Genomic DNA, 144179 nt, shown 5'->3' with positions numbered 1-144179 from the left:
AAATTGGTTAAATGTTTACAGCCAGTTTTGTGTGTTTGCTAATGACAAGGTTCAGTCTACATTTTCTGCCTCAGTAGCTGTTCATTCCAGCATTTCACTGCCAAAACTAATGACTAAAGATACAGCACAAATTAAGAGTGCGCAATTTCATTTATTATGTATTTAGCTTAGCGAGTGACGTCTGCTGGCTTGGTATGTATTTTACTGCTGTTATTTTAAAAGTAAAACCAACTGTTCATTTGCTTAAAGTAAATTCAGTTTAGTCTTTCAATAACCAAAAGTACATTGCATGCCTTTTTCTAAATTTTGCATTACCTTACACTAAGGTTGCTGAAAGTAATATTTTTTACGTAACAGAGTTTAAGTTGAGCCAGTCATTCGTTTAACTAGTAACGCCATTTAATTTCACTTTCAAAATTTAGTATTTCAGAATAAATAACTGCAAACTCAGTGCTTCCTGATTCATTTATTTCTCGTGAACTGTTGTGCAGTGGAAAAGCGCGACAGCTTTCTGTTGTCACTCCAATGATTATTAGCTTAAATTTCTTTGTCATTACCTTTCTCAAGATGCTAGAGATTCTTTACTCTAGCAGGCTGGCGACCGTTTAATTATACTTTTTTTAGCTAATCAGTTTTTTTTTCTTAATGTTATCAGTGATTTTTGTAATAAATACTACGTGGTACCCTCTTTCCCCGCCTGTGCCGTTCGTGAGCGGTTGTACTATACTCCAACCATTTCAAAATTATCATCAGTATTCAGCTTCAGTTTAGAATAGTAGTATAGATTCTTCCACCAGAAGAGTTTGTTGTACACTTTCCGCCAAGTAACTGGCGTTATTTTCCTTCGGTAACGATAGCCTTACTCACTGTAAAATTTCATTAGGCATATGGGATCACTGTCACTTATATCGCAATCCAGTAGGTCGATTGGGATGGGGGATGTTACAACGTGACTGCACCATTATACTGTAGGCTATTGACAAATTTGCACGCGTGTCGCAAGCTCGCTCACAAGCAAAGGACATGCGCATGTTTGACAATCGAGGCAAACAACGATAAATTAATGGAACTGGAAAGTCTTATCGAGGTGGGGGCTATAAACGTCGAGGTACTGAATGCTAGAATGCAGCGATGTAAACTACACTGAAGCACCAAAGAAACCTGATATAGGCGTGCGTATTCAAATACAGAGATACACTCCTGGAAATGGAAAAAAGAACACATTGACACCGGTGTGTCAGACCCACCATACTTGCTCCGGACACTGCGAGAGGGCTGTACAAGCAATGATCACACGCACGGCACAGCGGACACACCAGGAACCGCGGTGTTGGCCGTCGAATGGCGCTAGCTGCGCAGCATTTGTGCACCGCCGCCGTCAGTGTCAGCCAGTTTGCCGTGGCATACGGAGCTCCATCGCAGTCTTTAACACTGGTAGCATGCCGCGACAGCGTGGACGTGAACCGTATTTGCAGTTGACGGACTTTGAGCGAGGGCGTATAGTGGGCATGCGGGAGGCCGGGTGGACGTACCGCCGAATTGCTCAACACGTGGGGCGTGAGGTCTCCACAGTACATCGATGTTGTCGCCAGTGGTCGGCGGAAGGTGCACCTGCCCGTCGACCTGGGACCGGACCGCAGCGACGCACGGATGCACGCCAAGACCGTAGGATCCTACGCAGTGCCGTAGGGGACCGCACCGCCACTTCCCAGCAAATTAGGGACACTGTTGCTCCTGGGGTATCGGCGAGGACCATTCGCAACCGTCTCCATGAAGCTGGGCTACGGTCCCGCACACCGTTAGGCCGTCTTCCGCTCAAGCCCCAACATCGTGCAGCCCGCCTCCAGTGGTGTCGCGACAGGTGTGAATGGAGGGACGAATGGAGACGTGTCGTCTTCAGCGATGAGAGTCGCTTCTGCCTTGGTGCCAATGATGGTCGTATGCGTGTTTGGCGCCGTGCAGGTGAGCGCCACAATCAGGACTGCATACGACCGAGACACACAGGGCCAACACCCGGCATCATGGTGTGGGGAGCGATCTCCTACACTGGCCGTACACCACTGGTGATCGTCGAGGGGACACTGAATAGTGCACGGTACATCCAAACCGTCATCGAACCCATCGTTCTACCATTCCTAGACTGGCAAGGGAACTTGCTGTTCCAACAGGAAAATGCACGTCCGCATGTATCCCGTGCCACCCAACGTGCTCTAGAAGGTGTAAGTCAACTACCCTGGCCAGCAAGATCTCCGGATCTGTCCCCCATTGAGCATGTTTGGGACTGGATGAAGCGTCGTCTCACGCGGTCTGCACGTCCAGCACGAACGCTGGTCCAACTGAGGCGCCAGGTGGAAATGGCATGGCAAGCCGTTCCACAGGACTACATCCAGCATCTCTACGATCGTCTCCATGGGAGAATAGCAGCCTGCATTGCTGCGAAAGGTGGATATACACTGTACTAGTGCCGACATTGTGCATGCTCTGTTGCCTGTGTCTATGTGCCTGTGGTTCTGTCAGTGTGATCATGTGATGTATCTGACCCCAGGAATGTGTCAATAAAGTTTCCCCTTCCTGGGACAATGAATTCACGGTGTTCTTATTTCAATTTCCAGGAGTGTATGTAAACAGGCATAATATGGCGCTGCGGTCGGCAACGCCTATATAAGACAATAAGTGGCGCAGTTGTTAGATCGGCTACCGCTGCTACAGTGGCAGGTTATCTAGATTTAAGTGAGCTTGAAGGTGGTGTTATAGTTGGCGCACGAGCAATGGGACACAGTATCTCCGAGGTAGCGATGAAGTGGGGATTTTCCCGTACGACTATTTCACGACTGTACCGTGAATATCAGGAATACGGGTAAAACATCAAATCTCCTACATCGCTACGGCCGGAAAAAGATCCTGCAAGAACGGGACCAACGACGACTGAAGAGAATTGTTAAATGTGACAGAACTGCAACCCTTCCGCAAATTGCTGCAGATTTCAATGCTCGGTCATCAAGTGACAGCGTGCGACCCATTCAACGAAACATCATCGATATGGGCTTTCGGAGCCAAAGGCCCACTCGTGTGCCCTTGATGACTGAACGACACAAAGCTTCACGCCTCGCCTGGTCCCGTCAGCACCGACATTGAACTGTTGATGGTTGAAAACATGTTGCCAGGTCGGGGGAGTGTCGCTGCAAATTGTGTCGAGCGGATAGACGTGTACGGGTATGGAGACAACCTCATGAGCCCATGGACCCTGCATGTCAGCAGGGGACTGTTCAAGCTGGTGGCGGCTCTGTAATCGTGTGGAGCGTGTGCAGCTGGAGTGATATGGGACTCCTGATACATCTAGATACGACTCTGACAGGTGACACGTACGTAAGCATCCTGTCTGATCACCTGCATTCATTCATGTCCATTGTGCATTCCGACGGACCTCAGCAATTCCAGCAGGACAATGCGACTCCATACATGTCCAGAATTGCTACAGAATGGCTCCAATAACACTCTTCTGAGTTTAAACACTTCCGCTGGCCACTAAACTCCCCAGACATGAACATTATTGAGTACATCTGGGATGCCATGCAACATGTTGTTTAGAAGACGTCTCCTACCCCTCGTACTATTACGGATTTATGGACAGAAATGCAGGTTTCATAGTGTCAGTTCCCTCCAGCACTACTTCAGACGTTAGTCGAGTCCATTCCACGTCGTGTGGCGGCACTTCTGCGTGCTCGCGGGGGCCCTACTCGATATTAGGCAGGTATACTATTTTCTTTGGCTCTTCAGTGTATATGTCAATGACAAAATTGAAGAGTCAGCGCAAAACTAAGAGATGTGCGTGGATATATCAATGCACTTGAGTCCATTACCAGTAGTCTCAAAGTACAAGTTGTAAACTGTCTATAAAACGGCTTAATATACGGCAGCATGCCGCCAACAGACTGTAAAGTTATTAAGGAGCGAAAGGCTATTCGACAGAAATTACAACTGCTAAAAGTTAGTGCAGCTGCAACAAGATCAGCATCTTTCTGAAACGTTTAAGCCATTAACCGGCAGTCTGAAAGGCCGTCAAGAAGTAGAGGAAGCAGGAGACGAGGGAGTAAATTCTCTTATTGACTTCATTAATCGTCACAGTAATGCTAAGATGGAGGTTTAGGGATAAGCTGGACGAAACCATATATATTAGGTAAGCGCCCAATATACGTATTTAATTGAGAATGCAATAAGAGTTAGTTGAGGATAAGGAATTGGAAAGAACCCGAAGTTTATTAGAGCTAATATTCTGAACAATGTCGAACATCAGAAGATGTTTTTCCCCCAAAGATAAAAGCGTCTGATCAAATATTAGACATGACCGACTCACATGCGACAACAAAAGGACAAATGAGAGCCTCAAAGAGTGACAGACACAAGAATATAATTAAATCAGAGGTAGCAGCTGCACATAGCGCAGCTTAAGAGGCTGAAGTATAGCATAAACGAATAACCTACCTCTAGAATATATTTGTTACGATGACCAGAATGATTACGACTGCTTGATGCGTTAGCTGCTGCAGGGAATACAGGTCACGCGAACGAAATATTATGAATCACATCTGAGCTTCAAGAAAGGCACATCATCGAGCAATTATGGAGACAGTTGATCATGAGCTTCACAGTCCTTCACGCAGAAAATTCCCGTGCAGACGTGTGACACCTTGAGGACCAGGTGATTTATGGCAGGCTGATCTCGTAGACATGCGAGACTACTCATGATCGAATAACAGTTTCAAGTCTAGTGGCCAAAATACATATTCCGAATTCGCTTGGGCCCAACCAGAGAAGATAAAGACGTGGAAGGAGGCTTCGGACATTTTTAAATAATTGTTGCAGACTGGAACGAATTGGTGACCCAATAACCTTCAGACGACCTTGGAAGTGAACTTTACAACAGATATTTCAAAACAGTAATGGAACGATATGGAATAAATCACTACACTGCATTCTCCGATTTGGAAGATAGTATTGTCGACCGCGTGAAAAGGCGACCAAAAACCGGATGCTGAAGCAATTAAATCTTCAAGGGATGTACAAATGGCTAAATATCCTATCACAAATCATTGACGAGTATAATCGCACTACTCACCATACATTTATGGCAGTCTAATTGTCTAGACAGTGCATGTTGTAAGCAGACCATATTTGCGTTCAGGGGGCTGTTTCTTCATGGGTGATGTAAGCAAGCATTGACATTGGCTATCTGGCTGTTTCCTCCCAATTCTTTGGGACTTTTAATCACGTTTCACGTCTCGGATACGGGAAGAAAGAATTTTATCGCTGATGTAATGAAGCATCGACTGTAGCTATCTGGCTGTTATCTCCCATTTCTAAGGGGCTTTTAATTACGTTCGACGCTTCGGTCACGATTAGCGAGAGTTCTTATCGATTGTTTGACGATGCCTAGAACACGTGAAATGCATCACGTGAGAATACTAAATAAACGTATCTTGTGCAAACAAGACTGTTTTTTCTGCATCTAGAGATCTATTGTGGTTGCTGTGCCAGTGCCTTCGCGGTAGTTATGGAGTGGGGTGATTTTAAGTAAACGAATGAGGTCGCCCCCACCTGTTGGCCCCGAGCTGCAAACGCCTGATAATGTCACGCCTAACCTTTGCCAAGACAATTACAAAAAAGTATGTTATTTTATGTGCTTGGCCGTCCCTTAGTTGCAGGTCTTAAAAGTACGGCACTCATGTCCGCACACTCCATTGTAATTTGATATATTGCGGTTTAAGATAACACTTTAAAAATCAATTTTTAATTAAAAAATTGTAGCTCAGGTGTACTACTGACACTGTCCACTGTAATGTGCAGTTTAGATGAATTAAGATTCATTACGATATCAGTTCAGGGAATAATAATTATACATGGTGAGTCGAAAAGGACTTTACAACATTGGATTGATACAGAAATTTATTGAGATAACTTACAGAATCGGTAGCTGTGTCATTTTGTATTAAAGAGCCTCAAGTTTGATTCACGTAGTGTAGCAGTACCCTACTCCACCACCAGATACGCCAACGTAGTGCACAGCTAAATAGGCTACTTTCACTGCTGCAGAGCGTGCCAGCTGTGTGTTTTGGTTTCATGAATCGAACTCTGCAACAACGATTCGGCGCAAATTTTGCATCGAATATGCTACAGAACATCAAAGCAGGCCTATACTCTTGGCACAAGAACTTTGCTTCCTTGAAATCGCTTCACAGGTCGGTGGAGAGGCCAGGGTCAATCGCAAGGCCACCTTTCTCTCCAGGCACCACCGGATTTAACCTCTGAGATTTCATTACAGACCCGAGTACGTTCCTTTCCTGTCAAACAACTTAGTCGATCTGAAAAATCGAATTTACGCTGCCGTTGCACATGTTAAGCCTGATCTGCTGTAACGCATCTGGGGAAAAAATTGATTACCGGTGGGATGTTTGCCGCATCATAAATGGTAGCCACATCGAACTAAAATTACATTTTTATGTCAAACTGATGGTTGTTTGCTACAAAATGACAAATCTATCGATTCTGTGGGTTATCTCAATAAATTTCTCTATCATAACAAAGTTGTAAAGTCCTTTTTGACTCACCTTGGATTAACATCCACTAATGTTTTTACATCTTAATGTGGTTCTATTTTAGTGTTGGGCTGTCAATGAAATTAGTTACTAGAAGGGCTAGCGACCCACAACACTGTTTAACTGATTCAGTTCCCAGTCTATTGCTGAAATATTCCCGCGAGCGTAAACTGATGCGCCCTTCGATGGAGTGTTAAGAGTTCTACCTGTCACGGAATTGCGTGGCCTGGCCGCCACGCCACTTCCCACGACCGCCAGCTGGCGCTGCGACTGGCACCGCCAGTACTTCGTCACTGCACTCGCCGTCCTCGCCACGCCAGTGCACTGCTGCATCACCACCGCCACACTGGCTAGAGGGCTGCCATTGTAAAGATCTACCTGAGATACAGCCGCAACCATCCTCCGCGTGACTGTCGTTATTGTTACTAATTATTTACACTCTACCTGAATTGCTTCTGCTACGAACAATGTAATGTCTACTTAAATGTAATTTCCTTGTCAAATAAGACTCTGTTTGGTGTTATCTATCCTAGGCAGCACTTAAAATTTTTAAAAAATATTCTCTTTCTAGTGTTTTGGACCAATACTCTGCTCCTGAGGAAGGGACAGTAATGTACAAATTGGGCAGGCATTATCGACAACAAATCGATTCATCTCTTTAAATTTTCATTCGCGGTTAGCTCGTGAAGTTTTTCCTGAGATGCAGCAGGTCCTGGATTGGCTGACATCGGAATTAGCCAGATGCCACCCACTTCACTACCCATTCACCTGATGGATGTGTGAACCTATTCTCGCTGAACATCGCTGACACTCAGACAACGAATTGTATAGGATGGCACCAATTCCGGGTCGGGATCGGTCACATGGGGCTCTGGGGTGAGCTGGGGAGCGTGGGCGGCGTCTTCCCAGCCAGCTGTCGGACTGTTCACACCTGTCTTCCGCTCCTCTCGAGCCACGAGGCCCCTTCTTGTACAAATATTTCAGATTTAATTACTCTGTCCCTTAGAGATAGTGCATGGGGGCTTAATTATAATAGAATGCAAATAATTTTAATTTTTTGTAGCTGTATGTCCGATTACGAAGTCTCGTAAACGGTTGGCCCTGACTAGTATTATTACGCAATCTGACTGCATAGAACAACAACAAAGAATGAAATGGAAATTTTCATTAACACAATTAATTAATTAAGTCCCCAGCAACTATAAAACCTACGAAACCAAAGCACAAGTGTAACTGTTCTGTGTGTGGAAGTATGACTCAACGTACGCATCTGGCACGGTTCTTCTTCAACAACACAAGAAATTTTAAATATCATTTATACTGAATTAATTAAAGAAAATAGAAATACCATAATTACTCAAGAAAACCAGAAGTACACTCTAATACAAGAACACAAGCCAGATGCTTTGTTGACTGAACCTGTAATGACGCATTATTCAGGACATTGAAATAATGAGAAAGAAAAGAAAAGTAGTTTGTTACCTTAATTTACATTGATGAAAAGCACTCTGGACATTACAATCTCTCCACACCGACTCGCTACTATCACATATCAACAAGAAATTTTCAGTATCACATCTCAGCAAGCACTCTCTACTAGCACATCTCAACAAACACTCTCTGCTACGAGTTCTTAACAAGCACTGACTACCACGAGCTCTCCCCAAGCACTGCCCACTACGACATCTCAATAATCACTGCCAGTGGAGGCGGCGGAACAATACTCTCTAGCGCGATCTCTGGCGCTGTGGCTCAGTGTAGCCACCTTTCATATGCCCTTCCTCCACGGGCTAGAATTTGATGGTATTTTTGCCAGCATTGGTGGTGAAAATACCACCAAATCCGTCAAAAAAATACAGACAAAAATAAAAGATAATATTAATGCGTAAATATCATATAACTAGATAAAATTTTGGCTTTGCACTGACCTTTCAATAACCTAATATATAAAATACAGTAAGCAATACAAATTCCTTCATACATGTGACTTTACATAACAGTTTACACAAGTATTATGTGGTTAAACAGTTCAATCAATAGCGTCAGCAATGACGAATATGTGCAGGTAAGAGTCTCATAACTTTTCACAAACAGTAATACACAAAAAATCAGTTTATACAAATATTCACATAAACGCTTTCCATAGCTCAAGAATAAGCAGTTGACAGTTCCAGCAGTAGCACCCAGCAATGGTCAACAGGTGCAAATACCAACAAGTAACATTATTTCAGTAGAAACAGTCCATCAGTGGCACCCAGCAATGTTGAGCAGGTGTCGACACCAACAAGTGACATCATTTCGGTAGAAGCAGTCCATCAGTGGCACCCAGCAATGTTGAGCAGGTGCAGACACCAACAAGTAACACCATTTCAGTAGAAGCAGTCCATCAGTGGCACCCAGCAATGTTGAGCAGGTGCAGACATCAACAGATGACATCTTTTCAGTAGAAGCAGTCCATCAGTGGCACCCAGCAATGTTGAGCAGGTGCAGACATCAACAGGTAACACCATTTCAGTATAAGCAGTTCCATTAGTGGCACCAGCAATGTTGAACAGGTGCAGGTATCAACAGGTGACATCTTTTCAGTAGAAGCAGTCCATCAGTGGCACCCAGTAATGTTGAATAGGTGCAGACACCAACAAGTAACACCATTTCAGTATAAGCAGTTCCATTAGTGGCACCAGCAATGTTGAGCAGGTGCACACAGCAACAGGTGACATCTTTTCAGTAGAAGCAGTCCATCAGTGGCACCCAGCAATGTTGAGCAGGTGCAGACATCAACAGGTAACACCATTTCAGTATAAGCAGTTCCATTAGTGGCACCAGCAATGTTGAACAGGTGCAGGTATCAACAGGTGACATCTTTTCAGTAGAAGCAGTCCATCAGTGGCACCCAGTAATGTTGAATAGGTGCAGACACCAACAAGTAACACCATTTCAGTATAAGCAGTTCCATTAGTGGCACCAGCAATGTTGAGCAGGTGCACACAGCAACAGGTGACATCTTTTCAGTAGAAGCAGTCCATCAGTGGCACCCAGCAATGTTGAGCAGGTGCTGACCGCAGTCCATAAAATTCACTATCACTAATCACACTGTTCATCAGCAGAAATTAAACATGTCCTAGTGGCACCAATCATGTAGAAAAAGTGCAAATAACAGTCCATAATATTCCCTATCACTAATCACACAGTTCATCAGCAGAAATTAAACATGTCCTAGTGTCACACATCATGTTGAAAAGTGCAGCACCATCACTAATCAGACAGTTCAGGCATGAACAATAGTTTGAATACACATACAAATGCTTTTACACTAAACATACAAATCATAACAAACACACAAATGATATCAGATAATTGTCCTATTAACTATTACAATACACAAATAACAGTAAACCTATAATATTATGGGTGTCAGTGCAAGCCACAACAAACAAGTAAAATAATATTTAGGAGATAGGTTGGTACCAATTTGGGATAGGAAAAGGAAAACACACAAAACACACTCACTCATCTTTCATCCACATTAGTGCTACTATGTAACTGAATAGTGTTAACTGTGTAAATGCAATTCTGTCAAAATTTTATGTTCATCATGTGTATCAAGTAGTAGTGGCAGCAATGTATAACAGTCAATAATAGTTAGTCAACGTCATAGTCATCATGTCAAGACCAATGTTTGCCAAGCCATATCAAAATGTACAGTTGCTGAACAACTGTCAGTGAGCCAAGATATGCAATTACTTCCTCTCTCCAAAAAAAAGTATTTACTGCTTATTGATTTAACAAAGTGTGTGTGTAGGCAATCTTCTTTCTACCTGAGTGTTCTAGTCTGCCATCTTCATCCTCCTTGTTCCATATAGACCAACAAAAAAAAAATATGCTCCTCACTTACTTTACCTCTTATCCACCAAAACTCCAATAATCATCAGCATCACATAATCTCAATACTTCAATAATACATCTTCAATACGTCGATACATATAAACCTTATCATCAATATCATTTACCTTACCTCTTGTCCACGAAAACTCCAATAATCATCAACTTCACATAATCTCAATACCTCTATAATACCTCTTCAATACGTTGATACATATAAACCTCAGCACCAATATCATTTCACTTCCATAACAACTCTTTCCTCTAGTCAGTCTCCTCGAACAAGTACAGACAAATTCCTAGTGCAACTTCAATTCATCATCCCATACAATCCGAAGACACAGTGTCCACACACAACCTCTGTGTAATCCATCTGACCCAAATTTTCTACTCATTATAAATTATAAGATACATTTTTTGTTACCTTATCCTTCATTAAACAAAAGAAATGCATACATGACTTCTAACAGCCTTTAGTTTGAATAACTTTCAGTAAGTAAGTACGATTACGAAGTGTTAATGATCATAATATTTCACAGTGTGTACACCACTTCAAGAATTATGGCAAACAGAAGCAAACATGTGGAGTATTTCTTGTGTCAAGTGTCACTTCCTATTTCAATTACTCACGAAAAATGCAGTGTAATAACTGTCAATGGTCTAACCTAGTGTTGGTATGTCATGTCGTTAGCTTCCTTCCTATTAGCATAGATTTATACAGCTTCCATAAAACCTCCATCTCATGTGACTTCTATGAAGTTTCTTGTACTAATGTCGTTCGTAGCATTATAGCAGTTTATTTTCTTATCTTAAAAATATCAGGCACAGAGCGTAAGCAAAACATGCAATAGCGAGTAAATATACCAGTAGAGAACAGAATGTCAACAAGTGTATGCAGCACAATCCCTACAACGAGGCTCTGCCAAGCAAACAATCTATAATTAATACCACAGTGTAACCTAAACTCTATGTTCGTACACAGTATATCAGCATTTCTATATTCTAAATTGAAGAGTAGTTATGACAACAAAACAGAAGTGTGTAAATATGCAATCCATACGCACAGCAGCAAACATATATCTTACGTAATAAACAAGTCATTAGCATCATTCAGCATAAGCAAATAAATGTTCATATGTAATCTTAATAAGTAAACATGAAGGCGCAAGCAGATAAATCACAAAGTGTAACCTACATACCTAACTACAGTCAGCACAATTAATCAGGTGACAATTATAATTTAAATAAATAAGCACAGCAGGCACATAATTAAAAAAATATGACATCAGTGAAAAAGCATAGCAGCCAAGCGATGCATAATATATACAAATAACAAGCCTGTTCATTAATGAATAATTGTCAAAATCAGCAAATGTACACGAGCACGTCACTTCACAAATAAATTCATAGAACATGAAATTTAGCACAAGGTATGAGTCACGTAATCGCAAGCAGCAAATTACGTCTAAAGTACGTACCTAAGTGGAAATATGTTACCTGAAAAATAAACTCAATTAATCATTACCTTTTTAGTTTATTAGTTTCATCTTCGAAATTACATTCTTCCTGAAATTTTCTCGATAGTAAGTCCTCTTAACGTCGGACACACACAGAATTTACCTGAAGGTCTTAAATATTTTATACAACCGTATCCTGAAAAATACTGAACGTTAATAACATAATTCATCAAGTCACTATAGCTTATACTGAATTTAATCGGAGAAATTAGACTGTGTATTTGTTTACGGCTGTCAGTGCATTCACACTGAGCGCTCGATCAGCTGTAGGCGCGTGACGTAGGAAGTAATTGTTTGCGGTCAACGACTGCCTTGTGCGGCTCGCAGACTGACTGTTGCTTTGAGTATGTGCCGCCGCCAAAACTCAGCGCGGTATCCTTGTACTCTCCGTGTGTTTACGTAGCTGTTAGTTTCTCACAAGTATGTCATTCCACAAAAATTTTAACGTTTGATATATGATGTATTCCCTTAGAGCGCCGAGATTTAAGAGTTTCTACTTCAACAGTGTTATCATGAATAATTTTGCGAATTCTATATGGACCGTTATAAAGCAGAAAAAATTTTCGACATAAGCCTTTTCCTTTATGAGACAAACGATGAGACTTAATTAACACCTTTTGACCAACTGACAAGATTTTTAAACGACCAGGACGCTTCGCTGATTTTTCTCTTCTAGCAGCCGCAGATGCAATATTTCGTAGAGCCAGGTTGACAACTTCAGAATGCCGCAGTTTCCGTGAAGGCGGAAAAGGAACAATTTCAGAAATGCGATTAGTCGGTGTTTTGTTTTTTAATATCAATAGAGGCGGTAAAGAAGTTGAGTTATTAGGAAGTTCATTCTGAATGTTTTGAAAAATATGAAGATACTGATCCCACGTTCTGTGATTCTGATGACAGTAAAGACGGCACAATTTATTGATTTCCTTCATCCATCTTTCTGAAGCGTTAGATTGAGGGTGAAAAAGTGAAATAAAAATTGGTTTAATCTTACGACGCCGTAGAGTACGAAGCCAAATTTTAGAGCGAAACTGTGATCCATTATCTGATATAACCTTATCAACATGACCAACTTCTTTAAGAAAATGTTTGATGAAAGCATTAGATACTGAACGAGCTGTTGCTTTGCGTAAAGGTGTAAAACACACATATTTTGATGTCAATTCCACTGCTATGAAAATGTACGCAAAACCATTAGTAGAACGAACCACTGGACCGAACAAATCGACTGCAGCCATGTCCTTTAATTTCGCTGGAATGATAGGAAACAACGGTGCTCTGTGAGAAACAGTTGGCGGCTTAGCCTTTTGACATAATTTGCATTTGGCAAGAACAGATCGAATACGTTTTTCCATATTACTGAAGTAGCAATTTTCTCGTAATTTATGAAAGCATTTTCTGGGACCAAAGTGCGCATAACTGAAATGTGTGTACCAAATCAATTTATTGACCCACTCATCAGGAATACAAACTAACCAAACAGAGTTTTCGACCGATTTTAGTTTGAAAAGAATGTCATTGCGGACTAAATAATGCTGTCTAATCGCTACGCTTTCCTTTCTCCTCCACTTCTCCTTAATGTCCTTCCAGATTGGATCCTTATTTTGCTCCTTAGCGATGTCCTGGAGCGAAGACGAAATAAAGTTCTCAAACGCAACACCTTGAATGTACATCAAACAATAATGGTTTTCCTTGCAGTCCTCTTCAGCACTTTGTTTCAAACCCATAGGTGCACGTGATAAAGCATCAGCAACAATATTTGAAGATCCCTGTATGTAAACAATACTAAAATCAAATTCCTGTAGGTACAGCGCCCATCGTGACAATCTGCCATGAGTTAATTTTGTTGACATAAGAAATTCCAGAGCTCGATGATTAGTGTAAACCTTAGTATGTCTACCGAACAAAAATGTGCGAAATTTTGTGAAAGCCCAAACAACAGCCAAAGCTTCAAGTTCCGTAATCGAATAATTCTTTTCGGATTTAGAGAGAACACGACTTCCAAATGCAATAGTCTTCTGTACTACAACGCCGTTTTCTTCTATCTCTTGAAATAAATGTGCACCTAGGCCTTTGTATGATGAGTCCGTCGCCAAACAAAAATCTTTAGATAAATCCGGGTGTGAAAGAAGTGGAGCAGCAACTAAAGCATCACGAAGTTGTTCAAATTCTGACTGAGCTTCCTCATCCCAACACCAATTAGAATTCTTTCCAGATAGTTCACATAAACGAGGTGTGGCCAAATCTTCCAATCTAACAAAGCGTCGAAGAAAATTACAGACACCAAGGAAACTACGAACATCACGTTTTGTGGTAGGAACAGCATAATTACGAATAGCGTCTAATTTTTCTGGATCAGGAAGAATACCTTCTGTAGAAATAATGTGACCGAGAAATTTCACCTGTGAACGACCAAATTCAGATTTTTCCAAGTTCACTGTAATGCCAACTCTTGCAAAAATACGTAATAATGAATCCAAAATTTTGTTGTGCTCACTCCAAGAATGTTTAGCAATAAGAATATCGTCAACATATGAAGTAATATTGTCACGAAGATAAACAGGTAAAATTTCATTTAAGCTACGAATGAACGCTGCAGAAGATACAGTAAGTCCAAACGGCAATTTCCGAAACTGGTAACAGTTACCAAAGGCTAAAAATGCAGTGTATTTTCTACAATCAGGGTGGAGTTCTATTTGCCAAAAACTTGCGCGCATATCAATCGTGGATAAAACTTTAATTCCATGGAAATGTTGAAGAAGTTCATCTAAATTTTGTGGACGGTCATTTTCAGGAATAATAATATTATTTATCTGTCTGGAATCCAGAACCAAACGAATTGACCCATCCTTTTTAAGAACAACGTGTAATGGGCTAGTATAAGGACTGACTGCTGGCTCAATAATGCCCTGATCTAACATGTATTGAAGTTCATTCTTAACCTTGTCTCTGTAAGCCAAAGGAATAGCGTACGTTTTCCCGCGAAATGGTGTGTGTTCTTTTACTTTAAATAAATATTGTAAGCCTTGTATAGTTCCTGTGTGATGACTAAACACTGTAGCATGTGAAGTCAAAATTTTCATTAATTAATTCTTCGCTATTAATTATATCATCCATCGCGTCTCTGTATCTATTGTCATTGTCATGAATAAACACACTGTCGTCATAATGCTCAACGAAAACATCAGAAGTAAGAAACCTTAAACATTTTGTATCTGATTCAGATCTTGCTAAACACTCGAAAAATTTCAAACATTTCGGCATTCCGGCAACAGTCAAATTCACACTTCCTTCTTTAAAGTTCAGAATTGCCTTATGTGTGTTAAGAAACTCCATACCTAATAATGGAACAATAATAAAATTAGCAGACAATTCGTATCCTTGACAAATGAAATTTAGGTTGGTCTGTTGTTTAACTTCCACACCTTTTCCAGAAATCGCTCCTCGAATTGTAGTTTTAGAAATAGGTAACACAGGACAGGCAATAGTTCTTTCACATATACGAAAAACTGATTCACTAATGACGTTCAATGGGCTCCCAGAATCTAAAACTGCAGTGAACTTATTCTTACCCACACATACTTCAATAACAGGATGTAAAAATGCGTCTACATTATTTTCCTTTTCGCCTAGCAAAATGTCTCTCATATCTTCCAGGCGTACGTAGTGTAAAGTTGTAGTGTCATTACTTTCTGAACCGTCTATATTGCTGCCAGAAGCCGAAGCTGCAAGTCATGGTCGATTGTTTGCGTCACGTCTTTGATTATTCCCGTCTTCCGATAAGTCACCTATTTTTTCTTTCTGTTTATTTACGTCTTCCGTAAGTGTCGCGACTCGGGTTTCAGTGTTGACACATTTGGTAGTTAACTGTTCATATTGTTGTGTTAGATTATTTATTCTGTCATTTGGTACGGATTCCTCGATTCTCTCAAGTATTTCTTCCTTATCGTGTGCACATTGTAAATTTAACTCTGAAAATTTCTGCACTATCACGCGATCTCTTTCCTCCTGTTCTCTATCCTGTTCCCTTTGTCTAATCTCTACTGCAATTAATCTATTATTGTGAGCATTCAAAATCGGTTGTACTTCTTCTCTGATTTCTTTCTTTAATTCATCTTTCATGTTTTTGAAACATGTCCCTATTCGTGAGTCTAACCGTGTTTCCATTGTTTCCATCTCTGTTTTAATTGTTCCTATTTGTGAACCCACTGTTTTTAATTCAGATCCCAACTGTGACCCCAGTGAGTCTAACTGTGTTTCCATTGTGCCCCTATCAGTTTTTAATTCAGATCGTAACTGCTCCATTGTTCCCATCTGTGAGTCTAACCGTGCTTCCATTGTTCTCATTTGTGATCCCAAATTTAATATTGCACCCATCAACTGCTCCATATGATCTGGTTCGAAATTCCTTTCGCCCCTAACATTTCCCACAAAACCAGCTTCCTTCGTCATAGCTGTAAAGCTATCTGTGTTCGATACTATCCCAGAATCTTCTGTCGTTAATCTCGTATTCTGAAAATTTTTTGATCGAGAAAAATTTTGAAATGGTTCCGGACTATTTTCCCGACTTATTAAATTGTTTTCTACTTCATTATTCATGATACTGTTTTCCTCTGTTGGCGAGTTCGCCATGTTAACAATTTCGTCATTCTCACTATCCATCATTTTTGCCTTTTTCATCGATCGCGTAATCATTTACAGAACATACAAAACTCGTCACTATATGAAAATTACACACAATGACTCTTTATCTCCCACAATACCATTCACACGAAATGTTTCCCTCAAACACGATTAATAGCCACGAGGCCCCTTCTTGTACAAATATTTCAGATTTAATTACTCTGTCCCTTAGAGATAGGTAATAAATTCTACCACCATTCAGCTTCAATGGAAAGTCCTTGTTTCACACCCTCCAACCATCTCCTAAATGTCAGATGACCCAGCCGCTCCTGATGTACATACCTCCGGCCAAACGTACTTGCAGAATTCGATTGCAATTTGAAAGCGCTACAATCGAGAAAATCTTGTGAGAACTGTTTTTAGCCGTCTGTCTGTTACATTATTACTCCAATCCACGACAATAATCAGTAAGTGAAATCAAATAAATCAAAATTATTATAAAGAAGCAGCTACAAGTTAAATTCATTTTGAGACTGAAGCTACTGGAAACTATCACAAATTTCTGTATTTGTGACAGGTTAAGCTGTTAAAACTTTGACGAAACTCAGTTACGTTTGGTCTGTTTACAACACGCACTGTCTAGACAATTAGACTGCCAAGTAAGTCAGTCTAGTTGGCAGTCTTGTTGCCGGCATGACAGCGCGTGCTCAAAGTGTTGTAAATAGACCACATTTGTGTTCAGGAGCTGACATTGGCTATCTGGCTGTTTCCTCCCAATTCTCTGGGACTTTTAATCACGTTTGGTGCCTCGGATAGGAGTAGGAAGAATGTTATCGTTGATGTAGTGAAGCATCGACTGTACCTATCTGGCTGTTCAATACCAGTTCTATGGACCTTTAATTACGTTCGACGCCTCCGTCACGATTAGCAAGAATGTTTATCGATTGTCTGATGATGCCTAGAACAGGTGAAAAGCGCCACATGTGCAATCAAGACTTTTTTCTGCATTTAGAGATCTATTAATGTTGCTCTACCAGTGCCACCGCGGTAGTTATGGAAAAGGGGGATTTTAAGTAAACGAATAAGGTTGCCCCCACCCGTTGTCCCCGAGCTACAACCACCCGGTGAATGTCACGCCTAACCTTTGCCAAGATAATCACAAAAATGTATGTCGTTTTATATGCATGCCCCTCTCTTAGTTGCAGGTCTTAGAAATTCAGCATTCGTGTCCGCGCACTCCATTATACTTTGATACATTGTGGTTCAAAACAACACTCTTCCTAAAATCAAATTGTAATTAACAAATGGTAGCCCAGTACCCCAACTGTACTATTGACACTGTCCACTATAATGTGCAGTTTAGATGAAGTAAGATTCATGACGATATCTGTTCAGAGAATATCAAATTATTCGTTTACAGTGTCCCCTTTATACGCAAACCTTGTGGCTACTCCCTGTCGGGTAAAGGTGAAGGGGACAGATACAGTACTTGGTACGACCACGTCGTAAACATATTGCTTCATACGCCATTCAGATATTTGGGAAGTGGCACGATCTATAGTGATCTGACCCTTCTCAGGGGCTATTAGCCTATCGATTGATTGAGTTAGGTGGTTGTTCGATCGATAGGCAGCGAAGGCTAGCTGTCAAGTGACGGTAGTACAACGGGCAGTTCCTGCATACACAGTAAGAAGGATGTAACACTTGCATTTTGCACTTATGGGAAATGAGCTGACAATTTAACGGTAGACGTTATTACCTCGCAGCTGGAACTGTTCTATAGGAGTCAAGTGCCCATAAGTGTGACTCGGTAAGTCTCAGATGCGAAGATAGGATTATATCAGAGCAGAGCTACTGCAGTTGGCTGTGGTACAGTGTGCAGAAGGCTGTTGACGACGTGCACAAACACTGGATCGTGCACCATTACGACTGATCGGCCGCAGGGAGGTGCTTTGACTTCCTTCAGGAAAAGAGCCATTTCAAACTCGGGAACGCCGCTGTATAACTCTGGAGCGTATCACAAGTAAACTTTCACATGCCTGTGTAATTGTAGATCGTTGGACTGCATGACTGACAGTGCAATCAATTGCACAAAAGCGGATTGTTCAAGTGGATTCGTGGAACTTGTTTAAAGTTCACGTACATTGATGAACATTCACTGAAGACCCTAAGAAACTGGTACACTTGCCTAATATCGTGCAGGGCACCCGCGAGCACACAGAAGTAACACAACGTGACTTGGTGTGAACTCGATTAATGTCTGAAGTAGTTCCTGGAGGAAATTGACACCATGAAACCTGCATGACTATCCAGAAATCCGTAAGTGTACAAAGGGATGGAGATCTCTTCTGAACAGCACGTTGCAAGGCATTCCAGAAATACTCAGTAATGTTCATGTCCAGGAGTTTGGTGGCCAGTGGAAGTGTTTGTCCAAGTCTGTCAGAATGCACGATGGACATGAATGGAAACCGATGATCAGACAGGATACTTACGTATGTGTCACCTGTCAGAGTCGTATCTAGACATATCAGGGGTCCAACATCACTCCAAATGCACACGTCCCACACATTACAGAGCCTCCACCAGTTTGAACAGTCCTCTGCTGACATGCAGGGTCCATGATGGATTCATGAGGCTGTCTCCATACCCATACACGTCCATCCGCTCGATATAATTTGAAACGAGACTCCTCCGACCAAGCAACATGTTTCCAGTCATCAACAATGCAATGTCGGTGTTGACCGGACCAGGCGAGGAGTGAGGCTTTGTGTCATGCAGTCATCAAGGGTACACGAGTGGGCCTTCCACTCCGAAAGCCCATATCGATGTTGTTTCGTGGATGGGTTCGCACATTGACACCTGTTGATGGCCCAACATTGAAATCAGCATCAATCTGCGGAAGGGTTGCACTTCTGTCATGTTGATCGATTTTCTTCAGTCGTCGTTGGCACCGTTCTTGCTGGATCTTTGATGTTTTACCGGACTCGTAATATTCAACTGAACACTCGTGAAATGGTCGTACGGGAAAATCTCCACTTCATCGCTACCTTGGAGATGCTGTGTCCCACCGCTCGTGCACTGACTATAACACCACGTTCATACTCACTTAAATATTTATAATCTGCCATTGTAGGAGCAGTCACCGACCTGTGCCAGACACTTGTCTTATATAGGCGCTGCCGAGCGCAGCGTCGCATTGTGCGTGTTTTCATATCTCTGTATTTGAATACGCATGCCTAAACCATTTTTTCAGTGTATTGAGTTACTGTTGGTGTCTTATTCTGTAGTGGTCAATCCAAGGATTGGTTTGCAACAGCTACAATGGCAGCTTGTCTCCATTCTGTGCGTCTTTCAGCTTTTCTCTTCATTTCTTTATAGGTGTTACACCCCACATCTTTCATGATTTGATCCATGTACCTCAGTCGTGGTCTTCCTCTTGGTCTTTTTCCATCGACATATCCCTCTATGATTGTGTTCAGGAGTCCTTTATGCCTTAATAGATGGCCTGTAAATTGCACTCTTCTTTTAACAATGAAACTCCAGAAGCTTCTCTTCTCACCTGCTCTTTCCAGAACCACTTCGTTTGTGACCTTGTCGAACCATTTTATTTTGAGCTTGCGCCTATAGCACCACATTTCAAAAGAATTTAGCTTCTGGTCTTCCTCTGTCCCGAGAGTCCATGTTTCACACCCATAGCATGCCACACTCCACACATATGATTTCAAAAATCTTTTCCTGATTTCAAGGCTGATGCTCTTAGATGTTAATATGTTTTCCTTCTTGTTAAAAGCAGCCTTTGCTTGAGCTATTCTACTTCTCACTTCTGCCTTGCTCCTTCCATCCCTGGTAATATTACTGCCCAGATAAGTAAATTTATCAACTTGTTCAAGCAGTTCATTGCCTACATGAACTTGGACTTTCACTTGATCTTCTTTGTCGCACGCCATTACTTTTGTTTTTGCTTTATTAATTCTCATATTATATTCTTCACCCAAAACTTTATCCATTCTATTCAGTAGGACTACTAGATCTTCTTCACTTTCAGCCAGGACAGCTATATCATCGGCATATCTTATCATATCTATTCGTTGGCCATGAATTACTACACCTGTCTGTGAATTTTCCCTTACTTTTTTCAGCGCCTCTTCGATGTATACGTTAAAGATAACAGGGGATAGTGCGCAACCTTGTCGGACACCTTTGCGTATCTGCACCTCTTCTTGTTTTATCCGTCCACGGATAACTGCTGTCTCGTTTTTGTACAGGTTCCATATCATTTTTCTATCTTTATGGTCTATTCCTACTTTTTTGAGTACCTCAAACATGTTATCCCATTTAACATTATCAAAGGCTTTCTCCACATCTACGAAAGCTATGTATGTTTTCAGGTTCTTATCTAGTCGTTTCTCTATTATTAGTTTTAGAGCAAATATTGCTTCTCTGGTTCCTCTATCTTTCCGGAATCCAAACTGGTCTTCGGAAAGTGTAGCTTCGACTTTTTGTTCTATGCGTTTTAGGATAATTGAGGTTAATATTTTAGAGGCGTGAGTAACTAGGCTGAGCGTCCTATAATTTTCACATCTTGTAGCATTTGCCTTCTTTGGAATGGGGATCATAATGTTTTTCTCAAAGTCTGTAGGAATTTTACCCTGCTCGTACATGTTGAAAACAAGATTATACAACTCCTGATTCAGTTTTGCTCCTCCAGATTTCAGAAGTTCGGCTGGGATATTGTCTATACCAGGCGATTTGTTGTTTTTCAATTTTTTCAGAGCTAGTTCAAACTCTTCCTTTAATATAGGTTCACCTATGTTGTGTGTATCTACTTCTGTTTCTTCTTCCATGATGTTTTCAGACAGGTCTGGTCCGCTGTACAGTTTTCCTATATATTGTTTCCATTTCCTTGCAACTTCATCATCGTCATCCAACATATTGCCATTTTCATCCATCACGGCCCTACACTTGTTTCTTCTGTCTCCAAAGCAATGTCTCACACATTTATAGGCCTTGTCGATATTTCCCTTGCTCATGTTGTCCTCATCTGAAATACACAGATCATCAAGGTATTTTTCTCTTGCTTGTTTTGCCTCTCTGTTGATTCTGTTTTTCAGACTCTTGTATTTCTCTTGGTCTTCCTTCTTCACAGAATTTTTTAATTTCCTTCTTTCTTCCATCATATTTAGTAGGTCATTAGTGATCCATTCCTTCCTTTTCTCTGTCCTTTCTTTTCCTATTATTTCGTCTGCTGCTTCTAAAATACCAGTTTTTATTTTTTCCCAGCTGCTTTGGATGTCATTGCAGCCCTGTGTATTTGTTTTCTTGTCTGTTTCTAGTTGATAGTGCTTCAGTGTATTTTCGTTTTTCAGGTTTGTCAAATCCCATTTACATGTACTTCTTTTTTTAATGTTCTTGAATTTTAGTTCAGTCGTCATCATAACGAGTATGTGGTCACTTTCCACATCACAGCCTGGATATGATCTGCTGTCCTTAACTTGGTTTTTAAATCTTTGCTTCACTAATATGAAGTCAATTTGATATCTGTTAATGTCACCAGGCATTTTCCAACTATATCTTCTCCTTGGATGATGATTAAAGAAGGTATTTGTAATGCAAAGTTTATTTCTTTGGCAGAATTCTACAAGTTTCTCCCCTCTTTCATTTCTTAATCCTAATCCAAAATTCCCTGCCACATCCTCTTCTTTACCTTCCCCAACAACGACATTCATATCTCCCATGATGACAAGGTTTTCAGCTCCTTTAATTCTGCCAATTATTTCTTCAAGGTGGTCATACATCATGTCGATTTCATCATCCTCGTGCCTCGTAGTTGGCATGTATACTTGGATTATGATTGTGTCTCTTGGTTTAGTTTCCAATCGGACATAAATTATCCTCTCACTATGTTGAACAAATCCTTTTACTCTTAACCCCATCTCTTTATTGAGGATAATTCCCACTCCTGCAATCCCGGGATTGTCTTATGCTGTTCCAGTGTGTATGATTCTGTAATCCCCTGACCAAAAGTCGCCAGCGTTTGGCCATCTCATTTCTGAGACTCCCAGTACATCAATATCCATTCGTTTCATTTCCATTTTCAAGTTTTCCAGTTTACCACATTTAAGAAGTGAGTTGATGTTCCATGTTGCTATCCTTCTTACATTAATGCTTTTGTATTTTGGTATCTCTTTAGTTGTCCCCGCCCGGAGATCCGAATGGGGGACTATTTTACCTCCGGAGAATTAACCAAAGAGCTTTCCATCATAAGCTGTTGATACTTGGGGTACCCGCCCGGGTCTTTAATGGAGTGGTTTCCCGTTGCCTTCTCCATTCTATGCCGTTGGCCACCTTGTGGCTCCTCCGCCTTTAGGAGCAGTTTCCCACCCCAAGGGCAAGAGAGTGCCCTTCCTTCTAGCCGCTCATCCGCCCTCCTAGAAGGTCGTTGGCAATTGATAGAAGGTAATCTCCTTATCCCGGGAGATATTCGGCTCAGTAGAAGTGACAAACAGGAGACAGATTCTCACACAAAAGTTGGTGTGGAAGCTGATCACTTCAGCACTAACTAAATCAGATTAAGAGAACCCCTGACAGAACACAGAACTGTTGGTGTAAGATGAACATAATTAAATATAAGAGTTTACAAACAGGAAGAACAAATTGAAAATTAAAAGTAGAATATTTGTGGTTACATTAAGGTAAAAGTCCTGATCTTTTGCTCGAGCTTGTCTCAGCCTAGGCAGCCCATGCGTTGCGCAACGCATCAGATTATCCGTCACGTGACAAACAGGAGACAGATTTTCACACAAAAGTTGGTGTGGAAGCTGATCACTTCAGCACTAACTAAATCAGATTAAGAGAACCCCTGACAGAACACAGAACTGAGGTTTTTGAATAACGATAGACATAAAAATACAAGAAATGGCATTTTGTAAGGCGATTACACTGTGGCAGGAGGAAAGCAGAGAATGTTTCGTTTCCAGTGTGCCTATGATTCACTGGGAAAGGACAAGTGTCGGTAATGCACGTGTAAAAAGTAATGTTTCTGTAAATGTATTATCACATAAATCAATATGGTTAACAATGATTAATAATCTGGCGCCGGAAGGGATTGAAGCATAAGAATCTGTGGCGACACTGTAACCGTAATTACGGAAGCAACACCATTATTACTTTTCACAATGACCAGACACAGAGGCTCTATTTCAAATCCTGTCACGATATCTAGTCCTGTAAAATGATAACAGATGTAAACAGAAGAGATACAACAAAATTAACTTGAACAGGCTGTTCGAACTAGTCACCTAATCAACTAAAAAAGGGGAATACCTTAAAAATCTATACAATGTCATTAGAAAAACACAGCAAAATAAGTAACCTTGCAAATGCAGCGTAATCAGTCTCAAAATAATATAAGAGAACTTAAACGTTAGAACTCAAATTTCAAAGTGACTTGAGCAGTAGATTCTCCACAACGCAGTTATGATTATAGCATTTTTTGCTTTTTCTTACATAAACTGACCTTATTCCGACACAGTTATTCCTTGCTTCGCGTGTGAAGTGAGCGAATTACGGATGCCTCTCTCTCTTTATGTCAACTAGTATAAACTTACTGTGAGCATCCTTCTAGTATCCTTCTTGTCCCTCTATAGTCACATGTTACTGACGCTTAATGAATGTGGCTGTGAGATAACGTGGTGTCGTGCCCCGAAGGTATCGTCACTAGAACTACTTTCATTTGCCAACCTGCGGCTAAGTACTGGTTGTTGTAGAGCCGATTGAAGATTTCAGCGTGCAGCGACGATCAGCAATAAGTGACTTACCGTGACAATAGTTCCCTCCTTTCATTTACAGCAGACACTTTATTTATCTATTTATTTATTTATATTTTGTTGTTTTTTGTGTCAGGATTGTACCCGAGTGGTAACGGATATTATTCTCTGAACTGTTTGACTGGTGTACTGTCAGAATATTTCGGCATGACCTGTTGTGCTTGGAAAATGCTTTCACATGTACTTATCGGCAAAATGGTGATCAAGTGCAGACAGTTGACTTTAGAAGAGAGAGCAACCACGTGGCACATACGAAATCTGTCTTGTTTCCTGCACAGTTCAGTTGTTTGTATTACTTCAAATATAGACGTAAAAACTCGCTGACTGATATAGTTTAAATTACAATGTATCGCTTTACTGTTTTGTCTGATGTGTCGTGCACAAAGCGAAATTTTAATTCCTCGTAATGAGATTTCATTCAAGACAGTTTTAACTTATTAAACCACAGATCCCACATTAGAGTGTACGGAACTGGTCTTTCTGACGAGTGGTGGTTAGAGCAGTGTGTTCGGTAGCGTCTTCAAATGTACCTAGGTCTAATGTTGGTTGCAAGAATTTACGTGTGCCAGTACAACATATATACTTAGTTCTCTAGACTGAATAATAACTGTCCACAGTCGACCCTAGCTAAAACTGTTTTACATAGAAATTTCAAGTAGTACAGTATAAGATTTCTTACTGAATACAGAATAAACTGATAAACAAAGCTACATTCCTACTATTTTGTCGCTTACCCCTAGTGTACTTGGACTGCTAGAACTGGGAATATTACTAGGTCGTGTGTTAGGACATTCGTAATCTGCTCACTTATGTTTACTAGTCAGGAAAACAGATGTTAACAGTTCAGTTTTACCGGTTCAATTCACGGCGCAATTACTTAGTTCATTTTTACACTTCGAAAATCACTTCGGGAGGAGTCTCTGCTCTCATCAACTTCCTGAATATTGTAATAAACTAACTTAGGTACAGCGCATGAAATAAATTACAGCATAAATCATCGAGCACTTTCTCCCCTACAACTTATTTGTTTTTGCGGTAAGATACAGGAAACATCCTCTGGTAACCACCAAAATCAATTTTCTTTTATGTATATAAACTGAAGCGGCGAGTGAAGATTTGTACCAAGGCCGGGAATTGCACCCATGTCTTCTGCTTACTAGGGAGGTACGTTAGCCACAAAACCACTGGGGTACAGCGGTTCTCACAACTGCACGGATCACACTGACACACCTCCCTCCTCGATCCAAATCCTCCCTACCATCCAGTCTACTTTAAATTCCCCCTTACACGCTAACAAAATTGTCGAGGCTCGCCATGTTCTGGAAAAGCACCTCAGTATCGAACGACGGGGGGGGGGGGGGGGGGGGGGGGGGGGGATCCAACCTGAAATCCAAATGCAGGTACTTATAAAAATGAAATGACACAATTTCAGAGAATATACTGGTCTCATACAGACATTATTTTATGTATATACACTCATGCTCATAAATTAAGGATAATGCTGATACATGGTGAAACAATGCTCTGGTTGGCGGTTTGCTGGATTAAATCACTTCGAGGTATGCCCATGCGGTGTATTTGACTTGCGGTTGTCACACGGTGGCGCTGGCAGCAGTCCACATGCGCAGAGGTATGTTGGTGCATCTCAGAGTACGGTGCAGCGAACAGACGCTTTCAGACGTGCTAATGACGACTGTGTGTTGAAAATGGCTCAAAGAACACGTATTGATGTCGTTATAAGGGGGAGAACACTACGGCGACTGGAGGCTGGTCCCCCTTGACCCCTTGCCACAGGAGAGCCCTTAAAGCCTGGTGACAAGAACACAGTACATGGTCATTGGAAGAGTGGTTCCAGGTTATGTTCGCGGACGATTCCAGGTATAGTCTGAACAGTGATTCTAGCCGGGTTTTCATCTGGTTTTCATCTGGCGTGAACCAGATACCAACCCCTTAATGTCCTTGAAAGGGACCTGTATGGAGGTCGTGATTTGATGGTGTGGGGTGGGATTATGATTGGTACACGTATACCCCTGCGTGTCTTTGACAGAGGAACTGTAACAGGTCAGGTGTATCGGGACGTCATTTTGCACCAGTATGTCCGCCTTTTCAGGGATGCAGTGGGTTCCACTTCCTCCTGATGGATGATAACGCACGGCCCCACCGAGCTGCCATCGTAGAGGAGTACCTTGAAACAGAAGATATCAGGCGAATGGAGTGGTCTGCCTGTTCTCCAGACCTAAACTCCTCGAGCACGTCTGGGATGCTCTCGGTCGACGTATCGCTGCACGTCTTCAAACCCCTACGACACTTCAGGAGCTCCGACAGGCACTGGTGCAAGAATGGGAGGCTACACCCCAGTAGTTGCTCGACCACCTGATCGAGAGTATGAGAACCCATTGTGCGGCCTGTGTACGTGTGCATGGTGATTGTATCCCATATTGATTTCGGGGTACAGGCGCAGGAAACAGTGGCGTTTTGTAGCACATGTGTTTCGGAACAGTTTTCTCAACTTATCACCAATACCGTGGACTTACAGATCTGTGTCGTGTATGTTCCCTATGTGCCTATGCTATTAGCTCCAGTTTTGTGTAGAACCACGTTGTGTGGCACACAATTCTGCAATTATCCTTAATTTATGAGCATGAGCGTAGATTGAAGCGGTGAGTGGAAATGTGTACCAAATCCGGGAATGTAACCTGGGACTCCTGCTTACTTACTTTTGTGGAAAATCTGCTGCTCAACCCCGTTTTGCAGCACAGAACAATAACAAAATTACAAAAAGTCTCCAATACGACAACCAATGGAACAGAATGTCTTTCCAAGCTAATACTCTCATACTGACAACAGAACACTTGCAAATGACAAATATACTGACGGAAAAAAATCACAACATCAAGAAGGAGTTGTACGGCATAAACTTAAGTTGATCAGCTGTTTCCCCTTCTGAAAAATGATGTCTGCTCAGATTTCGTGCCAGTTGCACATGAGTAGGGCTGGTAGGATGCAGATCAGGTAGGATGCAGATCAGGTTTGCTTTAAATGCACCTTGTAACAGTAGTCAGCGTTAGTTTCCTTTGAAATCGGACGTGGTGAGTTGACGTTTGTCAATTATGCCTTTAAGGCGACAAAGACGCCATTAACAACGCTTCACTGAGTTGAACAAGGTAGTGTAATAGAGCTACGTGAAGATGGATGTTCCATCAACGATACTGCAAAAAGACTTGAGAGGAATGTAACTACTGGACATGATTGCTGGCAGGAGGGGTCATGGAAATATATGGTCGCAAGTACATCGGCCTCCAGACGCGACTCGGCACTACCGAGAGGAAAGACCATCGTGTTCGTTGTATGTCTGTGGCGCATAATACAGCATCTGCAGCAGCAGTCTCGAAAGCAGTTGGCATAACAGTGATACAACGAACTGTTAGAAATCGGTCACTTCAAGGAACCAGACGTCCTGTAGCATGTATTTCACTGATCCCAAACTAAGGCCATTTACGACTTCATTGGTGTCGAGCGAGAGATAACTCGACGGCCGGGTGGAGGTCTGTGTTTTCTGACGGACACCGGTTTTGCCTCGGTGCCAGTGGAGGCCGTGTGTTGGTTAGAAGGAACCAGTTGAGGGTCCGAAACCAACCTGTCTACGTGCTAGACGCATTAAACACACCTACTCGTGGAGTTATGGTCTGGGTCGTGATTTCGCGTGACAGCAGGAGCACTGTCGTGGTAATCGTGCGCACCCTGATTGTAAATTTGTAGGTCAGTCTGGTGATTCGACCTGTTGTACTGCCATTCATGAACAGCATTCCAGGGGATGTTTTCCAACAGCATTACGCTTGCCCACATACCGCTGATGTGACCCAATACTCTCTACAAAGTGTCGACATGTTACCTTGGCCTGCTCGATCACCAGATCTGTCTCCAGTCGACCACATACTGGATAATTTTGGACGACAACCCCACCGTCATCCACGACCAGCACTAACCGTCCCTTTATTGACCGACCAAGTGCAACAGGCATGGAACGCCATTCCACAACTGGCATCTGGCACCTGTACAACGCAATGCATGCTTGTATTTAACGTTCTGGCGGTTACAGCCGTAATTAACGTACCACTATTTCACATCTGCAATGGCTGACCTGGCACTTACGTTAACCTGAAATCTCGCAAGGTTAATCACTTAAATATGTTAAAAAATGGTTCAAATGGCTCTGAGCACTGTGGGACTTAACATCTGAGGTCATCAGTCCCCTAGAACTTAGAACTACTTAAACCTAACTAACCTAAGGACATCACACACATCCATGCCCGTGGCAGGATTCGAACCTGCGACCGTAGCGGTCGCGCGGTTCCAGACTGAAGCGCCTAGAACGGCTCGGCCACACCAGCCGGCTTAAATATGTTACCTAGACAAATGCGTTCCCGAAATTTCATTACTGTACATTAATTATTTTTTATTGTAATAATTTTTTCCGTCAGTGAAGATTCGTGGAATTCGCAACACCACTGTTAGCAAAGCTGTACGCAATAAGGCACGGATGTCTGTTTCTCAAAGCAGATACATGGTCGGGCAGGAGGCCGTTTAATCACTTTCTTCTTAGTTTCTTCATTATAGTGTGTTTTCATTGATATGGGCCTGAAGCTGCAACAGGAGGCGGCGGAACTTGTCCATGGTATAGCTTTAATCTGTCGAAGTGGATAATAACACCACGGTCAGGTAGCTGAATTTCGACATTGGCAGGGGATGTTAAACGTAAAATTGGATAAGGGCCTTCATACGGGGATGAAATTTCTTTGTTTTCCCCTTATTAATGACTGGTTTTCGGAGCAAAACCAAATCACCTGTTTTGTAAGGGGAAGGAAGAGCTCCTTTGTTGCTATGTTACAATCGTCTGGCAGCAGTTTTGGCATTGTTCTGTTGCACTCGACGCCTGGTGTCCACTTCGAGCGGTGATTTCATAGGTCTTCGTAGAGGGAATATCCAGTCGACTAACGGAATCAGTTGTTATATGCAGAAACTACATACAGAATATACCAGTCGCAATCATTGTGCGCGTGATTTACATAATACGATAGCATTCATACTGTAGTATGGTGCCATTCGCCTCCGTATGGAAGGTCGTCGCTCCTGTTTCCTTATTCGCAGTAGCTTTCATACCTGTACAAAAAGGGAGAACATGAAATTCGTTCCGTGGTCGGTAAGGATAGCGTTCAGAGTGCCAAAGGGTGAGACCACATGAGTAACCAATGATCGAGATACAGTTTGTGCTGTCGTATCAGCCAGAGGTACCAAAATCAGAGATCTGTAAAAAATGATCAGTGATGGACAAAATGTACTTATTACCTTGTGTACTTTGTGGAAAAGTGCCGACAATGTCGACGGCAATGGTTTGAAATGGTGTTGTTGTTTCTGGGAAGGGTTCATTCAGAGGATCCATTGTTTGGGGTGGGTTGTATTCTGTGTGCACAAGACAATCAGTTACGGATGTACTTTTACACATCACTCTGTCTACCTCCCCCCCCACGAACGTGTGTCTGTAGCCCTTCGTCCACTGTGGTATGCTTGTAAACTGTCATGGCACTGAGCTATGGTACCTCTTCGGGAATTACCACTATCTGGCCACAGGATCTTATAGTACCGTCCTCTGCCACGAAATCAGGTGACAATCCACATGTCTTTCTTGTGCTTCTGGAACTTCTATTAAAACATCGTCTGTCCGCCATCCTTTTCAGCTTAGAGCATCAGCATTCTAGTGCAAGAGACCCGGTTTGTGGTGCTCGTCATGATTATTTCCCGGTGATTTTTATGCCCAGCAAGTTAAACGACTACTGGTGTCCTTTAAACTCAATACCCACAAAATGGCAGCACAGTAAATTTTCTTCCATACAAGTAACATTTAAAATAGTTCACTCCAAATACAAGGGCAAGTACTGCTTTTTCAGTTGTTCTGTAGTTAGTTTCTGCCTGATAGAGCCTTCGTGAAGTATAGCTAATAGACCTTCCTTCAGCATTGTGTTCTTGACTAGAACTGCTCCAACAGCAAAATTCGAGGATAGATAGTTTTGATAAATCTGGGAAAATTAACAGGGTTGAGTTTATCAAGCCTTGGAAGGTAGCTGGCATATTTCTTAGACCCAAAGCCACCCACAAAAACTCGTACAAAACAGGTGGTACTACAAAGACGGTTTAAGATCGGTTGTGGGGTGCCATTGGAATTTGGTGTTACCCAGAATGCATAATGGGGTGGTAATATACCTACAGTTTCTTAATCTGTCCAGTGTTTCGTCGATACGGGTTGTAGGGTTCATATCCGGAGTCATTACTCTGTTTATTGCTCTCTTATCGACAAATAGACGATAGATTTTCTCCTCATTGATAGACTTCTTTGGCACCAGAACAATTGCTGAAAACCAGGGCTAGCTGAAGACTGGATGACTCACGCATCTGGCTAATTTTTGATACTATCCTCCACAATTAATTGTAGATATAAAAGTAGTCATTGTGGTTTCCACGTAATTGGCCTATCATCTCCCGTTGGAATTTCGTGCTGTATGAGGTCAGTTTCTGGGAACTATTGCTGTTCCTCTAACAATCAAGAAGACTCTTCCAGAACAGGATATGACAGGTTTCTCTGTGAGACAGGTTAAGTTCCCTTATTCTTCCCATAACTTTTTGAGAGGTGGCACGCCACTCTCTCACGTTAACAACACTGTCAGTCAGATTAATATTCATATTCCAGGCCATGATCTCGGTGTTTCCCAGTACTACATTTGGTATGTGTGGTTTATGACTTTTTACATGAGAAAATAGTGGGCTGAATGTTCATATAACTGCATGTGTAGCCTGTAGAGAAGTTGTGCTCGCGAGTCCGTGGTGGAGGCGACAGAGAACAGGGAGAAATGCTGTGTCCAGCGTCCTGGTTGTGCAAGTGATTCTGGGAAGCAACGCTGTGTGTATTGTACCTGCAGAGGAACTTTGGGCCATGCCACTCCCCTCTTCCCACTTACGGCTGGAGCAGGAGGATGCTGGTTTGCAAAACATTTTACCTGGGTCAGGCGACAGACCGCAGCAAATATGGTTAGATGGCGGAAATTGGGTGGAGGAAGCCATTTAAGAACGACTGCTGTAATCTGAGCTTTTGTGCAAATGGTGGGATGGTCATAAAACTCCAAGCATTCTCATGTTAGAAGGTGGGACGATACAGACAGAGTGGCTGGTGCGTGTGAAGCAAGACTATAACTCCCCTGACGACAGGAAGTCGCATAGTTCTTTTAGCGAGTGGTAAAAACATATATTTCGTGGTGACGACAGTTTGGGAGGCTTAACAGCCTTCTTTCAGAAATTGAAAGTGGTCGGCCTGGAAAAATTAGATCTCTCCACAAAAAAAGGGACTGTGGTCCCGTATAGGTAGACATTTTTTGCCAAAACATGGCCATGCTCATCATGAGAATGACGCCTCCCTAGTCTAAAATGTTCTTTTTGCAACAAGAGAGATTTTGAGTCACTGATTGGCTCCTCTCAGGATCTGTGAAGAACAGGTTTGCTCCCCCAGCGTGGGAACCCCGGTGTTTTGTCTGGATTGGCTACCAGACCAACACAACAGTTAAGACACGAGATTCAATGAGTAGAGGTCAGTTCATTTGGTTTGCACAAAGTGAAGACTTTTTTTTTTACTCAAATTCGCCACTGTTATGATTCATACTCCCACAACTACTGACCATTTTTTATTTTTTTATGGTAATACATGAATACACCAATAATTTGTGGTTCAATCTTACCAAATTAGTTAATTTCATTAGTAAAATGAGTTCTGAGAGGACCCACAGACATAGGCAACGAAAGTTCCAAGAGTAAATTCGCTAAGTTCATAAATATCAAGGAAGGAAAATGTCAAGGAAGGAAATGGAGACTATCAACGAATAATGCTAGTAATAATAATAATGTTGTTGTTGTTATTGTGGTCTTCAATCCTGAGACTGATTTGATGCAGCTCTCCATGCTACTCTATCCTGTGCAAGCCTACATCCTTCTGAATCTGCGTAGCGTAATCATCTCTAGGTCTCCCCCTCTACGATTTTTACCCTCCACGCTGCCCTCCAATACTAAATTGGTGATCCCTTGATGCCTCAGAACATGTCCTACCAACCGACCCCTTCTTCTAGTCAAGTTGTGCCACAAACTCCTCTTCTCCCCAATTCTACTCACTACCTCCTCATTACTTATATGATCTACCCATCTAATCTTCAGGATTCTTCTGTAGCACCACATTTCGAAAGCTTCTATTCACTTCTTGCCCAAGCTACTTACCGTCCATGTTTCACTTCCATACATGGCTACACTCCATACAAATACTTTCAGAAACGACTTCCTGGCACTTAAATCTAAAGTTTCAAAATTGTAATGTTACTCATGTAAAGATTTAAGCGCAGTTGTTGTTGTTGTGGTCTTCAGTCCAGAGACTGGTCTGATGCAGCTCTCCATGCTACTCTATCCTGTGCAAGGTTCTTCATCTCCCAGTACCTACTGCAACCTACATCCTTCTGAATCTGTTTAGTGTATTCATCTCTTGGGCTCCCTCTACGATTTTTACCCTCCACGCTGCTTTCCAATACTAAATTGGTGATCCCTTGATGCCTCAGAATACACCCTAGCAACCGTTCCCTTCTTCTAGTCAAGTTGTGCCACAAATTTCTCTTCTCTGCAATTCTGTTCAATACCTCCTCATTAGTTATGTGATCTTCTGTAGCACCAAATTTCGAAAGCTTCTATTCTCTTCTTGTCCAGACTATTTATCGTCCATGTTTCACTTCCATACATGGCTACACTCCATACAAATACTTTCAGAAACGACTTCCTGACACTTAAATCTATACTCGATGTTAACAAATTTCTCTTCATCAGAAACGCTTTCCTTACCATTGCCAATCGGTATTTTATATCCGCTCTACTTCGACCATCATCAGTTATTTTGCTCCCCAAATAGCAAATCTCCTTTACTAATTTAAGTGTCTCATTTCCTAATCTAGTTCCCTCAGCATCACCCCTCTTAATTCGACTACATTCCATTATCCTCGTTTTGCTTTTGTTGATGTTCACCTTATACCTTCCTTTCATGACACTGTCCATTCCATTCAACAGCTCCTCCAAGTCCTTTGCTGCCTCTAACAGAATTACAATGTCATCGGCAAACCTCAAAGTTTTTATTTCTTCTCCATGGATTTTAATACCTACTCCGAATTTTTCTTTTGTTTCATTTACTGCTTGCTCAATATACAGATTGAATAATATCGGGGAGAGGCAACAACCCTGTCTCACTCCCTTCTCAACCACTGCTTCCGTTTCATACCCCTCGACTCTTATAACTGCCTTCTGGTTTCTGTACAAGTTGTAAATAGCCTTTCGCTCCCTGTATTTTACCCCTGCCACCTTCAGAATTTGAAAGAGAGTATTCCAGTCAACATTGTCAAAAGCTTTCTCTAAGTCTACAAATCCTAGAAACGTAGGTTTGCCCTTTCTTAATCTAGCTTCTAAGATAAGTCGTAGGGTCAGTATTCCCTCACGTGTTCCAATATTTCTACGGAATCCATACTGATCTTCCCCGAGGTCGGCTTCTACGAGTTTTTCCATTCGTCTGTAAAGAATTCGCCTTAGTATTTTGCATCTGTGACTTATTAAACTGATAGTTCGGTAATTTTCACATCTGTGAACACCTGCTTTCTTTGGGAATGGAATTATTGTATTCTTCTTGAAGTCTGAGGGTATTTCGCCTGTCTCATACATTTTACTCACCAGATGGTAGAGTTTTGTCAGGACTGGCTCTCCCAAGGCTGTCAGTAGTTCTAATGGAATGTTGTCTACTCCCGGGGCCTTGTTCCGACTTAGGTCTTTCAGTGCTCTGTCAAACTCTTCACGCAGTATCACATCTCCCATTTCATCTTCATCTACATCCTCTTCCATTTCCATAATATTGCCCTGAAGTACCTCGCCCTTGTATAGACACTCTATGTATTCCTTCCACCTTTCTGCTTTCCCTTCTTTGCTTAGAACTGGGTTTCCATCTGAGCTCTTGATATTCATGCAAGTGGTTCTCTTTTCTCCAAAGTTCTCTGTAATTTTCCTGTAGGCAGTATCTATCTTACCCCTAGTGAGATAACCCACTACATCCATACATTTGTCCTCTAGCCCTCCCTGTCGATCTCATTTTTGAGACGTTTGTATTCCTTTTTGCGTGCTTCATTTACTGCATTTTTATATTTCCTTCTTTGATCGGTTAAATTCAATATTTATTCTGTCACCCAAGGATTTCTACTAACCCTCGTCTTTTAACCTACTTGATCCTCTGCTGCCTTCACTATTTCGTTCCTGAAAGCTACCCATTCTTCTTCTACTGTATTTCTTTCCCCCATTCTTGTCAATTGTTCTCTTATGCTCCCTCTGAAACTCTGTACAACCTCTGGTTTAGTCAGTTTATCCAGGTCCCATCTCGTTAAATTCCCACCTTTTTGCAGTTTCTTCAGTTTTAATCTACAGTTCATAACCAATAGGGTGGTCAGAGTTCACATCTGTCCCTGGAAATGTCTTGCAATTTAAAACTTGGTTCCTAAATCTCTGTCATACCATTATATAATCTATCTGAAAGCTGTCAGTATCTGCAGGCGTCTTCCAAGTATACAATCTTATTTTCTTTATGTAAAGACAAATGTTCAAATGTGTGTGAATTCTTAAGGGACCAAATTGCTGAGGTCATCATTCCCTAAACTTACACACTACGTAAGCTAACTTAAAGTAACTTATGCTAAGAACAACACACACACCTATGCCCGAGGGAGGACTCGAACCTCCGGCGGGAGGGGCCTCTCAATCCGTGACATAGCGCCTCAAACCAGACGGCCACTCCGCGCGGCTTGTAAAGACAATAACATTTAGCATCACTCGGTGATCTGTTTGCATGCCTGCTGATAAGTGTTGACATAACATGCACTTTTTTCACGGGTAACTGCTTCTTTTTCTTAATTTTTAAAGGCTTGTCACACTGTAATCGTTCCTCACCTAACTCTTGCCCACATGCAAGTTCGGTTCCACAGGGTATCACTGCCTCTCGTTGACCAAAATTATTAACACACACAGGAATATTAATCTTGTTTCCCACAACATCTATTTCCCTCTCACTTCTTTCCACGTGGATCTGAAGGTTGACAAGAATGTCGTTCTGGCTGAACGGATCAACCAGAAAGACAGATCTCGGCTGCTGTCGAGTTCTGACGCCGATGCAGAGAAATCTTCTCTTACCACCTTTAATATTGTAATCAGAGTGGTAACTTTCAACATTCAAGTCCACGATCTGAAGGTACCTGGGAAACAGTGCTTTTGTCACGGATTTCTAGCGGCTCGGGGGCGCGAGCACTTCTGCCGAAAACAGTGAGTTTGGTCACTGTATCGAACTGTTTGTGTGCCGTGATCTATCACACCTCTATTCTGGTGTAGGAAATCATTCTCTAAAATAATATCAAAATATGTCCTGTTCTTCCTCACAAGTTCCACATTCCAATGGTAATTGCTGTTGTCAGTTTGTAACTCTAAAGAGGATATACCCGCTGGTATTATAGCTTCATCGCCTGATCCCCTGATGTGACAACGTGCCGGTTTCAGCGCTGGCTTATCACTATCAAACAAAAACTAAACACTTACCTTCACACCTGTCTCAGTCAAAATACTGACAGTTTTCCCTTGGAGTTTCGGCTCTAATATTATATTAGCCACCTCATCTACATCCTTGTAGTGGACCGGGATTATTGTTTTAACAGGGGGCGGCACTGGATGGCGGGAGCAGAACCCTCGCCCATTTCCCCGTTGTGGTTCGTCGTATCGTCTGCAATCATTCCTTTGCCGATTGTACTGCCCTCGCCTCTGGGGACAGCAATTGCTAAAGCGTCCTGTCTATTGACAATTCGGGCAAAAAGGCGCCCTACACCGAACAGCAGGGTGTCCGAGTTTTCCGCAACGCCCACAATGTGCATCACAAGAAAACATTTGGCACGGCTCCATACTACACGACAGCATGGATTCACATCTTTCAGCCTCTTCGGGCAGCATCGCTACCCCAGCAGCTTCATGCAATGACGTGAGCGATGCCATTGTCACCTCACTACCAATTTGTGGGAGGTATATTCCTGCAAATGCCTCAAATTCTTCACCCGTCTTTTGCCGGAGTGTGGACGGCTTGTATTTGCAATAACTCACTACTCAGTTATTGGAATATATTCTTGGTAATCCGTGCCCCAATGCATCGAATGTTACTTCATCTCTCAAGCATCTTTGGATTCCACGCATTACGAGTATCACCTAACAGTTTTAAATTTGTAACACATAACTGAAAATCATCAGGCCAGGAACAAAAATGACCGGTATCATTGATTTTTCCCTGAAAGGTGTGTACATTTTCATCGGTCTGGCCTACAAATGACGGGATTAATGTATCTGGGGGTAAACTCTCTGCAACAGCTGGCGGCTGTTTTATTTTTTGCTGTCCTACCGTGAGATTCCTGATTCTATCTCAGAGCACGCTCAGCCAGTCACTGTCATTGATCTCAAACGTTGTTCTTTAATTATGAATTCGACTTCTTCCTCACTAGGGAGTTATTCACCCTCATCACTAACATTATGCAGGAAGGTACGACGGCTACTCGGAAAGTAAGGTCCGATCGGGCGCGAAATGGAAACCACAGTGAAAGTCCGATGAAGTTTTGCACAGATGTTTCGGGCAATGTCTCTAGTATGTCCGAAGATCGCGTCACATCTGTCTTTTCAGTTCTGAGCGCACAGTGAATACATAAGTAAGAGGATACTGAAGTGTCGGCAGAAGTGCCAACACCGTGTTGTTTGAGGAAGCCGAAATGCACGCTATAAACTCACGCAGGCTGGCGTGAGGTCTGAAACAGGATACGTAATGAATGCTATAAAGAAAAGCACGTAGCTTCTGGAATACTTAACTTTAATCCATAATTGGTGAACATTGGTCTTGTTACTGTACATGCTTCATTAGATACATAGCAAAGGAGAAATGGCGCCTTGGTAGGTCGTAGCAATTGACTTAGCTGAAGGCTATGCTAACTATCGTCTCGGCAAATGACAGCGTAATTCTCAGTGAACCTTTACTAGCAACGTCGGCTGTACAACTGGGGCGAGTGCTAGTAAGTCTCTCTAGACCTACCGTGTGGCGGCGCTCGGTCTGCAATTACTGACAGTGGCGACACGCGGGTCCGACGTATACTAATGGACCGCGGCCGATTTAAAACTACCACCTAGCAAGTGTGGTGTCTGGCGGTGACACCACAGATACAATGCCCTCCTTCTGTGTAGCGAGGAGGAAGCGACTGTGCCTTCCTTCTCTGGTTTCTTTACTACTAACCTGGTGTCTTGCTCCTTCAGTTGTCCCTCGTCGCAGTAGTAGCGCTCAGGTCCCAGGTTCAATGTAGGTTTGTGCTCCTGCTGAAATTGGGTGTGTCGGGATGCCAGTTGTTGAATGTTAACAACGTTTTGTAATATAATCGTTTTAATGAAGAATATACTAAAATGTAAAATAATGTAGAATAAGCCGTAGCCAATCGGATGGACGCTTTCAGGAAAGGGAACTGCACTAGTCAATTGAGCGAGTATGTTCGGCGCGCGGGAAAAGCTGCCGGGGACGGGCAGAGGGAGTGCTGGTGCAGACGCGAAAGCGGACAGTTCGGCTGGAGACACCAAAAGGTACAGTACGGATTGAGACGCAAAAACGGACAGTCGGTATTTAGGCAGCTAGGATCGCGGGATTAGACTCTGAGCGGTGAGCAGCCGCGCGCCTGTTGTGAACTTTTCATGTAAATATCGAGGTGGACTATTGGACTTGTGTTTCGCGATAAGATTGTGAATGATCGAACTGTGTTACATGGATTTGCGCTCGAGTGTAATAGAAATTCTAAATACTACCCCCTTGCTGTTATTCTAACCAAATCGCAACTGTGTGGCTTACATCATTTACAGGTCGTTAATTTAGCTGCCGATATTATTATTACTGTTACTAGATGTTACATTAACTTTGTTTCACTCAATTTTGCAAACTTGCCATCAGCCACACAATTTAACAAAGGGGTCACAAGTGTCTAATTTAGGGCGTGTAATGCGACACATGCGGTGTAACGCCTATACGAGTTTGAGCCAAGACATTTCGACGAAGAGGAACCGCAGGTGAGCCCGAACATCTTTGGGATGTTAGCTCGCAGTGAGAAGAGCCGACCGGACTTCCCCGTCCACGCTCCTCCGCTTGTCCCAGGGCTCCACGTGATTGATTCCGTTCCCGTGATTCGTTTCGTCGCATACGATTCGTCGGTTGACAGTGTCAATCATGCTTAACCGTGGCGTTACTTTGTCAGCACAATTTCAATCATCCATCACGTGAAGAGTGCGTGCACTGGATGGCATATGGCTAACATCCAATGTCACCCAACCCAGGCACTACTGCAGCTAAGGAAAAAATCCAGCCACGGACGAAAATTTAAAAAATAAATCAGTTTGTTGCGTATTACGCCCACCCGCCTTGTACTGCGTATTGCTCCGATTTTTTTGTACCTTGGAACATTTCTCTATACCTGGTTCAAAATGGTTCAAATGGCTCTGAGCACTATGGGACTCAACTGCTGTGGTCATCAGTCCCCTAGAATTAGAACTACTTAAACCTAACTAACCTAAGGACATCACACACATCCATGCCCAAGGCAGGATTCGAACCTGCGACCGTAGCAGTCTCACGGTTCCGGACTGCGCGCCTAGAACCGCGAGACCACCGCGGCCGGCTCTCTATACCTGGAAAAAACCTTAACTTACTGGAGCAATTCTTGTAATTTCACAGAAACAATACGACGCATAAATCATGAAAGCCATCATTTAAAAATGGAATAAGAAAATCTATTAAACTTCTGTTACAGAACTGGTTACAGGCGAAAAGTTTGAGAAGTGTCTCGAAGTCCCCTACTTATGGCGTCATGGTAGGAAACTGATGTCCACATACAAAAAGTCTGAACAAGGTCCCCATGTCGAAGGTTCGAGTCCTCCTTCGGGCATGGGTGTACGTGTTGACCTTAGCGTAAGTTAGTTTAAGTTAAATTAAGTAGTGTGTAAAGCTTAGGGACCGATGTCCTCAGCAGTTTGGTCCCATAGGACCTCACCACAAATTTCCAATTCTAAACAAGGAAGGAATTTACTGGCTATGCTTAATATGTTTGTATGCACAGTATAGGATGTAGTCTCGTTTAGGAATACAGCAACGGCCTGCACGATCCCGAGAGACACGAAAGTTTACGGTGGAAACTTTTTACATGTACTTTGGTGGGAACATGACCAAAATGAGCAACAAGTAACGATCTATTGAGCTAATATATATACAAGGTGCTCCAGTGATAGTGACCGGGCCAAATATCTCACGAAGTAAGCATCAAACGAAGAAACTACAAAGAACGAAACTCGTATAGCTTGAAGGGGGAAACCAGATGGCGCTATGGTTGGCCCGCTAGATGGCGCTGCCATAGGTCAAACGGACATCAACTGCGTTTTCTAAAATAGGAACCACCATTTTTTATTACATATTCGTGTAGTACGTAAATAAATATGAATGTTTTAGTTGGACCACTTTTTTCGCTTTGTGATAGATGGCGCTGTAATAGTCACAAACGTATAAGTACGTGGTATCACGTAACATCCGACAGTGCGGACGGTATTTGCTTCGTGATACATTACCCGTTTTAAAATGGACCGTTTACCAATTGCGGAAAAGGACGATATTGTGTTGATGTATGGCTATTGTGATCAAAATGCCCAACGGGCGTGTGCTATGTATGCTGCTTGGTATCCTGGAAGACATCATCCAAGTGTCCGGACCGTTCGCCGGATAGTTACGGTATTTCAGGAAACAGGAAGCGTTCAGCCATATGTGAAACGTCAACCACGACCTGCAACAAATGATGATGCCCAAGTAGGTGTTTTAGCTGCTGTCGCCGCTAATACGCACATCAGTAGCAGACAAATTGCGCGAGAATCGGGAATCTCAAAAACGTCGGTGTTGATGAGAATGCTACACCAACATCGATTGCACCCGTACCATATTTCTATGCACCAGGAATTCCATGGCGACGACTTTGAACTTCGTGTACAGTTCTGCCACTGGGCACAAGAGAAATTACGGGATAATGACAGATTTTTTGCACGCGTCCTATTTAGCGACGAAGCGTCATTCACCAACAGCGGTAACGTAAACCGGCATAATATGCACTACTGGGCAACGGAAAATCCACGATGGCTGCGACAAGTGGAACATCAGCGACCTTGTCGCTTTAACGTATGGTGCGGTATCATGGGAGGAAGGATAATTGCCGGCCGAAGTGGCCGTGCGGTTAAAGGCGCTGCAGTCTGGAACCGCAAGACCGCTACGGTCGCAGGTTCGAATCCTGCCTCGGGCATGGATGTTTGTGATGTCCTTAGGTTTGTTAGGTTTAACTAGTTCTAAGTTCTAGGGGACTAATGACCTCAGCAGTTGAGTCCCATAGTGCTCAGAGCCATTTTTTTTTTTTTTTTGAAGGATAATTGGCCCCCATTTTATCGATGGCAATCTAAATGGTGCAATGTATGATGATTTCCTACGTAATGTTCTACCGATGTTACTACAAGATGTTTCACTGCACGACAGAATTGGCGATCCACTCCCAACATGATAGTTGTCCGGCACATAGCTCGAGGGCGGTTGAAGCGGTATTGAATAGCATATTTCAAGACAGGTGGATTGGTCGTCGAAGCACCATACCGTGGCCCGCACGTTCACCGGATCTGAAGTCCCCGGATTTCTTTCTGTGGGAAAAGTTGAAGGATATTTCGTATCGTGATCCACCGACAAAGCCTGACAACATGCGTCAGCTCATTGTCAATGCATGTGCGAACATTACGGAAGGCGAACTACTCGTTTTGAGAGGAATGTCGTTACACGTATTGCCCTCGCTGTTGAGAGGAATGTCGTTACACGTATTGTCAAATGCACTGAGGTTGACGGATATCCTTTTGAGAATTTATTGCATTAATGTGGTATTTAAAGGTAATCACGCTGTAACAGCATGCGTTCTCAGAAATGATAAGTTCACAAAGGTACATGTATCACATTGGAACAACCGAAATAAAATGTTCAAACGTACCTACGTTCTGTATTTTAATTTTAAAAACCTACCTGTTACCAACTGTTCGTCTAAAATTGTGAGCCATATTTTTGTGACTATTACTGCGCCATTTCTCAGAAAGCGAAAGAAGTGGTCCAACTAAAACATTCATATTTCTTTAAGTACTACACGAAAAGGTAATAAAAAATGGGGGTTCCTATTTTTAAAAAACGCATTTGATATCCGTTTAACCTATGGGAGCGCCATCTAGCGGGCCAACCACAGCGCCATCCGGTTTCCCCCATCAAGCTATACAAGTTTCGTTCTTTGTAGTTTTTTCGTTTGACGCTTATTTCTTGAGATATTTGGCCCGGTCACGATCAATGGACCACCCTGTATATACATATCAAAAACCATGGAAGATCGTTTTCTTTCAGAACAATACAGTGTGCATAAGTAATCATATTAACATGAGTATGTTCGAGTACTTCTTGAAAAGAAAAAAGGAAGCAATAATTCATTAAAGTGTATCTTTTGGATGTATGGACAACGATTGTAACGAACACAGACGAGAAGCTAAATGAGTAAGTCTTACATTTAATCCACAGGCTGGAATTTTTGAATGAGTTTAGTGTTGCTACCCACTGGATAAATGACAGAACTGTTCTTTTAATAAAATCACTGCTGAATCATTTCACCATCCTGTCCGAATTACCACATCATCTCTGGTGACATTGATACTGAAATGTCATGCAACAATAATTAAAAGAAAAGTTTGGTAAAAAGGGTAATGAAATAATACAGTAATCAGACGATCAAACAACTTTAGTTTATTGAATTACTACCAAAGTCACAGCATCCACACACTCAGCCTATACACGCTTTAATTTGGCAGGCATCAGTGCGGAGCTTCAGATCCTAACGATCTCGTCGGCGTTCCTGTGGAAGACGACAGTTTCGCCGAAAAACGAGTTGGGCACGTTAAACTCCAGCTCATCGATGGGCCTGTCGAATGGGAATAGGGAGTTTTTGGGGCACATGTTGTCGATGACTGGGTCAGTGTTTCTGATGCTCCTGGGTGAGCACTGGCTGATGATGACGTAGGTGCAGAGCGGGAGACCTTCTCGGGTTCCACGCGGCAGCACCAGGCGGTCCACGTCTCCGAACATGCGCGAGATGTAGTCGGGGAGCCGCTGTGTCCCACCAGCGAGGGCGGCCTCCGTAGCTTCGTACAGCTTGTTGTAGCTGACCGGGAGCTGGCTGTACGAGCTGATGTCCTTCGACTTCCTCAGCAGCTCATTCACTCCCTGTTTCACTGCAAAAAGAGTTACGTGGATTGAGCATAAGCTGAAGAAAGACGAAAGTAAGGAGCAGTAGTAGAAATGAGATTGGCGATGAACTTAACATCAAAAGTAGGGACCAATTCACTGAAGGAATCCTGCTGCCACTGAAGAAAAATAACACATGACAAGCCGCGCGGAGTAGCCGAGCGGAGTAGCCGCGCGGTTTAATGGCGCCTTGCCACAGGTCAAGCGGCTCCACCTGTCGGAGATTCGCGTCCTCCCTCGGGCAAGGGTGTGTATGTTGTTCTTAGTGTATGTTAGTTTAAGTTAGATTAAGTAGTGTGTAAGCCTAGGGACCAATGACATCAGCAGTTTAGTCCCATACGAACTTACCACAAATTTCCAATTCTTCTAACACATGACAGTCGAAACAAGAGTGGCTCAAATGGTTCAAATGGCTCTGAGCACCATGGGACTTAACATCTGAGGTCATCAGTCCCCTAGAACTTAGAACTACTTAAACCTAACTAACCTAAGGATATTACACACATCCATGCCCGAGGCAGGATTCGAACCTGCGACCGTGGTGGTCTCGCGCGGTTCCAGACTGAAGCGCCTAGAACCGCACGGCCACAACGGCCGACACGAAACAAGAACTGCAAAGCAGATCAGCATAGGCAAAGGAGACACTCATGGCCAAAAGAGGTCTACTAGTAACAGCCATCGGTCTAAATTTGAGGAAGAAATATCTGATAATATATTTTTGGGGCACAACGTTGTACAGAAATCTGTTGGAAAACCAGGAAGGAAAACAATCGAAGCATCTGAGCTGTGGTTCTATAGAAGCATGTTGAAAATGAGATGGGCAGATAAGAATATTGTAAGTTCTCTCAGAATCAACATGAAAAGCAATATGTGGAAAATATTGACAAGAAGAAGGTAAAGGATGATAGCAGTGGTGGGGAAATGAGAGTATAGTTGAAGCATGCGTTGCTGTGAGATTTTTGATAATGTCACCCGATGATATCTTGCAACGCTTCCAGACAATTCCCAGTCCCCCTAAAATCCTAGATGGCGGAAGCAGGCAGTAAGTTTAAAAAAAAATTTAAAAACTTAAAATTTAAAAACATTAAAATATCTTATCCTCAAATGATGAGAAATTCCAACAAATCCAATATGTCCATTTGTGTTAACCTTTTCAGAGTTCAAAAACTAATGAAATATATCCATTCAGTAGCTTTGTACCCGTGGTCTAGGGGTAGCGCCTTTGATTCATAATCAGAACGTCTTCGGTTCCGGGTTAGATACTCGCCACTGCCTAAATGTTGATAAATAATCAGCATTGGCGGCCGAAGACTTCCGGCATAAGAAGTCAGCTTCATTCTGCCAACGGCCTTGTCAAAGAGGGCGAAGGAGCGGATAGAGGTTCAGGGCACTCTCTTGTCCTAGGGGTGGGAAATTGCCCCTAAAAGCGGAAGAATCAGCAATGATCAACGACATGAGGTTGCAGAAGGCAATGGAAACCACACGTAACGTGTATCCACAGGACATGTGGCCTGTAATTGAAGAAGTGTCATGATGATCTCTCCATTGGCAAAAGATTCCGGAATAGTCCCCCATTCGGATCTCCGGGAGGGGACTGCCAAGTGGGAGGTTACCATGAGAAAAAGATTGAATAATCAACGAAAGGATAACGTTCTACGAGTCGGGGCGTGGAATGTCAGAAGCTTGAACGTGGTAGGGAAACTAGAAAATCTGAAAAGGGAAATGCAAAGGCTCAATCTAGATATAGTAGGGGTCAGTGAAGTGAAGTGGAAGGAAGACAAGGATTTCTGGTCAGATGAGTGTCGGGTAATATCAACAGCAGCAGAAAATGGTATAACAGGTGTGGGATTCGTTATGAATAGGAAGGTAGGGCAGAGGGTGTGTTACTGTGAACAGTTCAGTGACCGGGTTGTTCTAATCAGAATCGACAGCAGACCAACACCGACAACGATAGTTCAGGTATACATGCCGACGTCGCAAGCTGAAGATGAACAGATAGAGAAAGTGTATGAGGATATTGAAAGGGTAATGCAGTATGTAAAGGGGGACGAAAATCTAATAGTCATGGGCGACTGGAATGCAGTTGTAGGGGAATGAGTAGAAGAAAAGGTTACAGGAGAATATGGGCTTGGGACAAGGAATGAAAGAGGAGAAAGACTAATTGAGTTCTGTAACAAGTTTCAGCTAGTAATAGCGAATACCCTGTTCAAGAATCACAAGAGGAGGAGGTATACTTGGAAAAGGCCGGGAGATACGGGAAGATTTCAATTAGATTACATCATGGTCAGACAGAGATTCCGAAATCAGATACTGGACTGTAAGGCGTACCCAGGAGCAGATATAGACTCAGATCACAATATAGTAGTGATGAAGAGTAGGCTGAAGTTCAAAACATTAGTCAGGAAGAATCAATACGCAAAGAAGTGGGATATAGAAGTACTAAGGAATGACGAGATACGTTTGAAGTTCTCTAACGCTGTAGATACAGCAATAAGGAATAGCGCAGTAGGCAGTACAGTTGAAGAGGATTGGACATCTCTAAAAAGGGCCATCACAGAAGTTGGGAAGGAAAACATAGGTACAAAGAAGGTAGCAGCGAAGAAACCATGGGTAACAGAAGAAATACTTCAGTTGATTGATGAAAGGGGGAAGTACAAACATGTTCCGGGAAAATCAGGAATACAGAAATACAAGTCGCTGAGGAATGAAGTAAATAGGAAGTGCAGGGAAGCTAGGACGAAATGGCTGCAGGAAAAATGTGAAGACATCGAAAAAGATATGACTGTCGGAAGGACAGACTCAGCATACAGGAAAGTCAAAACAACCTTTGGTGACATTAAAAGCAACGGTGGTAACATTAAGAGTGCAACGGGAATTCCACTGTTAAATGCAGAGGAGAGAGCAGATTGGTGGAAAGAATACATTGAAAGCCTCTAGGAGGGTGAAGATTTGTCTGATGTGATAGAAGAAGAAACAGGAGTCGATTTAGAAGAGATAGGGGATCCAGTATTAGAATCGGAATTTAAAAGAGCTTTGGAGGACTTACGGTCAAATAAGGCAGAAGGGATAGATAACATTCCATCAAAATTTCTAAAATCATTGGGGGAAGTGGCAACAAAACGACTATTCACGTTGGTGTGTAGAATATATGAGTCTGGCGACATACCATCTGACTTTCTGAAAAGCATCATCCATACAATTCCGAAGACGGCAAGAGCTGACAAATGCGAGAATTATCGCACAATCAGCTTAACAGCTCATGCATCGAAGCTGCTTACAAGAATAATATACAAAAGAATGGAAAAGAAAATTGAGAATGCGCTAGGTGAAGATCAGTTTGGCTTTAGGAAAAGTAAAGGGACGAGAGAGGCAATTGTGACGTTACGGCTAATAATGGAAGCAAGGTTAAAGAAAAATCAAGACACTTTCATAGGATTTGTCGACCTGGAAAAAGCGTTCGACAATATAAAATGGTGCAAGCTGTTCGAGATTCTGAAAAAAGTAGGGGTAAGCTATAGGGAGGGACGGGTCATATACAATATCTACAACAACCAAGAGGGAATAATAAGAGTGGACGATCAAGAACGAAGTGCTCGTATTAAGAAGGGTGTAAGACAAGGCTGTAGCCTTTCGCCCCTACTCTTCAATCTGTACATCGAGGAAGCAATGATGGAAATAAAAGAAAGGTTCAGGAGTGGAATTAAAATACAAAGTGAAAGGATATCAATGATACTCTTCGCTGACGACATTGCTATCCTGAGTGAAAGTGAAGAAGAATTAAATGATCTGCTGAACGGAATGAACAGTCTAATGAGTACACAGTATGGTTTGAGAGTAAATCGGAGAAAGACGAAGGTAATGAGAAGTAGTAGAAATGAGAACAGCGAGAAACTTAACATCAGGATTGATGGTCACGAAGTCAATGAAGTTAAGGCATTCTGCTACCTAGGCAGTAAAATAACCAATGACGGACGGAGCAAGGAGGACATCAAAAGCAGACTCGCTATGGCAAAAAAGGCATTTCTGGCCAAGAGAAGTCTACTAATATCAAATACCAGCCTTAATTTGAGGAAGAAATTTCTGAGGATGTACGTCTGGAGTACAGCATTGTATGGTAGTGAAACATGGACTGTGGGAAAACCGGAACAGAAGAGAATCGAAGCATTTGAGATGTGGTGCTATAGACGAATGTTGAAAATTAGGTGGACTGATAAGGTAAGGAATGAGGAGGTTCTATGCAGAATCGGAGAGGAAAGGAATATGTGGAAAACACTGATAAGGAGAAGGGACAGGATGATAGGACATCTGCTAAGACATGAGGGAATGACTTCCATGGTACTAGAGGGAGCTGTAGAGGGCAAAAACTGTAGAGGAAGACAGAGATTGGAATATGTCAAGCAAATAATTGAGGACGTAGGTTGCAAGTGCTACTCTGAGATGAAGAGGTTAGCACAGGAAAGCAATTTGTGGCGGGTCGCATCAAACCAGTCATCAGACTGATGACCAAAAAAAAAAGTAGCAATTTCTTTGCTAAAGTGGTAGAAACATAAGAGTTCTATCATGGAGCACAACAAAGTGTGTCTTCCACATGAGGCGATTAATATTGTTCAGTCGCTTCTTAGCTCACTTCATAGCTCACCCCCGAGAAGTCCATTAATATTCCCCAATAAACATACCATGTAGCTAATTCCATACAATAAGTTGATAACATTTTGCATGAAATCCATACCAACAAGTCCATACACAATGCAGAGATCATCATTCTCAACCTAATTTAACTTGCCTGTCTCCTTGGGAAAATTTCCACTTTTAACAGAATTTCATCAGGACAGTAAAGCAATATAGCATGTGTGCTTGAATTCGACATAAGACACTCTAGCACATCTACATATCGAGTGAACCAAATTCTGTGTATAGTTGAAGTGTATGTAATTAAAAGTAGGATGCCTTCATGACGGTTTTGAGTAATATTTATCAAAAGATATATTTGGAAATTTCTCACATTTTGCTGTAACATAGCGATGTAAGTGGTAATATGTTACAATTTCTGCTGTAACATGGTGACGAGTAACGTGAAATGCCATGTACTCTCCACAAAGCGATAGCACAAGTTAGGATTATGAGCAGAAGATGACAAACGTTTTTCACACGGAGCAATCTGCTACGATTTTGCTGAAGCATAGTGATTTATGGAGCAGTTCCTTACAATTTTGATGTAGCATGGAGCAATTTATTACAGTTTTGTTCTAATATTGTGATGTACGAGTAACTTTAGGGAGTCTGGGATGTGGTCTCAGTCCAACATGATGTCTCCCAGTGTGATGTAATACTTCAAGCGGGGAAGACTTCCAATTTCACAATTGTCAAACCAATTTCAGACACTTTTGCTTCTAGTGCTGCTGAAACATTATCTTTGTATTTCTAAGAGGTCTGGCAGTAGTAGCAGTACCATGAATATAAGCTTTCTGCAGTTCACATCCCAATGTTTTTGTTGGCACCATTCTCTAAATGCACATTAAGCCTAGACATCACGTTCATGGCATAGACGGGTCACAATCTTTAATGCTGTCTTGTGTCTATAACTAAATTCAGTTATTCTTCCTATACTACATTTAGAAAACGAGGTTCTCCGTGTACAACATATGCTACCGGTAGCAGTTGATGTAGTATCACGATAACATGCCTGTAGTAAATTTGTGGCGATTTTCTCCATATTTACTGATGCATTGCTCTCTATTAGAATTAGTTAGGTCTCATATTATGGTTTATTAATACCCGATAACAGTAGCAGTCACACTGACTGCTACAGATGACTTCAGGACCAGTTGTGTGCCTAACATATAATCAGAAATTACCCTCCAAATAAGAGCCTGATAATGGTCAAATGTTGGATGAAGCTACAAGAAGCTGTAGGAGGAAATCTATCTCGTAAATCTTTCGTTTCATGACCATGCGTATTGCATAGTGATAATGGATTTGAGAATTATCTACATGAAACTATACCATACCACGACAATTACGGAGGAAAGACACTTAAATGATTGCAATTTTCGCTACCCCATCGGAAATGCTAAAAGGATCTTTAATACAAGCCGATTTTGACACAAAATCCACCGATTTTAACACAAAAGTAGCCAATTTAAACTCAAAACTGAGTGATTTCAGCGCAAAATAGACTTATTTAAGAATAAAACTGAAACACATATCTCCCTGTAGCTTAAATACCTGTGGAGAATAGACTACTGCCGAAAGCTCTATCAAATCTATTTCCTACTGAGGTCCACAACAATAGATTATGTAAAATACTAAATCTGCTGTGGAAACATGAAGATAAAAAGACATATAACTAACATGGGAATCCAGAATGGCTGAGAGATAGTTACCAAAGAATTCTGCACAAGCACTGTGAATCGAGTTGCACTCCCTGTGGACGTTAGAGCCTGTCAAGCGATGAAGTGAAGGACTGATGTGAATTACATTATTTCTCTGCCATATCTGGCATACTTGCAAGCAGCTTAAACAGGTACCTAGTCGGTCATTAGAATTTATGAGAGGAATCGCTTAAAAAACTGAAAGAACCAGAGGTTGTACAGAGTTTCAGGGAGAGCATAAGGGAACAATTGACAGGAATGGGGGAAAGAAATACAGTAGAAGAAGAATGGGTAGCTTTGAGGGACGAAATAGTGAAGGCAGCAGAGGATCAAATAGGTAAAAAGACGAAGGCTAGTAGAAAACCTTGGGTAACAGAAGAAATACTGAACGTAATTGATGAAAGGAGAAAATTTAAAAATCGAGTAAATGAAGCAGGCAAAAAGGAATACAAACGTCTCAAAAATGATATCGACAGGAAGTGCAAAATGGCTAAGCAGGGATGGCTAGAGGACAAATTTAAGGATGTAGAGGCTTATCTCACTAGGGGTAAGATAGATACTGCCCACAGGAAAATTAAAGAGACCTTTCGAGAAAGGAGAACCACTTGCACGAATATCAAGAGCTTTGACTGAAACCCACTTCTAAGCAAAGAAGGGAAAGCAGAAAGCTGGAAGGAGTATATAGAGGGTCTATACAAGGGCGATGTACTTGAGGACAATATTATGGAAATGGAAGAGGATGTAGATGAAGATGAAATGGGAGATATGATAATGCGTGAAGAGTTTGGCAGAGCACTGAAAGACCTGAAGCAAAGCCCCCGGAGTAGACCACATTCCATTAGAACTACTGACAGAGTTGGGAGAGCCTGTCCTGACAAAACTCTACCATCTGGTGAGCAAGATGTACGAAACAGGCGAAATACCCTCAGACTTCAAGAAGAATATAATAATTCCAATACCAAAGAAAGCAGGTGTTGACAGATGTGAAAATTACCGAACAATCAGTTTAATAAGCCACAGCTGCAAAATACTAACAGGAATTCTTTACAGACGAATGGAAAAACTGGTAGAAGCCGACCTCGGGGAAGATCAGTTTGGATTCCGTAGAAGTTCTGGAACACGTGAGGCAATACTGACCATACGACTTATCTTAGAAGAAAGATTAAGGAAAGGCAAACCTACGTTTCTAGCATTTGTAGACTTAGAGAGAGCTTTTGACAATGTTGATTGGAATACTCTCTTTCAAATTCTGAAGATAGCAGGGGTAAAATACAAGGAGCGAAAGGCTATTTACAATTTGTACAGAAAGCAGATGGCAGTTTTGAGTCGAGGTGTATGAAAGGGAAGCAGTGGTTGGGAAGGGAGTGAGACAGAGCTGTAGCCTATCCCCGATGTTATTCAATCTGTATATTGAGCAAGCAATAAAGGAAACGAAAGAAAAGTTCGGAGTAGGTATTAAAATCCATGGAGAAGAAATAAAAACTTTGAGGTTTGCCGATGACATTGTAATTCTGTCAGACAGCAAAGGACTTGGAAGAGCAGTTGAACGGAATGGACAGTGTCTTGAAGGGAGGGTATAAGATGAACAACAACAAAAGCAAAACGACGATAATGGAATGTAGTCGAATTAAGTCGGGTGATGCTGAGGGAATTAGATTAGGAAATGAGACACTTAAAGTAGTAAAGGAGTTTTGCTATTTAGGGAGTGAAATAACTGATGATGGTCGAAGTAGAGAGGATATAAAATGTAGACTGGCAATGGCAAGGAAATCGTTTTTGAAGAAGAGAAATTTGTTAACATCGAGTATAGATTTAAGTGTCAGGAAGTCGTTTCTGAATGTATTTGTATGGAGTGTAGCCATGTATGGAAGTGAAACATGGACGATAACCAGTTTGGACAAGAAGAGAATAGAAGCTTTCGAAATGTGGTGCTACAGAAAAATGCTGAAGATTAGATGGGTAGAACACATAACTAATGAGGAGGTATTGAATAGAATTGGGGAGAAGAGGAGCTTGTAGCACAACTTGACTAGAAGAAGGGATCGGTTGGTAGGACATGTTCTGAGACATCGAGGGATCACCAATTTAGTATTGGAGGGCAGCGTGGAGGGTAAAAATCGTAGAGGGAGACCAAGAGATGAATACACTAATCAGATTCAGAAGGATTTAGGCTGCAGTAGGTACTGGGAGATGAAGAAGCTTGCACAGGACAGAGTAGCATCGAGAGCTGCATCAAACCAGTCTCAGGACTGAAGACCACAACAACAACATAACCTTGTTTCACTTTCAGCTGCAGAGGCCATACGCTGGTTGCATACAAGTTTAGTTTATGTTTGATGCTTCTGTGAGTTGAAACCCCACACTGCTGCAACTTTTGATTTAGACTGGCTAGAGCCATTTTCTGGAGCTAATTTCAAATTTCTTTCGTTGATTTGTCACGCAAATAATTAGGCTACTGCTTGTTTAACTAGCCACCCTTTCCTCACATCAATTTTTTGTGGTGAATTTAAAAACATAGTACTTGGGCTTGAGAATTTAATAAATTTTCTGCTCTTAGGACAATTGCCCATCTTGGATCTTTCTAATGTCCTGCCAAGTTTTACTTAAGACAAGTGCTCATATTGTTTAATTTCTCACCACTTTAAACTTAGGACAATAATTGGCCTACCACCATTTTCCTCCCCATGAACCATGGACCTTGCCGTTGGTGGGGAGGCTTGCGTGCCTCAGCGATACAGATAGCCGTACCGTAGGTACAACCACAACGGAGGGGTATCTGTTGAGAGGCCAGACAAACGTGTGGTTCCTGAAGAGGGGCAGCAGCCTTTTCAGTAGTTGCAAGGGCAACAGTCTGGATGATTGACTGATCTGGCCTTGTAACAATAACCAAAACGGCCTTGCTGTGCTGGTACTGCGAACGGCTGAAAGCAAGGGGAAACTACGGCCGTAATTTTTCCCGAGGGCATGCAGCTTTACTGTATGATTAAATGATGATGGCGTCCTCTTGGGTAAAATATTCCGGAGGTAAAATAGTCCCCCATTCGGATCTCCGGGCGGGGACTACTCAAGAGGATGTCGTTATCAGGAGAAAGAAAACTGGCGTTCTACGGATCGGAGCGTGGAATGTCAGGTCCCTTAATCGGGCAGGTAGGTTAGAAAATTTGAAAAGGGAAATGGATAGGTTAAAGTTAGATATAGTGGGAATTAGTGAAGTTCGGTGGCAGGAGGAACAAGACTTCTGGTCAGGTGACTACAGGGTTATAAACACAAAGTCAAATAGGGGTAATGCAGGAGTAGGTTTAATAATGAATAGGAAAATAGGAACGCGGGTAAGCTACTACAAACAGCTTAGTGAACGCATTATTGTGGCCAAGATAGATACGAAGCCCACACCTACTACAGTAGTACAAGTTTATATGCCAACTAGCTCTGCAGATGACGAAGAAATTGAAGAAATGTATGATGAAATAAAAGAAATTATTCAGATAGTGAAGGGAGACGAAAATTTAATAGTCATGGGTGACTGGAATTCGAGTGTAGGAAAAGGGAGAGAAGGAAACATAGTAGGTGAATGTGGATTGGGGCTAAGAAATGAAAGAGGAAGCCGCCTGGTAGAATTTTGCACAGAGCACAACTTAATCATAGCTAACACCTGGTTTAAGAATCATGATAGAAGGTTGTATACATGGAAGAACCCTGGAGATACTAAAAGGTATCAGATAGATTATATAATGGTAAGACAGAGATTTAGGAACCAGGTTTTAAATTGTAAGACATTTCCAGGGGCAGATGTGGACTCTGACCACAATCTATTGGTTATGACCTGTAGATTAAAACTGAAGAAACTGCAAAAAGGTGGGAATTTAAGGAGATGGGACCTGGATAAACTGAAAGAACCAGAGGTTGTACAGAGTTTCAGGGAGAGCATAAGGGAACAATTGACAGGAATGGGGGAAAGATATACAGTAGAAGAAGAATGGGTAGCTTTGAGGGATGAAGTAGTGAAGGCAGCAGAGGATCAAGTAGGTAAAAAGATGAGGGCTAGCAGAAATCCTTGGGTAACAGAAGAAATATTGAATTTAATTGATGAAAGGAGAAAATATAAAAATGCAGTAAATGATGCAGGCAAAAAGGAATACAAACGTCTCCAAAATGAGATCGACAGGAAGTGCAAAATGGCTAAGCAGGGATGGCTAGAGGACAAATGTAAGGATGTAGAGGCTTATCTTACTAGGGGTAAGATAGATACTGCCTACAGGAAAATTAAAGAGACCTTTGGAGATAAGAGAACCACTTGTATGAACATCAAGAGCTCAGATGGAAACCCAGTTCTAAGCAAAGAAGGGAAAGCAGAAAGGTGGAAGGAGTATATAGAGGGTCTATACAAGGGCGATGTACTTGAGGACAGTATTATGGAAATGGAAGAGGATGTAGATGAAGATGAAATGGGAGATACGATACTGCGTGAGGAGTTTGACAGAGCACTGAAAGACCTGAGTCGAAACAAGGCCCCCGGGGTAGACAACATTCCATTGGAACTACTGACGGCCTTGGGAGAGCCAGTCCTGACAAAACTCTACCATCTGGTGAGCAAGATGTATGAAACAGGCGAAATACCCTCAGATTTCAAGAAGAATATAATAATTCCAATCCCAAAGAAAGCAGGTGTTGACAGATGTGAGAATTACCGAACAATCAGTTTAATAAGCCACAGCTGCAAAATACTAACACGAATTCTTTACAGGCGAATGGAAAAACTAGTAGAAGCCGACCTCGGGGAAGATCAGTTTGGATTCCGTAGAAATACTGGAACACGTGAGGCAATACTGACCTTACGACTTATCTTAGAAGAAAGATTAAGGAAAGGCAAACCTACGTTTCTAGCATTTGTAGACTTAGAGAAAGCTTTTGACAATGTTAACTGGAATACTCTCTTTCAAATTCTAAAGGTGGCAGGGGTAAAATACAGGGAGCGAAAGGCTATTTACAATTTGTACAGAAACCAGATGGCAGTTATAAGAGTCGAGGGACATGAAAGGGAAGCAGTGGTTGGGAAGGGAGTAAGACAGGGTTGTAGCCTCTCCCCGATGTTATTCAATCTGTATATTGAGCAAGCAGTAAAGGAAACAAAAGAAAAATTTGGAGTAGGTATTAAAATCCATGGAGAAGAAATAAAAACTTTGAGGTTCGCCGATGACATTGTAATTCTGTCAGAGACAGCAAAGGACATGGAAGAACAGTTGAACGGAATGGATGGTGTCTTGAAGGGAGGATATAAGATGAACATCAACAATAGCAAAACGAGGATAATGGAATGTAGTCGAATTAAGTCGGGTGATGTTGAGGGTATTAGATTAGGAAATGAGACACTTAAAGTAGTAAAGGAGTTTTGCTATTTGGGGAGCAAAATAACTGATGATGGTCGAAGTAGAGAGGATATAAAATGTAGACTGGCAATGGCAAGGAAAGCGTTTCTGAAGAAGAGAAATTTGTTAACATCGAGTATAGATTTAAGTGTCAGGAAGTCTTTTCTGAAAGTATTTGTATGGAGTGTAGCCATGTATGGAAGTGAAACATGGACGATAAATATTTTGGACAAGAAGAGAATAGAAGCTTTCGAAATGTGGTGCTACAGAAGAATGCTGAAGATTAGATGGGTAGATCACGTAACTAATGAGGAGGTACTGAATAGGATTGGGGAGAAGAGGAGTTTGTGGCACAACTTGACCAGAAGAAGGAATCGGTTGGTAGGACATGTTCTGAGGCATCAAGGGATCACCAATTTAGTATTGGAGGGCAGCGTGGAGGGTAAAAATCGTAGGGGGAGACCAAGAGATGCATACATTAAGCAGATTCAGAAGGATGTAGGTTGCAGTAGGTACTGGGAGATGAAGAACCTTGCACAGGATAGAGTAGCATGGAGAGCTGCATCAAACCAGTCTCAGGACTGAAGACAACAACAACAACAACCACCATTTTATACTGAGGACAAGTGGCTAGCCTGGATTACTTTAATATTCCCACCATTTCGCCGGCCGGGGTGGCCGAGCGGTTCTAGGCGCTACAGTCTGGAACCGCGCGACCGCTACGGTCGCAGGTTCGAATCCTGCCTCGGGCATGGATGTTTGTGATGTCCTTAGGTTAGTTAGGTTTAAGTAGTTCTCAGTTCCAGGTGACTGATGACCTCAGCGTTAAATCCCGTAGTGCTCAGAGCCATCTGAACCCACCATTTCGAACTGAGTTTTTGGAATTCCCTGTCATTTTTCCTATTTACTAACGTGGACAATTGGCCTACTTGCGCCATCTTGATTGTGACGTCAGAGGGGTGGGAGAAAAATGCGGGGGTAATCTGTAAATGTTGTAAGGTGTCATCAGAAACTTGGCAACAATGTAGAATGTGCCTGTACTCTTATTTCGTAGCTACTAATTGGCATGTGTTAAGATATCATGGAATAACTTCCTTGGTACTTGAGGAAACTGTGGACAGTAAAAACTGTTGGCAAACAGAGATATTAGAGTGTATCTAACTTCAAATAACTGAGGACGTCTGGTGCAAGTTCTATTACTAGATGAAGACAGGAGAGAATTCATGGTGGGCCACTTAAAACCAATCAGAAATTGATGACAAAGAAAAAGCTAAGAGTTGTGGTCCTGATATTTGCAGGGTGAGAACGGGGAGGAGGGGGGGCGGGACAGAAAAGTCACCCACAGAAGGTATTGTTTTTAGATCTGTATGAGTTATAAAATGGCGACTCTGACTGAGCAGTTAAAATGTAATTTGTATAAACAGGTAAGACCTACTTTAACGTCCCGTCAGTACACACAGAGAACTACCTTGAATTTTACGAAGAGGAGGGGAAAACAGCGCTTCTTGAAATAATTATTCTGAAATTATTTGAATGTGCGGACTGGGATTTTGGGTGGCAACTTTATGCAGCTAATATGTAAGTACTCTTTCTATAAATTCAAACGCTTTTTTCTTGGTGTCTAATATTTATTAAAGTTCAAAAGGCGTTTAGCCTTTTACATTAATGTCTCTTCAGTAGATTTAATAATTTATTCATTTGTCGTTTCTAAATACGCTGTGACCAGATAAAGGAAATGCAGTTTTTGGCAAGACGAACAAATAAACAATTGAAAGCACCGAAGACGACTTAGTATAACGAAACGCGTCTGAAACGTAAATAAATATTAGAATGCGTCAAGAAAAAGACTTTTAATTTATAAAATGAGTATTTGATATGACGGTAGAAGACATACGAGATCAATATCAATCGACAATGGTAGCTCATATCTGCTGGATGGTTGAAGCATACTTATACAGCAAAATCTTTACAGCCTTATCTCAGAAGTGTCCACCCTTATTTATAGTAAACACAGATGGCACAGACTGCGGCTGATTTCTAGTCTGAAGTGCATATGATAAGTTAAATACTGGCAGAGCTGAAACTTGAGTGGTTGGCCGCGAGTCGTGCCTGGATAGCTCAGTAGGTAAGACCACTGTTTGCGAAAGGCAGGGTACCAGGTTCGAATTCCAATCCGACTAGTGTTAACCTACTACAAAGCATGAAAACTGTCATTTTCCTCATGTAAAGCTTACTAAATCTTTAGATATAGTACACTATATTCTGCTTAACAAGTAGTTTGCTGTAAATAACTTACATTTGACGCTGAATGAGTCGACATAGACCATGTTGTGCCTCTTCTCGTCGAGAGGCAGCTCCTTGCCATAGGCGTCGTAGACCGGGCCAATGAAGAAGCGAACGAAGACGTCCACCTCCATGTCACTGGTAACTTTGATGTTGTAGTTGAAGGGAACGTGCGTCAGACGTTGGGTGCGGGCCACGACATTCAGTCTGGCGGCCTCCTCCAGGCTCGCCACCGGAACAGCGTTGTTCAGCTCGAAGTCGTAGTCCTCGAAGTACGTGACCAGCTTGTCAACGGTCAGGCTCTCCACTGTCACGCCAGGCAGCATCAGCTTGTGTGAAAAAATAAATAACATGGGGCAATTTCAGCGCTTATGTACTGCGTTATTAGGTCTGTTGAGCATCCATAAACAAATAATCACATGCTGTATAAGTCTTGCATAAACAAGGACGTGAATTCGGCGCTCCGGATACGTTGTTCGTCTCACATTACATTTCGTTGAAACCATAACTAGAAAATACAGTGGCTCCCTTGTTGTAAAAGAAAATGGTTAACCTTGAAGCCAGTGGAATTTCCGGCTGTGCTAGTACCTTCTGTTTCCGCAGGAGACCTAGAGGCGTGATCCATGCAAGGCCCTTGAGTAATGTAACGCAACCAACCAACAATATCAAATGTTTACAAGGTAGCGGTGTAAAAAATTTATCTCGACAATGACACGTGTATTTTCCGTAAACTACTGAACAAGAAAGGATGTTATCTATACGCTGAGGTGACAAAAGTCATGGAATACCTGCTAGTATCGTGTCAGATCTCCTTTTGCCCAGGCGTAGTGAAGCAGCTCGATGTTGCATGAACTCCACAAGCCGACCGCGGTGGCCATGCGGTTCTAGGCGCTGTAGTCCGGAACCGCGCGACTGCTGCGGTCGCAGGTTCGAATCCTGCCTCGAGCATGGATGTGTGTGATGTCCTTAGGTTAGTTAGGTTTAAGTAGTTGTAAGTTATAGGGGACTGATGACCTCAGATGTTAAGTCCCATAGTGCTCAGAACCATTTGAACCATTGGAACTCCACAAGTCGTTGGAAGCCCCCTGCAGGAATATTTAATCATACTGCCTCTATAACCATCCATAACTTCGAGAGTGTTGTCAGTGCCGGACTTTGGTCACGAACTGAGCTCTCAACTATGTCCCATGTCTCGCCATCTGGGTGGCCAAATCAATTGCTCGAATAGTCCAGAATGTTCTTCAAACCAATTGTGAACAACAGTGGCCCGGTGACATGTTTGGGAACGCGAACTCCATGAATGGATGCAAATGGTCTCCAAGAAGCTGAACATACCCATTTTCAGTTAATGATCGGTTCAGCTGGACCGGAGGATCCAGCCGTTCCACGTAAACGCAGCCTGACAGTTTGGCTCCACAGCTTCGTGCTGTCTGCGCCGCACTCGAACCCTACCATCAGCTCTTACCAATTGAAATCGGGTCTCATGTGATCAGGCCATGACTTTCCAGTCGTCTAGATTCTAACCGATATGGTTACGAGCCCAGGATAGGCGCTGCAGGTGATGTCGTGCTGTTAGCAAAGAGCCGGCAGCTGTGACCGAGCGGCTCTAGGCGCTTCAGTCTGGAACCGCTCGACCGCTACGGACGCAGGTTGGAATCCTGCCTTGAGCATGGATGTGTGTGATGTCCTTAGGTTAGTTAGGTTTAACTAGTTCTAAGTCTAGGGGATTGATGAACTGAGATGTTGAGTCCCATAGTGCTCAGAGCCATTTGAACCATTTTTTTGTTAGCAAAGATACTCGCGTTGATTGTCTGCCCATTAACACCAAATTCCGCCGCTCTGTCGTAACGGATATAGTCGTCATACGTCCCACATTCATTTCTGCGGTTATTTCTCACAGCGTTGCTTGTCTGTTAGCACTGACAACTTCACGCAAACGTCGCTGCTCTCGCTCGTTAAGTGAAGGCCGTCGGCGACTGCGTTGTCCGTGGTGAGAGGTGATGCCCCAAATTTGGCATTCTCGGCACACTCTCGACACTGTAGATCACAGAATACTGAATTTCCTAACGATTTCCGAGATGGAATGTCCCATGAATCTAGCTCCAACTACCATTCCGCGTTCAGAGCCTGTTAATTCCTGTCGTGTGGCCACAATCACGTCGCACACCTTTCTGTATGAATCACCTGCGTACAGATGCCAGCTCCGCCAATGCACTGCCGTTTCATACCTTCTGTACGCGATATTAGGGCCATGTGTATGTGTGCATTTCGCTATTCCACGACTTTTCTCATCCCAATGTACAGCCAGGAGCGAATTTATTTGATTCTAAGCAATCTGTACGTAAAATTCTGATTTTCCTACCTCTTTCTGTGTGTAAGGTCCAATGCGGCTCTTGAACTCGTCCAGTGCCATAGCAACTCGCTTAAGAATCTTGTAGTACAGAGGAGATTTGGAGGCAGATGCTGGTGTCCCCAGCATGGACGGTTTTGTCTAGGAAACAAGCAGGCTGATATCATTAATGTCGAGTCAAACGAATTATAAGAGACAAAATCATCACTGACGGGACGTACCAGGTGGTAAAAGCAGCAGCCACCGTCGTGACCCACGTACTCCAGCATCCGGTTGTAGAATGAACCGTAGTAATCCTTGTTGATGGAGTCTGCGTTACCTTCAACGATTCGAGCGAACATCTCAAAGCTCGATGGATCACGAAGAGAGTGATTCTTGAGTTCGGTCTGCAAACGAGAGGTATTAAACAGCTTATGAACTGGCTTTAAACATTTTTCTAAAATAAGACCAAGTTTCACTTACATCAAATACGTATCCAGAATCGATTGCTTCCAAAAGCCTTTCCTCCACTGTGCTGAGGTACCGTGTGAGTGAGCTGTCCGGCTCGACTCCTGGGACTGGTTCCTCGAAGTCAAGGGGTTCGATGTCAGGGAGGTGGTTCGAGAGCCTCTCCAGGTAGTACCGGCTGAGGGTGGCCTTGATATCGTAGGAGAAGTGGTCACCTCGGTTGGTGTCGTTGGCCTGGCCGTAGTCCTCCATATTGGCCCAGAAAGGGAAGCGGTAGTGCATGAAGTCTCGGAAGGCGAGCAGGCCCACGTCCTCAGTGTAGTAGGACAGCAGCTCGTCAGCTTCGCCAGCATAAGGGAGGCCGCTGTAGTTGGCATGGATCACGTACGGCTGCCCCTTGTTGAAAGTCTTCCCTGTTGTGGGTTTAAATGTAACGACAGACTTCTTCTTTCAAAAGTAACGAAGAATTAGGTTGTAGTGGCACAGTAGAATTGTGTATTACTGTACACAGTAGAATTATGTATTATAATACACACCAAGACGAAAAAAACCGACGCTCCACGAAGGATGTATGCAAGTTGGTTACAAATTGATATTCACACAATTATCTGTGGAAAATGAAAAATTGTAAACTTTGGCTCCCGTTGGTGAATGTGTAACGCAGCAGTGCAATTTCACCTTGCAGCTGACAGAGATAGTAAACAGGGAACACGTCTATACCAGACCATGAAGTCTTTGCTGATTTCATTCCGTGAACTAAGTTGGACAGTAACTACACCTCGCAGTCAGGCACGTGAACAATATATGCAGATGACATTTGAGAGAGGACGTGCAGTTGCGCTCAAAGAAGTTGGTTGGAGTAATCGGTGAATCACTTGGCAACTGAATAGGACAATTTGATCAGAGGCTTTCCCGGCGTATGTGTTGTTTCCAGGGCTCTCGGGTGTCCAGCCTGATGCTATCGTTGAAGTGGGACTCCAAATATCGCAACCGGCTTGACACCCGAGAGCCCTGGAGACATTATTCGACAATGTTGGCAGGAACGGGTGAAACATGGCCGAACACAGCGTCAAGAAGGAAGCGGTCGACGTGGAGACACGACAGAACCCAAAGACAGACCAGTCGTCATAGAGGTATTTCAAAGCACCCACCAGATTCATCATTATCATCGATCCGACGTGCAACTGGTGTTTCAGGGACCACAAGGACCATTAATAGGCAGCTCGCAGAAATGGGGGTGAGCTGACGGTGCCCTAGCGCCGACTACCATTGCCCTCTGTGAGACTGAAGACGCCCGAGACAGTGGTGGGCTACCAACATTACTGCCTCCCGCCACGCAAACTGACAACCAAGAGTGATGGTCTTGGCTCCCATTTCATTCAATAGCAGGACGCTTTCGGCGCCCTTATAACAGAGCAGTACGTCGAAGATATTCTACGTCTCATTTTGTTGCCTTTCATGGCAAGCCATCCTGGGCTTACGTTTCAACATGATAAATTCCGCCTGCACAAGCAGAGAGCTTCTACTGCTTCCCTTCGTGCAATCAAACTCTTAGCCAGGAAGGTCATAGGATCTCACCCCAATTGGGAATGTTTGGAGCATTATAAACAAGGCCCTCCAACTAGCTTGGGATTTTGACGATCTAAATGACAAATGGGCAGAATTTGGTGCTATATCCCTCAGGAGGACATTCAACAACTCCATCAATCAATGTCAAGGCTAATTACTGTTTCCATAAGGGCTATATGTGGGTCAACGCGTTACTGACTTGCTCAGTTTGTGAAGCTTTTACTCTTGAATAAATTATCCAATTTTTCCTGAAATTTTGATCATTTATATGTCTGTACGCTTATCCCACATCTACCAATTTCCGTCCCATTCGGACAATCCCTTCGTGGTGTGTCTTAATTCTGTCTTAGAATGTATCTCTATATGACTCCTTTTGTCTTTGATGTAAACAAATGTTCTTGTTGTAAAAGCAAGCGACGTGTCTTAGTTTTTGAACTCGGAGCTACACCGAACATTTTTTTGGTGCAGAAACACGGGAAAGCATCGCCGCAGCCGACATGTGAAGATAATTCTGCAGGAATCGTACGGAGACAGTAATAGAACCATTCAGGTGCATCTACGTTACTTGGAAGCGATTGCGCTTTTCAGTTCGTATCTCCAGATTACTTCAATGTAACATTCATAGAACGCAACCGAAGAAAAAATGTTCAAATGTGTGTGAATCCCTAAGGGACCAAACTGCTTAGGCCATCGGTCCCTAGACTTACACATTATTTAAACTAACTTATGCTAAGAACAACACAGACACCCATACCCGAGGGAGGACTCGAACCTCTGGCGGGAGAGGCCGCGCAGTTCGTGACAGGACGCCTAAACCGCGCGGCCACTCCGCGCGTAACCAAAGAATACAGGCAATAAAATCCTGAGGGGAAAGTGTGAACGCCTGGTGAGAGAGTCTCAGCTCCGAAGGCTTTACACGCCTTCCCAGAAGAAATTTGTCGTCGCTGGATAATCCGTATAAAAACACAGTACTTCTCAGAAGCAGACATCTTGAAGTTAATGGAGTTTCTAGCGGAAGAAGTAGATGGAGCGCTCATTGCTCAGAAGATCCGCGGTGTGTTACAACCAAATTCAAACGCGCTACTCTCGGCTTCAGCTCTTAATGTACAGTCTAAACGAACTTGTTCTAAATGCAATAATGAGCGGATGCCTAAACCATATCGCATGTTCAGCGCACAATGCGGTCATTGGGATCAGGACTGCCAAACCGAAAAGAGGTACAGAAGCGATACTGAGGTAGTGTAACAGCTGTTTCCTTGTGAGATAATCATGTTTGGCTTGTGGAGCTCTCAACTACGCGGTCATCAGCGCCCGTACACATTCCCAATCTGTACACAGTCCAATCTAGTCACGTTCATGAATGATGATAGAATGGTAGAAAAACACAAACACCCAGTCCAAGGGCAGAGAAAATCCCCAACCCGGCAGGGAATCGAACCCGGGACCACGTGATCCAGAGCTAGCAACGTTAGCTACTTTATATATCATTTTGTTCGTTTTCGTTCGTAGCATCTGCTCGGGGCGGACGTCGTAAGACACCCGTTTAAGTTCGTTGTTGATCGATTAACTCAGTTTTTGGCAGCAGACCGTATTATTCGTTTCGGATCTCTTGATAAGTATGGAGGTGTGATTACACATGTCAATCACATCGCGATTACGGGCAGCATGGGGTTCACGCCTGAGCCTCAGGACGTGCGCTACCAGCGCATGTCGGGTGTTTCAAGCGTCAACTTCGCGTCTCAATATCTCAGGATGTAATGGGAATATTGCGATGCAATCAACGCCATTGTGTATGTGCTTTGTCATGCTATGGATTGCTGAAGAAAAAATATAGGAGGTCCATTTAAAAAAACATAAGTTTGTGTTAAAAAACACATATGCTTTCGTTTTAGAATGTTTCCAAATATGTACATTCATGAGCCCCAGCCCTACATTGATACCGGTGAAAGTCGTTTTCCAATAGCTGTTATTGTTCCGGAGATATTTTGGGTGGACAAGATAGCTGGGACACCCTGTATATAAGCTGGTTTTCGCAGACTACCTTTAACAAGTCACAAGAGGGAAACATCACGGGGTTGGGTGATGATTTGGGCAGTCATATCATGGTATTAAATGGGCCCCATAATTAATCTGCCAGGTTACATTGCTGCAAAGGATTATGTGAGCATTTTGGCTGATCAGGCCCATCCCATGGTAGAAAGATTGTTTCCAATTTGTGATTATGTCTTCCGAGATGAGGGCTCCTGACCACACACCTCGCACCATCCAGGAATGGTTTTGGGAGCACGAGGATGAATTGTCTCCCCTGACAACCACAGTCACCCGATATTATTATTATTGAGCCTTTGTGGAGTGTGACTGCTATCCACCAACATCATCGTTACCTGAACTTGTTACTGTTTTGCAGGAACAGTGGTGCAACATCCATTCTGGGACGACTGCCAACTGTCATTCTTCATCGTATTAGGCATGGAGGCATGGTAATGTGTTGTGTTACTTCGTGTTCCCGTATTTTTATCAACCCCCTTCATGTTGTAGAATACAACTCATTGCTACCAAAATTTACATCATCCATACGTAACTGAAATGTCACTGCTCTTTAGTTGGGGTTTTTTCCATCTGTTCAATCAGAAAAAAATCAAATTTGATCTGTTACTCTACATAGAGGAAATAAGTGATCATATAAATTCATCCACATTTAGAATAAGTTACTTAAAGCAATTGCGTCTTCAGCTTGTGTAATACATGTGTGTATCTGTGCTATGCAGTACGAGTATAATATAGCAAAAATGTGATTATTATGACGTAATCATCATTTATAAGTCGCGTATCTTGGCTGCATCTCAACTGCGCTGCGTTTGCTGTATAATGGCAACTTCAACGGGCATTTTATGAGTCTCAACAAAGTCTTATCGATTTACAAACCACGCCATTTCCAATAAAACACTCGAGCTTTCGATAACTGTCTCCGCTGTCGTCATCGTCAGCTGAAATCACTGATTACCAGGGGTGTTCTGCTTATACAGATGTAATGGGAGCGTCTGGAACCTTCCCTATACATGATATTTCGTGGATGCTCTACACAGCGGTCGGTAACATTGCGAATGGTTTGACTTATGTAAATACTATCACATTCACAGATAACACCATAACACGCTAGGAACTCCAAGACCTATGTTGTCTGGGCGTAAAATCTCTCTTATATTGGAGGCTGGACGGAACACTGAGCTCAGTCCATGTCTCTTCAACACGCTACCTGTCTTACTACTAGTTGCTCCACATTACGGAAGGAATGCAGCTGGCTTGGTCTCTTCGGCCGGTTCACGAGGCGTCCTTCGTCGGTGGCTTTTAAAAGCTTTAGCAATTTGTTCGATTCTGTAAACATTTCCTCTGAACATGCTGAAATTCATAACCCATACAGAAGAAAGGCACCTCGTGAATCGGTCTGGCAGAACATTACCTAGAAAACAGCATAAAATAAAATTCGGAAACAAAACGAGAGTTTTGGCTCAAACAGCATCATACTGGGATTTTATTCTCAAAGAAGCGTCCGAAATTAGAATAAAAAGCAACAGTTTTAACTGAGATCATGGGTGCACACACTTATTAGGGCATGCGGGCGGGCTTTGCACATTGAGCAAAAGAAACTCCATAGGCCTGACGCTTATAGTGAAGTGGGGGTGGCAGTTTGAAACGTAGAGCCAATCGCTCCAGCCGAGGCCCACAGAAAGACAGGCTGCTGGGCGTATGTCACAAAAGTAGACTTGAGCTCGCTCGCTTGCTCAACTCAGAAGACAAACTAAATTGCGTTTCTACATTTGTTAGCTGGTAATTGGGTATTTATGTACATACGAGAATTTCATCTTTTACTGGAATCCTTTATTGTGGAGTCTTACTGTTTACCAGTTCTACAACGATAGGAAATCCATAGGCTTTGTTATGACTGTACTGCGTACAATAAAATTAAAATCATGCCAAAATGATTATCGGTTCATGAGACACCACATCTTCTATGAAATGAGGACTGTTAAGCAGTAGAGACTAAATGCTAGAAAACAAGCTGTTAACTTACAGCATACTGCCAAGTTGAGTATTTGTTGTAACAATAGTAATCAGTAAGACTTCGTTACAGAAGATTCCAGTAGAAGATGCAATTCTCGTTAGTAAATACACTACTGGCCATTAAAATTGCTACACCAATAAGAAATGCAGATGATAAACGGGTATTCATTGGACAAATATATTATACTAGAACTGACATGTGATTACATTTTCATGCAATTTGCGTGCATAGATCCTGAGAAATCAGTACCCAGAACAACCACCTCTGGTCGTAATAACGGCCTTGATACGCCTGGGCACTGAGTCAAACAGAGCTTGGATGGCGTGTACAGGTACAGCTGCCCATGCAGCCTCAACACGATACCACAGTTCATCAGCCTACTATGACGAGCCAGTTGGTCGGCCACCATTGACCAGACGTTTTCAGTTGGCGTGAGATCTGGAGAACGTGCTGGCCAGGGCAGCAGTCGAACATTTTCTGTATCCAGAAAGGCCCGTACAGGACCTGCAACTTCCGGTCATGCATTATCCTGCTGAAATGTATAGTTTCGCAGGGATCGAATGAAGCGTAGAGCCACGGGTCGTAACACATCTGAAATGTAACGTCCATTGTTCAGAGTGCCGTCAATGCGAACAAGAGGTGACCGAGACGTGTAACCAATGGCACCCCATACCATCACGCCGGGTGATACGCCAGTATGGCAATGACGAATACGCGCTTCCAATGTGCGTTCACCACGATGTCGCCAAACACGGATGCGACCATCATGATGCTGTAAACAGAACCTGGATTCATCCGAAAAAATGACGTTTTGCCATTCGTGCACCCAGGTTCGTCGTTGAGTACACCATCGCAGGCGCTCCTGTCTGTGACGCAGCGTCAAGCGTAACCCCAGCCACGGTCTCCGAGCTGATAGTCCATGCTGCGGCAAACGTCGTCGAACTGTTCGTGCAAATAGTTGTTGACTTGCAAACGTCACCATCTCTTGACTCAGGGATCGAGACGTGGCTGCACGATCCGTTACAGCCATGCGGATAAGATGCCTGTCATCTCGACTACTAGTGATACGAGGCCGTCGGGATCCAGAACGGCGTTCCGTATTACCCTACTGAACCCTCCGATTCCATATTCTGCTAACAGTCATTGGATCTCGACCAACGCGAGCAGCAATGTCGCGATACGATAAACCGGAATCGCTAGAGGCTACAATCCGACCTTTATCAAAGACGGAAACGTGATGGTACGCATTTCTCCTCCTTACACGAGGCATCACAACAACGTTTCACCAGGCAACGTCGGTCAACTGCTGTTTGTGTATGAGAAATCGGTTGGAAACGTGCCTCATGTCAGCACGTTGTAAGTGTCGCCACCGGCGCCAACCTTGTGTGAATGCTCTGAATAGCTTATCATTTGCATATCACAGCATCTTCTTCCTGTCGGTTACATTTCGCGTCTGCAGCACGTCATCTTCGTGGTGTAGCAATTTTAATGGCCAGTAGTGTAAAACCCAATTAACAGGTAATAGGTTTAGCAACGCATTTTGTCTGCTGAGCTGAGCGAGCGAGCTCCGTTCTACCGTCTTGATGTATGCGCCGCGGCCTGTCTTTGTCGTGGCTTCATGTGACGTCACTTGGGTCTCGCGGAGGGGCGGAGCGGCTAGTAGCTGGCCAACTTGCCCTCCGCGCGTGCGCTATTCCAGCTATCTCTGGAAGGTCCCAGATGCTACCATTACTTCTCGTGCTAACCCCCGGAAGTCAGTGATTCAGCTCTTGATGAAGATGGCGGAGACAGTTATCGAACGCTCGAGTCTTTTATTACAAATGATGATGATGATGATGATGATGATGATGAGGTCCCATACTCCGAGGAGTGTAGGGGACGATGCGGGAGACCCGCACCGCTGTACCAGGCAAGGTCCTAGCGGAGGTTGTTTGACATTGCCTTCCTCCTACCGTAATGGGGATGAATGATGATGACGAAGACGACACAACAACACCCAGTCATCTTCAGGCAGGAAAAATCCCTGACCCCGCCGGGAATCGAACCCGGGACCCCGTGCGCGAGAAGCGAGAAAGCTACCGCAAGATCAAGAGCTGCGGCTTGCAAACCGAAAAGACTTTATCGAAGAATGTCACGGAGAAAGACTTCGAGGATACATTGTATGAGGCTGATATATTCAGGGGCCTTATATGATGATTTTTTAAAGAACGACGATTTCTTCTTATCAATCACTGTTCAACACTTTTCAAGCGCCACTGCAAAACCATTCCACTTCCACCATACATCTGCGGAGAGACTGAAGTATGAGACAATACAACACCGATAAGGACAAGTATGGATGCACTGAGGTTCAGTTTCATATTCCACAACTGTATAGGGAAAGAGAGGGACAAATTACGGTACAAATTAGCCTCTAGAAGATACTTTGATGTAACCTGGGGAGTATTCACGTACGTTTTCGTAAAGAAACGAAATTTGAAGAGATCGTATTTAATATAACACACCACAGCTATCGATGGGTAAGGTAACACAAACAACATTTCAGTCTGGTCGTAACGTCCTTGCAGTTCCAAAGTGTTTCACACACTACCATTACTGGGACCAGTAGGATGCTATACTATAGTGCGTGACTGTTAAAACGCGGAATTTTGCACTGTAAACAAAGTATGGTGAAGAAAGCAGAGGGTCACGCTTACCTTGTAGGGTAGCTTGCCACGCCTCCTTGATGATGTCATTACCGATAAAAAGCTGGGGGTAGAGCTCGTAGAAGGGCGGCAGCGCGAGGTGGAAAAGATCGTCGCGGTGCAGCTTAACGACGTTGATTGCGTAGCAGAACAGAGCCTCGTTCACGTGTTCCCTGGCCCAGGCGGCTGTCTGTGGATGAACAGAAGGGGTCAGAATGGTTCTCCTGAAGGGTCGTATTTGAATGAGCGCCGGTGCCCACCTCGTAGAAGGTGTCGAAGTCCTTGGCGGAGTACAGGAGATCGACGAGTGCCTTCACCTGAAGCTCGTCGTACTTGTAGTGGGCCGGCAGCCGTTCGCCGCGCTTCTTGATGTAGCCGTGTGTGTAGTAATTGACGAATTTGTTGACAATTTCTGGATCCTGGAACAAACGATATTCTCTGTAAGACAGCTCGACTCCGGCTGCATCATATTTACAAATTTCCCTGCTTTATCTACCTTGAAGTCTCCAACGTGCTCATCAAACTTAAAGGAACTGGCCATCTCCTTCAGTTCAGGAAGCAGTGCAGGTTGTCCGACATGCCATATGAGCTGCAGAAGTTTCTTCTGCCGGAGGAGGAACTCCTTGCTAGCTGGAAAATGCATTATGATGTGGTCAGTTTATTAATGCACATTAGTTACATTAAGTAATACCATTCACCATAACAAAAAATAAACATTTTCTTTATGTAATGAAACAATTTTTTTGTTGAATTAGATTTTCACTGTGCAGCGGAGTCTGCGCTGATATGAAACTTCCTGGCAGATTAAAACTGTGTGCCGGCCGGAGTGGCCGTGCGGTTCTAGGCGCTACAGTCTGGAGCCGAGCGACCGCTACGGTCGCAGGTTCGAATCCTGCCTCGGACATGGATGTGTGTGATGTACTTAGGTTAGTTAGGTTTCATTAGTTCTAAGTTCTAGGCGACTGATGACCTCATAAGTTAAGTGGCATAGTGCTCAGAGCCATTTGAACCAGCCAAAGCTGTGTGCCGGACCGAGACTCGAACTCGGGACCTTTGCCTTTCGCGGGCAAGTGCTCTACCAACTTTTTTTTTTTTCGTCGTTGATCGTTGTGTTTGGTCGTTGCGGACGTCACATGACATCCGTTAAAGTTCGTTTGCTGATCCTTCCACTCAGTTTTTTATTACAGGGGCCAACCAGCTCTCTGACCGAACACGAGCTGAGCTACCCAAGCATGACTCACGCCCCGTCATCACTGATTTACTTCTGCCAGTACCTCGTCTCCTACCTTCCAAACTTAACAGAAGCTCTCCTGCAGACCTTGCAGAACTAGCACTCCTTTCTATTCCGATTATATGAGAAATATGTAGTACAACTGATATACGATATATTCTTTACAATTTTATAAGAATTTTAATTTTTAAAAATAAAAAATAACTTTTTTAACAAAGGAATTTTGGTATTCCAATTTGCTCTGGTATTATGTGAGTCCAATACTGTAAAGCTGTACATCTTATTAGCATTCATCACATTACTGATGTACTTCCTAATGCAAATGGCTCTGTACTATACATAGTTCACACCTACAAATGGAGCTGCCATGTTTTTTTGTGGTTGTTGTGGTAATATGCGTATGTAATAAAATCACCGTTACTTTGATATTGTAATTATATCACTACACTGCAATTTATGTGCATACACTTATTGAGTACTTAATTCTGATCTTATACAAATGCTTATTCGGCCACCATGCTACGTTAGCAGGTAGTGTGTTGTTTTCAAGTTAGGCTACAGGACTGTCATTTGTGTATGATATTTTCAAGAATGCAATATTTGATTTTTCCCTCTTATTTTCTTTCTTTTTTTTACCTCGCTTCTTACCTTATCAGCACATCTAATTTTCAACATTCGTCTGTAGCATCACGTCTCAAATGCTTCGATTCTCTTCTATTCCAGTTCTCCCAAAGTCCATGTTTCACTACCATACAATACTGTACTCGAAAAGCACATTCTCAGAAATTTATTCCTCATACTATGGCCGATCTTTGATACCAACACACTTCTGTTGGGCAGGAACACCCTCTTCACCTGCTAATTTGACTTTTATGTCCTCCTTTCTTCGTCCATGCTGTGTTAGCTTCAGATAGCAAAATTCCTCGACTTCTTGTGTGTCGTGGTCCGCTATTTTGATAAGTTTATCGCTAATCTCATATCTCCCACTCCTCACTACTTTCGTCTTCCTTCGGTTTACTCTCCATCCATATTCTGCACTCATCAGAATGTTTGTTCCATTCAACATATCCTGTAATTTTTTTCCACTTCCACTGAGAACAGCAATGTTATCAACGAAACTCATCATTGATATCCTTCCACCCTGAATTGTAATCCCACTTTTGAACCTTCCTTTTATTTCCGTCATTGTTTCTTCAGCGTACAGATTGAATAGTCGGGGCGAAAGAATACATTCCTGTGTTTCACCCTTTTTAGTCCAGTCTTATTGTTCCATTTTGATTCATGCACTTATTGCATATCACCCGTCTTTCCCTACAACTTGCTCCTATTTTCCTCAGAATTTCGAACATCTTGCAACATTGTATAGTGTCGAACGCTTATTCTAGGACGACAAATCCTACAAACATCTCTTGACTTTTCTTAAGTCTTGCTCCCATTATCAATCGCAATGTCATAACTGCCTCTGTAGTGACCTTACCTTCCCGAAGCCAAACTGATCATCATCTAATATATACTCAATTTTCTTTTCCATTATTCTGTACGTTATTCTTGTCAGCAACTTGGATTCATATGTTCTGTTATGCTCTGACTAATAATGGATCCCTTGTGTCTTCCATATCGATTTTCATTTCTTTCTCGCTCAGGGATCCGATACGGTTTGACAACCACGAAGACAAATACTAGAAACTCTCTTAGTGTGCGAGCGGGCATAATCTTGCTGATACATAAGCCTTGCTGATACATAAGCCTAGGATGGCTTGCCTTTGATGGGGAACAAAACAGGGCGTAGAATATCGTCGACGTTACGCTGTGCTGTAAGGGTGCCGCCGATGACAACCAAAGGGGTCCTGCTATGAAAAAAAAATATATAGCATCCCAGGCCATGACTCCTGGTCGGGCCATATGGCGAGCGACAGTCAGGTTGGAATCCCACCACTGTCCTGGGCGACTCCAGACACGTCTTCGACCTGGAGTGTCACTAAATGAAGTAGAATTGACTTCAGTGATGAGTCCCGCTGCGAACAAATCTTAAAATGTGTGTAAATTCCTAAGGGACGAAACTGCTGAGGTCATAGGTCCCTAGACTTACACACTACTTAAACTAACTTAACCTAACTTACGCTAACAACAACACACACACCCATGCCCGAGGGAGAACTCGAACCACCGGCGGGAAAGACCGCGCAACCCGTGACAAGGTGCCTCAAGCCAGGTTGCCATTCCGCGCGGCTGTGTTCCCGCTTCGAACTCAGCCCCGATGAACAGCGAAGGTGTACCTAGAGAAGACGTGGACAGCAGTGGAATACCAACCTGACAATCAGAAATAATAATGGTCTGTGGTACCATTTCGTATCATAGCAGGAACCATTATCATGCGAGTCACCCTTACAGCACAGCCGTACGTCCACAATATTCTACACCATGTTTTGTTGTCCATCATGGCAAGCCATCCTGGGCTTACATTTCAGCAAGGCAAAGCCCACTAGCACACAACGAGAGTTTCTACAGCTTCTCTTCGTGCTTGTCAAACCCTTCCTTCTGGCTTGGTGCAGAAGAACTGTCCTGTCTCAAAATGTTCGGCGGATATTGAAAGGTGGCTACACTGAGCCACAGCGCCAGAGATCGCTAGAGAGCATTGTTCCGCCGCCTCCACGGGCAGTCATTATTGAGATGTGCTAGAAGTCAGTGCTTGGGGAGAGCTCGTAGTAGTCAGTTCGTGTTGAGATGTGCTTTCTGAGATGTGATACTGAGAAATTCTTGTTGAGATGTTGTAATAGCGAATCGGTGTGGAGATATATTGTAATTATTAGAGTGATTTTGGTCAATATATGAAGGTAACGAGACTTGATTTATTTTTTATTATTTCCATGTTTTAAATAATGCGTCACTACAGGTACAGTCAACAAAGCATCTGGCTTGTGTTCTTGGATTAGAGTGTAATTGTGGTTCTCTTGAGTAATTATGGTATTCGTATTTTCTTTAATTAATTCAGTATAAATGGTATTTGAAATTCTTGTCTTTTGAAGTAGAACCGTGCCAGATGTGTACGTTGAGTCATACTTCCACACACAGAACAGTTACACTTGTGCTTTGGTTTCGTAGGTTTTATAGTTGCTGGGGACTTAATTAATTAATTGTGTTAATGAAACTTTTCATTTCATTCTTTGTTGTTGTTCTATGCAGTCAGATAGCGTAATAATACTAGTCAGGGCCAACCGTTTACGAGACTTCGTAATCGGACAGACAGCTACTAAAGCAGAAATTAAAATCATTTTCATTACATTTAATTAAGCCCCCATGCACGTGGCGACCGCTGCTTCGGATCGTCCCTTGGAATCTTCTGATTGTAAAAATAGTAGACAGTAGCATTGTTGTAGTAATTTGTAGTTTAGTAATTATAGTCTATTTTGCATGTGTAGATTTGGTAATTGTCATTCTTATAATGGTATTTTTTCTCTGAATTTGATTTGTTGTCTTGTATACGCGTTTGACGATTTAGTGCAATTATTTCAATTGTTCGTTAATCGTGTTTGAAGGAAACATTTCGTGTAAATGGTATTGTTGGAGATAAAGTGTCATTGTGTGCAATTTTCATATAGTAACGAGTTTTGTATATTCTGTAAATGATTACGCGGTCGATGAAAAAGGCAAAAATGATGGACAGTGAGAATGACGAAATTGTTGACATGGCGAACTCGCCAACACAGGACAACAGTATGATGAATAATGGAGTTGAAAACAATGTAATAAGTCGGGAAAATAGTCCGGAACCATTTCAAAATTTTTCTCAATCAGAAAATTTTCAGAATTCGAGATTAACGACAGAAGATTCTGAAATAGTATCGAACACAAATAGCTTTACAGCCATGACGAAGGAAACTGGTTTTGCGGGAAATGTTAGGGGCGAAAAGAATTTTGAACCATTTAATATGGAGCAGTTGATGGGTGCAATATTAAATTTGGGATCACAAATAGGAACAATTACAACTGATATGGGAACAATTAAAACAGAGATAGGAACAATTAAAACAGAGATAGGAACAATTACAAATGAGATGGGAACAATGGAAACACGGTTAGATTCACGACTAGGGACATGTTTCAAAAACATGAAAGATGAATTAAAGAAAGAAATTAGAGAAGAAGTACAACCGATTTTGAATGCTCACAATAATAGATTAATTGCAGTAGAGATTAGACAAAGGGAACAGGATAGAGAACAGGAAGAAAGAGATCGCGTGATAGTACAAAAATTTTCAGAATTAAATTTACAACGTGCACACGATAAGGAAGAAATAATTGAGAGAATCAAGGAATCCGTATCAAATGACAGAATAAATAACTTATCGCAACAGTGTGGACAGTTAACTACTAAATGTGACAATACCGAAAACCGAGTCGCGACACTTACGGAAGACGTAAATAATCAGAAAGAACAATTAGGTGACTCATCGGAAAGAGTTGAGGAGATTTCAGATAAACTGACAAGTCTTAGTTTAAATGGAGACAGAGAATCAGATGATACAGCACCATTGCCATTTGCGGAAACTGAAGAGTACCAGAACATAAATAAGCATGTTGAAAATCCGGCAAAATTTAATGAATGCGTTAAAAAGGAATTTGAGGCATTACGAATGCAAGTCAAACAAACTGAAGGCGAAATTGTAGGAAAAGACAGTAAAAGAAATTTAGAATCACAGATACCAGAGGGGTTTGAAGAAAATAATTTATTTCATTTACGAGAAGCAACAAGAGAGCGCCAGGCGCGCGAACTTGACAATAATCGACATTCGAACTGGGACAGACGCGGTAGGTCTTTGTCGCCACGAGGCGGAAGCTTTGACTGTAAACACTTCTTGACTGTTCGGAAATTTAAGATCTTTTGCAATTCTAGGAATGACATACGTCCATGTTCATGGCTGGATCAATTTACGTACGCACTTCCGCCAGATGTGCCACTAAGTCACAAACTGAAATTTATGTGCTGCTATTAAAGTCCTCAGGGGATTCACTACACTAAGTGAATATGTGCAGTAGCGATCACAGGGCCCCGAGCTGTAGTGGTGCTATTTCCCTTTTAGTTTTCTGCACCGCTGCCTACTCTTTCACTATTCTTTGCATCTATAAAAACAACTCTTCTACTATCAATCTATCTAGACAGTAGGTAAAGAATAACCAGATTTGACTGTTTTACCCAAAAGTGACTTCGGAAATTACCGTTTGGACTTACTATATTTTCTGCAGCATTCATTCGTAATTTAAACGAAATTTTACCTGTTTATCTTCGTGACAATATTACTTCATATGTTGACGATATTCTTATTGCTAAACGTTCTTGGAGTGAGCATAACAAAATTTTGGATTCATTATTACGTATTTTTGCACGAGTTGGCATGACAGTGAACTTGGAAAAATCAGAATTTGGTCGTTCTCAGGTGAAATTTCTCGGTCACATTATTTCTACAGAAGGTATTCTTCCCGATCCAGAGAAACTAGACGCTATTCGTAATTATGCTGTTCCTACCACAAAACGTGATGTTCGTAGTTTCCTTGGTGTGTGTAATTTTCTTAGACGCTTTGTTAGATTGGACAATTTGGCCACACCTCGTTTATGTGAATTATCTGGAAAAAATTCTAATTGGTGTTGGGATGAGGAAGCTCAGTCAGAATTTGAACAACTTCGTGATGCTTTAGTTGCTGCTCCACTTCTTTCACATCCGGATTTATCTAAAGATTTTTGTTTGGCGACGGACTCATCATACAAAGGCCTAGGCGCACATTTATTTCAAGAGATAGAAGAAAACGGCGTTGTAGTACAGAAGACTATTGCATTTGGAAGTCGTGTTCTCTCTAAATCCGAAAAGAATTATTCGATTACGGAACTTGAAGCTTTGGCTGTTGTTTGGGCTTTCACAAAATTTCGCACATTTTTGTTTGGCAGACATACTAAGGTTTACACCGATCATCGAGCTCTGGAATTTCTTATGTCAACAAAATTAACTCACGGCAGATTGTCACGATGGGCGTTGTACCTACAGGAATTTGATTTTCGTATTGTTTACATACAGGGATCTTCAAATATTGTTGCTGATGCTTTATCACGTGCACCTATGGGTTTGAAACAAAGTGCTGAAGAGGACGGCAAAGAAAACCATTATTGTTTGATGTACATTCAAGGTGTTGCGTTTGAGAACTTTATTTCGTCTTCGCTCCAGGACATCGCTAAGGAGCAAAATAAGGATCCAATCTGGAAGGACATTAAGGAGAAGTGGAGGAGAAAGGAAAGCGTAGCGATCAGACAGTATTATTTAGTTCGCAATGATATTCTTTTCAAACGAAAATCGGTCGACAACTCTGTTTGGTTAGTTTGTATTCCTGATGAGTGGGTCAATAAATTGATTTGGTACACACATTTTAGTTATGCGCACTTTGGTCCCAGAAAATGCTTTCATAAATTACGAGAAAATTGTTACTTCAGTAATATGGAAAAACGTATTCGATCTGTTCTTGCCAAATGCAAATTATGTCAAATGGCTAAGCCTCCAACGATTTCTCACAGAGCACCGTTGTTTCCTATCATTCCAGCGAAATTAAAGGACATGGCTGCAGTTGATTTGTTCGGTCCAGTGGTTCGTTCTACTAATGGTTTTGCGTACATTTTTGTAGCAGTGGAATTGACATCAAAATATGTGTGTTTTACACCTTTACGCAAAGCAACAGCTCGTTCAGTATCTAACGCTTTCATCAAACATTTTCTTAAAGAAGTTGGTCATGTTGATAAGGTTATATCAGATAATGGATCACAGTTTCGCTCTAAAATTTGGCTTCGTACTCTACGGCGTCGTAAAATTAAACCAATCTTCATTTCACTTTTTCACCCTCAATCTAATGCTTCAGAGAGATGGATGAAGGAAATCAATAAATTGTGCCGTCTTTATTGTCATCAGAATCACAGAACTTGGGATCAGTATCTTCATATTTTTCAAAACATTCTGAATGAACTTCCAAATGACTCAACTTCTTTACCGCCTCTATTGATATTAAAAAATAAAGCACCGATAAATCGCATTTCTGAAATAGTTCCTTTTCCGCCTTCACGGAAACTGCGGCATTCTGAAGTTGTCAACCTGGCTCTACAAAATATTGCATCGGCGGCTGCTAGAAGAGAGAAATCAGCGAAACGTCCTGGTCGTTTAAAAATCTTGTCAGTTGGCCAGAAGGTGTTAATTAAGTCCCACCGTTTGTCTCATAAAGGAAAAGGCTTGTGTCGCAAATTTTTTCTGCTTTATAACGGTCCGTATAGAGTTCGCAAAATTATTCATGATAACACTGTTGAAGTAGAAACTCTTAAATCTCGGCGCTCTAAGGGAATACATCATATATCGAACGTAAAAAATTTTTGTAGAATGACATACTTTAGAGAAACTAACAGCTACGTAAACATGCGGAGAATGCAAGAGTACCGCGCTGTGTTTTGGCGGCGGCACATACTCAAAGCAACAGTCAGTCTGCGCGCCGCACAAGGCAGTCGTTGACCGCAAACAATCACTTCCTACGTCACGCGCCTACAGCTGATCGAGCGCTCAGTGCGAATGCACTGACAGACGTAAATAAATACACAGTTTAATTTCTCCGAATAAATTCTGTATAAAGCTATAAGGACTTCATAAATTATGTTATTAACGTTCAGTATTTTTCAGGATACGGTTGTATAAAGTATTTAAGACCTTCAGGTAAATTCTGTGCGTGTCCGACGTTAAGACGACTTGCTTTGGAGAAAATTTTCAGGAAGAAGGTCATTTCGAAGAAGAAAGTAATAAACAAAAAAAGGTAACGGTTAATTGAGTTTATTTTTCAGGTAACATAATTCCACTTAGGTACGTACTTCAGACGTAATTTGCTGCTTGCGATTACGTGATTCATACTTTGTGCTAATTTCATGTTCTATGAATTTACTAGTGAAGCGACGTGCTTACGCATATTAACTGATTTTGACAATGATTAATTAATGAACAGGGTTGTTATTTGTATATATTATGCATCGCTTGGCTGCTATGCTTTTTCACTGATGTCATATTTTTCTATTATGTGCCTGCTGTGCTTATTTATTTAAATTATAATTGTCACCTGATTAATTGTGCTGATGTGGTTAGATATGTAAGTTATACTTTGTGATTTATCTGCTTGCGCCTTCATGTTTACTTATTAAGATTACATATAAACATTTATTTGCTTATGCTGATATGATGCTAATGACCTGTTTATTATGATAGATAACATATTTGCTGCCTTGCTTATGGATTGCATATTTACACATTTCTGTTTTGTTGTCATAACTACTCTTCAATTTAGTATATAGAAATGCTGATATACTGTGTACGTACATAGAGTTTAGGTCACACTATTGTATTAATTATAGATTGTTCGCTTGGCAGAGCCTCGTTGTAAGAATTGTGCTGCATCCACTTGTTGACATTCTGTTCTCTACTGGTATATTTACTCGCTATTGCTTGTTTTGCATACGCTCAGTGCCTTATATTTTTAAGATAAGAAAATGAACTGCTATAATTCGACGAACGACATTAGTAAAAGAAAGTCATAGAAGTCACATGAGCTGAGGTTTTATGGAAGCTGTATAAATTTATGCTAATAGGAAGGAAGCTAACGACATGACAGACCAAAACTAGGTTTAGACCATTGACAGTATTACACTGCATTTTCGTGAGCAATTGAAATAGGAAGTGACACTTGACACAAAAAATACTCCACATGTTTGCTTCTGCTATGATTCTTGAAGTGGTGTACACACTGTGAAATATTATGATCATTCACACTCCGTAATCGTACTTAATTACTGAGAGTTATTCGAACTAAAGTCTGTTAGAGGTCATGTATGCATTTCTTTATTTAATGATGGACAAGGAACCAAAATGTATCTTATAATTTATAATGAGTAGAAAATTTGGGTCAGATGGATTACACAGAGGTTGTGTGTGGACCCTGTGTCTTCGGATTGTATGAGATGATGAATTGAAGTTTGCACTAGAATTTTGTCTGTACTTGTTCGAGGAGACTGACTAGAGGAAAGAGTTGTTATGGAAGTAAAATGATATTGGTGCTGAGGTTTATATGTATCAACGTATTGAAGAGGTATGATTATTGGATTGGAGTTTGGTGGATAAGAGGTAAAGTAAGTGAGGAAGAAGAAGTTGATGATTATTCGAGTTTCGTGGACAAGAGGTAAGGTAAATGATATTGATGATCGACGTATTGAAGAGGCATTAGTGATGTATTGAGATTAAGTTGATGATTATTCGAGTTTTGGTGGATAAGAGGTAAAGTAAATGAGGAGCATATTGTTTTTGTTGGTTTATATGGAACAAGGAGGATGAAGATGGCAGACTAGAACACTCAAGTAGAAGGAAGATTGTCTATACACACACTTTGTTAAATCACTAAGCAGTATATACTTTTTTTTTTGAGAGAGGAAGCATTTGCATATCTTGGTACACTGACAGTTGTTCAGCAACCGTACATTTTGATCTGGCTTGGCAAACATTGGTCTAGACATGATGACTATGACGTTGACTAACTATTATTGACTGTTATACATTGCTGCCACTACTACTTGATACACATAATGAACATAAAATTTCGACAGAATTGCATTTACACAGTTAACACTATTCAATTACACAGTAGCACTAATGTGGATGAAAGATGAGTGAGTGTGTTTTGTGTGTTTTCCTTTTATAATCCCAGAGAAGTGATCCCAACCTATCTCCTAAATATTAGTTCACTTGTTTGTTGTGGCTTGCACTGACACCCATAAATGTTATAGGTTTACTGGATTTGTGTATTGTAATAGTTAATAGGACAATTATCTGATATCATTTGTGTGTTTATTATGATTTGTATGTTTAGTGTAAGAGCATTGATTATATTTTGTTAAAGAAATTGTATGTGCATTCAAACTATTGTTCATGACTGAACTGTCTCAGTAGTTATGGTGAATAGTATGGACTGTTACTTGCACCTTTTCTACATGATTGGTGCTACAAGGATATGTTTAATTTCTGCTGATGAACTGTGTGATCAGTGATTGTAAAAAAAATTATGGACTGTTACTTGTACCTTCTCTACATGATTGGTGCCACTAGGACATGTTTAATTTCTGCTTATAAACTCTGATGAACAGTGTGATCAGTGATACTAGATTTTATGGAACTGCTTCTGCTGAGAAATGTGACTTGTTGCTGTGTGTACCTACTCAACATTGCTGGGTGCCACTGATGGATTGCTTCTACTGAAATGGAGTCACCTGTTGCTGTGTGCACCTGATCAACATAGCTGGTGCCACTAATGGACTGCTTCTACTGAAATGGTGTTACTTGTTGGTGTCTGTACCTACTCAACATTTCTGGGTGCCACTGATGGACTGCTTCTACTGAAATGAAGTCACCTGTTGCTGTGTGCACCTGATCAACATAGCTGGTGCCACTAATGGACTGCTTCTACTGAAATGGTGTTACTTGTTGGTGTCTGTACCTACTCAACATTTCTGGGTGCCACTGATGGATTGCTTCTACTGAAATGGAGTCACCTGTTGCTGTGTGCACCTGATCAACATAGCTGGTGCCACTAATGGACTGCTTCTACTGAAATGGTGTTACTTGTTGGTGTCTGTACCTACTCAACATTTCTGGGTGCCACTGATGGACTGCTTCTACTGAAATGAAGTCACCTGTTGCTGTGTGCACCTGATCAACATAGCTGGTGCCACTAATGGACTGCTTCTACTGAAATGGTGTTACTTGTTGGTGTCTGTACCTACTCAACATTTCTGGGTGCCACTGATGGACTGCTTCTACTGAAATGAAGTCACCTGTTGCTGTGTGCACCTGATCAACATTGCTGGGTGCCACTAATAGACTGCTTCTACTGAAATGGTGTTACTTGTTGGTGTCTGCACCTATTCAACATTACTGGGTGCCACTGATGGACTGTTTCTACTGAAAAAATGTCACTTGTTGGTATTTGCACCTGTTGACCATTGCTGGGTGCTACTGCTGGAACTGTGAACTACTTGTTTCTTGGGCTATGGAAAGCGATTATGTGAATATTTGTATAAACTGATTTTTTGTGTATTACTGTTGGTGAAAAGTTATGAGACTCTTACCTGCACATATTCGTCATTGCTGACGCTATTGATTGAACTGTTTAACCACATAATACTTGTGTAAACTGTTATGTAAAGTCACATGTATGAAAAAATTTGTATTGATTACTGTATTCTATATAATAGGTTATTGAAAGGTCAGTGCAAAGCCAAAATTTTATCTAGTTATATGATATTTACGTATTAATATTATCTTTTATTTTTGTCTGTATTTTTTGACGAATTTGGTGGTATTTTCACCACCAATGCTGGCAAAAATACCATCAAATTCTAGCCGTGGAGGAAGGGCATATGAAAGGTGGCTACACTGAGCCACAGCGCCAGAGATCGCTAGAGAGCATTGTTCCGCCGCCTCCACGGGCATTCATTATTGAGATGTGCTAGAAGTCAGTGCTTGGGGAGAGCTCGTAGTAGTCAGTTCGTGTTGAGATGTGCTTTCTGAGATGTGATACTGAGAAATTCTTGTTGAGATGTTGTAATAGCGAATCGGTGTGGAGATATATTGTAATTATTAGAGTGATTTTGGTCAATATATGAAGGTAACGAGACTTGATTTATTTTTCATTATTTCCATGTTTTAAATAATGCGTCACTACAGGTACAGTCAACAAAGCATCTGGCTTGTGTTCTTGGATTAGAGTGTAATTGTGGTTCTCTTGAGTAATTATGGTATTCGTATTTTCTTTAATTAATTCAGTATAAATGGTATTTGAAATTCTTGTCTTTTGAAGTAGAACCGTGCCAGATGTGTACGTTGAGTCATACTTCCACACACAGAACAGTTACACTTGTGCTTTGGTTTCGTAGGTTTTATAGTTGCTGGGGACTTAATTAATTAATTGTGTTAATGAAAATTTTCATTTCATTCTTTGTTGTTGTTCTATGCAGTCAGATAGCGTAATAATACTAGTCAGGGCCAACCGTTTACGAGACTTCGTAATCGGACAGACAGCTACTAAAGCAGAAATTAAAATCATTTTCATTACATTTAATTAAGCCCCCATGCAATATTCAGAAACTCCCAATAATTCGCGAACCCCTGCACGCATTCCTACTCCAACGACTGGGGAAGGAGATCGCTTTCTGCTGGCTACCAGGGCACATCGGCATTGCTGGGAACGAAAGGACAGATCTTGCAGCCAAGGAGGCATGTCTCGATCAGCAGGTATTTCAGTGTGCCATCTCCCCACATGCTCTCACCTCACTGTTCATCGTGCGGTAGCGTTCACGATTCCCACGCCCGGGTTCCCGGGTTCGATTCCCGGCGGGGTCAGGGATTTTCTCTGCCTCGTGATGGCTGGGTGTTGTGTGCTGTCCTTAGGTTAGTTAGGTTTAAGTAGTTCTAAGTTCTAGGGGACTTATGACCACAGCAGTTGAGTTCCATAGTGCTCAGAGCCATTTTTGAACCTCACTGTTCACCTCAAGAGTCTTGCATCGGTTGGAGGATGAGTGGCTGGAAGTGACCGACAATAAGCTACGATTAGTGAAGCCCACAACGCGGACAAGGTAACCGGATCTCTCCCCAATTGAGAATGTTTGCAGCATTATAGGCAGAGCCTCCCCCCTCCCCCCGTACCCCACCCTCCCAACCCCCACGCAGGGAGAACCGCCATGGATGGCTTTGGCTCTCTTAAGATTAATCACCTTTGCGTAGAGAAGGCAGACAATGAGAAAAATCCCCCTTTTTTAGACCCCTGCCGGCGCTACGAGGATGCTTAGATACAAGTGCCCTGAACGGAATGTGAAACTTCTGGCTTGGTGCAGAAGAACCGTCCTGTCTCAAAATGTTCGGTGGATATTCAGAAACTCCCAATAATTCGCGAACCCCTGCACGCATTCCTACTCCAACGACTGGGGAAGGAGATCGCTTTCTGCTGGCTACCAGGGCACATCGGCATTGCTGGGAACGAAAGGACAGATCTTTCAGCCAAGGAGGCATGTCTCGATCAGCAGGTATATCAGTGTGCCATCTCCCCACATGCTCTCACCTCACTGTTGAGCTCAAGAGTCTTGCATCGGTTGCTGGATGAGTGGCAGGAAGTGACCGACAATAAGCTACGAGTAGTGAAGCCCACAACGCGGACAAGGTCACCGGATCTCTCCCCAATTGCGAACGTCTGCAGCATTATGGGCAGAGCCTCCCCCCTCACCCCCCACCTAACCCTCCCAACCCCCACGCAGGGAGAAGCGCCATGGATGGCTTTGACTCTCTTAAGATTAATCACCTTTGCGTAGAGAAGGCAGACAATGAGAAAAATCCCCCTTTTTTAGACCCCCGCAGGCGTTACGAGGATGCTTAGATACAAGTGTCCTGAACGGCATGTGAAACTTCTGGCTTGGTGCAGAAGAACTGTCCTGTCTCAAAATGTTCGGTGGATATTCAGAAACTCCCAATAATTCGCGAACCCCTGCACGCATTCCTACTCCAACGACTGGGGAAGGAGATCGCTTTCTGCTGGCTACCAGGGCACATCGGCATTGCTGGGAACGAAAGGACAGATCTTTCAGTCATAAAGGCATGTCTCGATCAGCAGGTAGTTCAGTGTGCCATTTCCCCACATGCTCTCACCTCACTGTTCAGCTCAAGAGTCTTGCATCGGTTGGAGGATGAGTGGCTGGAAGTGACCGACAATAAGCTACGATTAGTGAAGCCCACAACGCGGACAAGGTAACCGGATCTCTCCCCAATTGAGAACGTCTGCAGCATTATGGGCAGAGCCTCCCCTCCTCTCCCCCACGTAGGGAGAAGCGCCATGGAGGGCTTTGGCTCTCTTAAGATTAATCACCTTTGCGTAGAGAAGGCAGACAATGAGAAAAATCCCCCTTTTTTAGACCCCTACAGGCGCTACGAGGATGCTTAGATACAAGTGCCCTGAACGGCATGTGAAACTTCTGGCTTGGTGCAGAAGAACTGTCCCGTCTCAAAATGTTCGGCAGATATTCAGAAACTCCAAATAATTCGCGAACCCCTGCACGCATTCCTACTCCAACGACTGGGGAAGGAGATCGCTTTCTGCTGGCTACCAGGGCACATCAGCATTGCTGGGAACGAAAGGACAGATCTTGCAGCCAAGGAGGCATGTCTCGATCAGCAGGTATTTCAGTGTGCCATCTCCCCACATGCTTTCACCTCACTCTTCAGCTAAAGAGTCTTGCATCGGTTGGAGGATGAGTGGCTGGAAGTGACCGACAATAAGCTACGATTAGTGAAGCCCCCAACGCGGACAAGGTCACCGGATCTCTCCCCAATTGGGAACGTCTGCAGCATTATGGGCAGAGCCTCCCCCCTCACCCCCCCCCCCCCCACCCTCCGACCCCCACGCAGGGAGAACCGCCATGGATGGCTTTGGCTCTCTTAAGATTAATCACCTTTGCGTAGAGAAGGCAGACAATGAGAAAAATCCCCCTCTTTTAGACCCCTGCAGGCGCTACGAGGATGCTTAGATACAAGTGCACTGAACGGCATGTGAAACTTCTGGCTTGGTGCAGAAGAACTGTCCTGTCTCAAAATGTTCGTCGGATAGTCAGAAACTCCCAATAATTCGCGAACCCCTGCACACATTCCTACTCCAACGACTGGGGAAGGAGATCGCTTTCTGCTGGCTACCAGGGCACATCGGCATTGCTGGGAACGAAAGGACAGATCTTGTAGCCAAGGAGGCATGTCTCGATCAGCAGGTATTTCAGTGTGCCATCTCCCGACATGCTCTCACCTCACTGTTGAGCTCAAGAGTCTTGCATCGGTTGGAGGATGAGTGGCTGGAAGTGACCGACAATAAGCTACGATTAGTGAAGCCCACAACGCGGACAAGGTAACCGGATCTCTCCCCAATTGAGAACGTCTGCAGCATTATGGGCAGAGCCTCCCCCCTCCCCCCCCCTCCCTCCAAACCCCCACGCAGCTAGAAGCGCCATGGATGGCTTTGGCTCTCTTAAGATTTATCACCTTTGCGTAGAGAAAGCAGACAATGAGAAAAATCCCCCTCTTTTAGACCCCTGCATTCGCTACAAGGATCCTTAGATACTAGTACCCTGAACGGCATGTGACACTTCTAGCTTGGTGCAGAAGAACTGTCCTGTCTCAAAATGTTCGGCGGATAGTCAGAAACTCCCAATAATTCGCGAACCCCTGCACACATTCCTACTCCAACGACTGGGGAAGGAGATCGCTTTCTGCTGGCTACCAGGGCACATCGGCATTGCTGGGAACGAAAGGACAGATCTTGTAGCCAAGGAGGCATGTCTCGATCAGCAGGTATTTCAGTGTGCCATCTCCCGACATGCTCTCACCTCACTGTTGAGCTCAAGAGTCTTGCATCGGTTGCTGGATGAGTGGCTGGAAGTGACCGACAATAAGCTACGATTAGTGAAGCCCACAACGCGGACAAGGTAACCGGATCTCTCCCCAATTGAGAATGTTTGCAGCATTATAGGCAGAGCCTCCCCCCTCCCCCTGTACCCCACCCTCCCAACCCCCACGCAGGGAGAACCGCCATGGATGGCTTTGGCTCTCTTAAGATTAATCACCTTTGCGTAGAGAAGGCAGACAATGAGAAAAATCCCCCTTTTTTAGACCCCTGTCGGCGCTACGAGGATGCTTAGATACAAGTGCCCTGAACGGAATGTGAAACTTCTGGCTTGGTGCAGAAGAACCGTCCTGTCTCAAAATGTTCGGCGGATATTCAGAAACTCCCAATAATTCGCGAACCCCTGCACGCATTCCTACTCCAACGACTGGGGAAGGAGATCGCTTTCTGCTGGCTACCAGGGCACATCGGCATTGCTGGGAACGAAAGGACAGATCTTTCAGCCAAGGAGGCATGTCTCGATCAGCAGGTATATCAGTGTGCCATCTCCCCACATGCTCTCACCTCACTGTTGAGCTCAAGAGTCTTGCATCGGTTGGAGGATGAGTGGCTGGAAGTGACCGACAATAAGCTACGATTAGTGAAGCCCACAACGCGGCTATGATGTACTTCCTTCCAGCCACGTAGACGGGATGAGGCCACAGCGACAGCCCTATGACACTGGCTACTTGCATTGGCGAGAGGACCCTCCAATGTGTCGTGCTTGTGGCGTACAGATCACTGTGCGCCACGTTTTGTTGGACTGCATTTTATGTTCTGACCAACGGGCCACTGCTAACTTGCTGGCGGATCTGTCACCTCTTCTAGGTAATAAGCAAACTAATGTGGTTAGAGTTCTAAAGTTTTCTGAATTGATCAATGTTTATAATACGATTTTAGGGAGAGGGTTTTAATTTGTTCACAGGGTTGAAAGGTTCCATGCCCTCTTTTGCACGTTGCCTCTCATTTTCATCAATTTTATTAATGTTTTATGTCATTTCATGTTGGTAACAGGCCGAATAAGGTTATTGTAATGAGAGTATTTGTACTGAGAGCTCAAAATACTTTTCACTTGATTCCTATGCATGTTGGGTTACTTCCCTGGGTGGCCTGTGCGAGGCGAGCACGGGAGGACGTGGCACACTGCGGTTTCAGTTGGGGGCTGCAATTCGACGAATACTGAGAGGGTCGTACATCAGGGGGCTTAAGCGCCTGGCGGAACGACTGACGTCGGTCGAGTTTCGCCTATTGTATGCAGGGCGAAACGACCTGCGAAATGTCTGAGTGACGCCATAGTTTATGTGTTTACCGTTCCGGCGCGTCTGGAACTAACTCTGCTGACGACGACTGACTGCGTTGTCGTCACGATTCTGAGAATAATTGTGGACCGTGCCCTGTTGGGTGCGACTGTCTGGCGCCGAATGGCCGGTGGTCTAGGCATGTTGTTTCCGTAGCCGGTCAAACGGCAAGTTCAGTGCCCTCAGCTGAATAGCAGAGGCATGATTGGTCAACTTAAACTGAGGCTAGTTGACGTCATAAAGCCCTGCTAAAAATTGGAGGGAACCGTCGCTATCTGCGCGAATGATGCTCTGAGACAGTGTGGGAAATTTTGGAATCAGCACTGAATGCGTTGTGCGTTGTGCGGCGTAGGGCATGCGGGATTTGATCTTCATCGGCGTCGGACGGTCTTGCGACTTAGTCGCACTCTTTCGGCAGAACTTAGAATTCTCAGACAGCCTTCGAGGCCAGGGGTTCAAACAGAGTTGCTGTACAGCAGAAGTCGGCGCCTACATTATCAGAACGCTGCCTACCGACGATCTGCAACAGATTTCAGGATTGGTAAAGTATTTTGCGACTGCGGCATTGTAGGACCTATCAATTTTACACTGAAGTCCTCAACAGCACTTGCGCTCGCTTTGCTATAAGTCCACCTTGCTTGTTTCTCCATTGATCCCATTTGAGCTCTCACTACTAATCGCGATACTGTAATATAGTCGGGAGAGTAATATTTGATTCATTAGGACCTCCAATCATTATCGTCAATCTATTGCATAACAGAGAGTAGGAGCCCCTTGTTCTCGAGCCAACTCTTATTCTCATAATAGTTCAGTATACCCTATCCTTTAACCTACTGTTTGTGTCGATAATCATGTGCCTTTATCTTCTGATGTATAATAAATCTCATTGTAATATTTAATCCGCATATCATTTCATAGCTAAATGCAGAATCCCATTTTTTGTTGTTCATTATGATAAAGTTCTCTTTTTTTCTCTGGGTAGATTACGATTTTTATTAAATTATTGTGAGTGTGCACTCCTTATTTTACCAACTAGCAGGGTCCACCATCATTTCCTTTCGTTACCGTTGTGTGCATAATTAATTAGGTGGTAGGTAAGGAGGGGGTCGAGTGCATGTCTCGTTCTCATGCAAAATTCGTCAGAATTAAAGAGGTGCAAACTCTTCTCCACCCTGGTACCTCGCAGGGTGACTAGCTCGGCTATATTTTACGTAAGTGGCAAGCCAGTGACTATTTCCTGTGACGTCCTTTTAGTTCCTTTCTCGTTTTACTTATGTTGTAGTCTCTGTATAGCGTCTTTAATCTTATCCCATTGTCTTTGCGGGTAGGACTTTATTTTACTAATTTTGTCCACATTCGTTTCCTTTACTATGTGTCAGGGCTCTGATAACCTCGGCATTGAGCACCCATAAGCACCAACACACACATGCAATGAGATGGAGCGTAGACACAAAAGTGTCAAGAATGCACACAGGGAGACATGTGAAACTTTGTAATTGCTGTCCTGCGTAAACAAGTTTGACAGACAGTCAGATGGATGCTTATAAATTACGAACATCAGTAGGTTCTTAAACGAACCACAGACATAATAATGGCCACGTCTCACGCGGAGACAGTCTTTGTAAACAAATGAGTTTGTTTTATAGCTGCTTTCGCAAATAAGGAATGTGGCCAAACAGCTACACAATGGTATTGAGAATTAATTGCATTTCATTCTGGCCGGTTGGTACAGTAACCGTTTGGAAATATTTCAGATTGAAAGACAGTCTGGGTTGCAAAGGTCTTCATTCATGAGCGCGTTTCACCCATTTGGGGCCTCGTCAGTTGGTGTAAAAATAACTGGGTATGAAAGGCATCCGTCATTGAGTCATACAGAGTGAGAGGTGGACCTTAATCTCACCAGAAAATCTTCGCCATAGCAGCACAGCATAGGACTACGCTTACAGAATTATAACTGTGCTATCAACTGTGCATGGGACAACAGGCCTGTTTAGCGCTCCCACAGATATGAGTGTGTCATACTAGGAAACACACATACCGCTGTTTATCTAGTACGTCATAGTCATATCTGTGTGAGTGCTAAATGGGACTTTTGTGCCGCCCACATCTGATACCGCGTTTACACTTTTGTAATGGAGGCCCCATGCTACGGTGAACGTTTGCTGGTGTGAATAGTGGTCCACCTCTAATTCTGTATGAGTCCATAACAGATGGGTTTTACACCCAGTTACTTTTACAAAATGTGATGATGCCCCAAAAGGGTAAAATAAATAACTTTGCATCTCATACTGTGTTTCGGTCTGAGACAATGGGATGGGTCGAATGCAACCACCGCTGGGAACAGCCTCGACAGAGAAAATGTGAGACAAACGCCAGTTTCCGAGTCGCAAAACAGCTCATACAACAGAAATTTCTACCCTTCACTGGTAGGCCTGGTCACAAAACGGTAAGAGTCTTTAGGGGCATTTGAAAACAGCCTGCCAGTAACAATGCTTAGAGTCTGTGACCTAAGGAGTGTCAGGAGAGATGAAGAGACTATCTGCCAGGCCACGAGAACAAAAGGATATGGTGGCTCGTCAAATCATTGTCCACTTCCATCTGGATGTTCAGTGCCACTTTATGAGCTATTCTTTTCCTGTTACACGTTGAATGGACGTATCCCTACAGTCCAGTGTTTGGGAATTAAGCACTCAACTGCTCATTTGAAATATCTTGCCTTACATCCGCCTCGCATCATTGATAATGCTGCTTACGCATCGCAACTACCACAGCAGGGCGACATGAAAAGCGACTCGGCTCGCTGCAAAGCTGCGAAACACAGATGCCAACTGCCAACTCCTCAAGTGCGGGCATTGACGTCAGCAATACGACATGCACAACTGTGTCAGTTGTAATATGACACCGCGGATAAAACAGTGTCGATCATGACGCGATTCCTGTAAATCTGGGCCAGAGCCCTCTGTGTACCTACTGACATTTGCGAGATGCTTAGACACAAGAGCGCCCAGAAGCCAGGCACGTGAAACATCTGGCTTCTGCAGAACAATTGGCCTGCCTCAACAAATTTGATGGACATTTTGAAAGGGCTGACAATTCACGGATCCCAGCAGCCACTGAGAGGGAGCGTAGACACGAAAGCGCCGAGAATGCACAAAGGGAGGCGAGCGAAGCTTTGGAATTTCTGCAGAAAAATTGGCCTGCCTAAAAAGAAGGATGCTTGTAAATCACGAATACCAGCAGATTATAGGGCAAATCACAGACACAAGACGGTTCAGGTCTCATAGGGAGACACCTGTTGCAAAGAAAAGACTCTGTAGTATTGCTGCTTTCGCAACAACTAGGAAATGTGGCGAAACACCGGAACAATGTGCTGGATTGGTTGTGGCCACCACTGAGAACAGCATCGGCAGAGAAAACGTGAGATGGAACGCCATTACTCCAGACGTGCACCAGCTCACACAAGACCTGAAATCATGGTCATGACACGGCGATCAGTCATTGGGTGGCGATGCAGATTCGGACCACCAATGACAATGCTGAAAGGACGAAAACTTTTTGCAGTCTGTGAGCTAGGGAGAATCAGTAGAGGTGAAGAGAGTTGGACAGGCAGCGTGAAAAGAGGAGGACATGGAAACTGGCAAACCGTCGCCTACTTAGTCTGCTGACTGATTCTGATCCTTACTCCCGTCTAAATTTTCGCCATCACTTTGTGGCTTATTCTTTCTCTGTTCCATGTTGAATGACGAACCCTTATATTCCATTGCTTTGGATTTAAGCACTCGACTGGACATGGAAATTTCCTCGCCCGACACCCACCTCCAAAAACTGCAATAATGCTTCTTTCACAACACAACCACCGCGGCCAGTCAACGCGGAGACCGCCCCGGCCTTGCAGCAAAGCCGGAGTACACGCAAGCCGATTGCAACTCGCCATCATGCAGCTTAAAGGGGACGAGCCGTACCGACTCAGCGTCTGCCACCCTCACCAACACACAACTGACTATGTACAATGGTGAGATGATTCGACCGCCCCACCTGTCCCTTAACGACAGCATCGTGTCCATGCCCTGTCAAATCGACACTGAGGTTTGTATTGTGCTGCTGGATTTCATTATATGGTCTCTGAATTTACTATATTTTTAGCTTCAAGCGTGGGGCGATCTTATTGTTTGCATCCATGTCATACAGAGTTTTGAATTTATATCAGTATTCCTCTCAATCCAGTTTCGGAATCTCTGACCGTGATGTAACTCAGTGGAATGTTTCACTGTCTCTGGGTCTTTTCCAAGTACACCTCACTGTGTATATATATATATATATATATATATATATATATATATATATATATACAATCAATCCAGCACATTGTTCCGGTGTTTGGCCGCATTCCCTAGTTCTTGCGGAAGCACAAAAAAAGGGATCTCTTGTTTATAACACGTGTGTCCCTATGAGGCGTGAGCCGTCTTGTGACTGTGCTTTGCCATATTGTCTGCTGGTGTGCATGTGTTTGTGTGTGTGTGAGTGAGTGTGTGTGTGTGTGAGTGAGTGTGTGTGTGTGTTTTACGTTTTACGTTACTCAATTTGTACATACATTCAAACTGCAATGATATTAACGTAAGACGTAACACCACCTATATTTCCAGGGATAGAAACGAGGTTTTCGGCAAATGATAGTACGCTAAGTTTACTTTGGTATGTTATAAAGTGTCTTAATTCTTGTATCGATCGAGATAATGAAGCAAGTTCAATTTTTTAATATAATGATAAACTTTTTTAACAGCATCCAGAAGCATTTGAAAAGACCAGTAGAGCGATATCTATGTCTATATCTACATACATACTCCGCAAGCTACCGTAGTCATTTCCTCTCATGTTCCACTGGCAAAGAGAGCGAGAGAAAAACGACTATCTATACACTGAGATGACTAAAGTCATGCGATACCTGCAAATATCGTGCCGGACCTCCATTTGCCCGGCGAAGTCTCCAGCAAAAATACTGAGCCATACTGCCGCTATAACAGTCCATAATTGCGAAATGGTTGCCAGAGCAGTGTTTTGTACCACAACCGACCTCTCCATTGTGTCCCACAAATGTTCGATGGGATTCGTATCGGTCGATCTGAGTGCTCTAATCGTTCGTTCGAATTGTCCAGAATGTTCTCCGAACCATAAAAATTCCATCGTCGTTGGGGACCTGAAGTCGATGAACGGGTGCAGAAATCCTCCAAGTAGCTGAACATAACCATTCCCCCTAAATGATCGGTTCAATTGGAGCAGAGGACCCACTCCATCCCATGTAAACACAACCAACACCATTACGGAGCTTGCACAGCGCCTTGATGAGAACTCGGGTCCATGGTGCTTTGTGGGGTCTCCGCCACACTCGAACCCTACCATCAGCTCTTACCAACCGAAATCGGGACTCATCCAATCACGCCACGATTTTCCAATCGTCTAGTGTCCAACCGATATTGTCACGAGCCCAGGAGAGGCGCTAAAGGCGATGTCGTGCTGTTAGCAAAGGGACTCACTTCTATCATCTGCTGCTATAGCCCATTAACGCCAAATTTCGCCGTCCTAACGGATATATTCGTCGTACGTTCCACATTTATTTCTGCAGTTTTTTCAAACTTTGTTGCTTGTCTGTTAACACTGACAACTCTACTCAAATGCCGCTGCTCTCCGTCGTTAAGTGAAGGCCGTCAGTCACTACGTTGTCCATGGTGTGAGGTAATGCCTGAAATTTTGTATTCTCAGCAAACTCTTAACACTGTGGATTTCAAAATACTGATTGTAGGAACGACTTACGAAATGGAATGTATCAAAGTCTGTTAATTCCCGTCGCGCGTCGATAATCACATAGAAAATCTTTTCACATCAATCACCTGTGTTCAAATGAACTCTCCGCCAATCTACTGCCCTTTTATGATTTGTGTACGCGATACTACCATCATCTGTAAATATGCATATCGCTCTCCCATGAATTTTGTCACCTCAGCGTATGCCTCTGTATAAGCAGTAACATCTCGTATTTTTAGCTTTGTGGTCCTTACGCGAAATGTATGTAGGAGGCACTAGAATCGTTCTGCAGTCAGCTTCAAATACCAGTTCTCTGAATTTTCTCAGTGGTGTTCCTCGAGAAGAATGTCACCTTCCCTCCAGGTATTTTCATTTCAGTTCACAGAGCTTTTCCGTAATACTTGCGTGTTGTTCGGACCTACCGGTAAAACTCTAGCAGACCACCTCTGAATTGCTTCGATGTCTTCCTTTAATCCGACCTGCTGCGGATCCCAAAGACAAGGTCAGTACTCAGGAATAGGTCGTACTAGCGTCCTAGAAGCGATCTCCTTTTACAGACCAACCACACTTACCTAGAATTCTCCCATTAAACCGAAGTCCATCGCTCGGCGTCCCTGATACAATCCTCACATGCTCGTTCCATTTCATATCGCTTTGCAAAGTTACCCCAGATATTTAAACGACGTGACTGTGTCGAGCAGAACACTACTAATGCTGTATCCGACCTTTACGGGTTTGTTTCTCCTACTCATTAACATTAACTTACATGTTCTTACATTTAGAGCTAGCTGCCATTCATGTCACCAACTAGAAATTTTGTCTAAGTCACTCAATGATGACACCTGCGCGTACACCACAGCATCATCAGATTGCTGCCCATCCTGACCGCCGGATTATTTCTGTGTATAGATAGTAATAGAGGTCCTGTCATACTTCCCTGGGTCACTCCTGACGATACACTTGTCTCTGACGAACACTCGCCGTCAAGGACAACATACCTGTTCTATTAATTAAGATGTGTCCGAGCCACTTATATACCTGAGAAAATATTCCACGTACCCGTATCTTTGTTAATAGTCTGTGGTGGGGCACCGTGAAAGTGCTTTCCGGAAATCGAGAAATTTGTGGTAAGTTCCTATGGGACCAAACTGCTGAGGTCATCGGTCCATAGACTTACACACTACTTAATCTAACTTAAAGTAACTTACGCTAAAAACAACACACAGACCCATGCTCGATGGATGACTCGAACTTCCGATGGGTGGAGCCACGCGAACCGTGGCAAGACGCCCTAGACCTCGCGGCTACCCCACGTGGCGGAAATCGAGAAATATGGATTCTGCCTGTAGCCCTTCATCATTTGAAGAAAGGTTAAGCTGAGTTTCGCACGAGCGACGCTTTGTAAATCCGTATTGACTCGTGGACACAAAACTTTTCTGTCACTAAGAAATTTGTTACATTCGACCTCGGAATATGTTCTAGAATTCTGCAGCAAACCGATGTTACGGATATAGGTCTGAAATTTTGCAGTCCGTTCTTTTACCCTTTTTATATCCGGGAGTAACCTGCGTTTTCCCATTCTCCTGGAACTTCGCGTCGGGCAAAAGATTATGCCGTACAGGACTCTTTGTGAAACTAAATTGAGATTCCACCTGGACCTGGCGATTTATTTATTTTCAACTCTTTCAGTTGCTTCTATATGCCAGAAATGCTTATTACTATGTCGTCCATACGGGACTCTTTTCGATGATGAAACGAAGGTATGTTCCTACGATTTTCCTATGCGAATGATTTCTTCACACAGAATTTAAAACTTGGGCTTTCGTTTTACTATCTCCAGCTGCCAGACCAGACTGGTCAATGAGTGATTCGATGGAAGCCTCAGATCCGTTTAGCGATTTTATATAGGACCAGAATTTTCTCGAATTCTTGGCCAAATCTCTTGCTAAGATATGATGATGGTAGTTGTTATATACTTCACGCATAGATGTTCTTACAAACGTACGAATCTCTATGATCCTACGCTGTCGTCTTTTGTGCGTCTTTCGAACCGAGAGTACAACAGTCTTTGTTTCCTCAGCATTTTACGAGTTCCGATGTTAAACAACGGCGAGTGTTTTCCGTCCTTAATCCACTTATTAGGCACGTACTTGTCCAGAGAACGATTTACAATCTATTTAAACTTTTGCCTCTCATACTGAAACTAAATGTTGTCAATTCATTGTCTAAGTGAGATGCTAACAATTGCTTATCCGCTCTTTCTTGCAGAAACACTGTCGTCCTTGGCTGTTTTATTAACTTTCTTAGCACGGTAGCTATGATGACATGGTGATCGCTAATACCAGTCTGTATGCCGACGCCATGGATAAGGTCCGGCCCCTTCGTAGCTAAAAGGTCTAAGATGTTTCTATTGAAAGTGGGCTGCCGAACTAGCTGCTCAAGACAGTTTTCAGAAAACGTGTTCAAAAGTACTTCCCAAGACTATCTGTCTGAACCCCCTGCAATGAATCCTTAGACGTCACAGTCTTTACTCGGTAGGATTAAGTCGCCTCCAACTAGTATTGCATGATCTGGATATTTACACGCTACTGGCCGAAGACTATCTTTGAATGACTATAGAACAACGGAAACGGGTGGTCGGTAAAAACATCCAACAGTTATCTTGGTTTCGCCTAGACTTTTTATACGCGATCAGATAACTTTACTGTCACACTGATTTTCGATCTCAATAAAGACAATATTTTTGTCATCTGCAATAAACATTCCCCCTCCCATGATATCTAATCTGTCTTTCCGATATAAGTTCCATGACTCGCTAAATATCTCAGAGCTTTCTACTTCGGCTTTCAGCCAGCTCTCGTCCCAAGACTAATTTGAACTGGAGGGCAGTAAATACGGTAACATTGTCGTGAAAATGACGACAATTTCTGTTAAAATTTTGACAGTCAAAGCGTTTTTGGTCTGAGCTCTGTCTGATTTCGCTATCGATTGGCGACCGTTCATCAGAGTACTTCGAACTGCCGTCTAGCTATCCGAATACCTGCTTCCTTTGTGTGGTGCACCCTGACCTGTCAAGGGGAGTAATACAGTTCCTCACCCATAACGCAGTCCGGAAATCTGCAGCCGAGACCATCACAGAGTCGACGAATCCTTTGGTTGAGACACTCCACTCGGCTCCAAACCAAAAGAAACTCTGGGAACAATGCTCCACATTGCAAGCTCTGGTTGCAGCCCGCTCACGAGGCTAGCGGCCTTCACCACCTCCGCCAGCCGCCTGTATTAACTAAGGATGGCCCATGTGACAGGCTTCGTTGGTATCGACGTGAGCCACAATCTGCAGAAGACAGCATCTTGCACGCTCGATAGCTGCAGGCAAGGACGCCTCGACAACTCGAACGAGGCCCTCCAGCAATGCCGAGTGCACTGTGGTTTTCTTTCCAGATTCGAGCGCTGTCTTCCTAAAGGGCTCCATAGCGCGCCTAACGTTGAAGCTGTCGATAACTAGCTAACACCTGCCACGTGTGCTTGCTCGGACCCTGCTGAAGGAACGGCCGCATGTTCACTCACAGAGCCAATAGGCGAGGCCAGACGGCCAGCCTCCACAATGGACTTCCATCTCGAGCGACGCGAACAGGTCGCCAACCGCCACTGCTGCGAGGGCAGATCCACCGCGTAGCGTACACTAGGAGGTGCCTCGGTAGCAGAGTACGTGGTCGAAGTAAGTGACACCTGAGGTGTCCCATGCGACGCCCCAGATTCTCTGCCACCGCTACACCCCGAGGCAGCAGCCTAAATGTGGCTGATCGTAGCCAAAAGCGCATTCATCTGTTCGTGAACAGCGGCCAGCTCCTCCTGCGTCCCTCGGGCATGGATGTGTGTGACGTCCTTAGGTTAGGTTTAAGTAGTTCTAAGTTCTAGGGCAATGATGACCTCAGAAGTTAAGTCCCATAGTGCTCAGAGCCGTTTGAACCATTTTTCCCCCTGCGTCCGCAGACAGCATGCACACATCCTAACTATCCTAGCAAGACTAAATAAAGAACTAAACATAAAATCAGATAAAAGCCTATATATGCAACCTGCTACCTTGTCCTCAATGGACGCCGACGCTTTAATGAGCTGTGTAACTGGCTGTTCAGAACAAATTAAAATTGCTTTACAGTCTGCCTGAATTTAAATTTACAGTTAAAAAAGCGAGATTAAGTCTCGTAAACAGAAAAACATGCACGAAATTTACGAAACTTGCTGCTATGAAAACAGTGGTAAAGATAAATACCTTACTTACCGCTGTAAAGATGTGTAACAGGTGACAGATGGGGCCTGCTAATGTTGAGGTTGAAACTCTTCGTAAAGGAATCCGAGAAATGTATAGTAATTGGAAGTCAATGCGTCCAGTGTCAGCTATTACGATGCAAACAGCGCCAGGCAGAGCTCTCATACGAGGCTCCATCGTTACATGCAGCAAGACAGGAGTACCCTTGAGAAGAACACGGCAAGGCCATCACCCGATTTCCTAGAAACTTTGCTCGGTGGACGAGGGGTCAAAATAAACGAACACATGTCTCGGGTTATCCGTAGATTTTCGACCATTTACGATAAAATGACTGTCAAAGTTTTCGTAGTATTTTCAGGAATTTTATTGTGCGTTTTACCGGATGATATTCTGAGCCGAATGGAGGCACAGTGGTTATCGTCGCGGGTTCATCATTTTGCGCCTCGTGTTCGGAACCGGAATATTACTTCTATTTTTGCTTTTCCTTTATTTACCCGTGTCTGTACAAGATTACTACACGAATGTTTTCCTTTGTATACTGATACAACCTTAGCCTTATTCGTCTACTAATTGTAAGTCAGCCAACTAATTTAAAAAAAGAAAGAAAACATTATTCCAAATTGTTTTCGAAGAAAGTCCTATAGTGTATCTAGATTCAAACTCAGCTGCAAGCATCAGTTTTCGGAAAAGTGATCCGTCATACATGGTTTGCCGCGAAATTATTGCCGATGTGCGAAATCTTCACTAATGTTAACGGCGGTTCTTTCACGAATGAGATTCATATTAAGAAATGTCACTGTGGCAAACCCGTCTTTCCTAGACGGTTGTGATGTTCGAAATATCTGTGTTTCGAAAGTGTCTGCGATAGGTATCATCCAAGGAAATGCACCAAATCTTCCTGAAGAATAAACATATGAATAAAACACACTGAAAAGCCAAAGAAACTGGTACATCTGCCTAATATTGTATAGGGCCCTTGCGAGCAAGCAGGAGTGCCGCTACACGGTTTGGCATGGACTCGACAAGTGTCTAAACAAATGCTGGAGGGAACTGACACCATGAATTCTGCAGCGCTGTCCATAAATCCGTAACACTACGAGAGGTGGAGATTTCTTCTGAACAGCACGTTGTAAGGCATCCCACGTATGCTCAATAATATTCATATCTGGGGAATTTGGTGGCCAGCGGAAGTGTTTAAACTCAGAAGAGTATTCCAGAAGCTACTGTAGCAATTCTGGCATTGTCCTGCTGGAATTGCCGAAGTCCGTCGGAATGCACAATGGGCAAGTATTGATGCAGGTGATAAGACAGGATACTTACATACGTGTCACCTGTCAGAGTCGTATCTAGACGTATCAGGGGTCCCATATCGCTCCAATTGCACACGCCCCACACCATTTCAGAGCGTCCACGTCCTTGAACATTCCACTGCTGACATGCAGGGTCCACGGATTCACGAGATTGTCTCCATACCCGTACACGTCTATGCGCTCGATACAATTTGAAACGAGACTCTCCGACCAACATCAACAGTAAAAAGTTGATGTTGACGGGCTCAGGTGAGGCCTAAAGTTTTGTGCCGTGCAGTCATCCAGGGTACACGAGTGGGCCTTCGGCTCCGAAAGCCCATATGGATGATGTATCGTTGAATGGTTCGCACGCTGACACTTGTTGATGGCCCAGCACTGAAATCTGCAGCAATTTGCGGAAAGGTTGCTCTTCCGTCACGTTGAACTATTCTCTTCAGTCGTCGTTGGTCCCGTTCTTGCAGGATCTTTTTCCGGTCGTAGCGATGTCGGAGATTTGATGTTTTACAGTATTCCTGATATTCACGGTACACTTATGAAATGGTCGTACGGGAAAATCCCCACTTCATCGCTACCTCGAAGATGCTGTGTCCCATAACACCACGTTCAATCACATTTAAATCTTGATAACCTGTCATAAGCGATCTAACAACTACGCTAGACACTTGCTGTCTTGTATAGGCGTCGGCGAACGCAGCTCCGTATTTTGCCTGTTTAAATCTCTCGATATTTATATACGCCTGCTTGTACCAGTTTCTTTTGCGCTATGGTGTATTAGAATTAATCTAATAACTGATATGAGAATGAAATATAGGAATATTACATATACGAGGGCAGTTCAATAAGTAATGCAACACATTTTATTTCTGAAACAGGGGTTTTTTATTCAGCATTGAAATACACCAGGTTATTCCCCAATCTTTTAGCTACACAACACTATTTTTCAACGGAATCTCCATTCAATGCTACGGCCTTACGCCACCTTGAAATGAGGGCCTGTATGCCTGCACGGTACCATTCCACTGGTCGATGTCGGAGCCAACGTCGTACTGCATCAATAACTTCATCATCCGATTAGTGCGTCCCACGGATTGCGTCCTTCATTGGGCCAAACATATGGAAATCCGACGGTGCGAGATCGGGGCTGTAGGGTGCATGAGAAAGAACAGTCCACTGAAGTTTTGTGAGCTCCTCTCGGGTGCGAATAGTTGTGTAAGGTCTTGCGTTGTCATGAAGAAGGAGAAGTTCGTTCTGATTTTTGTGCCTACGAACACGCTGAAGTCGTTTCTTCAATTTCTGAAGAGTAGCACAATACACTTCAGATTTGATCGTCTGACCATGGGGAATGACATCGAACAGAATAACCCCTTCAGCGTCCCAGAAGACTGTAACCATGACTTTACCGGCTGAGGGTATGGCTTCAAACTTTTTCATGGTAGGGGAGTGGGTGTGGCGCCACTCCATTGATTGCCGTTTTGTTTCAGGTTCGAAGTGATGAACCCATGTTTCATCGCCTGTAACAATATTTGACAAGAAATTGTCACCCTCAGCCACATGACGAGCAAGCAATTCCGCACAGATGGTTCTCCTTTGCTCTTTATGGTGTTCGGTTAGACAACGAGGGACCCAGCGGGAACAAACTTTTGAATATCCCAACTGGTGAACAATTGTGACAGCACTACCAACAGAGATGTCAAGTTGAGCACTGAGTTGTTTGATGGTGATCCGTCGATCATCTCGAACGAGTGTGTTCGCACGCTCCGCCATTGCAGGAGTCACAGCTGTGCACGGCCGGCCCGCACGCGGGAGATCAGACAGTCTTGCTTGACCTTGCGGCGATCATGACACACGCTTTGCCCAACGATTCACCGTGCTTTTGTCCACTGCCAGATCACCGTAGACATTCTGCAAGCGCCTATGAATATCTGAGATGCCCTGGTTTTCCGCCAAAAGAAACTCGATCACTGCCCGTTGTTTGCAAAGCACAACCGTTACAGACGCCATTTTAACAGCTCCGTACAGCGCTGCCACCTGTCGGAAGTCAATGAAACTATACGAGACGAAGCGGGAATGTTTGAAAATATTCCACAAGAAATTTCCGGTTTTTTCAACCAAAATTGGTCGAGAAAAAAAATGTGTTGCATTACTTATTGAACTGCCCTCGTACATCTACGTGATTACTCTGCTATTCACAATAAAGTGCCTGACAGAGGGTTCAATGAACCACCTTCAAGCTGTCTCTCTACCGTTCCACTCTCGAAAGGCAAGCGGGAAAAACGAGCTCTTAAATTTTTCTGTGCGAGCCCTGATTTCTCTTATTTTATCGTGCTAATCATTTCTTCCTATGTAGGTGGGTGCCAACAGAATGTTTTCGCAATCGGAGGAGAAAACTGGTGATTGAAATTTCATGAGAAGATCCCGTCGCAACGAAATACGCCTTTCTTTTATAAATTAGAAAGATTTTAACCGCTCAACGTTCTATACAACATAAAAAACTAAATTCCGTCCGAACCTGATTTGAAAGCCCAGTGGTACTCACCGACCGCCGTGTCATCAGCAGACCGGTGATTAGTGGAACTAGTTCCTGACGCCGACGATTCCTGATATAGAGGTGCTCTTCCGGCCGTTGTCGGTTTTCGTGAGCGTAGCGGCTACTTCCTCAACAAGTAGCTTCTTAATTGGCCTCACAAGGCCTGAGTGCCCCCCGCTTGCCTACAGGGCTCGGCAGACCGGACGGTCACCCATTCGAGTGCTGGCCAAGTCCTATATCACTTAACTTCGGTGATTCGACGGGAACTGGTGTTACCACCGCGGCAATGCGTGGCCATACAGACATATATTACAAGTGTAATAAATGTGTGACACTTATTGCGAAATTCAGTTGTAATTATACAATAAATTTGACGAGAAACATTCGTGTACTAACCTTCTAAAGATATGGATAAATAAATGAAATCAATAGAAAATGAAATAAATAAAAACAATGACCAGGTTTCGAACGCAGATCACAAAATTAAGAATCTGAGATGCTATCCAACGAGTTATCCTTTCGTCTGAGTATGTGTGGTGGTAAAATGCACGAAAAGTATATCGAAAATACATCGGATACTTTGACGTTATTTCAGAAACGGTTGAGTATTTAAGGAGAAGCCGAGGCAAGTGTTCGCTTATTTTGACTTCTCTTCCATTGAGTGAAGTTCCTGGAAAATCGCGTGATGATGGCACTTGCCGCGTACTTCTCGTATGGTAAAGTGTCATTTCCTATAGGACACAGAGACAGGGTAAGCTATGATTTTGTATATGCTAGCTTCTGGCGCATCAGATAGGGCTTAGTACCAACTACACTCCTGGAAATGGAAAAAAGAACACATTGACACCGGTGTGTCAGACCCACCATACTTGCTCCGGACACTGCGAGAGGGCTGTACAAGCAATGATCACACGCACGGCACAGCGGACACACCAGGAACCGCGGTGTTGGCCGTCGAATGGCGCTAGCTGCGCAGCATTTGTGCACCGCCGCCGTCAGTGTCAGCCAGTTTGCCGTGGCATACGGAGCTCCATCGCAGTCTTTAACACTGGTAGCATGCCGCGACAGCGTGGACGTGAACCGTATGTGCAGTTGACGGACTTTGAGCGAGGGCGTATAGTGGGCATGCGGGAGGCCGGGTGGACGTACCGCCGAATTGCTCAGCACGTGGGGCGTGAGGTCTCCACAGTACATCGATGTTGTCGCCAGTGGTCGGCGGAAGGTGCACGTGCCCGTCGACCTGGGACCGGACCGCAGCGACGCACGGATGCACGTCAAGACCGTAGGATCCTACGCAGTGCCGTAGGGGACCGCACCGCCACTTCCCAGCAAATTAGGGACACTGTTGCTCCTGGGGTATCGGCGAGGACCATTCGCAACCGTCTCCATGAAGCTGGGCTACGGTCCCGCACACAGTTAGGCCGTCTTCCGCTCACGCCCCAACATCGTGCAGCCCGCCTCCAGTGGTGTCGCGACAGGCGTGAATGAAGGGACGAATGGAGACGTGTCGTCTTCAGCGATGAGAGTCGCTTCTGCCTTGGTGCCAATGATGGTCGTATGCGTGTTTGGCGCCGTGCAGGTGAGCGCCACAATCAGGACTGCATACGACCGAGGCACACAGGGCCAACACCCGGCATCATGGTGTGGGGAGCGATCTCCTACACTGGCCGTACACCACTGGTGATCGTCGAGGGGCCACTGAATAGTGCACGGTACATCCAAACCGTCATCGAACCCATCGTTCTACCATTCCTAGACCGGCAAGGGAACTTGCTGTTCCAACAGGACAATGCACGTCCGCATGTATCCCGTGCCACCCAACGTGCTCTAGAAGGTGTAAGTCAACTACGCTGGCCAGCAAGATCTCCGGATCTGTCCCCCATTGAGCATGTTTGGGACTGGATGAAGCGTCGTCTCACGCGGTCTGCACGTCCAGCACGAACGCTGGTCCAACTGAGGCGCCAGGTGGAAATGGCATGGCAAGCCGTTCCACAGGACTGCATCCAGCATCTCTACGATCGTCTCCATGGGAGAATAGCAGCCTGCATTGCTGCGAAAGGTGGATATACACTGTACTAGTGCCGACATTGTGCATGCTCTGTTGCCTGTGTCTATGTGCCTGTGGTTCTGTCAGTGTGATCATGTGATGTATCTGACCCCAGGAATGTGTCAATAAAGTTTCCCCTTCCTGGGACAATGAATTCACGGTGTTCTGATTTCAATTTCCAGGAGTGTATTTCAAATTACTCTACGTTTCCAGATTGTTGTGTAAACAACTACAGTTTCGTCAGCCTGTCTTTCATTTAAACTCTCCCCATTGCTGCTTACCCGTCAAAGCCGAATCAGAAACGTCAGCTATTCATACTTCTTAACGATAAACATCCCTATTCAAGAGAAAATGGAAACTACTACATTAAGTCTTTCTTCCTGTGTTAGTCCGCAGCTCGTGGTCGTGCGATAGCGTTCTCGCTTCCCGCGTCCGGGTTCCCGGGTTCGTTTCCCGGCGGGGTCAGGGATTTTCTCTGCCTCGTGATGACTGGGTGTTGTGTGATGTCCTTTGGTTAGTTAGGTTTAAGTAGTTGTAAGTTCTAGCGGACTGATGACCATAGATGTTAAGTCCCATAGTGCTCAGAGCCATTTGAACCATTTTTTTTTTCTTCCTGTGTTATTGATTCGAGTGGTCTATTATTTGTGAATCTGCTTTCGTCGTTCATCTAAGCCTCGCGCCTCAGTAGTGTGTTTACATTTTGCGGCGTGCACTGCAGCTGTAGCGGTTATAAGCTAAGTACTGACAAACTTATTTGTGCTCTGTGATACAGTTATTAAATTTAATAGATTTCAGCGGTGTTGCGTGCCGTTTGTGGCGAAATAACGACTTAATAAACTTTTGTAATCGTTCGCTCGCTGTGTTTTATAGAGTTTTCAGTGTGTTGAAGTCGTTTAGTAAATTTCGTGCTTTAGTTTTCAACTGACGTTTATTATTCTTTCTAGTGAAAAATTTCAGTAAAATTTTATCTAGTGGTTTAACTTCGTTTAGTGTTACAGTGGTCGTTTTAATTTTTTGGTTTTAGCTAATAATTTTGTGAAGTTTTGCTGGTATTGGTATCGACTGTGATGTAGTAGTATTAATACAAGTAGCTGCTTTCTTAGTAGTCAGAGAATTTCGGGACCATTATTGTTAGTTCTTAAATAGTTCTACTGGTGTAACTGAACTTTGGTAACGTAGACGTATAGTTTTTTTCAGTAACTGTAAAATTTTACCATGAGTGAAAAGTGTGGGCTCTGTCGTAGGTTTGTGATTAGTGGATTACGGTGTGGGATTTGTTCAAAGTATTTTCATTGGGGGGAATGCAGTGGGGAAGCCAGTGGTCATTTTAGGGAGATCCTCTCCTGGGAATGTAGAATCTGTAGTAGAAACAAGTTAATAGAGGATCAGGAGCGTAAGATCTGTGCCCTTCAGGTGCAGTTACAATGCGCAAAGGAGGAACTAGATAGGTTGAGGAGGGTGAAGGGTGGTGGGGAATGGGAACTGGCAGTTGGCAAGAAGGTAGCTAGGAAGAGGAGGTATTCAGACAGTTTTACTTTGCGTACATGCAATATATACGACCAACTGTCAGAGTTGAGAGGAGCCTCGTGTAGCCGTAGATGTAGGTAACTTGCAGCAGTCCTCAGCAATTAGGAAGCCTAGGTTAGTTGCAAAGTCTAGCAGAAAGAAGGTTCTGCTGCTAGGTAGTTCGCACGGTAGAGGTGTGGGCCAGCAGTTGCAGGAAGTGTTGGGGAGTGAGTACCAGGTCACCAGCATTGTGAAGTCTAGTGCAGGGTTGGCTCACGTGACTGAAAGCATAGGGGAGTTATGTAAGAATTTTACGAAAGAGGATCAGGTAGTGATAGTGGGTGGAGCAGGGAACAGTCTCGATAGGGACGAGGAATATGATGTCAGTGGTGAGTTGGTTAAGTTAGCTACTCAAACTGGTGCACTAATGTGCATTTCGTGCAACTGTTTCAGCGTCATGATCGGCCTCACCTTAATGCGGCTGTTAGGCGCGTTAATGTGGGGTTGGGGAGGGCACTGATGGCGGAGGGCATGGATCACATCTCAGTGGTGCCAGTTGGGTCTATCAGTAGATGGGGTTTCACTAGGCATGGCCTGCACCTCAATAGGTATGGGAAGGGGAGGCTGGCTAAGCTTATAGGTGACAGTGTAGAGGGTGGTGGTGGTAGTGGTGTCACTCATGGAAAAATTCCTGTAGTAGTTGGTGTTAGAGCTGCACCTTTTTTAGACTGAAGTCAGCTGATAGGTATACCTGCTTAAAGGAAGTCCCTCTAAGGGCTCACCTCCAGAGGATGTAATGTTTCCAAGTAGAGAAGGAATTAGCATATTTCATCAAAATGTAAGAGGTATTAGAGATAGTTAGTGAGCTAACTCTGAAATTATTAGTATATCAGAGCACCACTTAAATAATTTGATAATTCAGAGGCTTCCTTTACCAGGCTACAGATTAGCTGGCTGTTTCTCAAGGAGTTCCTTGCGGGGTGGGTGAGTGGCTCTGTACGTAAAAAACAGTATTTCATTTGAGTCCATAGACGTATCACGACACTGCACTGAACAGATATTTGAAAGTTGTGCAGCATTAGTTGAATTTAGTGAAACTAAACTTCTAATTGCTGTTGTTTATAGGTCCCATAACTCCGACTTCAGAGCATTTTTGCTTAAGCTAGAGAGGGTTCTTGATTCACTTTGTAGGAAGTAGCAGAAAGTAGTTATATGTGGTGACTTCAATATTAATTTTGTACATGGTTGTGCAAGAAAAAGGATGTTGGTAGATCTCTTAAATTCATATGATCTGATGCAAACTGTGTTTTTTCCAACTAGGCTGCAGGGGAACAGTAGCACAGTCATAGACAATATTTTTATTATTTTTATTCATTCTTCGTTACTAGATGGGCATTCTGTTAGTAAAAGGGTGAATGGCCTTTCAGTCCATGATGCACAAATTTTAACACTAAAAGGTTTTTGTACTCAAACCAATGTCGTATTTAATTACAAACTACGCAGGAAAGTTAATCCAACAGCAATAGAGAGTTTTTCAAAACTTGTCAAGGAACAAGAGTGGCAAGATGTTTATAGTGCCGATAATATAGATGATAAATACAATGCTTTCCATAACACATTTCTTATGCTCTCTGAGAGTTGCTTTCCATTAGAACATTCTAAACGGGGTACTAGCAGTAACGGACAGCCCAGTTGGCTGACTAGTGGGATAAGGATATCATGTAGAACAAAGAGGGAATTATATCAAAATGTTAGAAGTAGTCACAATCAAGCTACAGTAGCCCATTACAAACAGTATTGTAAGGTGTTTAAAAATGTTATTAGCAAGGCAAAAAGCATGTGGTATGCAAATAGAATAGCTAATTCACAGGATAAAATTAAAGCCATATGGTCAGTTGTGAAGGAAGTGTCGGGTTAGCAGCACAAGGTTGATGATATAAAGTCAGTTCGCAGTAATAATATTTCTGTTACTGATAAATCAGATGTATGTACAGTATTTAACAACCATTTTCTGAGCATTGCAGGTGAATTAAATAAAAATTTAGTTTCTACAGGAAGTCATATAAATTTCTTAGCAAATGCCTTTCCGAGATTGACATCTGAAATACTCCGCTGTGATACAGACAAGAGGGAGATTGAGTCAATAATTAAATCACTGAAGACTAAGGACTCTCATGGTTATGATGGAGTGTCTAGTAGAATATTAAAGTACTGTGCTGCACATGTTAGTCCTGTATTTAGCCGTATTTGTAATTTTTCCTTTAGGAATGGTCAGTTTCCTGAGCGATTAAAGTACTCAGTAGTAAAGCCGCTTTATAAAAAGGGAGAAAGGGATAATGTAGATAATTTTAGACCTATTTCTATGCCGTCAGTGTTTGCAAAAGTTATCGAAAAGGTTGTGTATGTAAGGTTAATTGATCATTTTATATCACACGATTTGCTATCGAATGTACAGTTCGGCTTTAGAAGTCGTTTGACAACTGAAAATGCTATATTCTCTTTTCTCTGTGAGGTACTGGATGGGCTAAACAAAAAGTTTCGAACGCTTGGCGTATTTTTTGATTTAACAAAGGCATTTGACTGTGTTGATCTCACAATATTGCTCCAGAAGTTGGACCATCACGGAATAAGGGGAGTAGCTCATAATTGGTTCACCTCTTACTTTAGCAACAGGCAGCAAAAGGTCATTATTCACAATGTTGATAACGGTTGTGATGTGGGGTCTGAGTGGGGTACTGTCAAGTGGGGGGTGCCCCAGGGATCGGTGTTGGGGCCGCTCCTGTTCCTTGTTTATATAAATGATATGCCCTCTAGTATTATGGGTAACTCTAAAATATTTATGTTTGCTGATGACACTAGCTTGGTAGTAAAGGATGTTGTGTGCAACATTGACTCGGTTTCAAGTAGTGCAGTACATGACCTCAGTTCATGGCTCGTAGAAAATCAACTAACGTTAAATCACAGTAAGACTCAGTTTTTACAGTTTCTAACACACAATTCAACAAAATTTGACGTTTTAATCTCACAGAACGGGCATATGATTAGTGAAACTTCAAATGGTTCAAATGGCTCTGAGCACTATGGGACTTAACATCTATGGTCATCAGTCCCCTAGAACTTAGAACTACTTAAACCTAACTAACCTAAGGACATCACACAACACCCAGTCATCACGAGGCAGAGAAAATCCCTGACCCCGCCGGGAATCGAACCCGGGAACCCGGGCGCGGGAAGCGAGAACGCTACCGCACGACCACGAGCTGCGGACGATTAGTGAAACTGAACAGTTCAAATACCTAGGTGTTCAGATAGATAGTAAGCTGTCGTGGAAAGCCCTCGTTGAGGATCTTGTTCAAAGACTTAATACTGCCATTTTCACTATTCGAACGGTATCGAAAGTGAGTGATACTTCAACACGTAAATTAGTCTATTTTGCTTATTTTCATTTACTTATGTCGTATGGTATTATGTTTTGGGGTAACTCTTCTCATTCTAGAAGGATATTTTTGGCTCAGAAACGGGCGGTTCGGGTGATAAGTGGTGTGAGTTCACGAACCTCTTGTCTACCTCTGTTCACGAGTCTGGGTATTTTGACATTGGCCTCTCAATATGTATATTCCTTATTCTCGTTTCTTGTTACCAATATTAGTTTATTTCCAACAATAAGCAGCTTTCACTCGGTTAATACTCGGCAGAAATCAAACCTCCATTTGGATCGGGCTTCCTTAACTCTTGTGCAAAAAGGTGTGCAGTATACTGCTGCATCCATTTTCAATAAGCTGCCACTCGAATTCAAAAATCTTAGCAGTAATCCACGCACTTTCAAATCGAAATTGAAGAGTTTCCTCATGGGTCACTCCTTCTATTCTGTCGAGGAGTTCCTTGAAAAATTAAGATGATTCTCATTGTATTGCTGATAGCGTTTGCTTAAACTTATAGACTGATTTTCTTTCAGGTTCATGAATATTTATTTTTATCTGTTATTACTTTTATGTTGTACTGACACGTTCCATGACCTTGGAGATTTGCTCCTCAATTTGGTACTACGGAACTTGACATGTAAATAAATAAATAAATAAATAAATTTCTTAAATTTGAAAAAAAATATCTGTCCTGTCTTAGCCTGGAGACACCTGAATTCTTCTTAAAGTAAAGTCTACAAATACTACTCGTAACTGTCACTAAACAAAAAACACTTTAAATAAACGTTTTATTCAGAGTGGCTAACGACATGTTACCCAAAAAATAAATACATTTCTTAACGGAACGTAGTTTTACATTTTACCTAATGGCTCAAATGGCTCTGAGCACTATGGGACTTAACACCTGAGGTCATCAGTCCCCTAGAACTTAGAACTACTTAAACCTAACCAACCTAAAGACATCACATACATCCATGTCCCAGGCAGGATTCGAACCGGCGACTGTAGCAGTCACGCGGTTCCAGACTGAAGCGCCTAGAACCGCACGGCCACACCGGCCGGCGCACATTTTACCTAAGTATTCGTTCAAATTGTTTACCATCGACTGCAAGGCAAATTTGCTATCGCATCTCGAGAGATAGATGAACAGATGAAAGTAGATTGGACGATATGTCGTTTCATGCTGCTGCGATTCGACGACGCATATCATCTGGCGTAGTTGTGGCTTCATGATAGACTACATCTATCAGTCCTCCCCATAGTACGAAATCAAGAGGAGACCTGGCCTGTCGCTATACTGCAACATTCCAGCCTATCCAACGATCAGGAAACTTTTCATTCAGGTTTTACGCTGCAACAGAGCGTGCACTTTCAGCTGCCCAGTAGCGCATATTACGTAAATTTACATCACTATGATTCGTGAACATTGCTTCGTCGGTAAAAAGCACACGTTGGAAAAAACGTAGTATCGTCTCTCAAGCGATGCAGAGCAAAACAACAAAATTCTATGAGACTATCGAAATCGCGTTCTCCCAGTTCCTGATGCAGTGACAGACTGTATGGGTAGAATTTATGTCTCTGCAAGATGCGAATGGCGCTCCCGCCGCTGAGCCTACATTACTTGGCAATACATCTCGTCCCACCATTCGCCGTATATAAGTAGCATGTACAACTCCTTCTCACTGGTGTACATGTGCATGCAAGGAACGTTGAAAGAGCAATAACTTGCTGATAGAAGACACAGCTACTGCTAAGTCTACAATGCAGACAAGTAAACAGATGAAAGGCTTGATACAACGACGTAGACAGGCATGAGCGTGTTTACAATGGAATAGTAGATTCCGGCAGACTTTGCCTTTCAGTTTTAGGATATTTCTCGGATTCTTTTGCGACGAGTTTCAACCTCAGCAGTAACAAGCATGGTACTCGTCTTCTCAAGCCCTTTCGGAGGCCGTTAAAGAAATTACGTTATCCTATTTCAAAAAACAATACTTGCTTCAATATCTCGATCGATGCAAGAGTTAAGACTCTTTATCACATGCCAAAGAACACACCCATTAGCGTACTATCCTGAAACCTGGCTCTGATACCTGGAACGGTTCACTGAATAAAAGGGGTGTTAAGTGACTCAACACGTATATGGAGTCTTTAAAAAAAGTATGCCATATTTTGAGAGATAGTAGTATGGATCCAAACAAGAAACATTTGTCCTGTAAACTAGATCTCTGAAATGCCTAGTTTAAGAGCTATGAGCCATTATTCATCATCGCTGTTGTGAAATCCATCTCTTCTACTCAACAAGTGCTCATAGCATTTACGGTATGATTTTAGAGTCCATGCTTACTGGACTACTTTTTTTGTTTTGGCCCATGCTACCATATCCGGACACTCCCGAAAACATACGTTTTTCAAAGTAGGTGCATTGTGCTGCCACCTACAGCCAGGTAATCCATATCAGCGACCTCAGTAGTCACTAGACAATGTGAGAGAGCAAAATGGGGCTCTCCGCGGAACTCACGGACTTAGTAAGTGGTCAGGTGATTGGGTGTCACTTGTGTCATACGTCTGTACGCGAGATTTCCAAACTCCTAAACATCCCCAAGACCACTGTTTCCGAAGTCATACTGAAGTGGAAACGTGAAGGGACACGTACAGCACAAAAGCGTACAGGCCGACCTCGTCTGTTGTCTGACAGAGACCGCTGACAGTTGAAGAGGATCGTAATGTGTAATAGGCAGACATCTATCCAGACCATCCCACAGGAATTCCAAACTGCATCAGGATCCACTGCAAGTACTGTGACAGTTAAGCGGGAGGTGAGAAAACTTGGATTACATGGTCGTGCGACTGCTCATAAGTCACACATCATGCCGGTAAATGCCAAACGACGCCTCGCTTGGTGTAAGGATTGTAAACATTTCACTATTGAACAGTGGAAAAAAAAATATTTTGGAACGCCGACTTCGAGCCAGGTCTCACCGGCTGTCATCGATACCTCTCCTCAGTGCAGCACTCCGTGATGAATGGGCTGCCATTCCCCAAGAAACCTTCCACCACCTGATTAAATGTATGCCTACGAGAATGGAAGCTGTCATCAAGGCTAGGGGTGGGCCAACACCATATTGAATTCCAGCATTACGGATGAAGTGTGCCATGAACTTGTAAGTCATTTTCAGCCAGGTGTCCGGATACTTTTGATCACAGAGTGTCGTTCAGCTGCCTCTACCACTGAGATTTATGCAGCCTGGCAACACCTTCGAATACCACGTGCAAGATTTTCATATTCTCTCACTCGCTACAAGCGAACTGTTAATCCTACAGATAAAATGGACAGGATCTTTTTATTGCAAATTTAATATAGTTACATTTTGTACTGGGATACTTTTCACTGCGAGCCACGGTTTTAGAGTTATACAAGAAAAACCAGGTTAAAGGTCATTTCTGTACTTTTTTTTTTTTTTGAATTATTTGAAAACTACGTACTCAGCCGAAAACGCAACCCAGTAGGCTACTTTGTCTACATTACATTTTCTATAAAAAGGTAATGTTCATTTTTTTTGTAGGGCAAATAGTTAGCATGTAGCGAGCGAGAGAATATGAAATCCTGAGTGTGGTATTTTAAGGCATTGCAGGTTGCATGGAACCAAGAGTAGGGGCAGCTGAATCGCACTGTGCGTTTGAGCATGTATGTGTGTGTGTGTGTGTGTGTGTGTTTGTCTGCAAACTGAAAATCGGACTAGAACGTTGTAAGTGAATCATTGTCTACGGAAATAAATATTGAAGAAGGTAGAACAATTTGAAATTGATGTAGTTGGAGGAAATAATAAATTTAATGGTACTGAAAAGGAACTGGGAAGAAAAATAACCCTTAGAAAGAATTGTTAAGAGGAGAGTCGTATTAAGGACACAAGGAAAAATATTTGGAAATAGTTTAACGGCACTGGAGGAGCGACAGTGGGAAGATTATGAGCGCAGTCAAAAGCTATAAGATGTAGAACAGATTATAGAAATTGGTGGGAGTACTAAAAGCGTAGGGAAGATTTTTTTTGTAGAAAATAGGATGTGAAACCAATATAATGACGTATCAACTAAAGAAAGGCGTCCGTAAAAAGTTAACGAAGAGAACGACATTGGACTGGGAATAAATGGCGAATGTTAAACGAAAGAGTCCTATGTGTATTATATTAAGCCCCTATTACACGATGCGCCTAAACCGTACACCTATGCACCAAACGGGCATATCTATAACTACATACTGGTTCACGTAACAGGGCATTTATCGGTATTTTATTCATAATGTAGGCTGGTATGATCACTAAACGTACAAATATATGATTTAATTCTTACTTTTGAGAATGTGAGACAGACTGTGTCGCACTTGCTAATTCCATCTTCTGTCATAGACAGCAGCTTCTCGAAACAGGCCATGTCCATCTCCACAAAGCTACGAAATTCATGCGGGTCTTCGAGCCTCAGTTCTTTCATAAGCAGTGAATATAATCCCCTGCCTTTGTCCCTTCTTTTCAGCCAGGATCGAACTCAACAACGTCTGGCTTTTTGTTTTCGTCGTCGTTCTGCCCTAATCAGAAGATTTACTGTCACTGCCGGGGCAATAGCTCCAAAAACAAGTGGGTCCTCCATGTGCAAAATTCTGTATAAATACATATACCTGTTTAACCAATTGTCTTAAGATAAAACTAATTGTTGAGTCTGTAATTCCGAACAGTAATTACCCACATAAGAGAATAACAAAAAATGATAAAAAACAATTTCTTATGAAATAGGAACCTCGAATCACATAAATAATTCGAATGGATGATGTTCCAATATGTCACACGGTCCCCCTTGTGTTTCGTGCTGTAGAACGAACGACTTTACAAGAGATCAGACGGTTCTGTTTGCGTTTCGCGCGTTATCACTGTCTACTGCGCATGTGTGCCAGGTATATCTCGCGTGGATGGTGTAATAGGTCTACGTGAACAAGCATGTAGTTACAGATATGTAAGCTTGGGGCGCTGGTGCATAAGTATATGGTTTAGTTGCATCGTTTAATATAGGCTTAAAACCAGCTTTACACATCCACCTTTGGCAGGTACGTCTAACAACATGTGGGTGAGAGCCATGTCTTAATATAACTCGGTGGAGATATGAGTGGTGTCTGTTCGGTCGAACATGATCGACATGGGTAGTGGCTGTTCTGTCAGACATGTGAGACAGAAAAGACGCCACTCATATCTGTAGTTCTGTTTGACAAAAACTTCCAGTCCAGATGCACAACCAATGTCCGAACACTTATGGGAATCAGATATCTGGGAGTAGCGGTTTAATGGGCGGGAAACGTTGAGGTGCCGCGTGGAGTGGCCGTGGGCTCTGAGACGCCTTGTCACGGACTACTTGTTCTTACAAGGGAACCTTCCCATCGCACCCCCCTCAGATTTAGTTATAAGTTGGCACAGTGGATAGGCCTTGAAAAACTGAACACAGATCAATCGAGAAAACAGTAAGAAGTTATGTGGAACTATGAAAAAATAAGCAAAATATACAAACTGAGTAGTCCATGCGCAAGATATGCAACATCAAGGATAATGTGAGCTCAGGAGCGCCATGGTTCCGTGGTTAACGTGAGCAACTGCGGAACGAGAGGTCCTTGGTTCAAGTCTTCCTTCGAGTGAAAAGTTTATTTTCTTTATTTTCGCAAAGTTATGATCTGTCCATTCGTTCCTTGACGTCTCTGTTCACTGTAATAAGTTTAGTATCTATGTTTTGCGACCGCACCACAAAACCGTGCGATTAGCAGACGAAAGGACGTGTCCCTCCAGTGGGAACCGAAAACATTTGATCGCAAGGTCATAGGTCAACCGATTTCTCCACAGGAAAACACGTCTGATATATTCTATACGACACTGATGACGGCATGTGCGTCACATGACAGGAATATGTTGTCGACCCACCTAAGTTGTACACTTGGCGAATGTGTAAAAAGATTCTTCTACCTTGCCCGATTTAGGTTTTCTTGTGGATGTGATAATCACTCCCAAAAAAGTGATGAAAACATAAGAGTTTGTCACATAAACTGCAACAAATGAATGCAACAGTTTCACAGTCGCACATTTTTCCCTGTGCTCTGTCAAAACGTATGTTTTTAACGTTTTCAAATTTTTCCTTGTGTAGACCGTCAAATCCTGCATATGTCCAAGCAAATCTGAACATGTCCCGGAATTTTGGAGAGCGAAGTTGATTATATAAGAAATTAAACTTTATACACGAGGGAAGACCTTAACCAGGGACCGCTCATTCCGCAGCTGCTCACGCTAACCACGGGACCATGACGCTCCTGAGCTCACACTGTCCTTGATGTTGCCTGTCTTTCACATGGACTACTCAGTTTGTATATTTTGCTTACTTTTTCATAGTTCCATACAACTTCTTCCTGTTTTCTCGATTGATCTGTGTTTAGTTGTTCAAGGCCTATCCACTGTGCCAACTTATAACTAAATCTGAGGGAGGTGCGATGGGGGGGTTCCCTTGTTAGCATACATGAAAGTATTGTGTAAGTCTAGGGACCGATGACCTTAGCAGATTGTTCCCTTAGGAATTCACACACATTTGAACATTTGAACATTGCGATGGGACGAGCAGGAAGATGGGACTTTGTGTGTGTCGGGAAGTGTGTCTGGATGACCGAGGCGGTTATAGTAACTGTTCTAGAGAAGCGGAGCATCTGGGTTCGAGACCCAGGCTGGCACAAATTTTCAACTCTCGACTTAGAATTGTCACCACGCGCTGTGCGATACGAAGTCATTATTTCTCTCCTGTCTCTTCCCCATCCTGTATCCTTTCCACCCCTTTCACCACAGTTATTCATAATGTAACTCACCTGTGTCTCGTCTTTCACGGCTGTGTCCAGCGGCCAGGCCCATCAGTGCCACAGCGGCCAGCAGCAACGTCACAGAGGTCTTCATGGCGCTCGTCGTTTGCTGCTGTGCGTCTACGACGAGTCGTTGGCGGACGTGCGGCGGCGTCTTTTATACGGGAGGCCCGACGGAGTGGGCGCGCAGCCTGCCTGCCCCTCTCCCCGCCCCCACCACCCCCTCCTCGTGGTGCCGGCCACGTGTGGCTGTCCGCAGATAACTCTCCGGCCACTAGCCACTAGTTGCTAGCCACTGGCTGCCACACACACCGAAACTTCCCCTTTGAATGTTAAGATAGACTGTGCTGGCAAAACTTCTACGTTACATTATTTTCAAACTCCAGAGTGAAACTGAACATACTGAGACAGTTTTCTCTTTGCTTATTCTCATCAATACTAAACTGACACACAATATTTTAGCGCAACGCAGTCTGACTCTTATATAACACCTACAAAAAAATAGCCCTGACTAACAACAACCTACATCCTTCATGAATCACTTACCTCACAAAAATCTTCGTTACTCGAACTACTGCAATACATCGAGCGCCAATACTGCCAGCTAAATAAAAGATTCTAACTACTGAAGGCACTAACTACTATTAGACATATAGTTAGCAAATGAAAGATTTTGATAGTGAACAAACAATGTATTTACCTTAATAGTGTTCTAAAGCCATTATACATATACAGGGTGATACAAAAAGGTACGGCCAAACTTTCAGGAAACATTCCTCATACACAAAGAAAGAAAATATGTTATGGGGACATGTGTCCGGAAACGCTTACTTTCCATCTTAGAGCTCATTTTATTACTTCTCTTCAAATCACATTAATCATGGAATGGAAACACACAGCAACAGAACGTACCAGCGTGACTTCAAATACTTTGTTACAGGAAATGTTCAAAATCTCCTCCGTTAGCGAGGATACATGCATCCACCCTCCGTAACATGGAATCCCTGATGCGCTGATGCAGCCCTGGAGAATGGGGTATTGTATCACAGCCGTCCACAATACTAGCACGAAGAGTCTCTACATTTGGTACCGGGGTAGACAAAAGCTTTCAAATGCCCCCATAAATGAAAGTCAAGAGCGTTGAGGTCAGGAGAGCGTGGAGGCCATGAAATTGGTCCGCCTCTACCAATCCATCGGTCACCGAATCTATTGTTGAGAAGCGTACGAACACTTCGACTGAAATGTGCAGGAGCTCCATCGTGCATGGACCACATGTTGTGTCGTACTTGTAAAGGCTCATGTTCTAGCAGCACAAGCAGAGTATCCCGTATGAAATCATGATAACTTGCTCCATTGAGCGTAGCTGGAAGAAACTAAAATGAGCTTTAACATGGAAATTAAGCGTTTCCGGACATCCACTTTAACAAATTTCTTTTTCTGCCGGACACACGTCTAGATCGTCCGCTCATCTTAACATCTAAGAACTCTGACATCTCTCTCTCCGCATCCACCACTGCTGGCGGCTCACCTCCAACTGCCCAACACTACGGGCTGTTCACATCCAACGGCCCAACACTAAACTGGCATATAGCTTCCAGCAACGACTCCAACCAGCCACAGACTGCACACAGCCCAGTCAGCGATTTTAATAGAGGGCGCTACGTGGCGTTATCAACATAAAAACCTAAATAGCCTACTTACAACACCTCCTACCCTCTGCCCTCGGCTTACGTTTCGGTCAAAGCCGACACGGCTCCCATATGTCTCACATGTGTCCCTGTAATACTTCAGTGCTTCACTTAACTCGATATGCCTCAGAAACGCAAGGTCTCTCTCAGCTGTTTACGCCATTCATTATTCTACTTTACGATCATGATATTACGGTACCGGTTAACCACAGTGCGCCAATGCTTATTATGAGGGGAAAGTGGGATAAAGTGGCCCTCTGAGGCAGGGTACGTAGGATGTCCATTTGACCCGTTTTTCGCAGGTGTAAGGCGTATGCGTTGCCGGCGATGGGCGAGGCATGGCAGAGTCTCTGACCAGAGAGTAGTATGTAGTTAGTTGTTGCTTGTCGCCAGTCGGCTTTAGCAGTCAGTCGGCTTTAGTCTTCTGTCCGTGCTAGTAAGCAGTAGTCTGTGTGAGTCCGCGGGAGTCGGCGCGTGTCGGCTGTCTGCTCTGCTCGCGACTCTGGTCAGGACTCTGGAGGATGAGTATTGTTGTAGAAGGTAAAGAAGCAGCCTTGCGCATATCTAGTAATGTATATTAATTGTATTTTAATTTCTTTAAAAAATGCCCCAATAATAATTTTTACAATATAAAGTAACTTTTTTAAAGAAAAGCATTCATTTCAATTTAAAGAATATTTCCAATGCATGATCATTCCTTCCAAGAATCAAAAAAAATATACGCCAGCATTGCACGAAGCTGTGTCGAAAATTATTATGTAAGAGCAGATATATTTGCAGTTTTTATTGAGGTAAGAATTTTTGCTTTTTTATTCAGAATACAGGGCCGAAGGGCAGCGCTGCTGTCCTCATAAAATTTACCAGGTTATTGATTTTTTTTATTATTTTGGTGTTTAGGAATTTTTCTGTTCCGAACTTAACATTAAATGAGAAAAGAATTTTGTGGGAACATTAAATGTGAATGCATTTCTGCACGGAGACTATAAATGGGAACTAATTTTGTTCAGAGGTTACAATATTAATAACAAATTCATTTAATTATTATTTTTGTGGGGACGTTACACTTGGTTCGTGGTTTCCATATAAAATAATAAGTGTGGGGAGGTTACACTTGGCGACATCCGGCCAGGATCGTATTTCTTTGTGAATCTTCTGAGAAGTAGTCATATATCTGCTCTTATTTACTTAAATGTAGTTTGCATCTGGCGCAACGCAATTACTAATTTGTCACTTTTTCTTCCACAGATCATCGGCAATTTGTTGCTCTTTGTTGTAATTGTGTTTGTTGCATTTTGCATTGTCCTTGTTTCATTTGTGAATAATTTTGATTTGTGAAAAAATGCCGCGAAAAACTGTTAACAGTACATCGCGATGTGTAATGAGTGAAATAGCCGACTCAAATAGTTTGACCGATAATACTTGCGACACTCAGTGTAATGATGATAATCCCCTAATTGTAGACAATCAGTGCCTACTGACCACTAGTAATGATTTTTATCCTAGTGATGAGCAAACAAATTCAATTGTGTCGTCTGTTAATTTAACGCCAATTGATGACGCGGCACGTTCTGTTACAATGAACGCTGCCCAGCTTGACACACCCGGTTTGCAAAATTTACGTAATGAACAGACAAATCTTTCTAACGAAAATGAACAGTATACTCAAAGTAGGACAGATTTATTTGATTCCGAGGTAGTGACTAACAGTGCACATCCGATTGGGAACTCTTTTCGAGAATCACAGAATGACTAAATGGTTACACAAAACGTGACAATTGCAGGTACGCCATCAAATAGCACAGTGAATAGAGCCGATAATTTTGGCTGGGATCAAGTTATGGCATGAATGAAAAAATAGACAGCAATTCCAAACAGTCGGGTGATAAGCAAGACAGCAATCACAAACAACTTAGTGAAAATCTTAAATAACAACTTAATGAAAATAATGAAAATCTTAAACAACAACTTAATGAAAAACTAGACAACAATTTCAAACAGTTGAATGAAAAATTAGACAACAATTCCAGACAGCTTAGTGAACAGATTACAGCCGTTGCCGCGCAGTGTCATGATGCTAAGGAACAATTACGTGAGGAAATTAAGGCTCGTGCTAGAAACAGTAGTGAAGAAATTAGATCTGTGGCATAAGAATTAAATAATAGACATGCAGAACAACTAAATTACTTAGAGACGAAATTTGAGCAGTCGGTAAACAATGCTTTGAAAACGCAACACAGTTACGCGACGACTTTAAATTAATGTCAGCAGAACTTTCGCGCACACTGGATGCAAAAGTAGACGCGAAATTCGACCAACAGAACAGTCAAATTGACGGACGTTTTAATTTTCACCTACAAAACAGTGAAACGCGTTTCCGTAAATTTATACAGGAACAGAATAAGGTAAAGCGACAAGTCATGGAAACAATTACCGCACAGAGACAGGAAGATAAACGTAAATTGTTTCCGAAAGCAAAAACATACGTAGACAACAATATTGCTACAGTATCAGACGAAATTAATACTATCAAACAGTTGAACACCGAATTGCGTGATGAAATTTCCGATCTTAAATCAAAAACAGATACACACACAGTAGACTTTCAGACAGTGACCGACAGACTCGAACAATGAGAACTAATACAGGATCCCGATGTCATCAAAGCAGACGTTAAAAAATTGAACGAAACCACACGTAAAATACAAAAACAGATTAATGCTTGTGACACTAAAAACGATGATCAGGTAAAAATACTGACTGAAAAAATGATGAATTGGCCAGTCGTATTGACGTTATTGAAAGTAATAATGACAGCAAATCAGACGATACTTCACCGATTTCGTTTAATCAAACCACCTGAATTCCAAAATTTACAGCAGACGATCAGTGAGATAGATTCGTCCAATAATACATTACGTAGAAAATTGTCAACTTTACAGCAAGAAGTGACAGAGATGAAAAATGTTTCAGTCACTAACACGTCACAGCATACGGCACATTCCGAACATTTGTCACACACAGCCAGTGTAATTTAGGTAATTCACAGAGACTACGTGACAGAATACGAAGAGACACAGACAAACAGATTCTCATTCAATCCTGAACCGATTCTCACATTCAGAGACGATAACGTTAGTTTCAAGCAATTTTTATCCTTAAGAAAATCTAAGGTATTTAAAAATGACAGAGCACAGGTACACGCTTTGAACTGGATACGACAATTTATTTTTGTACTTTCACCGCCATTGTGTGTAATGCAGAAATTAGCATTAGCATGGATACAGCAATTTGCTTTTGAATTTTCACCGCCATTGCCTGTAACGCAAAAGCTAAAATTTATTTGCAGCGCGTAATTAACCTCAGGGGATTCATTACGCTTTGATGAATATGTGCCGTAGCGTGCACAGGGCCCCGAGCCGTAGTAGTGCTATTTCATCTTTAGTTTTCTGCACTGCTGCCTTCTCTTCTCCTATCCTTTATATCTATTAAAACAGCTCTTCAACTATCGCTCTATCTAGGGTTAAGAATGAGTAAAGAAAACCCGATAAGACAACTTTTACCGAAAGTGACATTTTTCATTAGACGCTCCAGAAATGACAACCACGAGAACTTTAATAACAGACAAAAAAATTTTAATCATCAGTATGTACAAATTTTCAGCAATCGCAAACACATTTCGGTAACAATAGAGGTTTTTCTCCGCAACAGCAACAAAACCAACTGGTTAGCATACCTAACCAACAATGTAATGCACAAGGTCAACCAAGCTTTAATGTTTCGCCGCATGCACGTATAGCATCAGCTCCAACAAATAGTAACGCATAGCAACAAGGAAATCAGTGCGTACAGAAAACACACTATTTCATTTCTTATCGCAACGCGCCGTATAGAAATGACTATCATGAGAGACGCAAAAGTAATGAGCACAATTTTCAGCGTACATTTAATAACAGTCGGTCTTATCAGCAGCAAGAACATCAGCAACAACATATTATCATGAATGAACCAGACAGTAGATATCATCCCGAACGTAATACGTCAGGAAAAAATAACAGAACAGTACAACTAGTGGAAATGCCACAGCATCCTCCCGAAAATAATAGCACGTCAGATAGAATTTGACTAGATATAGTACAGGTTGCATCTTCCAGTAACGCAAGCAATACTTTTGACACGCAGAATCTTGTTCACGAAAATGTTATTTGAAACATGCTTTGTTGAATGCACCACTTTTATCGCACCCAGATCTTACTAGAAATTTTTCCATTGCCACCGACAGTTCTAACACCGCTTTAGGCGTACATGTTTTTCAGGAAATTGAAGAAGATGGCAGCCGGCCGAAGTGGCCGTGCGGTTAAAGGCGCTGCAGTCTGGAACCGCAAGACCGCTACGGTCGCAGGTTCGAATCCTGCCTCGGGCATGGATGTTTGTGATGTCCTTAGGTTAGTTAGGTTTAACTAGTTCTAAGTTCTAGGGGACTAATGACCTCAGCAGTTGAGTCCCATAGTGCTCAGAGCCATTTGAACCATTTTGAAGAAGATGGTTGTACAGTAATTAAAAACATAGCCTTTGCGAGTCGCATTCTGCCACCTGCTGAACGCAATTATTCTGTTACAGAACTTGAAACATTATGTGTTGCATGGGCTTTTACGAGATTTCGGCATTTTCTTTATGGAAGACATACCACCGTTTACACAGACCATACAGCGATACAGTTTTTACTTTCGGCTAAATTTACACACGACAGATTAAGCAGATGGAAACTTTATTTACAGGAATTTAATTTTACAATTGTTCACATTGCCGGTACACAAAATATTGTAGCAGACGCACTATCCCGTTTTTTCAGCAACAACCAGCAAGACATCGCAACCAACTTCTGCAAAGCAAATTTCAGCGTGATGTACATTCGACAAGCTGCATTTGAAAATTTCATTTCGTCGTCATTACAAGACATAGCACAAGAGCAGAGTAAAGACAACGTATGGAAAGAAATTAAACACCTTTCGCAAGATAGGAATAATGCTACCATTAGAAACCATTACACTGTACGCAATAATATTCTGTTTCGCCACTCTCACCCTGACAGCCACAATTGGTTATTATGCATTCCTGACGAACTTGTTAACAAATTAATCTGGTATACTCATTTAAGTTACGCACATTACGGAGCCAGAAAATGTTTTCTTAAACTGAGACAGAACTGTTATTTTACCAACATGGAGAAACGTATTCGACGAGTTTTAGCGTCATGTAAAATCTGCCAGAAAGCTAAATCAGACACGACTTCACATATGCCTCAATTACATCCCATTGTACCTGTTAAATTGAGACACATGGCCGCTGTAGACATTTTTGGTCCGATTCCCAGAACTAATAGAGGTTTTTGCTACATCTTTGTCGCTGTTGAACTCACTTCAAAATTTGTTACCTTCACTCCGTTACGCAAAACTACTGCTACAACTGTTTCGAAAGCATTTGTAAAACATTTTCTATTTCATGTAGGACATGTGTTGAAAGTAATTTCCGACAATGGATCACAATTTCGATCTGCTATATGGACACGTATGTTGCGAGCTAGAAACATTTCTCCGATCTATATATCCAGGTACCATGCTTCGAACCCTTGTGAACGATTGATGAAGGAAAGTGGTAAGCTGTGTAGAATGTGCTGCCATGAAAGGCATATTGATTGGGACACACACATACTCTCATTCCAGGATGTAATTAATTCCATACCAAATGAATCTACTATGCTGTCTCCGTCTGTTATACTGAAAAATGTTGAACCACCTAACAAAATTAAAGAATTGGTAACCTTTCCTACATTTCGTCGACTACGACACCATGAAATAATTGACATTGCGCTGAACAACATCAAACGTGCCGCAGAGCGCCGGAGAAGACAGCAAAAACAGGTTTGTACACGCCGTGACTTTCACATTGGACAGAAGATGTTAGTACGTACACACTATTTATCCAACAGAGGAAAGAGTAGATGCAGTAAATTTGAGCTTCTATACGCAGGTCCATATCGAATTCGCAGCATTCCTCACCCCAATGTAGTACACGTCGAAACTTTGAGAACCAAAAAAAACCAAAGGAAACCACCACGTCTGCAACGTCAAACCTTTTATTGAATGAACATACTTTATGATTTATCACATTGTAATGCCATTTCCTAATTTTTTTTATGACCACTTATGCAATTATTTCCACATGACCACTTACTGGTGATTATCGTATTTTTTCTTGGCAAGTGCCCGGCAAGGTAAGGTTAGCAGGTCGCTCTTCTTGTCGTTACACATCAGACCGTGCACATTTTTCCAGATAAACTTACGTATCTTGTGAATAATTATGCAATTCTATCTAGTGACATATTAATTTTATTAAATTCTCTCTCCATTAAAGTCTTCAATTCTCGCCTCTATTAACTACACAACATACAAGCTGAACACAAAGAAGGTCACTTTTCTTGTCGTTATATATCAGACCGTGTACATTTTCCATTTTTTATGTATGTATGATTGTTTTACTGTTTTGTTTGTATGCACTATCAAATATTTAAGATATAACAAACACCAGTTGACTTTGACATTTTTGCCTTATGATATCTCAACATCGTGACTATTTTACATTTTTTTTGCTGCTACATAGTGATACTCTGTGCACATTTTTGCACCTGCACACTGTCTATGTTTTTGACATATTACGTTTTCTGTCATGCTATGCTGTATGCTCAATTATGTTACTATAAACCAGTTTTTATTTAGTGGGTATATGATTTAAATGCAAGACATTAATCTTTGTTCATCATTTTCAGAAAGAAATAACGTGTAAAATAAATTAAACAGAAATGGGAATTTCACCTTCGGAATGAACGAAAGAAGATGCAATACCTCGCCACGAAGAGTAAATGGATCGGAATTAACAAGGATTAACAAGAATATACTATACACATCGTAGAATAGCAGTCTTAACTAATTTTTTCTTTCAGAATACGAGGTGATTGATGCAGGCTGTCAGACAGAACTACACATCTTAGTTTTAGTGATGAAACATGCTAGAAATAAGGAATAGTTGTATAATGAATAATGAAGTGACTTTTTGCAGATGATAATGAATGGTGATGAATAATGATGAAGAATATGCTACTATGGATAATGAAGTTTTTCTTTACAGGTGATGATAATAATGGAGTTATAGTGATATGAATTATGAAGTTTTTCTTTGCAGATGAAAATAATGATGAAGTTTATATATTTACTGTTAGTTAAGAAATGCTATGTCGTTATTTAAGTATTTGTTGCAGTTCGTTTTGACAGTATGTCTTATGTCGCATGGTATGATGACTGAAGGTTTTGGAAAGGACAGCTATAGAACATATATATTTTATACACATTTCACTACCTGTTAATTCGAAGTTCACTACTTTTCAGCATAATATGCGTTTCTTCTTTCAGTTTAATAATCCATTTTGTATTTTTTGCAGGAGAAATTATTCATGAAATTAATGTGCTATAAGCAGTTGGTCATTAAACCTGTGTCATTTATGAATGTGATCGCATATACTCTATTTGTTTCATAACCTTGCTACAGCTGACTCATGACGAATGACGTTACACATCTTCATTTGCAGCAATAACTCAAAAGCAAATATTGTTATGCCCCAGTAATTAATTATCGATCTCAACGCAATGCATTGCTAGCACAAAAAAAAGGAGAGAGTTCTGAGTAATACTGAATAATGTTTTCTAGTCACAGACCTTGAATAATAGTTACAGTATGTATGTTACATTTTCAATATGTCCTATGTCACTGGAATGATCAGTTCTGAGTAATATGTCATTTGAATGATGAATTCTGAGTAATACTGAATGATGCTTTGTAATAATGCATAAATACTATGCCCATAATTTCTGTAAATAATATTTTGTTCTACTCTATAAATGCTATGCCAATAATTGACTCTCATTTTGAATGATGACTTCTGATGGTTTGTAACTGGCCAATGAGTGCCAATAATTATTTTAAATATGTCGTATGTCACTTGAATGATGAAAAATGTTTTGTACTATTCAATACTTGCTATATGTTTTGTAACTGGACAATGAGTGCCAATGATTACTATAACTAAGTGAATTATGTTAATACTATGCCATTCATTAGCTCCTGTTTTGAATGATGACTTCTGATGGTTTGTAACTGGTCAATGAGTGCCAATGTTCTCTGTAAACAGATAATTTATGAACATTATTGTGTAATACTTCATACATGGTACAGAAATGTTCAGTAACTGGGCGATGAGTGCCACCAATTACTCAAATCAGTTGTTAGACTAGTGTAATTCTCAATGAAGACTAGTATGTGACTTAATGTCCTTCACCTTCTGACCTAATTACCAGAAATTACTGCAATATCCGTTTGTCCTGTCTATCCTCATGATCATGGAGCACTATATTTGGTTTTTGCACTAATTCTACGTTGGTGTACCTTACAAGAACGTGGTGTTGACACGACATGCTGTCCACCACCTCAAGCGATGGAGATGTTATTATGGTCCCACTGTTTGGTGTACCTAATGTACTACCAAAATGATAACATGGAATATTAATACGACATTTCAGTGTCTTGGCTACACTGATTAATACTTCAAGGAAAAGAACTTCAGATTGTCTCACTTGGTGTTGTGCTTCTGTAGAAATATATGGACTTTCAGTGCAGCTGCGTGCAACCTAATGTGCTACAACCATGATGCAATCCTTCCCATTCCTTTCCTAGTTCTTGTAAAATGGTAAACACTAATACAATGCGTTTAAATTCTTGTAAAATGATAAAGACATATACAGTGCGTGTGCACTTCATTTCATTTGTTAACAAGATCAGTTGTCCTAAATATGCTAAAGACTTATACACTGCGTGTGCACTTTATTTCACTCCATGATATGTTATGTAAAAATGCTAAGGACTTATACAGTGCGTGTGCACTTTATTTCACTCCATGATATGTTATGTAAAAATGCTAAAGACTTCTACAATGCGTGTGCACTTTATTTCACTCCTTGATATGTTTATTTGTTGTAAAAATGCTGAAGACTTTTACAGTGCATGTGCACTTTATGTCATTTGTTAATATGATTTCTACTCATTCCGTATATATTTTGTGATTTGCTGATATGTTCTGAACTACAGTGCGTGTGCACTTTTTGTCAATTGTTAATATGATTTGTACTCATTGTGTATACATTTTGTCTTTGCTTGATATGTTCTGTACTCAGTGCATGTGCACTATATTTTATTTCATGTTCTGCACTTATATATATATATATATATATATATATATATATATATATATATATATATATATATATATATATATATATATATATGTATTTTGTGATTGTAAACTTAGTTAATTAAGAAAAATTTGTTGCTCATGGCAAGTCCAATTGACTCAACATCGCTGCCAAATTTTTGCCCCCCCCCCCTCCCCCCCCCAGTGGAGGGTTATGTAAGATGGATGCGTTGCCGGCGATGGGCGAGGCATGGCGGAGTCTCTGACAAGAGAGTAGTATGTAGTTAGTTGTTGCTTGTCGCCAGTCGGCTTTAGCAGTCAGTCGGCTTTAGTCTTCTGTCCGTGCTAGTAAGCAGTAGTCTGTGTGAGTCGGCGGGAGTCGGCGCGTGTCGGCTGTCTGCTCTGCTCGGGACTCTGGTCAGAACTCTGGAGGATAAGTATTGTTGTAGAAGGTAAAGAAGCAGCCTTGCGCATATCTAGTAATGTATATTAATTGTCATTTAATTTCTTTAAAAAAATGCCCCAATAATAATTTTTATAATATAAAGTAACTTTTTTAAAGAAAAGCATTCATTTCAATTTAAAGAATATTTCCAATGCATGATCATTCCTTCCAAGAATCAAAAAAAAGTATACGCCAGCATTGCACGAAGCTGTGTCGAAAATTATTATGTAAGAGCAGATATATTTGCAGTTTTTATTGAGGTAAGAATTTTTGCTTTTTTATTCAGAATACAGGGCCGAAGGGCAGCGCTGCTGTCCTCATAAAATTTACCAGGTTATTGATTTTTTTTATTATTTTGGTGTTTAGGAATTTTTCTGTTTCGAACTTAACATTAAATGAGAAAAGAATTTTGTGGGAACATTAAATGTGAATGCATTTCTGCACGGAGACTATAAATGGGAACTAATTTTGTTCAGAGGTTACAATATTAATAACAAATTCATTTAATTATTATTTTTGTGGGGACGTTACACTTGGTTCGTGGTTTCCATATAAAATAATAAGTGTGGGGAAGTTACACAGGATAGTCCCTTTTTCTTCAAAAATGTCCCGCTAGCCTTAAAATTTTGGGAAACGCTGAAATGTCCCTCATTTTAGTGATTAAAGTCGGTTCAAGTGTTTTACGCTAGCAATTTATTGAGTATGTACGAGGGTTACTCAGTAACCCTCGCAGACCCTCTGGCTGTAATTGCGTACATTAATCTTTGCTGCGTATTAGCTACAACCGAAATCTTTTTCTCACTGGAAACGTCATGTACACATTTGTGAATGTTCATTCTTCTCACCATGTACGAGTTCTGCCACATGTTGGACGCAACTATAAAAATATCAAGAAGTAAATATAGCAGTACGCAGCAGCTTTTAGCCGCCAGAATACACGGAAGTGGTTGGTTATATTCTTGTGTATTACTGAATAGTATTATTGTTATTTTGCTTGCTAATTATCGAATGATCGGTTTATTTATTATAACAGTGAATATTTCAACACAGATTTTTTTTAGTCCGTAAGAAAAAGCCAAGTTTACAAAGTATGGGTAGATATAATGTATGAATCTTGCACCTAAAATCCTTAAAAACATCGCTTAAGAGCATTAGAGCACAAGGAAAAAGTTTCCTTTCTCCAGAAAAAAATTCAGGTCTGAACGGCATAAATAAGTCGTAAACTAGAACAGAGGCATCGGAGTCGCATATTTTGCTTTTCATCATACTTCCCTTGTAAACTGAAATACTTATCCCGTCATTCGGCAAGGCGTTAAAAGTCTGCGGCATAGAATTGTTGTGGCAGCTTTCGCATCTAACGAGTGACCTCTCGGGACATAACAAGTTTACTCGGCTCCTTAAATATCTGCAACCCACAAGACCAATGCGTCTTGAGGGTATCGAACTACCCCTAGAAGTCGAAACAATGCGCCACCACTGGATAACCAGGGCGGCCAGGATGCTCCTTGTTTTTAATAACTTTTTTGTCCTCTGCAAAATTCCTTTAAACAAAAGAGCATAGACTTCCATAAAATACCGTTCTAACAGGACGTAATTCGCCTTCCACTCTAGATACGTGTAGGAGGGAAACTTAAAACGATATGACGCAGTGGCTCAAATGGCTCTGAGCACTATGGGACTCAACTGCTGAGGTCATTAGTCCCCTAGAACTTAGAACCAGTTAAACCTAACTAACCTAAGGACATCACACACATCCATGCCCGAGGCAGGATTCGAACCTGCGACCGTAGCGGTCTTGCGGTTCCAGACTGCAGCGCCTTTAACCGCATGGCCACTTCGGCCGGCTGATATGACGTAGTCTGACGTTTGCAACTTATTTATTCACTCACACTCGAATATATGCTAGGAAGCGACCCTTCCACAAATTGCTCGACGATCTTTGTCTATTTACTGTTAACGTTTTACGCTGTTCGTAGTACCAATTCACATTAAGTTGTATTTTCGGTTGGTATACGTAGTAGGAATTTTCGTTTCTGTTGTGGTAAGCGGTCTGAAGACGTTATAGTGGATACGTGACAATTTTAAATTTATGCACTCAATGTTTCATCCACCCGAAATAAAAGTGTAATTTTAACAGCAATATAAAAAATGAGAGTCCTGTTATCACCAGTAGTGGAGAAACTGTTAAAAATAAATAAATAAAATAAACCTGAAACAGTTGCAATGAGCGCCAGCAGTAATTATTTTTTTTATTTTTACATAACACGTCATTCTTCTTCCTTTCGTTTTACTTTATCCAACACTAACACATAACAACAAATTGCATAAAATTGACATCAGAATTGGTTTTTTCTCAAATATAAGAAGCATGGTATACTGATAAGCATATATCTCACGCCTACATGATTAGTTGCATAAAATATATCATACATTAGATTATCTTAATAAAATTTTCTCGGGCTTCCGGCCGCGTCAGGTGGTTAAAATCCCACGAGCTTTCGACCGAGCTCTCCTCAGTCATTGTTAAGTGGTAAGAATGACTGCCGTATCACCGTGGCCGCGTCGTTATATAGCTGCACTACTGGCTGTGACGTCAATAGTGCTCTCTTCCTCGCCATATATGGTAATGTTTCCATCCCGCGCCCTTCGCACCCGTTTTAACCTCGCTATGGCCGGATCCAGGCTGTGCTGAGCTGCAAACCGGCGTCCTTGTTGATGGTATTTTCAGAGGTTTTTATTTGAATAGCTTCTTTTATGACGCTATCCCAAAATCCCTTCGTCCTCATAACGACAGATGTTTCGTCGAACGGAATTCGGTGTCCATTTTCTAAGGCGTGTTCTGCCATGACTGATTTTTGTGGACAGCGTAGGCGTAAGCACCTATCGTGTTCCGTCCGCCGTTGCTCTCATCCTTCACAGGTTTCATGAGCTGTCGAATTTTTGTTGCGGGCCTGAACACCGATGAAATGCTTCATCTCGTCAGGAGCCGGCTAATCTTTCCCGACACTGTACCACAGAAAGGCAAAAACACAAGTTTCTTGCTTTCTTCCTCGGTGGTGTTCTCTTCTCTGTTGGTGTGTTTCTTGCGTGTCACACCAAATATAGCCTGTGACACCTGTCCGTGGCTGTACCCGTTTTCCCGGAAGACTTCTCGGAGGTGGCTCAGTTGTAGTGGCAGACTTTCAGCGTCTGAGACGACTTTAACACGATGTGCGAGGGTATTCAGAACGCCACGTTTTTGTGCCGGATGGTGGTGGCTGAGAGCGTGCGGATACCGATCTGCGTGTGTCGGTTTCCTGTAGACACTATGGCTGAGGTGCCCATTGGTTTTCCGTCGAACGAGGACGTCAAGGAAGGGCAATTCACCATCTGTCTCGACTTTCATGTGGCTGTGAATGTTGTTCAGATGTTCTAAGAATTCTCCCAGTTTTCACGACCATGGGGACAGGTGATAAAAGTGTCATCGATGTAACGAGAAAAGCAACTTGGCTTAGCTGAAACCGTGCCGAAGGCAATGTCTTCAAATTTTTCCATAAAAAGGTTGGCTATGGATGGAGCTAATGAGCTTCCCATAGCCACGCCGTCCAGCTGGTGGAAATACTGGCCGCCATGCAGTTAACACTGGAAGAAGGCCTTTTTAAGAATCTCTTCCCTCAGGCGCCGAGACCACCTATGCTTTATGGACTACCAAAAATCCACAAACCGGATTCTCCTCTTCATCCCATTGTGAACACCATTGGGTCACCACCCACTTACAGATTGGTAAAACACCTGGCCAGCCTCCTTGTACCGCATGTGGGTCGTTGTGTGCATTACATCAAGAACGCTGACGACTTTATCAACAGAATCACACAACTGCGTCTTAGTCAAGGAGATACAATGGTTAGTTTTGATGTGGTTGTAACATCTAGTAATAGAAGTAAAATAAAAACCTAAAATGTTACGAATTTCGAGAAGCTATATTTAAGGAAAAGGCTTTAATGTATCTCAATATTATGTAGAGCTAGTCAGAGAGTATAATAGTTCATCACTAAATGTTAGTGACACAGCAAAACAAAGAATAAGTATAGAATATTGTGAATTGCGTCATGAAATCATGAAGGGTGTTCAGTCAACAAACGATATTTATGCATGTTATACTTTATGACGTTTTTCAGTATATTTTTCCTGCATAAAAATTATCAGGTTGATCATGATAATACATGTGCCCACAGTCCTTATCTGCTTCGTAAAATTTATAGACCATTTGATATCGAAACATAGTGCTCTGTGACGAAGCACAGTCTGAATACTGAATGAAAAAGAGATTACTTGAGTACGTCGTATATAAAAAAGTTGTGATTCGAAGATAAATAATTTGAATTGGTACTATTAGTCCTCAAAGGACACCCTAAATATTTCCAAGCGACTAACTAGTGAAAAGAAAAGATTTGATTAATACTAAAATGGCATGTAGCACATCATGGGATAATACTCATTTCTGATGCAGGGCGCTTCGTCTGTTGATATGTGTGAATGTGGACACAGCTGAGAAATAGAAAATGTCAACGTGTTGGATTCTTTTAGTACCATAACTACATTATATTGTTAGACTAGAAATATTTTCTTTTTAACTATCATCATAAAATAAAGAGAAAACTTATAAACAAGTTCATAAGTATAACGTACCTAAAAAGTCTTTAGCAGACAGTCCTGATTTTTCTATACATTATACAAATATTTTGCATTAAAGAACTAAAAACTTTGTTTCACATTGTAAGTGCAAAAAATTTTAGGCATTTGATTTCAGAATACTTTTTATTTGATTGCAAGTCTCCCAAAGCTCTGCTAAGCTTTAATTCTAATAATGGATCCCCTATGTCTTACATATCGACTCCCATTTCTTCTTCTATCACGTTATCAGGCATTTCCTTCCCTAGTAGAGGCCTTCAGTGTACTGCTTCATCCAGTCCACTATTTCCTCTATGTACAACAGGGGAATTCTCGTTGCCCGCTTTACGGTAACGTCTTTCCTCTTCCTATCACCGTAAGATGTTTCGAGTTTCCTAGATATTGAATCACCCTTCTGATGACTATTTCTTTTTCGATCTCTTCGCATTTTTCCTACGGACACTTTGCCATCGTTTCAAAAAAAAAAAACGGTTCAAATGGCTCTGAGCACTATACGACTTAACTTCTGAGGTCATCAGTCGCCTAGCACTTAGAACTAATTAAACCTAACTAACCTAAGGACATCACACACATCCATGGCGGAGGCAGGATTCGACCCTGCGACCGTAGCGATCGCTGGGCTCCAGACTGTAGCGCCTAGAACCGCACGGCCACTCCGGCCGGCGCCATCGTTTCCCTGTACTTCCTGTTTATTTCATTTTTCATTCACTTACGTTTCTGTATTCCTTTTTTAAACATTTTTGTACTTCCTTTTTTCATTGATCAGTTGAGGCATTTATTTGGTTGGCCATAAACCTGTCCTGGGTGCACTAACAAACTTTCGAAGCTATTGCTCGACACAGACGATAAAAGAACGAAGTCCAACTAAAACTGTGTGTCAAAATCATAATACAGAGCACGTAGAGAGTCACAGTATTGTCAACTCATTGCCACACAAAGAGCAGAACCGTAACATGGAGCGCAAATGGTGCAGTATGGTTCAAATGGCTCTGAGCACTATGGGACTTAACTTCTGAGGTCACCAGTCTAGTACCTTCCGCCACGGAAGTCGAACACGCGGCAGAACAAATGGACGTGGTCAACCCATAGAGGGCTCCGCCTCCGCGGCGGCTATTCCCCGTAGCGAGGGCGCCACCGCTAAGCCGCGTGCAGACAACGGCCAATAGCCGCTCCCTCCGGTCTCGTATATAGGGACCCGCGCTGCCCTAGTCCAGCTTCGTCACCATTGTCCTGCAAAACGTCCACCCTTTCCAGCGCCCTCACACCCTCCAATAGGTCTCCCTCGCCGCCCGTTCCGCCTTCCACCTAAAAATGTATGCCACCTACTCCCACAACCAGGCCCATTTCACCATCTTCCGTCACGACACCCTCGTCTAAATCCCTGTCATGGCGCGACAGCACCGTATCCTGTTCAACAACATCCGTTCCCTTCCCGCCAACAAGAACCTCTTCATGCACACCCTTGCCACCCACCGCGTGGATGCCTTCCTCCTCAATGAAACCTTCCTCCAACCCCACCACACCGTCCACACTTCGCTCTACCTTCTCCACCGCTCCGATAATCCCCTCCCGATTGCGCGTGGCGGAGTTGCCATTGGCCACCACTACCAGGTCCCTGTTCAGCTCCAACCTCTCCTTCCCGACCCCACTGAACACCTTCCCCGGCCTTACGGTCACCTGCGCCACCATCAATGTCCGCCCTCACGCCCCTATTCCTTTAGATTTCCTCTCCCACATTGATCGTACCTTCTCCTCCTACCTGATCGCTTCCGACCTCAACATCCATAGTCGCTCCGCCAACCAGTTACGGCAGTGGCATCGGTTCCTCTCCACCCTCCAAGGCGACCTCGTCCCCATTTCCCAGCACACCCGCCCCGAATCCAACTCACTCCACTCCCGATGTCATCCTCTCCTCCCCCAACCTCCTTGGCCGCATAGCGGTGGATGTCCTGGGCCCCATTGGTAGTGACCATCTCCCTGTCCTCCTCACCGTTTCAGACGGTCGTCGCCCCCGCCACGACCCTCGTAATGACCCTCCCCCAAAGTACGTCCATGACTATTCCCGTGCCGACTGGAATGCCTACCGGGATACCCTCTCCGCCCAGGTCGAAGGCCAACCCTTCACCTACCACCACCCTGACGATATTACCCATGCCGCCTCCTTTCTCCAGCAGACCTTGTCTGAGGCCGTGGAGGCCCACGTCCCTACTGGCGCCATCCACCCCCACCGTCCTACCTTACCCCCACAGGGCGTCCTCCTCCTCCGTGAATCCCGCTATCTCTACCGTGCCTTCCTCTATACGCGTGACCCGGATACACTACGACGCCACTGGCAACTCCAGCGACACATCCGAAACTTGCTCGCGGCTACGAAACGCCGGGACTGGCGACAGACATGCACCTGTTTAAATGCTCCCCTACCTATAAACTCGTCCAAGTACTGGTCAGCCTTCCGTCGCCTTACCGGAACTAAACCCTCCCCCTACTATCCTCTTCTCCATGATGATCACCCCTTTCCTGACACCCTTAGTAAGGCCAATCACATTGCCTCCTACCTTTCAGATGTCTTCTCTGTCCCTGACTATCCCCAGTTCGATTACTCCCTCTTCCTGGATGTCTGCGATCGAACTGATACCTCTGTCCCTCCCCTCGCACCTGGTTTCCAGTACTTGGACAACATTGCACACACGGAACTCAATGCACATATCACTACACAGGATCTCATTGCTACACTCCGCACAAAACGCAACACCGCTCCTGGTCACGATCGTGTCACCTACCGCCACCTTCGTGAAGCTTCTGTCTCTTTCCTCTCCATCTTGACGAGACTCTGCAATGTAGTCCTGACCACCGGCTACTACCCCGACCTGTGGAAAACCTCCTGTATCCTGATGTTCCTTAAACCCGGTAAACCGCCGTCCGCCATCTCCTCCTATCGTCCCATCAGCCTTATCTCGGTCTTCAGCAAGGTCCTGGAATCCATCAGCATCCACCAGCATCTCCGCCAGCAACGCCTCCTTCCCGTTACCCAGTGTGACTTTCGACCATCCTGCTCTTCCAATGACCTTCTCCTCCACCTCACTCATCTCCTTTCCGAACAGTCGCTCCGCAATCTTCCTCTCCCTGGACCTTGAACGTGCCTATGACCACGTGTGGCATTCCGGTCTCCTCTTCAAACTCCAAACCTTCGCCTTTCCCATTAACTACGTCCGTCTGATCGGCTCCTTTCTCTCCCACCGTCCTTCATACGTCACCATCCATAACACGGATTCCTACACCTTTTTTCCCTCCGCCGGTGTGCCCCAAGGCTCCGTCCTCTCCCCCTTCTGTACTTTTTGTATACGGCGGACATGCCGCCGCGGTCACCCCCCGTCCACCTTCTCCAGTTTGCCGATGACACCGCCTTCCTTGCCCTCGCCACCACCCTGCAGCGTTCCCAACATCTTCTCCAATCCCATCTTGACCGGTTCACCGCTTGGTGCAACCAGTGGTTGCTCACGATCAATCCCTCCAAAACCCAGGCGATCATTGTAGGCAAAACCACCCCTTCCTTCCGCCTCCTTGATTTCTATCTCACCATCTATGGCCGTCCTATCGCCCTCACCCCCACCCTTAAGTACCTTGGCGTCACCCTCGACCGTCGCCTCTCCTGGACCCCCCATCTCCAGGCAATCCAAGCCAAGGCACGCTCCCGACTCCGTCTCCTCAAGCTCCTTTCTGGCCGTACGTGGAGTCTGGACCCCTCCACCATACTCCACACCTATAAATCCCTCATCCACCCTATCCTCTGTTACGCCCATCCTGCCTGGATCTCCGCCCCCCCCCCCTACCTTTTACCAATCCCTTCAGATCCTTGAACGCCATGCTCTCCGCCTCGCCTATCGCATCTCCCCTCCCCCACGCGGATCCTGTATGACCTCATTCCGTTCCCCCACCTCCTCCTTTTCCTTGAACGGATACGGATCCTGTACACCTCCCGAAAACTCGATCCTCCTCACCCGCTTATATCCCCCATCCTCTCCCACCCCCGCCCACTGCCACGCCTGTATTCCCACGTCCCACCTGTTCTCCATCTCTCCACCCTCCTTACCCTCTCCCAAGGTGGCTTCCGCCAGCTCCCTCTTCCTGATGATGCCCTCCTCCCCTCCATATACCCCTCCTACCAACTTTGATCCTCCTCCCACTTCCAGTGTTTGCTCTTTTGGGCACCCTCCCTCCCTTCTCTCCCCCCTTCCCTCCCTGCTCCATTTCTCCCCACTCCTCCCCCAGGCTTCCCCTCCCCTGTCCCTCTACTCCTCCTCCCATCTCCTCAGCCATTGGCATCTTTTTTCTCCCCTCTCCCCCCCCCCCCTCACCCTTCTTCCTCACTAGGCAGGTCCCCGGACTCGCACACGCTACGTGGACATTCGCGCGCCGGAGATCATCGCCATTAGTGTCTCGTGTGTGTCGTCGTGTTTAGTGTTCAGTGTTCACCATCACACTCCATCGTATCACCAGTGCCATCGACATCTTCAGTGTTTGTGCTTCGTGTCAACAGTTTGTAGTGTGGATTGTCATCGAGTGTGAACGGCTTCATGTTTTTTATGTTCATGTGTCTACAGTTTTTTCCCCGCCGTTTTGTTCCAACTCATGTGTCTTCTCTGTTTTATCGTTGTACTATCTTTGGCTGAAGAGCGGCGTATTGTGCTGCTGCCAGTCTACCTGTTATACGGGTATTAAAATCACAATAAAGAAAAAAAAAACCTAGTCCAGCCAGTCTGGTACTCGCTCTGGATTTCGTTTCTATCTCGGCGGTACTGCGTTCTGGTCGTTGCTCGTTGTTGACATTTGCCTGGCTCTGGTTCCGAGTGGATTTACGTTTGGTGTTTGGTGTTGTGGTTTCCATAAGCCTCCGTTGTTTATCTCTTCCTTGTTGTGTCGCTCATAGTCGGTCGTGGTCGGTTGTTGTCAGTTGTCGTTGGTCTGTCGTCCGACTCATCCTGTGTTTACCCGGTGGTGCGAGCTCCACCGCCGGCTGCTTCCCCGCCTGGCGGCTCCGATCCGCAGCCCAAGGCGTTCCCGCTGTTGGTTGTGGTTACTACAATCAGTCCCTAGAACTTGGAACTACTTAAACCTAACTAACCTAAGGACATCACACACATCCATGCCCGAGGCAGGATTCAAACCTGCGAACGTAGCGGCCGCGCGGGGTGCAGTATGACGGCACCCAGAAGGTCGTTTTGCAAACTCTATAATACAGAATAATAACACGCAACATCCGAGCTCCGCCACTCCGAGGCGTTCTAGTACTGATGATAAATGCAGAGGCAGAGAAAACCTTCCTTAACTGAGACACCATGGTGTGTGGACAGGACCGCTGACACCTCAGGTTAAACGAGAGCAAGTGGCCGCCTAACCCGCTACGGTGATGTGATGTCTGGCTTTAAATTCCCCTGTTTCAGACATCTCGTCCTCAGTGTATGGTCATTCTGTCTGCATCACCGAATGACAGGTTCACTACTTGCAGGTTAACTCTGCTGGCGAACCGAGATGTGCTACTTGCTGCCTGTTTGAAGACTTCAGCTGCGAGACTGCCAGCTGTTTCCAAACTTCATTACTCCATCAGACCACCAACGAATGGTCACAACCGTGACTGATAGCAGATGTGGACCTACTGGGTCCTCCCCTGGTGAAGGGCTACACCAATTGACTGCAAGCTGCCAACTTCTGTTTGCTGGGTAGGCACCTGATGCTGCTTCTAAGACTGTACATGTATTATCTTCCGTGCTGTATGCTGCTTTTGTCCGGCTTCGTTCATCACGACAGCCGCCATCCAGAAGACGCTGTCGGTACAGGTCTATGCACGCATCCATCTTCGAGAACACTGAAGATCATCATATACACAGAGGCGTGTCTGCGAGACGCCTCGCTGCCTCCTCCTACCGTACCCTACACCTCCTCATTGTCACGTAGTGTGGCTGACCTACCGCACGTTATGTGAGCTGTCAGAGTTCTGCGTCTAGCTTTCCTCGCAGCTGTTCGAGCAAGCAGCCCGGACTGTTTCATGTCCGCCGGAGGAGACAATATCCATTGTAGCATTCACGTTGATAAAACATTAATACAGATACCGCTGTTTCACTGACGTCGTTTGTGGTAAGACTGGAACACTCACCAGCCCGCGCAGCTCGCCCTCCACCAAATGTCAGGTCACCCCCTCACCCGTGCAACCTCGACGCCCTCTGAGCTCCTGACCCAAGGGGTGACCTTTACATTTCTGTTATCCGAGATTTCTTCGCTGTTACCCTCCTCGTACCCATATTTGTCGATAAGGCTTCTGTGATTACCCATTTTATTGGTGGCCACTCCTCTTCAACTGAACTGCCTACTGTAGTATTCCTTGTCACAGTTCCTACACCCAAAGGGAGCCGGCCGAAGTGGCCGTGCGGTTAAAGGCGCTGCAGTCTGAAACCGCAAGACCGCTACGGTCGCAGGTTCGAATCCTGCCTCGGGCATGGATATTTGTGATGCCCTTAGGTTAGTTAGGATTAACTAGTTCTAAGTTCTAGGGGACTAATGACCTCAGCAGTTGAGTCCCATAGTGCTCAGAGCCATTTGAACCATTTGAGCCACCCAAAGGGAACTTCAATCTGCTCTCCAGCAAACAGTTCTGAGTCTACATTAGCTGCCGGCTACGCCTTCCAGTCTCTAATGTCTGATTTCAGAACTTCTACCTGACCATTATGTAATCCAGTAATCCAGCTGGAATCATTCCGTGTCTCTGGAGCTTTTGCAAATAAATTTCATCCTCTCTTGATTTTTGAACACTGTATTCGCTACTACTAGCTGAAACTTACTGCAGAACTCAGTTAGTCTTTCTCCTGTTTCATTCCTACTATGGAGTCCATATTCGTCTGTATTTCTGTCTACTATTCCTTCTGCTACTACAGCGTTCCATCACCTATGACAATTGGATTTTCATCTCCTTTTACACTCTTAGTTGCACGTTCAGTATCCTAATATACTTTATCTCTTCAGGTCCTGTTTGTGACGTAGGCATGTATACCTGAACTGGCGTTTGTTTGCCTTCGATTCTGATTAGATTAATTCTGTCATTGAACTATTCATAATATCTCTCTTTCTAAGCTACCTTCCTAATCATCACGAATCCCACTTCCGTTACACTGTTTCCTGCTGTTGTTAATATTAGTCTACATTCGTCTGACCACATATCCTTATCTTCTTTCCCTTTCATTTTACTAATCCCCACTACCCCTAGTTTCTCTACAATATTCAGACTTGTGACAATCCGCGATCTGCCTTATGGACTGTTACACTTTCAGCAGTTATTCATTCTTTTCCTCAAACGACATCTTCACCTTCGCAATCCCTCCCAGAGATTCGAATGTGGGATTAACCCGAGACCTTTTGCCAATGAAGAGATCACCATGGCACTTTTCCACTTACAAACGACATATCCTGTGGATCCGCCTTGTGTTTGTCTTTAATGCAGTGGTTTCCATTGCTTTGTACTATTAATTTCATTTATCATTACTGATTCTGCCGCCTTTTAGGGGAAATTCCCCATCCCGGTGGTAAGAGGATGCCGCAAACATGTCCATTACTCCGCCCTCTTTGACAATTACGTTGACAGTACGGGAGTGACTCTTTAAGCTGGAATTGTTCCGTCGTCATTGCTGGTGATTTTTATTCAGAATATAAGCAATGGGTCAGATCGAACCCGGAAAACAGGGCGTTTTGATGACTAGTTAAAGATGCTGCCTTTAGACCACTAGAGCTTTTGGAGTCACTTACACCAACTCGCCGTCATTGCAGGTTGGTGAGCAGGCCTTCCATGTGTGTCCACCTTATAGAGATATATCAAAACGTTTACCTAATTAATATTTACAAATGTAGCAGGTGCTACCACCGTTTGTTAGTAGTTCCTGTTAAAAAATGACATCATCATCACAATACGGTGGCTTGTTTGTCATGAACGGGAGTAAGGTGATAGGGCAAACGTTGTAGCGTCTTGCCAATAGCCATGTCACCTTCTAAACACGGATGTGAAACAATATTAGCTGTTACTATCTGCAAAAAAATACAGGCACTTTTTAGAAGTGATCAAAGAGTAAGACATTGAAGAATGGGTTGAACCTTTCTGGTAAAGTAAATCTACGTCTTCGTCGTCAGCAACTAAAAAACGTCGCCGGGTACGATGGGAAAAGATCGTACCTCTGTACGCGACAAGGGGTCATAACTAATACCATGGCCACTTGTAAATTTACGAAAAGAATTCTGCAAATGGTTCAAATGGCTCTGAGCACTATGGGACTCAACTGCAGTGGTCATCACTCCCCTAGAACTTAGAACTGCTTAAACCTAACTAACCTAAGGACATCACACACATCCATGCCCGAGGCAGGATTCGAACCTGCGACCGTAGCAGTCGCACGGTTCCGGACTGCGCGCCTAGAACCGCGAGACCACCGCGGCCGGCAGAATTCTGCACTCAATTTACTTCCAAGAAATTTCGTGCCCATATTTATTGTGACAAGCAGTGTTTCCTATCATGGGCAACCATTCTAACGGGAAACGCTAACGAATCTGTCGTTATTCATGTGTTAATGCTTCGTAGGAATGAAAGGAAAATAATATCTTTATGTGAAAGGTATCATGATCTTCACCTGTAGGAAATAATATTTCTCAGGGATGATACGAAATGTTTCTCTATTGAACCAACAGAGGACTAACATCGCTACGCCGAAATGTCCTTCTGTCTTACCAGCCCGAGGACTTCTCCTAACTGTTGCTGTGAATTCCATTCCTAACTGATTTTTTTTCTTTTTTTTTTACTCTTGAAAAAAAAGGCATTTTGTTCAAGGAAATTGTAATTGACATACTACAAAATTTAGTTTATTTTTGATACAATCACTTTTTTAGGGCACAATCATAACCGGTTTCAGCCCACAGTGGCCATCTTCAAATGCTACAATAAACAGCTGAAAAGCTTATGTTAAGAGCTGAAACAAGAAAAAATATTTTCACCAGGTGTACTTGTAAGGTAAGTAAAGTGCTGTTAAAATATACGTAGTTCATGCGTGTAGGTGGTATTTGATAAACAAATGTTGACGCTTTGTCAAACAAAACATAATACCATAAATCAGGGAATTACATAGGCACAACTAAGTGTACCCTTTTTTCCCTAGTCTCTGCACTGTATGTGCTCGTCCTCTATAAGGCAATATTTACTTGTGAAAACCATAAAATATGACAATGTTCCAATAGGCTACTCGTAAAATATAAAAAATTAAAATAGAATACAGTTCTTTAAAATAATAAAACTATATTTAAAGTAGAGTGACGAGCAGTCTATATGATACGCATTTCTGACGGTTGATAGCGCAACAGTTCATGCTGCTAGATGTATACGTCACTGTCCGTAAGCTTAGAAGAGACGACACGAAAAGGGCTGCAGCTCTCATTCGGCTGCTAGGTGTTTACGGTACCCGGGCAGATGCGGTGCGGACAGCATAGTGCGGCAGTATCAAACGCTGTGCCGGAAATATTTCCGTCCACAATCTTTACCGGTCGTGTTCTTGCAGCCGACCATTTACATCAGTCTGGGATCCTTAGCACATTGGATTATTGGAATAGATAGGGAAGATCCGATGGAGAGAGGCACGTTTGGTGACGGGGCCGTTAATCCGGCGCCAGAGCATTGCAGAGACCCACTACATCCTCCAGTCGAAGACGCTACAGAAGTGGCATCACGAAGAGGTGTACTGTCGAAATTCCTGGAGCATACGCTCCCGACAACATATGGAACAGGGAACGGGTAGAAGACAAAGGTGCCAGAAGTACTCTCCGCCACACACCCTAAGGAGGCTTGCTGAATACAGATGTACAGGGGTTGACTGAAAATGCGAAAACACCGAGAGGAATACACGCTTGAACAGAGTCCAGGAGGCGCAGTTATATTTGACCACTAACGGCTCTTGTGCAATGTTCTCAACAAGTTGCAAATGTCAGTCATGCTCAGAACTGTGTCCTGTGCAGCTGTGAGAATATGGAATGTCTAAGCTAAGTGAAGTACAATGTGGGCAAATTGTTGATGCTCGTATGGTTGGCGCTTCCTTAAACGAAACCGAACTATTTGGTGTTTCAAGATACAGGGAAAGCGGAGAAACACAACGCGGACGGAAGTATGTGGTGTTATTGTGATAGACGGTCATTGGACATGATAGTGAGGAATAATAGAACGACAGCTGTAAAAGTCACTGCAGAACAGAATGCTGCACTCGAGAACCCTGTCCACACCAAAACTACACCAAGAAAGCTCCAGAAACAGGGAACTGTAGGGCGAGTTCGCATTCCAGACTCGGTTGTCTGTGACGAAAATGCCTGTAACAGAAAACGTGGTGTCAAAGATATAAAAACTATTACATGAGACCATGGCTACTCTGCAAGGTGGCGTTCGCGCGGGATTAGCCGAGCGGGCTAGGGCGCTGCAGTCATGGCCTGTGCGGCTGGTCCCGGCGGAGGTTCGAGTCCTCCCTCGGGCATGGATGTGTGTTTGTCCTTAAGATAATTTAGGTTAAGTAGTGTGTAAGCTTAGGGACTGATGACCTTAGCAGTTAAGTCCCGTGAGATTTCACACACATTTGAACAAGGTGGCGTTACTGCGAATGATTATATGACCAGTTCTGGCTGACCAGGTCCATCTTATAGTACAACGTTTGTTCCCCAGTGGCGATGCTGTGGTCAAAGATGACAGGGCCCCTGTTCGCACAGTTCACATAGTCCAGGACTGGTTTCTTTGGTACGAGAATGAAATGTTGCATCTTCCTAGCCACTGCAGCCACCCGATCTCAGTATTATTAAGCTTTTACGATGTATTTTGGAGAGGTCGCTATCCACCTCCATCATCGTTACCAGAATTTGCCACTATTTTGCACGAAGAATGGTTTAAGATTCCCTTCAAAACCATACAGGCCTGTATTTATCCATTCCGAGACGACTGGAAGCATTTTTGAATGCCAACGTTTTCCCTATGCCGTGTTATGCCTGGCAATGTCCTATATTTTTGGTATATCCATATTTTTGTCCATTCCCTGTAGATGTACAATTAGCTACTGCTGTCTACTATTCAACAAATGGCCGCTTTGTCCACGTACCTTAACTTCAACAACGTTTCATGTTTCACAATGTATTAATCGAACTACCCAGCAAAGGAGGTGAATAGATTTTTGAGAGTTAAAGCCTCTAGCTATTCTCCTGTACCATAACAAAGACTCGTCATTGCCTCTTCCGATAAATGGGGAAATTACGTGTTACTGTTGTGGTTGGCAGGAGAGCCAACACCGTGTTACTAGAGGAGGCCGAAAGGCACGCGTTTTAGCTCACGCAGGCTGGCGTGAGGTCTGGAACAGGACAAGGAAATTAGAATTTAGAAAAACGGACGTAGCTAGTGGAATACTTAACTTTAATCCATTAATGATGAACCTCGGTCTTGACGGTACATGGTCACAATATCAATAGTAACTGACAATGGCGCCTTGCTAGGTCGTAGCAAATGACGTAGCTGAAGGCTATGCTAAACTATCGTCTCGGCAAATGAGAACGTAAGTAGGCAGTGAACCATCGCTAGCAAAGTCGGCTGTACAACTGGGGCGAGTGCTAGGAAGTCTCTCTAGACCTGCCGTGTGGCGGCGCTCGGTCTGCAATCTCTGATAGTGGCGACGTATACTAACGGACCGCGGCTGATTTAAAGGCTACCACCTAGCAAGTGTGGTGTCTAGCGGTGACACCACATTCCTCCCCCGCAAATAGGCGTACGGTTGTGGCATAAGGCTTCCGCCCGCCGTGGGGAGGACCCCATGTTGACGTATGCGACGAGGTGGGGAGCCTAACAACAGGCGAGGCCATTCGGACCGCGGGGAGCTAGGAAACGCCTGAAAACCTGCTCCAGGGTGCACGCCAACATGCGGTACATGCGCCCGCAGAGAGACAGGAGGGGCTGAAGGGTCGACCTCCATCGGGCCGGGGCACCCGACGGGCGAAGATGACATATGGTCCGGAGCGGGCAAGAGTTCCATGTCGGAGGACAACTGGTCACGGGAAGCGATCGGCGGCGCGTGACCCAGGGAGGCGCCCGGCGGTTGCAGCGACGCGTCCACTGCGGGCGTCGCCGGCGGCAGAACAGGCGGTGGCGGCGGTGGCGGCGGCGCGTCGCCATGGGGCAAAATGGAAGGCAGCGTCGGTAACACCTGGGGCTGAGGCGAGCCAGTATATGGGTCCCCAGGGCGCTGACCGGACGGCACCGTCGCTGAAAGCAGACGGGGAGCGGCCGATCCCGTGCGACGACAGAGGCGCAGCTGATTGAGATGCCGACGCACCTCACCAGAAGCCCCCAAAACCAGATACATAGCGCGGCAGAGGCAGCGAAGAATGCGCCCTTCGAGCCAACGCCGTGAACCTCGATAGTGGCGATAGTAGACAACGTCGCCTGGAGCAAAAGCAGGTGTCTGCCGCTGCACAGGAACCTGATGCGGCGGATGTAGCAAAGACATCAAGGTTCGATGATGACGACCGTGGAGCAACTCAGCCGGCGAGCGACCATCTCGGGGCTGAGAGCGATACGAGGACAAATAGAGCAATAACGCGTCCTCCCGAGAATGTGACTCTTTTAACTTCAACATCAGTGACTTGAAAGTCCTGACCAATCGTTCAGTGGCACCGTTTGACTGTGGCGAAAACGGCGCGGACGTCAGATGTTGAATACCATTGGCCTTGCAGAATGACTGAAATTCTGCGTACATGAATTGTGGGCCATTGTCGGAAACAATAGTCTGTGGAATACCTTCAATGCAAAAGATAGCAGATAACGCTTGGATGGTGTCAGATGACGTCGTGGAAGACATCCGGACAACAAAAGGAAAATTACTGAATGAATCTACCACAACCAACCATCGAGCATTCCAGAATGGACCAGCAAAATCGATGTGTAAGCGTTGCCAAGGGGAAGTGGCTTTTGGCCATGCAAAGAATTTCCGCGGTGGTGCTGACTGTTGTTCGGCACACACCATGCATGAAGAGCACATATTCGCAATCGCGGCATCGATTCCGAACCAAGTACAGTGCTGACGAGCAAGTTGTTTCGTTCTCACTATACCCCAATGTCCTTGGTGGGGAAGCTGTAAGACAGAGGACTGTAACGAACGTGGTACCACGACCCTGGACTGATCATTATCAGAACGCAACAGCAAAACACCACGTCGTACAAAAAGTCTCTCCTGGTGAGCAAAAAATTGGCGAACCAACGGATCCCCGATCCGTGACTTTGACAAGGGCCATTGCGTAGCAACAAAACGCAGAACGGTAGCAAGGACAGGGTCGGCAGCTGTGGCTGTAGCTACACGACGAAAATCAATCAGAAACGATTCGACCACGTCATCGGTTTCCGAATCAATGAACATGCAAGCAAGTTCGGAGGAATCGAATGCTCTATCCTCAGCAACAGGCAAACGGGACAACGCATCGACGTTTCCGTGCTTAGCAGTGGACCGATACAAGATATTGTATCGGTACTGCGAGAGGAAAAGAGACCAGCGAATGAATTTCTGTGCTGTACGTGGAGGTACAGGCTTATTCGGATGAAAAAGCGATGTCAAAGGTTTGTGGTCTGTGATGATGGTAAAGTGACGACCATACAAGAAATCATGAAACTTTGTAACACCAAATACGGGAGCCAATGCTTCTTTCTCGATCTGTGAATAATTTCTTTGCGCAGACGAGAGCAATTTGGACGCAAAGGCAATAGGGCGATCGTGCGATCTATCTTTGTGCGCAAGCACAGCACCGATCCCGAAATCCGATGCATCCACCATCAACAAAAGGGGCTTCTGGGGATCGAATGGCGTAAGACATGTATTCGAAAGCAACGCCGATTTCAACTGGCGAAAGGCGCGTTCGCATTCCGTCGTCCAGACGAACGAAACACCTTTACGGCGTAAGCGATGAAGCGGATCTGAAATGGAAGAGGCGTGTGGAACATATCGGTGATAATAGTAGATTTTTCCCAGCACACTCTGTAGCTGCTTCAAATTCTGCGGCGAAGGCAAGTCTTGTATGGCACGGAGGTGCTCGGGACTGGGATGTATGCCTAGGGCATTGAGTACATGTCCCAGGTATGGCAAGTCACGAGCAAAAAACACACATTTGTCCTT

General features: G+C 43.2%; 1 protein-coding gene across 1 annotated transcript; it reads right to left on the bottom strand.

The window, feature by feature from the left end:
* Positions 1 to 42523: 42523 nt before the first annotated feature.
* LOC126235432 (hexamerin-like) lies at positions 42524 to 113970 on the bottom strand. Its single transcript, XM_049944155.1, has 9 exons — positions 113886 to 113970; positions 68570 to 68703; positions 68334 to 68492; positions 68086 to 68263; positions 59773 to 60170; positions 59523 to 59696; positions 59323 to 59451; positions 56974 to 57289; positions 42524 to 42927 (listed from the first exon to the last, which is right to left on the bottom strand). The coding sequence occupies exons 1-9, from the start codon at positions 113968 to 113970 to the stop codon at positions 42524 to 42526; spliced, it is 1977 nt and encodes a 658-aa protein (XP_049800112.1).
* Between the last annotated feature and the right edge of the window lie 30209 nt (positions 113971 to 144179).

Source organism: Schistocerca nitens, chromosome 2, assembly GCF_023898315.1.
Source record: "Schistocerca nitens isolate TAMUIC-IGC-003100 chromosome 2, iqSchNite1.1, whole genome shotgun sequence".
Classification (NCBI taxonomy): domain Eukaryota; kingdom Metazoa; phylum Arthropoda; class Insecta; order Orthoptera; family Acrididae; genus Schistocerca; species Schistocerca nitens.
Note: the sequence above shows the minus strand (reverse complement) of the source record. Positions and strands in the feature narration are given on the sequence as shown.

What these genes read in the sequence shown, in the direction of transcription:
- LOC126235432 (XM_049944155.1), bottom strand. Translation starts at nt 113,970, where the DNA reads ATGAAGACCTCTGTGACGTTGCTGCTGGCCGCTGTGGCACTGATGGGC. An exon ending in AGCACGTTGGAGACTTCAAG is followed by an intron (nt 68,493 to 68,569) that starts GTAGATAAAGCA and finishes CGTTTGTTCCAG; the next exon opens with GATCCAGAAATTGTCAACAA. An exon ending in GACCTTACACACAGAAAGAG is followed by an intron (nt 57,290 to 59,322) that starts GTAGGAAAATCA and finishes TTTTCACACAAG; the next exon opens with CTGATGCTGCCTGGCGTGAC.